The following is a 143,010-nucleotide window of genomic DNA, read 5'->3' as shown; positions in this document are numbered from 1 at the left end:
AGTTTAGTTTTGTCCTTGCTCATTGAAATCTGGGAACCTTACGTAGATCCACTGTGCTGCAGGCAGAGAAAGTACTGGGCTCCTCCAGACCCCATGCATTTCTTTGTTTTAACTCATCTTTATGTTTTAATTCATCTTTTATAGAAAATAATTCTATTGCACATTGAGAGACACAGCTGGGTGTGTGTGGCATGCATCCAGGGCAGAAAAGGCCCCTGAACAGGTCAGGTGTGTCCACTCATACAGTCTAAAAGCACAAGCCATATTGAGCAGAGCAAGCTCTGGAGCCCAAGCAAGTCATTAGCAGTCTTTCAACTCACTTTGAAGCAGGTCTCTGAGACCTAGTCTGTTTTATATGGTGGAATGTGGAAAAACAACCACTGCAGCTAATAAAAAGAAGGGGAACAAAGCAATGTTCCTGTGTGCCTGCCAGTCCCTCTGCTTCCCTTGCCCCTTCTGTGCCTGCAACTGGCCAGACTGCATCCCTTCCCTACTTGACTCCTGTAATTTTCTGACCAATTTAAGCATGACCTGTAACTTCCTCTTTTACATCGCTCATGAATTTGAATGCCTCCTAATTTTAGTTGCACCTTATAAATCCGATGGAAGTGATTGTGTGATCGTAAAACCTTGGACTGGCTCCCAGAGGAGCTACTCCAGTTGTGAGCAATATGCCTGACACCAAAAATTAGTCCCACTGGAATTAACCCACAGGTGCACACCCTGCACACTGTGTACATGAGGACACATTCAATTGCACACCCCCTTGAGCTGAAGCTGCACCAAAAGCTGAAGCTGCAGGTATGAACCACAGCTGCGTACATGCAGCTTCCATATCACACACACAGTTTTCAGCCTCTGTCCATTTCACAGCCAGTTCTCTCAAGACAACTTCACATTTTTCATAATAAACCATTTTAAAACAGTTCTCCTGAAGGCTCCCCTGAATCAAAAAGTCTAGGGCTGGGAGCTGATAAGGATCAGAGGAGCAGAGGGAAAAGACGCCTTCCAGCCTCGTGGCCTACAACACACATGGAAGCATCAGCAGTCAGTGCAGGTAGCTGGAGGCTGACGTTTATTTTGGCACCTGCCAAGGTGACTTTGTTGTTGGGATCTGGGCTTGGCCAGAAAGCTGTGCTGGTAGGACAGCATCCAGACCAATGCAATAAGCCATGTCTTGAGGGAAGCCAAAAGGAAAGACAAAAAAGACCACACACAATTCAGGGTTGGAGCCTGGATTTTACAGGAGAATGTGTAGGGGTTTTCTTCCTTTTTCTTTTTTTTTTTTTTTTTTTTTTAAACTACTTTTCTTATTTTTATCCTTCTTGTGAAAATACTTAGAGACCTGGGAAAAGATTTAAAGATTTGAATTGTTATGAAAATGTAATTCTATCTCACGATACAGCTGTAGTGAGCCAGGGCAGCTAGGTCTGGGGGAGTCAGCAAATCAGGCTCTCTGATTAGGAAGCAGGGAGGCCTTCGGTCAAATTTAATAAAAATAGATTTGTTATATTTGGAACATTTTATCTGAGAACATGTTGTCTCTTTAATGCTGTCTTACATCTGCTTGTCAGGCAGTGGGACACTTCCTGAGAGAAGGGCAGGCTCCCAAGAGACTCAGAGATGTGGCTGGGAGGGATCTGTGGCTGCTGGGGGCAGAAGGAGCTGTTAAGATGATTTCAGGCTATCACAAAACTTTGTCCAGCCTGAGAGGAAAGGTTAATTTCTACACAGTACGAGTTGTCCATATGAATCTCTCTCCCTCCAATGACACAGAGGAAAAAATATCCCTTTTCTTGTCTCCTCTGTCAGCTAAAAGCAAAGCAAAACACAGCCCATGATATTCACAGGTTAGGTTTTAGACAACTGCCTGGTATGTCTCCTCCCTGGTGAATCACTGCTATTGATGTAATGAGCTATGATGCAGCACACAAACAGCAAGAGTCAGCCCAGATAAAACCATCAAACCACTGGGAAATCCTCAGGTCTTTGCAGGGCTGTTGTCAGCCTGTAACAATGATGGACAAGTACTCTCTGGCAGTCCAGTTCAGGGGCAAATAATAAGAAAATATTTGCACAGCCCTTAGCAGCTCTAAGTGACTTTCTACAGAAAAGAGAAACAGCCAAGGAGACAGTGAGGCAATGGACTTTTAAATTATTTTAAGAAAGTTATCATTTCCCTTATTTCTTTATTCAAAAGCCTCCACCTGAAATATTTTGACAATTATGGGCCCCCAGTATGAGAGAAATTTAGAGCAGGTGAAGAGTCAGCAGAGAGTCCCTGAGATGGCCAGAGGGCTGAGCACAATGTACAGGGAAGGGCAGAGACACGAGGCTGGCCCTGAGGCCTCCATCAGCTTCAGAGCATAAGAGACAGGCTGGTGAGTATCTTTTAATAGGATAAGGCTATGTTCCCAAACCCCAAAGTTCTCACTGGATAGATTGGGTTGGGTAACAGTGGAGAACTTCCATAAGGAGATTTTTCTGATCTAATTCTGGTTTTGTTGTCTCCCATGGCAGACCCTCCTGTGTCTCAATCTCCTCTTTAGGTAGGAGCCATCTCTCTAGACTTGCCATGCACTCTGATCTCACAAACCACAGCAGGCTTCCTTTCAGCAGTTCTTCACAAAAGCTCTCCTGTGAAAACTTCTTTAGTTAGGATAAAACTGATGAACAACTGCAACATTTTCCTCAGAAAATAAAACTAAGATAAATGAGGAAAAACAGTGGTTTTCATCTCATGATAGATATTCTATTCACTGTAAGGAGCTGCTTTACAATCACTGTATTTTACAGAGTAGGTGTCCAAAATGGAAAGACTGAAAAACATGATGAATTCTTCATACAGTCACATCTGATAACTGAGGTGTCATGATGAATCTTTCAGTATTTTACTCCTCAGGCCTCCATCACCTTCAGGCACAAACCACAGGATTTCTTCTGGAGTCTGGGACTTTCTCTAATCTTCAATAGCAATTGCCTGCTGGATTCTTTATACTATATATGAACAGACAGATACTAACAACCTTCCCTGCCTTCTCTTTCCTGTCTATTTTTACCTGAGTAGCCTGAAACATTCATTACCTGCAGGTATAAAAACATTGCTGGTAAAACTGACTGTATGTATTTCCATCTGTTGTTTCTTAAACATAGACATCCTGTCTGTTAAGGGTTAATTGTTCCTTGGCTTTACTTCCCACAGAGGATCCAAAGGAGCTTGACCTTTGGCACTTGCACAGGTTTTTTTAGTGTTGTCTTATGCACATGGATTATGCAGTATGTGTGGAAAGGAAGTAGTTGACTGAACGTGGCTTTGGAAGTCATGAACTCCAGAGCATGTACTGGGATCTGAGTAGAGTCTAGGAATTTAGCATTTCCATCTCATTTTGCAACATAAGTATCACCATTCTGATACAAAACACCTAGAGACTTAATCTACCCTTGGGTGAAATGAATTCTCTCATAACTGTAGTTGAGCCTGAATAATTGTATGCACTGTAGACACTTGACACGGTGGGGTAGATTTAATAAACGTGAGCTACATAGACCATTCCTGTGGTTTAGCTTTGGAACCTCTCTATTGAAAACTTAGGAAATGAAGAGTTAAAAAGGAAATCCACATGTGTTTATAGCCAAATGGTCTGTAATGAATGTGTGAAATTAATTACCAAGGAAAGTCTTTGGTAAATTATGGTTTAAGCATCAAGACCAGTCAAAAAAACAGACTGAATTTGAAAATGAAAGGTATAAAGTTCAGATGGTGAGAGTTACAGGCAGCTGATGGGCTCGTCAGAACCAGCATCCTTCTTCTCTTGAGTGACTCATGGTTTTCACCTCTGTTAGCATGTGTATCCTCTCAGAAAGAGAGCAGACCACCTATGTGATGCTGAGCTTCCTCTCCACATGCATAGATGTGCCCATGCACTTATAATCAGAAAGTTGTGTGGTCTGGGATTTCAACGGGGAAATAAAAGTCGGATTCAAGATGCTGAGTTTTAAGCCTAGTGGTTCCCAAAGGCTCCCTGCACCAAACCTGAGAAAGTCACTTGCTTCTAGCTGCAATTAAGGAATATAAGACCTTTGGGGAGCCATGTTTTTTATTGAGTAGATCTTTCTTGTTTCCTCACTTCTTTCTGAGGAGGGAAATAAATAAAAAATGGCCCTATTTAGATGGCCCATCTTTATGTTTCCATTCATTCACCAATTTGCTTGCTTTGTCGACTGGCCCAGGCTGCAAGTGGCCCCATTAATAAGAGCTTGTTCCTGAAGGCCTGAAAATAACCTCAAAACAAATTTTTGGAAGGTTTTAAGAGATGCCCAGTAGAAAACTTCTCCCCAAAGATTTGCCTGCTGCTTCTTGTGAGCCAACCCCAAATCTTACAACTCCCACAGACATGTATCTTTGCCCTGCTTGCCTGACTCCCTGGAGTCAGTCAGGGCTGCTCACCCAAAGCCCTGAGCTTCCTGTTGTTGCTGATGGCTAAAACCTTGTTCAAGTTCCAAAAGAAGCAGGGTAAGAGACATTTATTGCACTTTTGTGCTAAGGCAATCTTGTTCCCCTTCAGTGCTTTCTTCAGGCTAATTTTGAATAGCTGAGTAATAAGGAATTTTCATCCCTGTAGATTATAAGGCTGCAGACTGATGGCATCTTCATGCCCTGGCTAAGCAATGTAGCCTTGTTATTCCAAACTGTCCTTACTCCTGCTTTACATAATTTTCTTGAAACTGATGGCCTCCAGAAATATACAGGTGGCGTCCCTGGCTGACATACATTGGTGGCTCCCAGGCATGCTGAAGTTCACAGTATGTGAAAGTCATACCAGAAGCAGAGATGGTGCCAGGCTTGTATTTGTGTTGGAAAGGACAATTGTTTCTCAGGGAACTCTTCTGCATCACGCAAAATATTAATTTCTTCAAAACTTCCAGCAATGGAAGGAAGAAAGTTTTTTCCAACTGAAAACACGAAAACTTTCCATTAAATGCCAGATTGTGTGATACAAAGCACTGATGGCCCTCTGGCCACAGCTGCTTCTGTTTAGTCATAGTGTGAGCAAAGAGACACTCAAATAACACATTTGCACTGGAACAGCCCTTGCCGTAGCTTGCATTACTGCAGCTGGACTCACATCAAAACCCAATGCACCGTGTGGAAAGCAATTACCCACTGCAAAATGGTGGAATGAAAAGCACTCCTCAATATCCCCTTTCTTAATGGTGCTGAACCAGATCCGGGAACTCAACAAAATAGCTGAGACTCTCTCTCTCCCCCCCCCCCCCCTCCTCCTCCTTCTTTCCCTCTTTTCCTCTGTTGTTCAAGCTGCATTGCAAAGATCCACCAGGTACACTAAGCTGAGAGCTTTTATCATCCCTTCCAGGTTCTCAACTGGCCTGGCAAGACTTGTGTAACTGCCTGTAAAACTGTGAGGATCCTGGCTAGGGGCCACATTGCACTAATTTACAGGACATAAACAGATATTGTGAGACCAGCCATGATATATGGGGAGGATTCAGCTAAGCTCCTTGCACAGACTTCGGGGCCCAGCTGGTGGCCAGACGTAACTTGGACACATTGTTTTGAATCTGGGAAGGGATGAGCCAGGGAGCTGTGGGAGAAAAGGAACCCACGGCAGACAAAAATCACTATGTGCAACCTATTACAAGAGATGAGTGAATAAAATGTTAGAGGTCCCATTTTGCGAAACAGGTGCTTGTTTTAATTCAACAAAACACATGCATGAGAAAACAAGCCACTGGAGACCAAAATGGCAGCCTTGTGATGGAAAGGGAAGAGTTTGCCGAAACAGCTTTGCATTTTCAAGTGTGTCCAATGGTGTGCCTTATTTGGGAGATGCAGCCTGTCGAGTTCAAGTGAAATTAAATCATTGATTTTCTGCTGCAGGAAGCACAGCAAGATTTCCCAGCAGTCAGGAGGGTGGTTTGTTTGGGTTGGTGGTTTATTTTTATTAGAATTCATATTTTTTCTTGCTGTTAAAATGTATGTCAGAGTACAATGCCATTTGTAGTACAAGTAATTCATAGCTTCTTTTTTTAAATTTAATTGTGCCTGTTATTTTGTTTCTGACCTGTCTATGGGAAAGAACTCCCCATTTGGAATAAAACATCTCCATTCAGTAGTTTGGGCTCTTCCTTTGCAACCTTTAGCACTTCTCTGTCACCTACTAACAGGCTAGAAAGTAAGTGCCTTATCAAAAGCCTACACCTCATTCTAGATGATACATGACCTCAAATAAAATGGTAGTTCCTGCCTCAGAAAGATTGCTGCTTACTCCCCCAATAAAAAATGCACTATGGATGAGCACTAACAAAGCAGAGAGGACACAGGATTATTATCCCACATGGAAAGATGCACAGGTCACCCAAATTCAGACACTGTTCCTTGCTGTCCTTCACTGCTGTCATCTCAGCACACACCGTGCAAACACTCAGATTTCCCAGCCTGTGGCAATTTCTGGTATGCCAGGAGTGTATTGTCTTGATGTAACCTTTCCTGAAAGGGCACTGCTTGTAGCCCCCCAAATGGTGCGGCACACAAACCCCACAGGTGCCACAGACTGTGTACCACCCACTAGCAGTGATAACCTGAGGTGGCACTTTGCAAAACATACACATTTTTCCTCACCAGTTCAGCTGTGATAACTGACTGGTGAGTATGAAGAGGATCTGCTTTCTCTGGGCCACTGTGGAGGCAGGCTGGTGGACATCAGGGGTATCTCCCTGCTGAGAAGTGTCTATGTCATTTGTCAGGCAGGGCCACTACCAGTAAAGAGGCAAGGATGATGCTAAAGGCATTTTAAATGAGTGGGACACAAAGAATACATCTCTGTCCTCGGGACATGGATACTCAGCAGTTTTGGGGACAGGACTTGGAATAAAGCAGAGAAGCTCTGTCTCCTAAAGCTGCCACGGAGAAGCCCTGCTGCAGCAAGCACACAAGGACTCGAGGGGGTTAGAAGGGGAGCGTGCTGGGAAAGCAGAAGGTGCTAGCGAGAAGAGCAGCGAACAAGCGCGCTAATTGCAAGAGCAGCAAGGAAAATATGACAGGGAAAGGAGTCGAGGCAAAGCCAGAGGGGCCCCAGCAGCCTGCTGCTTGGTCGGGTGCAAATGGCTTCAGCAGAGGCAGCTCGCAGCTGTAGGGAGCAGGTGCAAGGGCAGACGGATGCTGCCCTGAACCTGGGGAGAAGGCTGCGGGCAGGAAGGAAACCAGTTTTCCCAAGCTCCAAACAACAGCACACGAACGAGGGAAAAGGAAGGAGAGCTGCGTTCAGACAGAGGAGGAACAGTTCTGTCACTCTCCACTTCAGGAGCATGATGGGCAGATGAAAGATGAATTTACTTCAGCCAGTCCTGTCAGATGTTTCTGAGCTGTGGGACTTATCAGCTGTCAGACCAGAAAAGAATAAGCTAAACAAAAAGCTTTCACAACCCTCATTCCCAAATCTGTGTGTCATAGTGTGCCACAAAAAATGATTTCTGGCTTTTTCTTTTTCTTTGTTTTTTCTTTTTGCCCCCTCTTCTCTGCTACTACTAAATAATTTTCCCTTTCTCTCACTGGACAGCTGGAGACATTCCAGATGGCTGCTGTTCCTGTGGCTGCACACTGAATGCAGTGAAGGGAGGCTTTTAGATGGCTTTCCAAATAGCCAAACACAATGGTGGCAAGGGGCAATCTGTGTGGGGGGAGCAGAGAGCTTTCTCTGGATGGAAATGGCAGGGGCAATGATAGTGTGGGAACTCAGGGCTTCCTGTCCCTTCATTCTTCCATTATCTACCTCAAAACCTTCCGCTTCTCTTCCCTTGTGCCACCTCCTTTCAAGGGCCAGCCTGCTCAGATTGGTGCCACCACACAAAGCCCGGATGTCTTTGCACAGCAGTCTCCCTGGTGGATTCAGCTGGTGGCTTGTTCTAATTAATTGCTTTTAAGCTGGAGTCTGGAGGTAACTGCCAGTCCAGATACTCTTGACTAGCTCAGATGAATACTCAGTACTGGGCTGGAAGAGAAGGAGGTAAGAGTAGCTCTGCTGTGCCAAACCAACACCCCACTGATGCCCCTGAATCAACAAGCAGATCCACAGAACTCCTTGAGGACACTTCTAATTGAATTATTTGATGATCCAGTGAAATTCTAGAGGCCTAGGCAGTTTGCTGGGGAACAGGACTCACATGAAGTGGTCCTTCCTTGCAAGATTCATGTCTCAGCAGATAAATCTCACACCACCGAACCACACAGGTGCTCATGCTTTTAACCATTCCTGACTTTTCTGACAGTGTTTGAAGATGTGTCTAGATTATCTTCTAGATTATTTATCTTTGAATTTACAAGATGGTCTGAGGAGCAGGGCTGGAAAAGCAGAAACAGGTTAACAGCTTGAACCAATGGTGAAAGTGGCTCAAGGAGAAAAAACATATCTCATGTTCTTTATCCACCAAAGACAAAGAGATGCTTTTGGAAGATGCTTCCTTCTAGTTTATCGTGGCTTCACGGATTACTAAGAATCAGCTAAACTACTGAATCAGTCTACATCAGCAGTCTCAGCTGTAACACAAGGGCCTATGGCAGGGCACCATATGTAAAAGAAGGATCCCAGATAAGTTGTGTTACTGTAAGCTGTGTTGGTTTGGGAAAACAGAAAACACCCAGGTGGTTCCTTTACCTCTGCTGATGCCTGGTAAATTGCCATGCTCTTTATCATTTGATTATGACCACCACACTCACCCTATGGACTTGGTTGACATTTTTCCCTCCTTGTTTTCCTCTACACTTTGGCTGTGCCTTTGCATCCCATCCCTGGTTTGTTTCTGTCAATTCTTTAAACAGCTGCTGGGTTCTGCTCCAGAGGTGGCTGCATTCCAGCAGTGGGGAATGTGACTCCTGACATATGGGAGAGTTGGTGCCGTGTGTCAGGAGCTGTGAAGCTGAGAGATGTGACACATCCAGGTCAGCTTGTCAGCGCTCTGCAGCCCCAGAAGAGGTCCCAGTTTGGACATCCATTTTATTATCTTCACGTGCTTCAGCTCAGTTTCTAGCAACAGTTTCTTGTGTTCATTTCCCGGCCTTTAAGTTGAATCACGTCCTCTGAAAGTCTCAGCAGTTGCTGTACACTGAATAGGCTTCACACATGAAATCCCATGCTGGAAATGACCCTCAGTTGTCAACTCCAAGCAGCACCAGAGAACAGAGCTGCTGAGTGTGATCCTGGTGTCAAGTATCCAAGCAGCTGGGATGCTCTTTGTTTTCCCCATGCTGTGTTAGGAAGGGTCATGCTGCATTTGCCATGCTGGTTGGGTCCCCATTTTCAAAATATTTTCTGTACTTCTCAGGAATCTCCCTCTGGCTCCCTCAGTTGTTGGCAGGCACTTCACCACATCCCTCTCGCTTCTCCCTTGCACTCAGATGGTGCCAATGCTCTCCATAAAGAAGGGTTCCTTGACCCCTTCACTGCTGGCCCTTGTGTTCAGCAGGTTCCAGTGCATCTGAAGTTTCTTCTGCTTTTTTCCCAGGACAGGATCAAGAAGTTGGCTGTGCTAGAAGGCATCCCTGGGCCTGCTGTATTCCTTCGTTTCTCAGCTGTTTCACAGGCCATCTTCTGAGTCCTCATGGATCACCAGTGGTCTGTGAGCCATCAGCTGGGAGAGTCAGAAGTAGAGAATATAATCTATGACCCAGTTGGCCACAACCCAATTCCCTTTGTGCCAGTACTGATGAGTATCAGCATCAGGAACTCCAAAACTCCACACCCTGTTCCCAAGCTATGGACAGAGATCCTGCTGGCACGGAGGAACATCCCACTGTGGTGAGGAGGCTGAGAACACGGCAGCAGAGCTGAAGCCACTATATCTAGCAGTGGCTTTTCTTCTCCATACTTACAGCAGGAGAACATGAGTTTGTAGAGCTCCACCAGCTGAGAAGCATCTGCCACAGTCCTTTTCCTTTAGCCAATATACTGCCTCTGCTTTGCCTTCCCTCCAAAAGATCTATTTCAACAGTTGCTTTCATGGACCCTCTACTTAACTCTTTTTCCAATCCTTTCAGGTCAGCCTCACTGACAAAGCTCATCAGTAAAGCCTCAGAGAGCCTCATATGCCTCTCTCTGGGAGGTGCATGGCCATTTCCGTAGATTAATGTCCCCACTCAACTGAAAGACCAGCCTACAATCAGGAGGCCTAGGGCACATTTTTGTAGCACACTCTCAGGAAAGTTGTTGCTGGCCTCAACTCAGCTGAGGGCAGAGGAGAAAGAGGGTCTTGAGCTTGGCCTGCAGAACAGATCCTACTGCCATTCCCTAGGGCTGGGAACAGACTTTACTGAGATAATCCCAACGCCAGGATACATAGCAGAAAAACAAGCCTCTACAGCAGGATCAAAGCAGGGTCCAAGCTCTGTGCACCTGGAACATGTTCTAAGCTGCTGGAAGTTCAACAAGCACCATTTTTCTAGTCAAGAAGGATTGTGATCCCCAAGCACTAGGGTTGCAACCCACACAAATTATTCAGGGTGATAATTCAGTTATGTAGAATCAAAGTATAAAATCCTTCCTTCCTTCCTTCCTTCCTTCCTTCCTTCCTTCCTTCCTTCCTTCCTTCCTTCCTTCCTTCCTTCCTTCCTTCCTTCCTTCCTTCCTTCCTTCCTTCCTTCCTTCCTTCCTTCCTTCCTTCCTTCCTTCCTTCCTTCCTTCCTTCCTTCCTTCCTTCCTGCCTTCCTGCCTTCCTGCCTTCCTGCCTTCCTTCCATGAAAATGTTTCCTAAATTTCACTTCATTCCTTTAGCTGGAAAGGGGCAGCATGAGACAGGGTAGAACAGGCAGGCACAGAACCAGGAGTCACATATGGGCGCTCTGCACTTACATAATCCAGCACCTACTAGTACCACTAAAACCCAGTACACTTTTCCAGCAGGGAGAGGAAACCCGTGCCTAGCCAGAGCCACTCCTTGGAACATTGCTGCATGAGCCTCTCATCCATTGAACCAGCACAGCCTCTTCCTTCTCATTATTCTCCCATGTAATACATTTAAAAATTCTGTTCCTTGCTTGTTTCTTTCCCCTCTGTTCATTCCCCTGCATGATGGGTGGCAAAGTCCTAAGCTCCAGAGATAATGCTGTGCCAAGGCACTTAGACACGGCTGTGTCTGGACACAGAACATTTCTCTCTGATTCTCAGCGGTATTGTCTGAGTATGTCGCTGTTTGCATGGAGACAGGACTCCTCAATCCCTTTATGAAACAGGAAAGGGCTTTTTGTCACCCAGGGAACCTGAGGCATCAGAAAATTACTTTTGTGTAGGTCATTTGGAGGAAGGAAGGAAGGAAGGAAGGAAGGAAGGAAGGAAGGAAGGAAGGAAGGAAGGAAGAAGGAAGGAAGGAAGGAAGGAAGGAAGGAAGGAAGGAAGGAAGGAAGGAAGGAAGGAAGGAAGGAAGGAAGGAAGGAAGGAAGGAAGGAAGGAAGGAAGGAAGGAAGGAAGGAAGGAAGGAAGGAAGGAAGGAAGGAAGGAAGGAAGGAAGGAAGGAAGGAAGGAGGAAGGAAGGAAGGAAGGAAGGAAGGAAGGAAGGAAGGAAGAAGGAAGAGGAAGGAAGGAAGGAAGGAAGGAAGAAGGAAGGAAGGAAGGAAGGAAGGAAGGAAGGAAGGAAGGAAGGAAGGAAGGAAGGAAGGAAGGAAGGAAGGAAGGAAGGAAGGAAGGAAGGAAGAAGGAAGGAAGGAAGAAGGAAGGAAGGAAGGAAGGAAGGAAGGAAGGAAGGAAGGAAGGAAGGAAGGAAGGAAGGAAGGAAGGAAGGAAGGAAGGAGGAAGGAAGGAAGGAAGGAAGGAAGGAAGGAAGGAAGGAAGGAAGGAAGGAAGGAAGGAAGGAAGGAAGGAAGGAAGGAAGGAAGGAAGGAAGGAAGGAAGGAAGGAAGGAAGGAAGGAAGGAAGGAAGGAAGGAAGGAAGGAAGGAAGGAAGGAAGGAAGGAAGGAAGGAAGGAAGAAGGAAGAAGGAAGGAAGGAAGGAAGGAAGGAAGGAAGGAAGGAAGGAAGGAAGGAAGGAAGGAAGGAAGGAAGGAAGGAAGGAAGGAAGGAAGGAAGGAAATTTTAAATCCTAGTGTGATGTGAAAGTTCAAGAAGTTCGAGAAAAATTGGAAGTTTCTGCCATCAGGGTTTTGGGGAACTTGAATCATGTCTGGGATTGCTGGAAGGGCTGATAGTTGCATTCAAATCCTCATACCTTGCCTTGCTATCTCAAACACTCTAGAGCTGGGAGATTATTAACAACCCCTGAACACTTGTGTACTCAGGTACACAAGGAAACATATAACTTCAAGATGGGTACAAAGCCAAACAGAAGCTTCCCTGCTACAAAAAGAGATGGGGAAAAATAAAATGAGTTGGAAGAATAAGTTAGAAGCTCTTGTGGACTAAAAGGCTGAGCACATGATTTTGCATATGCCGAAAAACCAGAGTAGTGGCACCTGTGTCTTATCTTAAAATTCTCTTTACACTACTGGAGTGTATGTGGAAGGAACAACTCCCTATCACAAACCACCAACTGAGCGGTTTGTGATACAAACATGATTAGTATTGCATTATATATACAGCAGCATTCATACAGCAAGAACAAGAGGCTGAAACTACTGAAGGAAGGTGTAAATTGAAACTATCAGCACAACCACAAGCTGCTGATTTGTGTTCCCTGTAGCAAAGATGAAAACATCACTGCTGCTCACTGCTAAATATGCACAAAGCCTTGCCAGAGGTAGAGTTGATGCTGTAGAGTGATGCACCTGTAGTGGTGTCAGAGCTAAACAGTTTTTCTCTCACCCATGAAGGAACATGCCACTTCACACCAAAGGATCAGGAGATTAACTGTGTACTGCCATTGCAGGGTCCATAAGAAAACAATAAAGTATAGCACAATGCTGTTCTTGTCCTGGAGCCAAATGGCAGTAACTTCTTTGCTTGGCAATGAAACCAATCCTATACCTACAGGACTGCTATCTTGGGCCAGAATGCTCAAGCGTGATATTAGACAACCAGAAATGTTGGGGGGCTTTTTCTTGTACTAAGCCAACGCAAGGATATATTGCATTTATGCATTATTTTCCTGGCTTGTCTTTACATTGGCTTATCAATTGTGAACTTCACCACATGCCAGGATGGAGATGTTTTCACAGGCAGATCATCTAATTTATATTTCCTAGATTCATGGGTTTTAATTCCCTGCAATAAACTATTCCAGTGTCATTAGCAGTACAGCCTATAATCAAGAATACCATCAAAAGTAGGACAAGCGCACACATCCAGAAATACAAAAGGGCATTACAGAGGTCTAAACAAGGAAGATTAATAGGAGATGATTGTAGCTTGGCCCTCATAATGTAAAGCTGAAAAGAGACAGACTCATAACAAAGAAAACTAAGCTCTTCACGCAATTCATCATTGAATAGTTCAAGTCTGACACCAGGCACTGAGAAAACTAAAAGCTTGCAATGACTTAATAACTGAATGGATAGATTAATGGAAAAACAATCCATCAAGGATGCCCAGTCACAGACAGAGCACCTCCAAGCCATCAGATGCCAGCAGAGTTACCTATGATGGCTCTTCCCTGCCCACGCACCCACTGTTGGCTTCTGTCAGAAAGAGGGTTTGACAGCTGGGCTTTTGGGTGGATATGGCTCAGTGTCTCTTGTGCAGAAACCACTGACAGACACACTGAATTTTCAGGACCATTATGAGCCTGACACCAAGCTTTTCATCTGTGCCTACAGGCAGTGGATCTGCCAGCATACTCCAAGGTTGTACTAAATCTGAGGCTGGGGCATCATGTGTTCCATCAGACCTGATCCCTGCTTCCCCCAGAAGTGGCTGAACAGATGTGAAGTGGGCTGATCTGGGATCATTCTCCCAAAACCACACTTCAGAGCAATGTGGACACAGCCCTAGGGACTCATGCTCCTCTATTTGAAGTACAAGCCCTTCATATCAGTTGCCTTCTAGCCTTGGAAAAATACTTAAGGTGCTTAAGTGTGAAACCAAGCGAGCCTTCCCCTTGGTGCCTGCCAGGAAGCACTGCAGAGGGGTGAGGTTTGTTTTTCCGATCAGGCTTCACGCAGCACGACCTTTGCCATCTCCAAGCCGGGTCAGGCTGATTAATGGGCTGTCATCCCAGCACAATGAGGACCAGAAGGGTGTGAGGCTGCTAGGACATTCTCCTAACAGCTTCTGCAGAAGAACCACTCTTGAATTGCTCTGCACCATTAAGCAAAGAACCTGGGGGTCTTTAATTTATCAGGTGGGAAGTGAGGATAATTACTTTTCAAGCAGCCAATACAGCCGATGTGCACTCACAGCGGAAGCGGAGCAGGGAAGTTGGGGGATTCAGACACTGTTTACATTTCGGTGAAACTGGATCTTGGAGCTCTACACCAAAATTGGGAAGGGAGTGTCGAACTGGGATGGAGAGGAGGACAGGCTGTTATATAGAGTGACTGACAGATTAATCTAATAGTCTGGACTCTGAGGCTCCACAGGTGTTCAGACCAGTGATCAGACCAGCCAAATTTGCAGACAATAAATCCAAAACCTGCACGGGGCCATTGTGACTAATTTTGCTAGAGGCAATGTCAGGTGTGTGATAGGATACAGGGACCCCCTCCCCCATAAGGACTGAAAGCATCTAGGGAATATTAGAGGACATTTTGAAACATTAATTTCTTGCTGCTTTCCAAGCTCTCTCTGGTTTTGATATCATACTTTATTGTCAGGATCTTCAGTCATTACATAAACATAAAGGGAATCAAAGCCCAGTGGGGGACAACACTTTCCCTTCTGAGCAGAGGGCTGGAATTTTTTCCTGTCGCAACAGGACTGCAGTTACTGTTTATTTAACTTTCAGGGGAGGGATTGAAAGCATAAATGTTTTATGGTGGTCTCACCCAAGAAAAGCTTGTCTTATATCTTAGCCTGGGATTCAGGACCTCTCTCTGCTCCTTTCCAAAAGTGGAGCAGTGGTTTGACCAGGAGCTGGTCTGTGGAACTGATGTGGGTCAGCTGTACTGAACCTGGGTGATCATTTGGGTTGAGCAGGGACAGAAAGGAATGATGGATTACGCCCAGATAACTGAGAGCCAGGGTCAGTGAGGCTTGCTGTCATGCTCAAGAAGATAATGATGGGAAAGAAGCAGCTGAAAAAGAGAAAATCTAAATGTGCCTTTAATTCCCTAGGAAAACAGCTCAGAGCTCACACTTGTAGCAAGCAGGCAGATCTTTGCAGAAAGCACAAGAGGGATGAAGCAAACACAAATCTTTTATCTGAGAGGAAGAGTCACTGAAATCTTGCCATGAATGATGTTGATAAGCCTAGCATACAGCCTTTCCTCGCATCCAATGCAACCAGAAGACACAGAAGACTCTGTTTTACAGAGTCTGTGTGACAAACCACCCTTGGATAAGGGAAGTTATCACTGAGCAGCATTTTCTCCCCTGCTCTGCACCATCCCACAGGAGACATGTAAATATCGTACCTCTTTCAGCCTTTAGGTGAAACCAACTCATCAATGATATCTTCATAATATTTAACAGATGCTTGCACCTCCTCCGGGCTCAATAAATACATTCTGGGCTCATCTCCTATCCCTCTTAAAGGCACTAGTTAAAGAACAGAAAGGGGGAAAAAATAACCCCAGGTGCAGAGCAGTGCCCTGTGGAATGAGGCTTAGGTCTCAGAGCCTTCCTCACACTGAAACCCCCCATGAATGAAATACGTCTCACTTGGGGCAAGAGGTAAAGAAATTGTGATCTATCAGCTGCTAAAATGCATCAGCACCAAGCAAGGAAAGGGAGAATCAGGCCCTGGGGGGACAGGCAGGGATCACTCAGCAGCACAGGCAGCAGTGCTATGGCAAAGGCATTTATGGAGACCATCAATCCTCCCGTTCCTAGGGCTGGGCAGCCCATCAGCTGGGATTCAGCAGGAGTTTCCTCCCCTGCATCACGCAGAGCCCGTGCCAAGGACCTGAATTATTATGCTGAGTAGTACAGGGGGAAAGGGCTGGGTCTTCTGTAATATCCAGAGTTGGCTCACCACCAAAAACAGCGTAACAGGGTGGATGGAGCACCAAACTGGGATGTCCAAGCCTTGCAGCAGCAGGATGGCTGCAGGTGGCTGCAAGACATTTGTATCTAAAAACATTACATTTCTCTTTCCAGCTCCCTGTGAGGACTGACAGGATGGTTCTTTTTCTGGAGTCCCAACAGAGGTCCACAGGGATCAATCCCTTGAATGCCAAGGGAGTCCCTAATTCTTGTATTTCCCTGGTGTGGTGAAAGGAGCTCCTGATCCATGACAAAGACTGATCTGCAGGTGGCCTTTTCACTCACTGTCCTGTTTCCCCCATGTTCCACAACTGCCCTGTGCCCCAAATGCTGTGTTGTGTGTGCAATATTTAGGCAGAAGATGAGGTTTTTGCTGTGTGCTCTTCCAGTGCCTGGCAGCTAAAGCTGTTCCCCATGCAGAGCTCCTCAGCACTGGAAATAGCAAAATACCACAAGCACTGTGTAGTTTCAGTAAAGAAATGTAACCACACATGAGCAGGGGGAATTCAGCTTTCTGGTAGAAATAAAAGGGTAAAGCAATGCTCTTAAGACTAATGAAATTTTCCTGGCTGTCATCAGGACTGGCTGGGACAAAAAAGGGTTTTCCTGTTGATTTTGCTATTTCCTCCAGCCAGTAATTATTTCCTTCATTTTCTCTAAGCTCTCACACCTTGTCCTAGTAATCTCAGTGGCTGCAAGAATCCCATTCTCTGTATTTATTGGATTAATTTTGACAAGGTCTGTTTAGAGACAGGAAACGTCTCTGTACTTTTATATGGGCAAACTGTCAGTTCCTTTGGGAATTCATATGGGCAAAAAGTCAATTCCTGGTACAATGGCACTAGACAGACATCCTTAACTTCCTTAGTTTTTCTTCTTATTTAACAGTAAGCTGCTATATTTTCAGAGTATTAGAAAGATATGTCATTTTTTAGCCTGTGAATTTAACTTAATCAAAATTTACCTGCATCTGACAGAACAGGAGCTGGAGTTAGGATGTGGAACTTCCAGGGACTGGGCACACATCACAAATCATTATGATGTGCACAGTTTTAGCGATTCAGCTCACTAAATCACCAGTTATCTCCATATTATCTCTGGCATTTACAGATCCTCGCCAGCTGTGAAGAGTGTGGTTGGGAAAGGCTGCAGATAATCTGTTGTCTCCTGAATAGATTGGCCACCTGGTCAAGGTAGAAATGAGGCCTCCACAAAGGCATTGAGAATGGGCATTAACAGGGCAATGTGGCACTTGACAAGTCAGAGAGAAAAACTATTAAAAAAGGCATAAAATGTTTGTAGCCTAGTCAAGAGTTTTGGCTGAGCAGATGGCCTGACTGCAGCTCTACTAAGTCAGTTGAAATGGTTTCATGGCTGTGAACAACCTAAAGGAACTGTTTTCAACACCCACCATGGTACATATGCTTAAATAACACCATTTGACCTGACAACTACACAAACAGAATCCCCTTTAGAGGACTGTCTTGTAGCACCTGTCAGAGATCCTCCTGATCCTCTAACACAAGGTCTGAGTGAAGAGATGGGGAATCTAACACCACACCCACACGCTGTCTAACCTCACAGAGAAAACACAGGCGACATGAAATCCTTCCCAATCTGTCATCCATAACCAACCTGCCAGAAAGCAGCACATATCTGTAAATACACTGTGGGAAGGAAAATGCATTGTTACTACACACAAAAACATGCTTCTTTCAGGAGAGAGGACTGAAATATGTTCAAGGTTAGTGAGCAGTAAGAGGGTCTCCAAAACATGTGACTCCTAGAAGCCCTCAGTCCTTCCCACTGTAAGCTTTCAGCACAGCTTGAATCAATGCTGCCAATGCAAAATCTGTTCTTCATCCACGGCACAATGTTGAGGTGAGCTTATGCTTTGCTTTGCCTTTCTGTAGGGATGGATGGCAATCATCAGCTGTCAGGATCGCAATTTAATTCTCTGGAAGACAGCAAGGAGATTCCTGGGAGCAGTTCATTCATATGGGAGTTTTTCTGCATTTGTCACTGGACAGAGGTGGGCTTTTGAAATAGATTGTATATTTTACAGCCTTACAGTTCCCTGGGCAAGCACTGTTCCTGTCAGAGCAGTAGAATTTGACAGTCCTGCTCCGAACCTCTTTCTCTCTGGCTCCAGCAGTTTGAGCAACAAATGCTGAGATTAAGAGTTTGGTTTCTTCCCTATCTGGGTTCAGGGTCTAGCACAGCGGGGCTTTACTGATCACTAGAGCTTTTAAGTGTTATGTAAATACTATAATACTTTATCATGTCAGTGATTGCTCTTGGGGATGGTCTGGGTATTTTCAGGGTGGGTTGCTACTTACAGCTGTGAAGCCTAAGAAGTGTCTACAAGAAAGAATATAAGACTAAGTTCTCAAGTAATTAATTTAAATGTAAGAAGCACTGTCAATAGATGTCCAGAAAACTGTTCAGATGACCAGTCTTGGGTGTCTACACCTTTTATAAAGCATATAAATACACCACTTAGAGAAAAGAAAGAGGGGATGTGATGTCTAGGATATCTCACACATCTGTGAAACAAATATATTGGGTGAATGGAGACATGGCAGCAGAATAATTCTTTCCCAGAGAAGATGAAGTACTGTCACTGTAAAGAAGGGAAAGATGTGACATCCTGAGATAAGAGAACTTTGCCCATATATTTGGCCTTACTAGAGTGTACCTCAAAAACTGGTATTGTTGATTTGAAGATGCAAGACAGGCAGAGTTCACTGGAAAGACAGCTCATTCATAACAGAAGATTACATTATTTCTTTGCATTAAACCGTAATGGGGAAAGGACACCCTTAAGGACTGTTTGAAGGCATCCCTATGGAATATGCTGAGGAAGAGATGAAAGAGATAACTCAGTCCAGATCAGAGACACCTCTATCACCGAAGATGTGAGACCAAGCCTGTGAGCTGAGCCTAAGAGGGTGATCTACCCGTCCTTTCTTGAGGCTCCCCACTGCAATGGGAGAAAGACATTTCCTTTTTGAGTCTCTTTGCCTGGTCTATGAATTAAGGCACTGCTCTCCAGGGATATCCATCTAGAATGCATCTGACATATTTCTCCGGTGTTGCATTTGGCTCACAGGAATTGCTGTCCTCCCAAATAAGATCAGGGGTCCATCTACCCCATCTGCCTGTCTTTGAGAACAGACAACACCAGATGCTGGAGGTGAAGCTGGAGGAAACCCCTGTGGTCAGGAGTTATAGGATATCCTACCTAGGGAGAGATTTTCCTTCAAAAACCCTATTGCTGAATGTTAGAGAACAGGCAGGAACGTGAGGTTTCTGCCTTCTCTAAGAATATGTGCCTGTGAGCGAACATAAGAAGTTGCTATTTATGGGTTACTCTCCCTCAGCTGAGCTGCTGTAAATAACCGTATATGTCGATGGCCTGCTCCTGCTGAGAGAGAAAATGTGTTACCTTAAAACTCAATGAACTCCTAGCTCAACTCTGGCTCTTCCTGAAGAAATAAACTGTAATAAAATAAAAAGAGTTTGGCTCATGTTTGATCCATCTGAACACACCCCACTGTTCCTGAATCAAGTATGCATTGAAGCAAGATCATACTGGAATTGCACAGCAAGTGAAACTGTGAGAGCTGGCTGTGTTAGGTGCAGTGCTTTCACAACAGGGCATAAATCTTCTCTGAGAGAAAGAGGACAAAGGGAAGGTAAAAAGAAGTGGAAAAACAAGGCGCTGCTCTTATTTTCTATAAAGGACCCAGGCAGAAAATGCAAGCTCAAAGTCTTGACATGATGTGCTTAGGTTCATATTTTTCTTTTACAGAGTGAAAAAAAAAATAAAAGCCTTACATTCCACAGCAGCAAGTCAGGACAAAGAGGAGACTGAAACCATGTCTGCAGGAGAAGAAACTGCAAAGATGCAATACAGTTACCAAGAAAGAAAAGGAGCCAGCACTGTGGGGTGTGAGCTGTACCTCCAGGGCTGACTACAGGGAGACTGAATACAACCTTCCAATAAAGGCCTGGTCCACAGAGCAATGCAGGTGCCTGAACCCAGCAGTTCCCACTGATTAATTCCTCACTCTGAAAAGGAGTTTGCTGAAGACAGTGTTTAGAAAAGAGAAAGAAAATGCACCTTCTGCAACTCCATGAACTTCTGCAACTTCTGCACTGGATAATGTGGAAAACACTCCATGAGATTCATCAAGCTCTGTTTGACTGTTTGCATCTACGATAGGGCATTAGATTCTTGAAGTCTTCTCAGAGCAACAGCCAAGATTTCCAGAAGGAGAGGGGTTACATACCTGATGGATGAGAAAGGGTTAGGTCTGACACAGTGCTGTTGGATTTGATCGAGATTATCTGCCTTGTGCCAGTTCTGATAAGGCAAAATGAAACACAGCTCTGTAGCTTTTCAGGCCCCAGCAAGTGTCCTGTCCTTGGCACTGCTGGATGGAGTCAGGCTAGCTTAGCTAGCAGGTAAAGAGTAGCTAAGCATGTGATGTGGCAGACAGGATGACTGATGAATCCTGGGTTTGCACCATGTGAGTCATCACCCAACCCAAGTAGGCAGTCTCAGAAAAGACTGAGCTTTCCCCAGAAATATGAAGTGAAAGACATTCCCTCTTCAGACAATTTCTCATCTCATAATTGAAAAAGTACACATGAGATGGTCAAGCATTGGAACCGGCTGTCCAGACAAGTGGTAATCATCATTCCTGAAGGTATTTAAGAGACATGTATGTGTGGTGCTTGGTGGTGAGCATGGCAGTGGATGTTTAGCAGTTGGACTTAATGACATTTGAGGTCTTTTCCAACCTTAATGACTCTGTATTATGAGGGAAGAAAGACAAACCCACACAAGGCAGTCTTGTTGCTTTAGGAACCAGGGTGAACAAGATAACAGCCCTCCATGGAATCACTGCCTCTGAGAAGTCACCCACTCCTGGTCTGCAACCAAGACAGAGACAACCCTGCAAACCCTTGCAAGACAAACTCCTGGTCTGCCCTTAGGGACTTACAGACTTGATGCATTTCCAGCCTCTCCCAGCAGCTTATAAAATTTCAGTGTTATCCTGCCCACTTGAGGAAGAAAACATAAGACTGGACACAGCAAGGCCATGAGCAACCTGACCTAACTTTGAAATGAGCCCTGCTTTGAGCAGAAAGTGGGATTAGAGATCTCGTGTAGTTCTCTTCTACCTAAACTGTCCCAACATAGATCACAGCCCTCCAAGGGGACAACACCACTGGAGATGTGCCACAACACCGCTCCTGTTGGGAAGCAATCAGGCAGTGATAGGATGAACCTCCTTAGCAATGCACGGGTTTCAGTGCTGAAAGACAGCTGCCTCCAGCGAAGGCTGAAAAGGGAGTCTCCATTTGCTGCGTTTATTTAATCCTTCCAAAACTTGTGCCAATCAACACAAAAGAGCTCCTCTCAGCAGGAAAGAAAAGAAAAAGATTAAAAAAAAAAAAAAGATATTAAAAAAGGAAAGAAAGACAGAAAGCAAACTACTAAGCCCTCAGTCAAGAGCTAACCATCCTGTCAGCCTAACACTTGAAGCTCCTGAGAACTACCTTGCACCTCATCTTTCCTCTTGCCTTTCAGATTCTGCATTTCTCTTTTCCCCCCTGTCCCATTACAACAGCCTTTGAGCCAGTCCTGGCATCTCTCTCCCTCTTGTGCAATGTTTGCCTACTACACGATCCCCTCCTCAGCAAGAAGTTTCCCCTGCTGTAATGAAAGCTGACAGCAAACAGGGACCAAGGCTCATTTTCTGCAGAAATGCACACACCTCGCAGATTCCTACATGCTTCTTGCTGTTGGCCATAATAAACTCTCCTGGCAGTCATAAGCAGAATTAATGCATATTTGAGTCCCCAGCTGGGGGGGCCGATGGCACAGCAGATAAAACAAAAACAACTATTGTATTTCCAAAACAGCACTGGGGGAGATGTCTTTTCATGTGACACCACATTGCAAGAAATCACATGGATTTTCTCTGATGTGAGGCTTCAGGGGATTATTGTGTGAAACAGAGAGGCAATGGCTTTCTACAGCTCTGCATCTGAGTAATTTCCATTTGTCCATGCTCTCACATGTATCATAGGCTAAATCTGGAAAGATCTGAGTAGGATATGGGACATTCAGGATGGAGGTATTTCCAGGAGGAAATAGGTATCTGAGACCCAATCACTGCAGGACACTACAGCACAGAGCTTTATTGGTAAGTCCAGTGGGGTCCAAGATTGCTTTATGCCTTGTGCATTCACAGCAGAGGTGACCATGAGGCAGGATCTGTGTTCTTCTGCCTCTCCCTTCTCCTTCCAGGCTGCTGAATGAACCAAGCTCCCACAACACCTTCCTTCCCAAGAGATCCCACAAAACACGTTTGATGGCAACCCTCTCCTCCCTGCTGGATACCAACTATCTCATGCTCGTGCAGCTTGGTGGGTGTTTAAACACAGTCCTGACCTTTTAGAGCAGATTAATGAAAGGGGTCAGAAGTGCTTCCCACAGCCAAAGATGCAGGAAGTCTTTGGGAAGAGCAGCATGCAGCTAGCCAAGCAGGAGTTAGGTAAAAGCAATAGAAGCCTTTCCTGCAAGACTTTTCTACAATACTTTTAGGACTAAAAGGAGACTGTGTCCTTTTGCTATGTATTGATGCTTGCCTTAGAGGCAAATATCCGTTTCTCTTTCTCATCCACTGCATGAAGATCTGAGTCTGCACTAGGAGGTTGTATCAACACAAACTGTAGAGCCCTTGGAGCTGCAGTGAGATGCTGAACACCCATTTACATTAGTTAGACACAGAAAAACAATTAAGCCCAGAGTTCATGGAATTACCTGCTATTCACTATCCAGATAAAGACTCAACTACTTTCCTTGCAATCTACCCTGAAAATATTTATGCAGCTTGGGATACTCAGGCCATTCACTCTGCCATACAGTGTGCTACAAGACTCCTAGGAGACAGCACCTTCTCTTTTCCAAACCACTGAGCCAGTGATGCACTGACTTACAGGATAGTGCAGCCCAGCAAATCTAGCACTCATCTCCAGCAGGAGAAGTAAAAATTTTAAAAGTAATGGCAAAAAGCCACCAAATACACAGGGTGTAAATGAGCTGTGCACTGAGCAGACCAAGCAAGAGACTATCTTTGCATTGAAGGCATTATAACAATACAGAGAGGATAATTTAATTAAAAGACGGTGGTATTTCCCCAAGGGAAATGCCCCACTGTAGGAGCAGGGTTGAGAGGAGGTTCTGGATGTAGCTGTTCCTCTCCATTAGCTTGAACTCAGAGGTCTCTTTGAACCATACCCATCCTACAGTTCTATGAGGAGTCCACACTATTGGCTTGGGTTAGGCACTTGGTCTGTAGACAGCAGGTCCCATGGGTAAGTGACTTTCCTGAGCTAAAAGTAGGTGCCAGGCTGAATCTTGACCTGGATCTCTGCTTTTCACCCCTTTCTAAGTCTATCCATCCCTCTCATCACCTGAGTTTGCTAGTTTGTCAAGGTTTCTAGAAAATTAACAAAACTTAGCATTTAAAGCCCTGTTGCTTTAAGCACTACAGTGTCCCCAAAGGATGAAAGTCAGTCCCACACAAATGCTAGTACCATGGTTAAATGGCTTGTTCTCATGGCTAACTTCCAGCTCCAAAAGCTGAGCTCACATAGGTCTATGTTTCTGCTCACAGTGCCAACACTTTGCCTTTTCCTTTTGTTCAAAACCACTGGAAAAGGAGGACTGTTTCTTCATCAGTTATTTGAAACCTTGGTGATTGTATTTTTCATTTCACAAGAGAATGGAGGGGGTGGAGTTTAGACATTGCCTATAGCAAACTAGCAGTATTTCACTACCTCTGCGATGACAGAGTTTCCAAACCTCCATAATCTGCTCATGAAAGAACACACTGCCTCTGAACTTACTTCTTCCAACATCATTTGCTAGCTTTGACCCCAGACCTTCCTCCTGGTTTAGGATATTGGCTGAAATCTTGCTGTTGGGATTAATATCTCTCTCTCTCTAACTGAACTCTGGAAGGGAAAACAAGGTTTGACTTACAGGGAATTAAGAAAAGTTTTGCAGAGCACCCAGAAGACAATCAACAAGCCTTTTCTCTAAGCACAGCAGTGTCACTGAAATAGAGATGTATCATGTGATGACTTGCACTCAAAGGATCAGGAAGCATGAAGCTCTTTTTCTGTTGGAATCAGTTTTCCCATCTCTGCATTTTACTGGTTTGTCAGGGAGAGGAGAATAAGAGGCAGAAGTGATGTGTCTGTAGCCATGGAGTGACTCAGTTCCAGATCTAAGACGATGAATGCCCCTTCTTCTATTAGCCTTCTGTCTCAGTCAAGGCCAAACAATGTCCTCTAGGCTGCTGACAGTTCCTCAGCAGCTGAGTTGCAGTTTATTCCTATAGGCTTTTATGGCTACATTTATCATCCTGAGACACTTTAATCTCTAAGTATCATCAAGTTTGTTTTTTTTTTTTTTATCTGAAAAATCCAGCCTGTTTTTTTTTCTTTTCTTTTTAACAGTCTTTGTGGTTAATCTTTTGCCCACTGCAATGTTGTTGCTCTGCAACTGTAGCAAGTCAAGGAACTCAGCAGCTGACTCTGCAAATATTGTTCTTAATCATTTTGATAGGTTTTCATCCATAATGACAGCCAAAAAAACACGAGCAGGGATCCTGTTCCATCACATGCTTTACCTTAGTTTGAATAGCTGGATTGAAAAAAAGCTACACATACATACACACACAAATCCTACAGCAAGGACCGAAGTGGCTGTAAGAGAAAGTCTCTTTTTCACAGCAGCCTCCAACCAGGGATCCTATGGCCAGCTGGTCAGCTGAATTCCCTTCTTTTCAATGACCCAGTTTACTCCTATCACTTGTGAATCAGAGGCATCCCCCAGGATTTGGCAAGAGAAGGGGTGCAAGATTCTTGGTCCAATCCCATCCGACGAACTCACAGTCCATTCTTCCTAAGCCCCGGTCCAGCAAAGCCCTTAAGCACATGCAAAAACCCCCTTGACTTCAGAGGAATTTCTCACTGGCTTAACGCTGAGCATATGGCTGCGCTCATAGCACCGCCTCCGAGCTCACCAGCCTGCCCAGGACCTGGTGAGCAGCTGACACATTCCACCCAGCAGCAGTGCTCCGCTCTGAACAAGGATTCCTGCATCCAGCATCTCTCCAGGGAGATCCTTCAGCACAAGGAAAGCCTAGCTGTTAAATATCTTTATTTATTTCTTGTCTTTGTGCCCAGACCTCAGCAATATATTGGTTTCAGAAAGGTAGGGAGAGGGGGAAAATTCCTGCTTGGTTTGCTTCTTATCGATCTCTGAAACAGGCTTCTAAGAGGAGAGGGAGTGTGAGGGCCTGAGTAACACATATCCAAGTTGGTCCACTACTTGTGAGGATCCCAAGGGTGTTGCATGAAGGAGAGAGAAAGAGACTTAACAGCTTGAGGAAAAGATACTGAGTTTAAAAAGAGCTGAGAGCAGGAAGGAAGCTGCCTGTAGGAAACTTGTCTGACAGGTGAGAAAATTCTGTCAACAGATGACAAATCCATGGCCATCACTTCATGTCTCCTTGCTCCTTTCTTTTAAGAGCAGCCATGCTTTCTCCAGCTGCTTTTCTTCATGCTTTTTCCTTAAGGTGCTTTTGGCCCAAAAAATAACTCTGGGCAGAGATGTTCTCACCTGAGAGAGAGGTTTGTCCATCTTTCCTCTTCCAAGGCTGCGCTGGACATAGAAACACTGCACTTTGGAGGCCAGCTACAGAGATGCCTGAGGAAGCATTGCGTGGAAATTTCAAGTAGGACAGGATGGATGGGGCAGGATTCAGAACTTGGTACAGAGAAAAAGACTGAAAAGTTCTTCCAGGAACACTTTATTTAAAACATTGGTCTGTCTGCAATTTAAGCCCATGTATGTTCTGTCACTTTTCCAGTTCCATTTCACCAATGCACTTAGAAGGCTCTTTAGTAACCCAGACTAACGAGATTTGTTCAAATGTTTCCCACAGGAGAGAGCTGAACCTGGCCAACTTTTATTGATCTTTCACCTGTACCTGTGTCAGAGGACTTAGTAAAATACACTGACTTTGTGTTGCCTCTATTTGTTGACCTCAGTGGATTTCATTGCTACAGCTCTGCTGTCCAAGCCATGTGTGTGCTTTGGCAGAGGGTGAATAACTTCAGAAACGTTGACATTTGCTCCATGTTTCCTTAGCAGGGTTTGGAGTTCAAGGACAGTCTTTACTTTTGGAAAGCTGTGGGGAGAAAGCTGTTGACTGAGATATAATGACTCAACAAACAAAAGGCTTGAGCTAGAAATGTGAGGTATACTGAATTCTTCCCCTTGCTAGAAGGGCAATGGTCATTTGAATAGGTAAGAAAGCAGGTAAACTTGTACAGCCCATCCCCACCTTCCTTCTATTTGCTTTGCAATATTCAAGCTTTAAGTATTTAAAGAACTTTGTGTAGCAAGAGCAGTCACCAGACTTGAATTCCTCTAAGCCTTTCTGACTTCCCACTGACCAGTTCATCTAGAAATCATTTTTCCTTGTGAAGAAGCACCTGTCATTAGCCAACATTGGCAAAGTGGTGACATGAAAATGGGAGAAAACCCCATTTTGACACTGTGCATCTAAAAACACAGGGAACAGACATATTGAACGAAAAGAACAAGACTAAGATAAGAAGCATTCCCTTAATTACAGTTCTTCTAGACAAATAGATACAACAGATGTCTTTATGTCATGACTTAAGCATCCTTAAGCAGTTAGCATCCCCCTAGAATTGTGGCTCTTATCTATCCATCCATCCATCTATCCACCAAAAATACCATACTTTTTTCTCATGTCCTGCATAGGTGGTTCAGAGATCCACTTATAATTTTAAACCTCACTGACCAGGACTGAGCTACTGCTTGGGTAGATATCCATGGAAAATTTGTATTTCAGATCCCATCTCAGAATGCTAAGTTAAGACCATCCAGCTGAAGACTGTGGTATATAAAATTTGACAATACAAAGGAGGTGTTTGCCCTGTGTAGGTTACCGGCTACAGCTCACATGATGGACTGAAAGTTGCTGAGAGAAGGTAGGTGTGACAGTTTCTGCCATAAATGTGTGTCTGACTTGGCAAGAAACAACTTTTTTTTTTCTGCAGTAAAAGGATATAAAAGAATATTTTGTCATAATCTCTGCACCAGGATGGAAATACATAGAAATAAATCCAAATGGAAATTGCCAGCTGGTCCGAGCTGACAAGGAAAATTCTGGAGGAGAAAAATGGTTGTGTTGGTTTTTCAATTCCTTATTTCTTCAAATAAAAGCAAGTTTAGAGTGTGCAATGGAATAGTGGAAGATTCAAAAGTGTAATGTTGGGCTTCATAAGAATCCCCTTCTCTGGAAGGAATATTTTTATCTGTCCCACTTACAAAATGGATTAACCAGAAGTAGCATAGTGTGCTTCCTGGTAAAAGATCTAAGACAAACATCCTTAGACTTAATGACTTAACCTTAGATTAGTCTCCCAGGAAAGAAAAAAATACCAGTCCCATTTTCTAAAACATTTTAAACCAATCATATAGTTGTGATAATTACTGATTTATCTTTTCAGTGGACAGAGAGAACAGATGAGAAGATTTATTGTTTTACTACATCTCCACTTTGATATCTGTAATTTCCTAAACATGGTACTCATGTTGAGTGTTCATCAAAGTAAATAATAATGTGTTTTGAAATCATGTAGAAAAATGGATAAATGTTCCATGACCACAGGTCTTCAGGGGATGGCAGAAAGCAGCTTGCTTTCAAGGGCTAGCTACACATATTACAAGTTCAAATGATGCACAAGAGATTTACTTGGTGACTGCGGCTTTTTGTCTTAGCAACTGGTCATGACCAAGACTTCAGTATTCTCAGAAGTGTTCAGAATGGAGGATTTATTTGTGAATTTCCTAGGCAAGCAAATTCTGTTCCACATATTATGAATATCTCCAACTGTTTTAGAATACTAACACTTTTTGGCTGGCCTGATCTCAGTGTATGAGAAGCCTTATGAATTCTGCAAGTCTGTATTGTAAAACAAAAGAAAAATAAATGAGAAGTGACTATATTTCGCTCCCATTACCATCCAATTTAAAAATTCACCTTAGAAGGGAGAAGATCCTCTAGAGGCACCAGTCCTTCACCTTTGATTACAGCATGAGGCTAGAGAACAAGAAAAGATTACATCTGCTTAAAGCTCAGGATGAAGTGCTGTGAAACAAATTTCACTTCTAATTTCATCCTATGCTGTATTTTAGCCGTAAATGGATTTAACTGAAGGAAAGTTTTACTTCATGGCCATCAAACATGACTGCCCCTAAATTATTTGAGATCTCTGTGGAGAACCTTTCCAAGAAAGGCTCCACATATCTCAGGGAATCCCTCAGCACCTCACCACACAGGCCCCTTTGCTATTTGGTGAGATATGCCGCCAGCAGCATTGCATTTCAGTGGCATGTGCCTTTCCACAGGGAGAAACACAAGTAGCAGGTGCACACAAAGCTTATTTAACTTGTCTGCAAATCAGCACACAGATGCAAAGCACAACACTGATTTATTATTTACTAATTGTTGTGCACATTCACATAACAGAGGAGAGAAAAATCCTCTGTCTCTTTGGTGACTGGTTAGCCACGAGGAATGAGAAATGTAATCCAGACACTACCACCAAAGCAAGAAGAGTAAAATTCTGGAACAGATGGACTGGAAAGTTTGTGAAATCTCCATCACTGGGGGATTCTGAGAGCAGCCCAGGCAAAGGCTACTTTCAGTCGAGCTGCCATTGTCATGGGGAAGGTCAGAGCAGTGAACTGCCTCTCAGGATTCCTCCCATCTGTTTTCTGTGGCTCCAAAAGTTTCCCGTTCTCTGAAATACTCGAGATGTATTTGCACACAAGACCTGCCGTGCCCTGAGGTGTTCCAGAGGCAGGCAGCACATCAAGTAAATGCTTTCTCAACAGATTGCCTCGTCTGCATCTCTGTGCCAAGCAGCTAGAAACGCAGAGGCACCCATGGGATGCTTTAATAAATACCCCGACCCAGATGGGGTTCAAAACCAGCCTATTTCTCCTGCAGAGCAAGGTGACAGCACAACAGGAGGACATCCTCAGCCCCAGGACTGAGCTGCCAGGTCAAGACCTGCCGTGCCAGATGTGAAGAAGAGCAGCTGTCCTGCTGCCCACAGCTCTGCTGGCAGCATTCCTCCCCAGCAGCCCCTGCCCTCCCTGCCTGCCCCAGCCACGCCGCCCCTCGGGCTTCCGAGCTCCCAGGGCTGGGCAGGGAGCAGGCAGGGAGGGGATGCTCTGAAATGGCTCTTCACCGCTGGCCCCTCCGTTCCGAGGCAGAACCCAGGACTCGTTTGTTTGCTTCTACTGAGACGGAGGGGGTGGCAGGGAGGAGATGGGACGGCACTTACCCAAACTTTTTGTTTTCAGGCAGAGCAAGAGCACCCTCTGCAGCTGACTGCTCAGAGAACAGGCGGGCTGGGAATGATGCGGTGCCTCCGGAGAAGGACTCAGACCTGTGAAGCAGAGGCACTGTAGGCTTCCAGATGTCTCCACTGCCAGGGGGCCTGGAGCTCAGCGGAGGGTGACAATCACTTTGGTCCACCACAATTCTGACCTGGAAAGGCATTGTACCGACTGCAAGGGCTGGGAGCAGCCCAGGGCGAGTCTGACTGTTCAAGTTCTGGAAAGTTTCCAAAGATCAGGAGCATCCCAAGGTGGGCTCTCCCACCAAGAGTACCAGAAAGTCACAGGGTTGTCTTGGATGTCATGAGACTTCACAGGAATGCACAATAATGGTTCATTTGTTTATTGGACTCTGGGTGCTTTTTTTTTTTTTACTAACCTGGGCCTTTCTGCCTCATTGCAAAAGTTAGAAGTGCGCTTTCTTTCTCAGAAAGTGAAAGCAAAGAACCCTGTCTTATGAAGAACATATGATTCTCAAAGCTGCAGCTTCATGGTAACGACCAAAAGACTCAGGAATGAGGAACACAACTATTTGTCTCCCCCAGCACTTCCCATCTTCTCTCAGGAACATAGTTTTGTATCCTGCTTGCAATAAAGATTAAATTATTTTGTGTTTAGAAACAAATCCAAAGTTCCCTCTTCATCTTTTATACGACCTCAGAGACAGGAATTTCTCTGCTACAGGTTCACAGATCCCCTGTTAAATGCTGATTGAAGAAAATATTGTGAATTTGACAGCCAGGGCCATACTTGATATCTGCAATAGCACAAGGATGTGAGGGAACCTATTGTGATGCAAAATCCAGATCTCTGCTATTGGCAGGTCATCAAAATATATCCTCACCATAAAATTATCCACATCTATCACACAAGAATATCCTAGCTCTGATGAAAGAGCTAAGGCTTTTTATGGTCCTAGTGTAACCCTTTCTACAGCTTTTCCTGACAATAAGGGAGCATAGTTAATAAACAGATTAGAGTCTGCTTTATTAATTAATTATGGGTTAAATACAACCAGAAAAACCTGTTTATTTGAAAGTGGGGGCCAGGGGAGAGAGTTGCATCATTTAATATTTCAGTTTAATGGTGCTGTAAATATGTATAACACACTACAACAGGAAAGTAGCAGAATACTTCCTTATTTGTGTTTAAAATACCTCACAGGACACGTCTCCAAGAAGCTGATGTTCAGTCTACTGATTCAAATCTTGCTATTAGAGAGGGCTGAAAGGAAAATCTCCTACAGAGCTTAAATCTCCTAGAGAGCTTAACTAATGTCTCCTTGGCAAGTATATTTGTTGAAATGGCTTGGATTTTTCTGGAATTCCAATAATTAAATTATTTGGGTCAGTGAGGAAAGAAGAATGGACAACAAATAGCTTTTGGCTTGGAGCAGCATTGATCTGTTTCTCTAGCTTCATCAATAAAAGAGGCAAAATGGCACTTTCGAAGTTCCAGCTCCTCACTATGAACCAAAGTAATTTTGACATTGTTCTCAAAGACACTTATTCAAACTCCCAACATCTCTATGATAGCTACATGTCACTAGAGCATCAAAGAGAATCCCTATTCCTTGCCAGCAAACACCAGCATTTTGTACCTGGTGACTTGTGTAGAACTCCCATAGAAATCAACAAGCTCTTCCTTGTGAAAATGTGCATCATCTCATATCCATTTCTAGGGGGAAAGCAGACTAATGAAATAATAACCATAAAACCCATTCCTGTGGATTTTCAGAGCTAGAGTTTGATCCCTTTTTTCTTTCCCATTGTAATAGACAATTACAAATATACAGACTGTCCCATCTCCATAGTCAAAAGAAATATAAACTGAATTTTGCTTAGAGCTGGGACCCATTTGGCTGATTTGGAGATATGAACCACATGATAATAACTAGAAATGACACAGCTGAACCCAGGGACTCCAACTTTCTAAATTCTGGAATCAGACCTGACTCGTGAGTTGGCTGGTCTCGTGTCCAGAACTATGAACAACCCTTGCTCTCTCACAGCTCAAAGGATAGGTTGACTTGAAATGGACCAGATTCATTAGGTTCCACTGATTTTCCTCCTGCATATCAGCATTCTCAAACTGCTGGCATGTGCTGTCTCCCAGCTGCAGAACCTCTGCATCTGAGCATGTACTGAAAGGCCCTTATGACTCCTTTCTCACCTCGCCTCTACACACGTTCCGCCTTCATGACAAGTCTTGGAAAGGGACTGTGCTGCCACATTTGCACTTAAAAGAGACTCCTGTGGCAGTGCTGTGACACATGACAGCAGCTGCAGAATATTGCAACATCTCTGAATCCTCCTGAGGCCCCCTTCCTGTAGGGGTTCTGCTGCTCTCCCACAGCAGTCCCCAGAAAGGCAGAAATCAACCCAGGAGGAACAGAGAAGATGACTTGGGGACAGTCTCCTGCTTGCTCAGGCAAAAGCACCAGATGTTCTGAAGGGACATAATGCCTGTGCTACTGGGAGAGTCAGGAGGCCTCTACCATTTGTGTGCTACAAGAAAAGTGCCCAGAGTTTTGGTTTTTTTCAGTGCTGCAGAAAGCCTGGAGCTGTTCTGCTCAAGCCAGGTTCATCAGTGCCCTGCTCATCTCTTGCACACACACACACAGAGCTGCTTGTCCCCAGTTGGTTTGTTATGCGAGTTAACCCTTAAGCAGGTGCTCTGGTCACAAGCCCAGGCAGAACAAAGCCTCTCATCCCAACAGGGAGCAGCCCAGACAATCCAAGCAGAGAAAAGTGCCCCTCAAACCACAGGGATCTGACTGTTCTTTTTATTTAAATTCTGTGTTCTTTCTGCATAATACATAATTTTGCATTTCAAAAGCCAAGCCCTAGCCTTTCTTCTTGCAGGTAATTAGCTGGAAAAATACCAATAGGTCCCTGTGTCTTTTTCAAGACACAAAAGGAGTTATGATATTCCTGATCCAGCTCTCTGTAACTCCTCGTTAATGTTGACCATTGTATAGGGCAAGTTCTCCTCAATGTGTGCTTTAAATTCCTAATTTGGAGGTCATGCACTAGTGGTGCTCTACCTACCCTTAGCTGGAGGAGCAGTTCCACGGAAAGCCATAGAATCCCAATGCCACCATGCTCCAGACAAGGTGAAACTGCAGTCCCAAATGCTCACCCACAAAATACCACCTGCAGACACCAAGCATCCTTTATCTGAGTTTCAGCACTTGCCTTCAGAAAGGCCTGAAATCATGGTGCTGCCTCTGTGGCCTCTGGGAGGACAGAAAGCAGCCTAAAATCATGGGTGGCAATGGCTAAACAGTAGCTACACGAGCTTCAGTGGCAACGAGAGGGGATTATAAAGTGAAGAGAAGTAGAGCCCTTCCAAAGGGAAAACATGAAATTCCACCCATCTCTAGGCTGTGCCTAATTGACAAGGATAGTTAGGAATAATTACTTTCAATTTTCAAAAGGGAGAAAAACATGGAGGTTAAGACTTTTGCCCAAGGGCACTTATATTACATGGTGTTTCAAAGAGCAGCATTTTGAGTTTGGACTCTAAAGCACTGGTTTCAAAACTGGGATTTGAAAGGGTTTTCAGGCAAGTATCTTTAGTAAACCAAAGAACATCACAGCCCAGAAAACAAGTCCAGGCTTTCTTTCTCACTCTTGACAAATAGTGAAATCCTTTGGGCCAACCAGATCTTCTCCAAGATGCCTAATGTTGGTCACAATTGAACAACTAACATAATTTGGTCTCTACTACAGGTACATGTGATGAAAAGTAAATAAATTCCCTGTTTTACATTTAAGTAATTCTGATAACTTTGAAGCAATAAGTAGAGCAATTAGATGTGCATTTTGCATTTGTACTCTTAGAGAAGGTGGTTCCAGGCTAATGCTTGCCAGCACTACCGGGCCAGCAGTGTTTGAGCAGGATGCAATGTGGCTCAGATTCAGATGATATGTCTAACTTCTATACAGGTGGTTTCTTTATATGTCCACACCCAAACAGCAGCACTGCCAGCTCACTGCAGGCCCTGCATTCCAAGAGCTAATGTCACGCAAGGCAAGAGACCTCTCTTTCACTCCAAAGCCAACATACATGCTTCAAAATTTTGCCCTCATTTCCTTAATCAAACTGGTGATGCATTTTGATATGATTTCTTCGCTCAGAAGTCCCTCCTGTCATGGCCACATGCTCCTCATTTTGCATGACATTTTTGCTTGCACAAACAATCCTTTGTACGTGCAAAATCTCGCATTTGTGCTTGCCAGTCAAGCAAGCCATTGTCCGCTCCGCCTGTCTCTGTGCCTGCAAAAATTCTAGGGCAAATGCAAAGGCTGAACACAGGAGCCTTTGGGACTCCCCATTTTATAACCAGCCAAAGCCAAATGCATTTCTAACTCACAATGATCTCATTGCAGTCAATGCAAACACCCATCCATCCATCCATCCATCCATCCATCCATCCATCCACCCCAGCATGAATGCTGAATTCCTTGCCCTCTCCAAGCTGATGGGAGCCCTGCCTCTAATTTCTGAGAGATGCCTGAACTTCCCTTGTGTGTTTTTTTTGTTCCAAGTCTCCCCTTTAGCAGAAATGATGCTCCTCAGTTGCACATGCCCTGCCCTTGCAGCAGTGGAAGCAGCCACATGACCCAAGTAATTAAGGCACAGAGCGCTCACTCCCGCATTCTGTTTGGTCACAAAAGAGCAGTCATGGACCGCCTCGACTGAAAACAGACCTGAACACAGAGACTCCATTGTCCCCAGGCCAGAAGAGATGGCTGCTGGGAAGAATTTGAAAGGCATAGGTTTCAGTATATATGTTGCTTTTCCATGAAACTATATACACTTTTGCAAATTATAAGCCGTTTCCTGTCTATGTTCCAGCACTTTGGGTTCAAATTAAAATCTCCTTAAAATTGGACCAGCAGGAGGGGGAAGAAAGAGGAGGTGTTTGCTGGAGTTCTTGAGCAAATGGGAGGAATTTAAGGTCTTGTCCTCTGTAATTCCTCCCCTATAAAGGAATGTACTTCACCAGGTTGCCACATACTGAAATAAACTTGGCAACAGTGAGAGAAGCAATGTTTTCCTTCAGGTTTTTAATGCTTTTGGCTTGGATTGCATTCTCATTGCTTCTTCCTACTGCATTCTCCTGCCTTTCCATCCAGGTGCCACTTAACACACTGGCCATTTTGCCAAAGGGACACAGCAATAAAAGAAACCATTCCACCAGGCTGTGATGTTTTCCTTCCCCTCTGCCACTGGCAACCAGCAGACCTCCAGGCACCGGCCAAGGGATAGGTAATGTTTTATATGCCCCTTACATAGGTTTGCTTGCATACCAATTACAGCCTGGCATGCCTCTGCCCCCCCTCCCCCAAGGACTGAGAACATCTGGAAGCATTCACAGTCCAAGCACAATCTGGCTCCAGTCCCAAACTGGAGGGAAAACAAACCAGGGAGCCCGGGAAGTCAGAGCGAGGTTCACTGAGGCACACCAAGGACCTGCTTCTGATGTTTCTTCTCTCTGCTGTGTGATGGGAGTGCTGTGAGGTGCAGAGATGCACCTGCCTGCTGACTCCATGCTGTGCCTCTCTGGCATCACCAGGGATACCATCATCCATGCAATGGATCTCTCTCCTGGACTACCTTCCTTCTGCCTTCAAGAAGGACTGTGTCGTGATCTCAAACTCCATATTCAAATATTTCAAGGCTTGGTCTTTTCCAGCCTTCTGAAGCTGGTCTCCAGTTTCCCAGGATCAGATATGCCAGGGCATCCTGCGTGCCTTGAGAGAGCATTCAGCCCCACTGCCACTTGGAAAGGCACTTCATGTCCCAGGGAAGGGCTTCTCTCTCAACACCAGTGCTCAGTCATGGCTCCTTTTCAGGCACCTCTTTCAGCCAGTGGAAACAGCTCAGTACCTGCCAGGGGAAAATTCAGGCCATGCACTTCACACACTGACAGCATCCTGAGGCACTGGTCTGCCTTTGCTGACTGTGCTCTGGAGGGATGGGCACCACTTCCCAAACTGATGCTGCAGCAGGCAGAGAGGTCACTGCCAGCTGGCTGAGAGAGCACACAGCTCAGCATAATCCACCCTACTTCTGAGGTGGGTTTTCTAGGCTATGGTCAGTTCCATGCTGGCCTGGCTGATCAGTACTGTGCTCCAGATATCTGGTTTAAAAGCTTAAAATCAAAAAAGTGAGGAAATTCAAGAGAATGGCTTGGTGTAGAAGAAAATATGGACTAGCCTTCACAATTTTTTCCTGATAGTTATGCTCATAATGAAAGATGATGCCATGGCAGAGGCATGTATGGACCAAATATGTGCATGATTTATAGCCTAACCTAAGTCCTCCATTCAGATTTTCATCCAACATTACAGAAAGCAGGAACAGTCTTTCTAGGTGTATCCTTGGAGGAAAAGAGTAGGAAAAAATGGTGGAGAAAGTTTTGGATTATTTTCTTTGGCTTCTGTTCTGTTCCACATACACATAAAGGCAAAGAGATAAAGACAGGAAATAGGCCCTCACTATGTTGGTTTTCTACTCTAATTGAAGTAGCAGAGACCCACAAGGCATGCAGCACAACTGTGGTCTGATTCCACCTCAGCTTTCTGGATTAAGTTCATCAGCAACACATTATTCCTTCATTTGCAGATGGCTCAGAGTAAAGTACATATCAGAGGACCAGCAGCAGAATGCATGTCCTCACCTGGAATAGAGAGAGGGAATGGGTTTTGCAGTGCCTGATGCCTACAGCTCATGCTCTCACAGGATGCTGGCCTTGCTAACTCCAAGCCTTGAGCAAGATCCTTGGCTTTTCAACATGGTAGGAACAGCAATCTCTGTTTCTTTTAGTCATGGGGGTCGGGGTGACTCTGCCTGCTCTGTCTGACCTTTGCTAATTTACTCAATTCTCCTCCTGCACACCCTTGTTCACATCTGAATATTGTTCCTTACTCTTTTGACACACCTGGAACTTAGAAGGCAGAGAAGATGGTTGCTATCATGAATCCATCCCAGGACAGAACCAAGGAAATCTGGTGGGGAGAGCTTGTTATACCAAGAATAAATGGGGTAAAAAGTTCTCCACCAGGACACAGGTATCCTGGTAGACAAGGACATATCTTCATTTCAGATGACATCAATCAGAACTCAACATTGGTTTCATGTTTTATGGGGTGAATTTCATGGCAATAGATAAGCTTGTATTCTGGGAGACCAAGACAAGTCCTTTTATGAGGTCAGGACAAGCAGGTACCAGCAAAAATACCATTTCCCTTCCTGCCCTCTCAACTAACTTCAGCTCTGCTGCTAAGGTTAAACAACACAGAGAATAAAGAAATTCCTTCATTTTTTCCAGATTCAGCTGGAAGGCTCTCAGATCTAAATAAGCCAAGTTTTTCAAAGCTGGATTTTGTAAAGGAGAAAAACGAATACAGAGAGCACAGTCATACAGAATGCATGGTGTCACTAATCTAGGCCATGGTGTGCCTTCTGCTAGAGGTGCAGAGTGGACGTGCAGAGCTCAGAGGAGGAGCTCTCCCTCCTAGAGAGAAGGAACATACACATACAATTGCCTGGGCAGGGTACATCTGCCAGCACAGGCCTGCTCTGGCCCCACCTCCATGCTGAAGGCAAAGGAGGTTGTAGCTGCAGTGGAAATTTCAAGTTACCCAGCCCCCAGCTGCTCTTGGGGCCAAGGTGCTGCTCTGTTCCCCCTGTTAATGATCAGCTCCTTGGGATGTGCTGGGCAGGCTCCCTTGCTTTGCACCTCATCACAACCTGATGTCTCAGTCAGTCCCAAAAGAGTTAATAGATCTGCCCTGTTGCTGTGGCATTTTCCCTCCATACAAAGCAAAACACAAAATCCTGTGTTGAGGGACCTGGAATATTTGTTAGGGTGCTCAGAAAAGGTACTGACAGAGCATATTTTTGCCTAATGAGGGGAAGAAAGAGAGAGAGGGGAAGAAAAAAAACCTGGGCAATCCCCATCCATTATAGTTTCATTATCTTTTCCACTCAAAGAAACAAACAAGGTAACTTTGGTACAGCATTTGGGATTTTTCTGATCAGAATGGTTAGAAGCTGTCTGAAATCAATACACCCATAGTTTCACTTGGATTTTTTGGCAATGCTTCATATGCCAACCTCAAAGACAACCACAGCAACTATTAAACGTGCAGCTGAATTTGGTCATGCCCTTCTCCCACTTTCCAAGAGTTCCAGGGTAAAGCCTGGTCTGTACAGGCCAGAGAATGCAAAACCCCCAGATGTTCCAGTAGAAGCTGAAGGTGAGAGAGATTTAAGGTCCCTGTCACAGTCCCTGATCACACCAGAACTCCAGAGACCTAATCTTGGCCAAGAAAGGACTGATTACTGTTATATCTGGCAGTGCAAGCTCTGTTAGTGGATGGGGAAAGGAGCATCTCCAGAGATAAGTTTATCCAGCCTTTCCTGCTTCATTCCTGAAAGGCAATGAACCCTTCTAGCCTAAAAAAGAAAATAAATCTATTCTCTATTCACTGATCCTAAGCTTTCCTGTGCTAAACATCGCATGCTATATGCTCTTATTTCAGAAAACAAGCAAGCAACAAAACACCACTGGATGCATATATTGGCTTTATCTTAATCTGATTCCCCAGAGTGGCAGGACTCCTGTAATATACCTCTGTTTCCTTATGGAACAGGAACACAACTTGGGCATATCAAGTTCCAACCCACAGGGAGGGTTTATGAGCCAGCCCTAAGAGCCTGAAACACGACTCCAAGATGTGTCTTTGAGAATATTGCCACTGAAAGCTCCTCAACTGAAAATGCTTCATATAAAAACCTTAACTGGAACAGCCAAAGGAGAATGCTGGTGTCTGAGTACAGACTGAGAAATCAGCACATTCATTTAAAATTCAGATGCCAGCACTAAGACACATATGGAAACAGGCTCTATCCCTTCTAATATATATGATCATGGGGATCGGGTTCCTTGCAGGACCCAAGCCTCAGACAGACAGGAGATTTAGGCAATGGATGACCTTGAAAATGCCACAGCATAAATCAACATGGAAATCCAGGAGGGTGGGTCTGTTTTCCCCATATGAATATTTAAAGAACACTCATTTTTTCTAAGTGATAGATGACAAGCAGGTGGCTTGAAAACTGGAAGTATTCTTGCCATTTGTTCTGGGAGATTTCTTCACAGGTTTTGCATTTACTTCTTTATCTACTTATTTATTTATTGGTGGCTTGCCATCTTATTCTCCAAGGCCAGGAGTTGGTTTTGGAAACTTTCCTGGAGAACAGCGCTCCTGCTCTGGGATTGCTTTTTAAGTCTGGTTTTGATTTTAAGCAAGCAAGATCTGATTTCCCTGCTTTGCTCCAAGCTACCTTGCAGACCACGCTCTGGACCAGACCCTCAGCACTCACTACACGGTGCTGATTTTGTTAGTGCATGAATACAGCCAGATCTGATCAGCCCAAAGGACCCCCAATACCTTTTCTTTGACATTATGCAGCAACAGGTGCCCAGAGAATGTAAGGGCCAGGCAAGTGCACAGTGATGCTTCCCTGGAGTTCTCCCACTCCTCAGTAAGACAGTGGCTCTGTGTTTAAAGGCCCTTTATTTATCCAGTTAGATTTTTAATCCATGCCAGCATTTTGCCCTTCCTAACCTCCTGTGGCGAGGAGCTCCTTTGGTTAATTTTTGGGAGTTTATATTTCTCTCCTTGCATGTTTGTGTTCTTCATACTTTTCCTGCTTTTACAGATATTTATGAAATCTTCTCCTGGCCACCTTGCTTCCCAGCTGAAGAGTTCTAGTCTGCTTGTTTCTCTTATAAAAGCTCTACCCTGCTTCTGACCACCTCTGTCAAAGGGGCATGAGACACAGCTATGAAATCCCATCAGTCAGTCCCAGCACCTGGTGGGTCTGGGGAGTGGGGCAAGGCTGTTCCCACCACATCTGAGGCAGAACTTGTACACACACATCTCTAGCCAGCACAAACATGTCTACAAAGGGCATCTTTTTCAAAACCTCTGTGGTTTTAAAATGCGGATAGGAACTGGAAGGAAAACACAAGTCATAAAGCAGAGGGCAAGATACTTTCCTCAGATAACCTGGTGAAGGCAAAGTCCCTCTGCAGGATAGGTTAAACAAACAAATGCCTAAGATATATTATCCAGGCATTAGTGGAGACATCCACCCAAGCCATTTCCTGGACCCAAGCACAGGCTCAGGAGCAGGCAGATGAACAGCACTGGGAAAGCACTCTCCACTGGACAAAGCAATACTGGGACAGGGCCTAGAGAGACACTGGCAGGGAGAAACAGCTCCTGAGCCTCGGTCCACCCCGGTTTATTTCCTCCCGCTCCTCATTAGCATGAATAATAATGAGGTAACACGAGGAGGGGGCGTTGCTGGCAAGGCTGGTGACAGACCTAGTGAGTCTCTAAGGAGAGTGTATGCAATTATCTGAATGAAGTAAGACTGAAGCCAGAGATAACCAGTACAAATAAATGAGCAGAGATGAGATCAGGCTGATGTCATTCACTCCAGGCAAATTTTGGATCTCTTCAGGCGGAAGTTTCACTAACCAGCACAGTGGAAATAGGAAATTGAAAACAAGCCTCCGACCCATGAATTTCACCACTGAATGCTAACACAACTGTCTCTCCAAAGCCAAGGAAGAGGCCAAGTGGAGGAGAGAAGATCAGGTTCCCATTTATCTCAGAGCTATCTCCTAGTCCCCAGCAGTGCTTTGACATGGTTGAGTGACTTGCAATGAGTCACTTCCCTTCAGCCCCCCCTTCCAACTTTCCTCCACCTTATGTTAGATGTTGGGCTTGTGGGGGTAAGACACAAACCACTCTCCAGTGGTCAAATCTAACAGTCCAGATATTTGCCGAAGTTCCAGCAATTCTGTTAGCAATTTTTTTGAAGTGTTAAGCACCAATTGACAGCAACAGAAGTCAGAGAAACTCAACAAACTTTTAAAGCAAAGCCAGAAAAGAAAACTGAGCTACTGCTGCTTCTTTTTTCCCCCAGTGGTAGCATACATATAGAGAGCAGCGCTGCTGACTGGTGTCGCAGTGACTGACATGCAATCTCTTGGTGAAGCCATTGGCCATGGATGCACAAGGGAGCATTCCTGTGCATCATTTCCTTTGTTTATCTCACCAGCTGTATTTACAGATTTGCAGAATGCTCTCTACAGTTTGCGAATGACTGCCTCATACAGCTTGCTCCATCTTCAAGATTTTTATGATGTGGACCCAATCCAACGTCTAGACCAATAATGACAGCTCACATCTCAGCCAAGCCTTTTCTTAATTGTCCACAGGGCTGGCAAGGAAATATAAACATTCGTAGAAACAGCGACATTACTAAAAAGACTTTGACCAGCTGGCATCTTTCCCTGCCAGTCCTGGGGCAGCTTCTTACTGTATATTTCCTAGAGCTCAATCCAGTCTAGTCTTAAAATAGCTCAAATGATGGTGGTTCCCTGAAAAACAGAAACTGTAACAGCCAGAGATTTGCCTTTTGACTCTCTCCATTGGGGTAAAACTCTGTTACTTCTAAACTCACCTGATGACCCCTCAGCTTTTTTGACACAGTGTGACTGGGACAGGGGTTTGGGGTGTCTGTTGAGAAGGCTTCTCTCCCACCAACCTTCTTCCACACTGATGGGGCCACATCGCACATGCTGGAGATCCAGAGCTGAGGGTGTTCCAGCGTCAGCTGCTAAGAGCCCCTGGTCTCATTTAGGACCTAAAGGCTCAACCATGGTGCAAAAATATTGTCCCAACAGATGGCAGCTTATATGGGAAGAAGTTTGGCTGTCCCATCATGGTATATGTCTGCATAATCCTTTCCTTAAACTGCATGCTGTTCTCTTGGACCCTTAGCATCTCCTGAAGATGGTTATGTCCTTTGTTTGCAGCACAGATTTCTGTCACTTCTTTCCCCAGCCAGCTGTCCTTCAATGTGGTGATCTCTTCATACTTCCTCAGTTTCTCCAGCTCACTTCCAGATTTGTCTGTTCTCCCACTTTGGTTATGTCTCGTTGCCAAAAGCATGTGCAAGGCCAAGTGTTGTGGTACAGGTGTGACTGTACCATCAGTCCTGACAAATCCTTCCTTACATTTCTCCAAGACTGAGATCCCTGCAAAAATTGTCATGAAACTCTGAGACCATATGGGCTTGTGCCTTTGCATTCATCTCTGTATATCCACCTATTTTTGTCTTGCAGAAGACTGGAAATTTGCTGGCTTACTCTTAATTTTGCAGCTTAAATAGCAACAGGCAAAAGGAGAAAGGAGTGGGGAAGGGAATGAGTCTGGTTCCTCAGTGTTCCCTCCACATCAGTGAACATCAGTAAGACAAAAACACAAACTGCTCATCTCTTCTGCACTTACAGGGAGGACCCCACCTCACCAGCCCAGGCTTGGGAACCCCATCCCAGCAGGGTCTAAGCTTCACATGAAGTCTGACTCAAGCTATACTTTGTGGCATTAAATGACAGTTAAGTACTGAGCAGGCTTTATGAAAACGCCATGCTGAGAAGGAAGTTTCACCACAGCAACATTATCAGAGATCGCTGACTCAGCTGCTGCAACACCTCATTTTCAATTTCACAAAAGCTGCAGGATCCAGACTCCAGTGCTGGGGGGCCTGGGGCTTCAGGATTTTGGTTGGGGCCTATGTCCCCTTGCAAATTACCCATTGAAGAGACAAGCAAAGCTGTGGGCTGTCATGCGATATGAAGAATTCTACTGCAGATGGGTTGGGGTTTTAAAATAATATGATACCGTGCAATGAGCAGTTGGGAAACAGAGTTAGAGAGAGTGCCACTCCAAGCCCTGCCCACTGGGAGACGGCAGCAGAGCCAAGAATTAAACCCATGGCTCCCAAGACCCACACTAGCAGCTGAGCCACAGGATCATTCCTCTCCCCTTCCTGCAATTGCCCCAACTGAGGGCCTGCAAGTTCCCTGCCACACCAGAACCCTATAGGCAGAGTAGACTCCCAAAACATCCATGCCAGAAAGACTGAAGCAATGCTGGGGCTTGTCTCTGTGGCACATGTGCTCTCACTGCCACCCAAGACAATCCCTGTGCCACGCTTGCTCGTAGAGGCCAAGGAGGCTGAAGTCACTTCAACCTTCCAAGTATCAGCTTTCTTTCTCAGATACTAGAGACTCAGGCAGTCCAGTTTCCTTCATCCCACACCACTTAAAACCACAACCATTCCATTCCATCTGCACAGTAAGAGAAGGAGCACACCAGCCCATCAGGGTGTCAGAGTTCAGGAGGTGCAATGGGAAGCTGAAATGCACAGTGCTATGGATAGGAAAGCATCAAGCTGGGCCAGTCCACCAAAAAGAGCTTCCCACAGCAGTCACATGGGTTCTCTTTGGTTCCCCGATGAAGCACTCAGGTGCAATGCCAAGTGCTCATTCTGCGGTTGAACTCAAGGGGAGATGAATTTCAAATGCACCAGTGACCAATGTCCACTGTGCCGCAACTCATTCAGGAACCTCACAGGAGGAAAAAAAAACCAAAACACATACCGCCATGTCTAAATGAATGAAGACTATTTCCAGATATTTCTGATCTCCTGACCTTGAGTTTGCAAGCAGAGCACTCTATTAATTTCATTTTTATTTGGTGTAATATCAGCAGAATTCCTTCATGTCTCTATTGCTCAAAGGATTGTGTCAGTTCTTCTAACCACATCATTGCACTAGGAATGTGTGTTCAGCTGGACATTCACCATAAACTCTGTCTTTTGCATAGTCACCATCTTTGGGAGAAAGCTTTTCCTTTCTTTGCCTTTCCTTTTTGTTCAGGGATAATTTGGTCCTAGATACATGGATGTAGCCCAGTTAAAACCCACTTCCATGTGCAACCAACTATCACTGTTTAGCTGGTTATTTGCAGCACAGGGACTGAGCCAGATGGACACATCACTGCACACTTGTGGTAATGACAACATTGCCCTGGCACACAAATGACAGGGTTGCTAATGTCCTCTGCTTCATCATTCCCTAGAAGTCTAGGTCTTCCAGACTGGAACACAGTGCTTTACGCTACTTTGGGCATTGGTATTACAGAAGGAAAATAGATGGGTGTCTAGATGGTTGGAGACTTGCCAAGCCACAAAAATAGCTGAGCAATAGCACAGCTTAAGCCAAGAATGGTAACTCCTAAATTTTTAAGAAACTCTTATATTGCCTTGAAAAGGTGTTCAAGGACGAGGTAAACGCAGCCTAATGTTGCAACTTTATCAATGTACCGTAGCAAACCTAGCATGGGTCTATATTGCTCCCAAAAAAAAACCACTCCCAGGATGGTAGGCCCTCCTGTGACCTGGGTACTGGGACCTGCATCCAGCTTTTGGGCTGTCTGTTAGATAACACTAAACAATCTAAACAGAGAAAGTGAACATGAGACACAGCTTCTGCTCTCATGTGACAATGCTCTTCATCTTGGATAAAAAACATCAAGGCTTCCCAGCTCCATAAATCCTTTCTGTTTGCAAGGACACATTAAGCAGATTGTAAACTGCTGTAGGCATTGATTCCACACAAAACTTCATAAATTTGGAGCATGACATCAATTTGGTCCATTGGTCAACTGAATTCCCAGGCCTGCATTTCTCCTTTTTGTTTCTTAGGTTGTTGCTTACAGAAAAACCCACATTTCCCCCATTCCTCAAAGACTGCAGAGGAAACAAAAGCAAGGACAGGAGTGTTTCTTCCCCAAGCTTGAGGCAGCTTCAGAGTAGTAATATAGAATGGGTAAATTTGTTCAAGTGGGAGGAACGAAAGAAAGATTACAATTGCTCTGGCAAAAACCTGGCATGGCTGTTCTGTGTTTGACACCAGTGTCCAGCCTACCCAGGCCTGGAGGACTTTCCTGCAGGAATGTTTCCTTGCCTGTCTGCCCACACCACGGGCTGCATTCACAGATCATGGTTCCCCTGCTTCTGGGGACACAAGACTGAGGTTTAGCAGGTCCATTCCTCAGTGGGCCACAAACTATTTTGAGGAATGTAAATAAAACCCATTTCCACTTGAAAACTGTAGATAATATTTATTTTCAGACCTTCTTTGCCTAGTAGATTTGCTGCTCCTTCAAACAAGAGATACATAATCCCCACCATTTCTGACCTGCCCAGTCACAGACATAAGGTAGCTCTTTACTCACAGCTTGGTAGGAACCTTTGGCTGAAAGAAAATTTAAATTCACAGCCCTGCAGCTGCAGAAAAGTTCTTGATTTGCTTTGGGATCTTGTTCCATCTGGAAACAGTAAATTACAAACTAGATAAAAAGAACAGTGTCAGTTCTACTCAGTGTATACTCGTGGAAAAATATAACCCATAGGTCTCCAGCAAGTGCACCTCCATCTAAAGCAGCAGTGACATAGACTGGGACCAGCTCTAATTCAACCAGAGCCCTTCAAGAAATGCTATGGTAAAAGCAGCAAAGTGGGACAGTCATTCTTAGAACTAACAGCAGGAAATTAAATTTGACACCTCTGTGGATATAAAATGCAAATTTAAAAAACTGCACACTCAGTTTTGGAATAATGTCATTGGAACTGCAGCAGATTTTCCATCCTTTGAAGTCTTCAGAGGAAGACTGAATCCATATTCAGATCACCTAGATGCTTCATTTAGTCATTGCACACACTGTGCACAAAAGGAAAAAAAAAAAAGAAAAAGGCAAAAAATTCTGGTTGTCTTCTCTCCAGGGCTATAAGATCATTGGAAACCTATGCAGTCAGGGAAGAGAGAGAGTCATGACACGAAGTCAGTTTCCTGGAACTGCTGGCCTGAATTTTGTTGTGGCAGCCTTTCCCCATGACAGGTTTTGGCTTTTCCTCAAACCGGTGAACTCAACAAATTAATCAGCAGAGAAATTTCTACAGGGTTTGGTTTATCTGCCACGTGTCAGGATTTATCTTCATAATTGTCTTTCCAACCTTATTATTGTGCAGGGCCCACTATTCAAACAGCCTTTGGGAAGAACCAGGGTTCTTGGATAAAGTAGAGATTTTCAACTAGATAAATGGCAATCAGCTAAAAGTTTGTTAGAGGACTTTTTGCTAAAGCAATAGCTTTGGGGTTTTTGTCAGCTAGGACAGAGTAAAGGAGAAAACCAGAACAGTCACTTCCCCCTTCTTTGGGATGAACAATCCAACAGCTCTCTAATCTGTCCCCACTTGGTGACCATTCCTGCATAAACACCATGACAGAGATCACCCAATCACCATTTGTATTCAGCAAAGAAGGGGTTAAGCAGGGCCAAGAGCACCTTGCAAACAGACTGAAAGTGTAACCTTTGCTTATAAATCATGAGTACAGCCCCAGAACACGGCTTTAATCCTGTAATTACATTCAGAACTCACTGTTTCAGTCAAGGAAATACTAGCTCTTCTCCAAATGGCACTGGGGCTGACCTTAAATGATATGTTAGCTCCCCAAAATGGCCACAGAGCTCCAGGGCTTCCAGCATCCCATCCCTGGTCCGTGGAACAGGGAGGGGGATGCTCCTGGCTGTGTCACCCTGAGTTCTGTGGGGCTCCTCTCTGGGCCCTGCTTGCCACCAGCAGCTCCCTGAGAGAGGACAGCTGCCCACAGACAGCAGGGTGGCTTTGCCCTTGTGGCTGACAGGAGACCAGATCCTCAGCGGCCTGGGAGCAGTCAGGAGCTCAGCCATGGGCAAAAGGGCAGGCATTGCTGGTGGAACATGGTGTACCTTCTTGCAGTTCTCCTCCTTTTGTGGGCGCAGCCTATCCCCACCATCCCCAGGGAATAAACAGTGGTCAGGAGCAGCGTGAGGGCAAGCAGGCAGCTCCCTTTCAAATTCCAGCTCTTCTTCTGCAGCAGCCTCTCCCGACAAGCACACTGAAGTCACTCTCTGGCCACTGAATGGCTGCAAGAGGCAACACAGCTCAGCAGACCACCCTCAGGCTGGTCCCCTGTCTGAGTCCTGCCTGTGCCACTCAACTCTTACTCAGAGGTGAAGGGCTGAGAACTTCAATAGTTTTCCACCACAGCAGAAATGAGGGCTGGTCATCTGCCCTTGGATAACTCTGTAACAGCAACTTGCACAGGCAAGGTTTTAATTTCTTCCCAAAGCATCTATAGTATCTTTTTTTTTGGTGAGCCCCAGGATTGTTTTCCCTATTCACCTCCTCTCCATATCTGTTTCCTGCAGAAAATGTGCACCAACAGATCAGTACACATGCTTGGGAAAGTTGTTCAGGCCTGATCATAAACCTTCCTCAGATGTGTTTTCCTTCAGTAATTTCAGAGTCTCTCCAGGTAGATCAGCAAGAAAAGAAAAATTATAAAAAAGGGGAATTCTAGTGGCAGTATAGCACCTGTCTCCAAGCTGCTCTGGCCTGGGATATTTACTTGAGCTAAATCTTGCTGAATGTTTATCAGAGCTCTCAGTTCCCACTGGGAAATGGAACTGCTTCTTTCTAGACCCATTAGTCTTAGGACATAACAATGTGCTGTTTCTGAGGCATCTCAACTGGACACATGAAGCACAGATCTAGTATTTCCAAAGAGCGGCTGGCAAGTTCCTACAATGAGCAGATGTTCTGCCAGCTCCTCCTGAATTGCTGGAGTTCTTAAAGCTGTAAACAGGGTTATCACATTGCAGTGAACTCCAAGATCTCTCTGGGTTGGATCCATTTTCCATCTCCTTGGTGGGAGTGATCCAGGAGCTGGATGATTCATTAGCGGCGACTGGCCAGAGCACACAGCAGCACAAGCACATGTCCTGGGTTTTTATGGGAGCACTTGTGGCAGTAGCAGAGTATTGTCCTCACTGCAGAAACACTGCTGTGAGTCTCACCTCATAGCTGCCTCACTGCTGTCCTTACTGAATCTTCACTTGGAAGATCTTGCCTTCCCCCTAACTTTGCTTTGCTCAGCATCTCAAGGACGGGAAATACCAAAGGCAAAGCTGGACCAACAGGTCATGGTCTGTTAGTGTCACATCAAACAATAGAGTCTCAAATGTCAAATGAAAACATATACCTATGGTTCCCCTTTAAATTCTGTATCCTTCACACTGGGAAAAAAATTAAAATATTCACACCCCTCTGCCAAAAAACCTGCATCTGCAGGGATGATGTAGTGACCTGACCATCTGTCTGAGGTCAGATGAAATGCAGACACTACCACTGTCTTATCCAGGGTCTGTAGGTTGTGTGTTTCATTGTTTGTACCTGTAGGGACACCACAACAGCCTGTCAGCCCAGATGGAGAACCAAGCTCCTTGGCTCTTCTGCTGTGGTACTATAAAGGACAGTAAGTAAGGGCAGAGGGTAATACTGGTTGGTGTAGCTGTGTAGAACTGGCTGTTGAAATCATACTTGGTTTTCAGACCTGCTATTGAAAACACTTCTTGCAGCTGAGCCAGTTCATATCAATTTTTTGAGTCCTAACCTCCAACTCAGCAACTAGGAATGCACTCACTTCCTCTTAGAAAGCTTGAGCATAGTAGTTCTGCAAGGATAATGAACTTCTAAATGTGTGATAATCTTACACCTTTGCTCACAGTCAAGTAATTTCTTGCTTGAAAAGTCTCCTTCAGCTTTTACAACCCATATCCCGAAATACACTCTTATTTTCTCTCTTCTCCATTGCAAAATGTTAGCATCCAGACTAGATATGTGCCATTCCAGCAACACATGGCTGATAGCTTTTTAGGCTTGGCTCCCTCTCTGGGGGAAGACTGCCCAGAGCTGATCTGTCCCACAGTGCTAAGGAGGGATTGCAGCTAAGAAGCATTTTTCAGAGTTACATCCCAACTTTTACAGGCCACAAATAATCAATCTTGCCCAAAGCACCGTAGAAATCTTCCGTCTTATGCACGGGATACATGCCACTGAGTTTTACTATTTCTCTGTAATTTCCTCCAAGCCCATATATTCCCAGTGACAGTAAGGCAAATCCATTCCATTTAGTACAGTGAAGGGAAGAAAAAAAAGCAACGTCTTTATTTGAGGGTCTTCCTCCTGTTACTGCTGTTACCACAGAACGCATTTGAGCAGGTTAAGCTCACCTCCATTAGCACCCTGTGCTGCTGAGATAATATCACAGCACCATAACAATTTAGATTGTCAAACTTGGGCTGCTGTGGTAAGGCAGGACCATTGTAGAACTGATTTATGTGACCAAATGGATGTGGTGTGGTTGAATTTGCCTTCAGAAATCACAGATTTTCCACAAGACCTCCTCCTCTTCCTTCGAGGTCTGCAATAAGATTTTAGCAGAACAGATAAGTCCAGGATGAGAGGAAGTGGACCTCACATTATGGGTTTTTTCTGCCATGCAATTTGGGGAAGGCTGAACCGAGGAAAAGGAGAGCTCAGACTCCATGCACTGACAGGAGTGGAAAATTGGCTGCAGAGCAAGAACTGACAGATAATTCTCAATGGAATTCTTTCTAAGCGGGAAGGAAGTTGCTTATGGAATACCACAAGGATTAGCACAGGGCCTGCACAGCTTTTAATTATTTATATTGCATAAATTAGAGTTGGGGAGCAACTGGAGCAGAAAAAATCTCCTTACCTGGCAAGCCAACTCTTCCTCCTCCAAACCAAGCTTCTGCTCTGTTTCATGACTCTCTCCATTCTTTCTCCCTTTCAGACCTCTACTCTCCATCCTTACACAACCTTTTTTTTTTTTTTTTACTCATTTTTACCTTCTTTTGCTCCAAGATTGCATGACAGTATGATGCTATGCTCCAATACAGTCTGTAGATATTGCAACTCCACCAGCTTGTGGACTCAAAAGGAGGCACAGTCAAGGCTGTGCTGGCATTTTCACTTTTAACCTGCTCATTGCCAGTCATTAGTGATATGCTCTTACTTAGAGCCTTGCTGCAGTAGGGCCCTGTGCCCTCTTATAACAGGAGAGTTTCTGTCCCCAAAATCCAAGGAGTCATGAGCCAGATCTAGGCAGGAATCTCACATTGCCACTGATCTCTGTGTCCCAGGTTCTGCTCTAGCTATGCCTGAGATTGGTACCTGAGCATGAAAAAGTCCAGACAGGAGTTTTAGTGACTTGTGGCCTGGACAGTCTAAAGGGCTGTGCCCACCCACTCCAGTGGGCCTGGAACTGGATCTGGGGTCTGCTATATTTGATGCCCAATCTACCAACAACCAACACTCTGGATGAGTTTCATATCCAGGCTAAGTGGGACCAGACCCAGGATGCAGGTTATTTTCAGACTTGCTATGCAAGGAATTTCTGGTGCAGTGACACCTGGGAGGTGACAGAAGACAAGGCCACTTCATGCCACCATCACTGCCATAGCATTGATTCCAAGCTGTGCAGAAAGACATGGCCACTTTCAAGAGGTATTTTTGTTTCCAGTCCCACTGAAATGGGGGTTGGGGACCTGTTCTTTAATTAAAAGAAAGAAGTGACAGGGAACTGGCTGCCCCTTGGCCTTGCAGAGGTGGGACCTGTCCCGCTTCAATGGGTCAGCTGGCTGAAAAAGCTGAGATTGAACATCAACCACCTGCAGAGCCTGATTTCTACCATTCACTCTCTTCTTTTTCAGCTGAGGCTCTATCACAATTCAGTGAGGAAACCAACACAATCTGCAGCTTCACAGGGTAAGCAGGCAGTCAGGAGGAAAAGTCAGGAGCTGTAAATTTTGCTGTGAAAAGGAATCATCTGAGCACTCATTTGACTCATCTTGCATTTTTCCAACAAACCCAGGACAAAAGCCTTTTTTCTTTTAAGAGTTGAACTACAAAACATGAGAAGAGGATACACAGCCTCAATTTACAGGCATATGAACTGCTTTCTTCAGATAAAACTAAAGAAATAAATGTTCAGCCTGGGAGTAACTCCATCAGCTCCTACACAGCCACACAAGTCTGAATCTGATTCACAGAACAGAAGAAAACAAACAAAGTAACTCCAAAAAGGTCAAACAGCCAAAGAAAGGGAGAGGAGTGGAATGGGAAACCCAGTCAGTGGTTTTCCTCGTGTCCTGAATTTCTCAAAGGCCTGAACCCTGAACCCACAACGTAAGCACAGACATTTTTCATTACAACAAAGGTATTTCAAAGCATTGGGAACTTTGGCAGTTGAGCCAAATTCTGCCCATACAACCCCTACCAGGAGCCAAAGAGGATCAGTTTCATTGCTAAGGTGGCTAACTAGGATCAGATGAGGACTGAGGTTTGGGGTTGCTTGTCCCTACGTCTACAGTCACTCATCCAGCAGCAAGGCAGGTAGAAAGTTATGGGATGCAAATGGATGTTCCCTTCAGACTGACTTTTCCCAGGAAAAGCAAATTCATTGAGGCAAAAGCTTTTCTGGCCCCAGCACATTCTCATCCAATGAAATACTGGCACTTCCACTCACAGGAATGAAGATTTCCATCCCAAACCAATGTGAGATCCATTCTCTGACAACAGCCAAAACTTAATGCCTCAGAGGAAAGCAATAAACTGCCACAGCACACCGGGCCAATTCTGTGTGGCTAAAAGAAGCAGAGGATTGGGCTATTTCCTTCCTGGCTTCCAGGATGATCTCTGCTGATGCCTGAGATCTCATTACTTCCCTCCTTCTCTCGCACGACTGCAAGCACATCTGCATCTGCACTTCACTGTGTTGCAAGCCACCCTGTTTCTGAAATTTCTGGAGTCTGCTCTCCATCCTGCATGCAATGCAATCCCCTGCTGCCATGATCCACTGCACCAGCCAAGCCCCTTGTGTAATCACTGAGGTGGGGAAACAAGTATGCCATGTATCTATGAGGACACAGATTAAACAAAAATCTCCATGGCTTTGCTCTGCTTGGACAACAACCACATCACCTCCAAGCCCACAGGGGGATTGTACAGTCATCTCAGAGGGTGATGCTCACTTAGTGCCAAGCAGTCACAGGCCATAGCCAGGACTCACATGGTTTTGTCTGTCACCCCCTGTTACCAGGACTTCCTGAGAAACATGACTGATTTGATGTGTGTCTACTCTGCCATGTGTAATTTTTAACCCAGCTGGTTTCTTTCAACCAACTTCCATCATGGGAGCTCAGGATGATAGCAACACACTGACATTTGGGACTGTGGGTCTAAAATTGAATCCTGCTCTTATAGGAGAAATGTAATTAGCCACCAGAGCATCTACATGAGACACCAGATGCTCCTTGAAGGGCCTCAGCCATGGGACTAGTTTCAGCAAGAACCTTCTGAGAAAGTAAAATGAGCCAGATGCAAGACAGAGCTTTGCAGGCACTTTGGTACCCATTATCCTGCCCTGTCTCCTTCCAACACAGAGCAGAGTGACCTCTTAGAAGGAAGAGGGATGAGGCAGAGCAGTGGAAGCAGCACCAGAGCACATTCAGACAGCATGAAAGAAGAGCCATGCATGGGAAGACACAACCTACCCTGACCCTCCAGTGGCTCAGCCCCAGGGCTATGTAGAGGAAGGACAGAAAGCCTCCTTACAGTGAAGTCAAGCTGCAGTGGAAAAGCTTTGGCTAGGAAAGGAAAATTCTTTTGTGTGGAGGCTTAATTACACGCATGATGCGCCCTTTCTGAGGAGCACTGAAGAGGGCAAAGTGTTTCCATTGAAACAATAACAGAAAGGGAAAGCTTCCATGACCCTGTTCTCAGGATAAACAGGGATGGGTGGCAAGGGCTCATAGTCTATTGTTTGCCGACAACTTTGCTTTGTATTTCTGAAACCAACCAATCAAGAACCCAGAGGGCTGCCAGACTGCCTGCAAACCCCACCTTCCCATCCCTCCTATTTTACAAAGTGGCTTTTATTTTTAACATTATTCCCTAAATGAACAGGCTTATGCAATCTCTCTCATTCTCCATCTGGCCCTCCCCTTAGCAGCTCTGAAACCCGTAGGCCCTTTCCACTGAGTTTGCTCAAAGGGAAGAGGTCTCAAGGACAGGAAGCTACTGTCAGACATGTGAAAAGGATCCAGAGAGAGGATACGGTCTGTATTAGGGATCTGGGTGTATCAGGGATATCACAGGAGGGTGAGAGATGAACTCAGCCATATCAATCCCTATACAGGTGCACCATACTTTACTACACCACATTTATGCTCTCAGGCCAGGTTGCCCAAGGGTCACAGCCTTGACAAAGGATTAGCAAGAGCTAATTATGCACCAAGCCAATACCAAACCCCACTTCCCACAGCATCTGAGGTGCTGCACCCCTCTGCTCTGAGCCCAGATGCTGTTGGGCCTGGAGATGCCTCTGGATTACCCATGGGAACACCAGAAAGCAAGAAAGCTTTGCTGGAGTAAAACAGCCAACAGAACCTCACCAACAGCCACAGGCAGAACGCAAACTCAGTGCCAAAGAAGTCACAGCCTGTGAAAATTCATCTTGAGCATCCCAACTGCTCTGCTAGGGCTGTCTCTGTGCTCCCCACTGGGGACAGAAAGGGACCTATGCCTCCTTACAAAGAGTCTGGCAGGAGCTGGCAAATGCTTTTGGGTGGCCTCACTCTTCGAGAGAAGTGCATCCCCAGCAGAGCAGAATCAAAGGCATTACAAAGCTTTGTATGGGTGCTGTGCTCTGGGGTGTGTCTCTAGTACGTGCCCCTAGAGAAAAGGACTCTTCACTGAGTTTCTGACCTGGCCCCTAGGAAACAGTTCATAGAAATGTTCCTCACAGCCTGGTTTCATGTTCTTGTACCTCGGGGCTGTGTCTGGTGGGCTCTGTCTCTTTGATGGGGTGACAGTTCCCCTCTCTTCCCAGAAGGAAGACATGATTATGCAATGTTTCCATCATCACAGAAGGAGAAAACAAGAAGCTTCCCCATGGATCTATGGCATGGCTGGACTCAGAGCCACTCGGCCAAAGGTCTTACACTGTTAGCAACAACTTGCCAGCCCCTCCGAGCCTCATTTTTCCAGCAGAGCCCTCTGAATCCTATTGCTCCTGCAGCTGCAATGCTCAGATCCCAGAAACACTGGGATTGACACCAGTAGATTTGTTGCAGCCTCTCTCATTTTGCAAGACTGTTTCAGGCACTCTTGTTTCCCTGGGGGACATTATTGATGTTCCCAAACAGAATCACCAGCAGAGACCAAGTTTCTCAGGCTGCCACCCCCTATTGCAGCAGCAAGAAACAGAATGAACAAGCCTTGGCTTCGGGGAAAGGGCTGAGACCATCAGCTCTTTGACACTACCATGGAAGCTGAACACCCCTGCTCTTTTCTCCACACCCACCAAGGAATGGATGCTGTGGGCATGAAGCATCTCTGTGGTTCAGAGAGACAACTTCCTGGGAATGGGTACCCCAGTCAGATGGCATCCCAATGTTTGCCCCGCTCCATCTCCCCAGACAGACTCCATCTCCCTAGCTGTCACTCTGTCATGTGTCTCCTCATTCCCAGCCGTGCTGAGGCTCCTCCATCCACCATCAGGCAGTGGAGCTCACCACAAATTGTTGACTCCCAGTGTCTGCAGAAACATGCCCCATCACTGGGGGGTGGGCAAGAAGAGGTCTTTAGCTCTGTGCCAAACACACACACCCTCCAGCTCTGATTGTTTTCCCTGCAAGGCTGCCACGGCTCCAAGGAAAGCTCCCTGAACCCACAGAGCAGCTACTGGCTCAGACACCACAGCTTCAGGGCCCTAATCCCAGCTGTGGCTCTGTGCCCCAGCCCCTGCACTCACACACATTTTCCACTTGACACAGATGCTGCTCAGCTAACCAGAGGCCAGGCTGCAGGAGCCAGCAAACCTCCAAAGGCAAGGCCAGGAAGGAAGAAAGCTTGGGGGCAGTCAGGCTCCCTGGCCTGAGCATCCCTCTCAGCAAGGAGCAGCACTGCCTGACAAGCACAGGAGGCACCTCTCACTACCTTTTGATGGTGCAATTTCAAGAACAAATGTCTCTTTGCAGCCACTTTACCTCCCCACTCTTGTTGCAGAGCAATTCTCAATCACCAACAAACAGTACTTACATTTCTTTCTCTTCCTTAGGAGAACTTTCAGCAACCTGCTGAAACCCATCAGCCCTTTCCTGGAACTTAAGGTCCCTGTTGGCCTCTCTAAGATGGGGAAGACCAGTTTTCTGCTCCTATTTCACCAAAGAGCTGTGAAAAGATTCACAATTTGGAGATTTGTTCCTCTCTTGTCTCCTCAAAAAATGGCACTGGAATTGAGGCTGAGGGCAGATGCTGGGACCCTTGGAAAGACAAAATAGCCATCAGCCTTCAACTGGTGTTATGGAGAAACACTGTGCCCACTGTTCTTCCAGAGGTTAACTGGGAAGATCTGTGGTGGTGATCCTACTTGACAGACTAAAACTGAGCAGCATCAGTGACTCCAGATTCTTTTCCCTCCTAGGAAGGACCAGGTAAAATATCTTGCCTCTGAGTGAGACATGGCTAGGGGAGCTCTCAACAGAGCTATGTTTTTAAGGTGCTCACAGCCTGCTTCAAAATAGATAAAATGCAAAATTTGGCATCTCCCCCCAAACCACTGAAACCTTTTATATGCAAATATTGCTGCCAAGTCCAGCCCAGGGTAGTAAAGACTAGAGTTAAGCAGCCCTTTAGCAGCTGGATTCACACCCCAGCTTTTCCTTCCTGCACTGTTGTGTCTTCCACAGCTGTTCTTGCTCCAGCATGGCCATTGCTCAGAGCTAAATCAGCAAGGCCTGGGTTTCTTCAGGTAAGCAGCCAAAAACTGGGGCTCTATGCTGAGACTTAAGAAATTAATATACAGTGACCACCTGAACCACACTTCTCTGTGTGACCAAGGTCATATTTGAACTTAAACTCCCAAATAAACTCCCTTGCAGGGATTCTTCTGTGCTTCATTTGGTTTATGCCCTACACAAGATGGGCTTCTTGGTGCCTCCCAGTGCGTACTCATGAGGGCAGAACTGCCATGAAAACAGGGTGAAAGGGGAAGATTTATTTTGCTGCCTGAGTGAACTACTTCAAATACAGGAAAGGCTGTGAATGCCCCCCAGATCTCAATGTCATTTACCAGCATGCCTTCCCCTCCACTCCATGAGTGGAATCTGTCCAAGTTTGCAGCTGCTTGAAGGTGACTGGGTAAACATGCAAAATACCACCGCAAAAAAAAAAAAAACAACTAAGCAAATAAAATTTTGAAACATGATGTCATTTAGCCAGCACAGTCACAGTCTCAGTGTAAGCTCCACCAAAGGGCAACCAAGAATCTGGGAAGGAGAGCTTGATCTCATCTGCAATTTCACAGAACCTCTGACATTAGCAGGAAAAATGAAATCCCCAGACAGGCGAGAGGTGAAAGTCCTGCATTGTTTTGTCCAGTTTTTGCTGAAGCCTCTCAGAGCAGGACAGAAAAACCCACCATTTTGAGTCAAACAGCAGATATTTTTACAAGAGGGTGTTTTTTCTTTATTGGACTGAGCACCAGCAATGGGAAACACAACTCATGTTGATCTTTACTGGGAAGGCCATGGAATGAGTGCTCGGCTGGCTGGAGGGCTGACACAGATCATAAAGGTGAGCACCGGAACCCACATGCCGCACACTGAGATATGAAGCAGGACAGTTCTGTTCACCTGGGGTTGTTATCAGGCCATATTTCCCAATCCCCTCTTCACACATCTCTCCCTGCTCAGATGAGTGAGGAATTGTACATGGGGTTACCATAACTCAGCTCTCAGAAATGAGACGAGCTACCTGTGCTATCCAGGACCTAGCCTGGTAAACAACAAGTAAAAAAGCACCAAAACCAGGTTTCTTCCCTGTTCGCACTTGGGCAGGTAATTCACATTGGTGCCCCCACCTAAGAAGCGCAGATAGTCTGCAGCTACATCCCCCTCCTGATGTGCAAACATAGATATTCTCTCAGCAATTCCTCATGGCTTATCACCATCAAAATGTCTGCCATGTGTCTGGCTCTCAGACATCCTCTGCAGCATGACCACATGGTGCTGCCCAGGGGATTTAGGGGCACCATTCCAAAGCAAACGCTTGCTTGGCTTCATAACAGTATCTTTGCAAGATAAATCACACCGCTCCCTGCCTTCCCATCCAAGAGCAGCATTTATAATCAGAGCTTTTATTTTGCAAAGCAGAGCTACACCCTGACCTCAGAGGGAAGGAGGAAGATGCTTTCTCTCCCTGGAAGGAGGTTTGTTCCCAGTCTCAGTCTGGAATAGCGTGGATGAGTTCAGCAGGGGCAGCACCCAGTGCTGAGAGGAACGATCCCTTTGACACAGCCCATTTGAGGTTTGGGGTGAGGAACAGCAGTGGGAAGGAATTAAACACCATAAAAATGTAAAAGGAGTGCTAAAGACACATACTGCCATTTAAATAGGTCGGCATGATTAAAACCTGATGTGTTGTAAGATCTTATGGGCATCTCATTAAAAACCTATTACTTAAAAAACACGGCTTAGATAGGAATGTTGTTAAAGGGCAACTTAAAATAAAACTGACCATCTGGTCCTCATTAGGCAATTGTCTATAACCACCATGTTATTATAAAATCCACTGTGTGCTCCACATCTGCTTATCTCTGCTCTCCCTGCCTGTCCCTAAAAGGGCAACACTGGCTGAGACTGAGAGTCTGGAAGGAGCACGAGTCTGGGGGAGATGGAGGGGGTCCATGCTGGTGTAGGATTTCTAGGTGATAGTGATCAGCTCTTCCCACATTACAGGTCTGTCCATGCACTCCTTATTATTTTATTTATCTCCTCTTCTATCCATCCTTGCATGGTATTTCTGCGGCAGTATCCACATTTTTTTTCTGTCTCCCAGTGTAAACCACCCAAGTTTTCTATCTCCCCCCACTTTCAGCTTTGGCCAGTGCCCACAGCATACATAAAGCACACTCAGTTAGTGAGCCCCATTCGACCAGGAACTCTGGGCTCTTTCACCCCAACCACAACAGCCTGATCCTAGGACCCCTGCCCTGTGCTGCAGCCCCACACTGCAAAAGCATGGAGTGAGACAGCCTCAGAAGAGGAGCATGCAAGACCAGAACCCACCTCCAGTTAATGCTAGACTGATAAGTCCAGCATTTCCTGGCAGTGTGCACTCTGACATGGTCTTTACAGACCAAGACAGACGTCACCAGACATTCCTTGTCCCAAGGCAGCTCTGGGAGAATAACATACCAAACCTGCATGTAGAACTATCAAGACTTTGTCAAAAATATTACAGGAAATCCTACTTTAACAGAGGAAATCCTACGAGTATGTTAATACTTTCTACGCAGAAAACAGAAATAATCAACACCAAAAAAACACACCAAAAATACCCATATATGACTAGGCTTTGTGCTTGTTTAGTGGCCGAGTTTAGGATGAAGGGGCTTTGTAGGAATAGCTGAAGGACTGTCCACTCAAGGAAGGTGTCCCCAGAGAAGCTTGTCCTCTGGACTATGTCCAAGAGCAGAGCCACATGCTGATCACCAAGTACAACAACAACCCCAGAGAAGGCAACCAATTAATCAGTCCCAAGTTCATACAAAGAACTCAGTCAGGAACAATTAATAGGCAAAAGATGAGCTACGATCCACATCAGAAGAGAGATATGGGATAAAAGTTACCTGGAGCACAAGTTCACTCTGTCCAGAAGGCAGGATCAGAAGCAAGACTACAGCCAAGCACATTCACAACAAAGAAAAGAACTAAATATGCTGGGACAAGCTGAAATTGGGCTCCTGGGGCGGGGCCCGAGGGTGTGGGTGGAGGTCCCAGGAGAAGTTGGGGCAATTAGTGCCTATTAGTACAGTGAGGGAGCTGCCAGAAGAGCTTCTCTACCAAGGGAGGCCAGAGACAGGGGTATTGTGAGTGAAGGAGTGATTTCAGCAAAGTAAAGCACTGAGTCTGCACTAGAACAACTCCTAAAATCATTTAATTCATCTCAGCATAATCTCCAAGCCCTCCAGCTAGACCTGTAAGAGACAACTCCTTGCCTGACCTGTCATTAATGCTTTGTGTGACCCTCCCCACAGAACACATGCTCCTCCATGCTGAGGAGTGGGACCACACTTCCATGGTGCAGGACATGAGTCCATCCAGCACACACAGGATCAAACCAATGGGGACTGCTCCTTTCATGGACCTTGGCCTCAGGAAGCAGAGGCATGGCCGTTTTCAATGTCTAAACCATCTTCCCAGACCCAAGGATGGGGCTTTCTCCAAGAGGCAAGGTTCAGGTGAACCATCTGCCAGACTCTTAGCACTTTCTATCCAAAGCACAGGCAGCTCTGATCAGGAGGAACATGCAGGTAGTCCAGAGACAAGGCATGTGAGCTTGGAAGCCCTAGGAAACACTGCCTGCCAATCCTACCTGCAGAGGTGGAGAGGTTTCCGAGAGAGACCCAACACCACTGAAATGCTTTTGTCTTGCTTTAGAAGAGGAAAGGAGAAGGATGGAAACAGACACTTGTCAAATAGGAAATTTTTGTAGGAACCACATCCTGACTCCATGCTTTTTTGGACACATAAAACAGGTTTTGCTGGAGTTTTCATCTTCACAGGGAAGAAGTCAGTTATTTGCAGTTTGCTCCAAGTATTTGCCCTGACACTGTGCTCTGTGTTTACCACCAAGGTACACCTCCTGTCCCCAAGGTCTGGAGAGCAGGGTCAGATGCTGTTCCAGGAACACGAGAGCATGTGTGTATGTTTGTTTGTTTGTTTGTTTGTTTGTTTGTTTGTTTGTTTGTTTGTCATTGGGATGTTGTGAAGGCTGCTTGGTTAGTTTGTTTGTTTCTGAAATCTCCCAGGGGAAGTTTCTGGCAGAAAGCACCTCCTGAGTGAGCCTGGATCAGGGTGTGCTTTGGCTGGGAATGAGGAGATCTGCGTATGAAGAAACAAGAGGTGAAGAGGAGACGTATGAGACCAGAGGGCTAAGGATTTGGCTTTGCTATGTAATGTGCTCATCAGACAGGGACAAAAACAATCAGAAACAAGCTTTGCCCACAACACAGCCCAAACCTCAGCAAAAGCCATTGGAAATATTTTCATTTCAATTTTTTGCCACTATTGGGCCTCCTTGTGTGTTTTATGTGACAGGCACTACTCTGGTTCCCATTGAGATCAGTGGGAAGCAGCCTACTTTAGGCTGGAACACTGGGAACCCCCTGCTTTGAGAGAGATTGAGAGATGCTAATGCAGCCTAACATCTCAGAGATCTTGGACGTGGTTTTCTCTTGGAGTTGCATCCAAGGCAATTAAAATTCCCTACAGGAGCACCTGTCAGCCAGCCTCACCTCTGCCACTTGTTGGACCGTTTCTGCAGGGACTTTTCCCACAAAGATACCCACAGAGCTCAAAACTACGCCTGATCGGGAAATCTCCAGACAGAAGGGAGAGCCAGAGGGCTGGCTCATTGCTGTCACAACAGCCAAAGAAACATTCTCTGAGGCTGCTGAGCTATCACAAAGCCATAGGAGCTGTGGTGAGCTGCACTTTTCATGCAGGCTGGGTCTGCAAGCCACCTCAGCTGACCATGTCATTGGTTTCATAGTGGTTGGACATGTGGAAAATAGAGCTACCTTTCCTGTTCACTATTTCCCTTGGGATGAACGTATATTGCACAGATCACTACAAAGAAATCTTTCTAACGAGATGCCAGGTCCCATCTGCTCTGGGAGAAATCACACTCCTGCATTCAAAAAATGCTGATGGAAGTAACAGCTGATGTACTAATGATCCTTGGGGCTTTTAGACAGGTTTACTTAGGAAACCAGGCATGTGAGATCACATTGTCTTTTAGTCTGCCAATACATTTGTCTGGGTCCTTCCTGATAGCTTTTAACTCACAGGTCAGTTTTAAGAAAATACAACAGAGGAGTATAAGTCTCCAAAATAGAAACTCCCTCTGAGTTTTGTGAAAATGACTGACCAAGTGGAAGAAAAAAAGATAAAAGTATAGGTCTAATAAAAACACCTACTGGTGCATGAGGTCAACTCTTTACAGGGTTTCAGAGAATCCACAGAGATGCTCACCTTAAAGCTGCATGAGAAACAAAGCTTCCTCAGTTTTCCCATTCACATAATTATTTAGGACAACTTTGGGCTTCAAGTTTTCCATAAATGGGTGTCCTTGCCTTCTTTATCGTACTATTCAGGCCAAGACAGAATGTCCTGACACGATCACATAGGTGTGTGCCCGTTGGTGTAGATTGTTCTGGACAGTGAGGAAAGACACAAGGGAAGTGAACGGAAGCTGCAAACCCCAGTGCCCAAGGGATCAGTACAGTGTCAATTTCTGTAGCTGGTGCTAACACAGGAACACTAAAGCACAACTCTCCTGGTAGCACCTGGCACACCACATGCCTGGGGAGGTACCAGAGCACTTATGCCAAACAGAATTCCTTGCTTGTTTTTAAAATGGCCTCAATCCTCTCCCCTTCCCAACAGCCCTCTTTCCACTGGTCACATCACTGGATTGGAGGACAGGTGTCTGCAGTTTTCACTCCAGAGGCTGATGCAAGAGGAGATCCACCAGAGTTAGCTGTGGCCAGTGAGGATTACTCAGTCCCACCTGCTGCTCCTCATCACACACCCGATACTCTTTATGTGTTAACGTCTGGGATGCCACCTCTGCTACTTTATCCTGGGCTTCCTTGCCCAGCTATGCCAGGCACAAAAAGCCTTTTCCTTCCCTGATCTCCTTCTGGACATGGCACAAATATGTGGAAAGAGAGGGGAGGATGGTGAGATGCTTGCTTTCTTTTTCCTTTTCTTTGTTTTTTTTTGTGTCATCTAAAGATTTCAGTGGTGAAAGATGCTCTGTCAGTGTGTGCTGTCAGTGGTGTAGTGTGGGGTTAGCTGTGAACAGACGGCGAGTTGTGGTCACTGTCCCTGGCCAGCTGGGAATTGCACATCTCCTATCATATTTATTGGTCACACATATTCTGTCACCTCCCCCTTTCTGTTTACCCATTGTCCAGCTGCTGTCTCTCGTCTTTTAGATCTCTGGGACATGGAGATCCAATTAAGATTATTATAGCCATGTATGAGCCTTCAGCTGCCTCCTAACATACATATTTGTAATAGTGTTTACATGCTCATTTCCATTCAAGGCATTGTCAAACTTGACTTCTTATGTCAAAGCAGAAAGTCAGAGATCCACCCAAGATTCAGCAGCCCTAGGAAAATGGATTTAAGGAACTGTAAAGTGCAGATTCGCTCCACAAGCAGTGAGGTACCCTGAGATATTCTGGGCCCATCCAGAGTCTGATGATGAATGCATCAGCCTGCAGATCCATTTCAGAAAACCCTCTGAACCTTCGTTAAAGTATTCTTACAACTTTATACATCAAAACCAGTTAAGCAAATTGCTAGAGCAACTCAAAGAAAATACTCATTTAGCCTGTTAAGAAAACTATAAATAAAGTAGAAAAGCATATTGCATGTTATTTCCCTTTAGAACCAAACAATTAACAAAATTGGGGATATTTTATGATTGCTTCCATTTGAAAAATTGATTACACAAGTGCAATTATTCTTGATGATATCTTGTAAACAATTTTTGTCCGATTTTTTTTTTTAATTCTAGTTTCTTTTAATAGCAGTGGCATCCCATTTTATTGCTGAAAACTCCCTAAGTAAGTTCCCTGTGTTCCTGTGAATTTTGTTCCTAGAAAACCTTATATATTTCTTTGCTTCTTTGCAGGTTATATCCTCACTGCAAGGTAATTCAGAAGTTGTCTCAATTTTAGCTTACTTTCTTTATTCCATTTCTACAGGGAAAAATCCTGCTTTGGGTTTGGAAGTGCTTTGAACCTGGACAGGCTTAGCTGGCTGAGGTGTTCATAAGAGCTTTGAAGTGATGCATCTGACAAAATCACAAGGGTGCTGATAGTCCTCTCATCCATGTTTTCCCACAGTTGTTCCTGAAGGACAGACAAAGTTCTTCTGAAATGAACACAAGCAATGGGGGAAAAGATCAGAGAAGCGGGTAGGGATTCACCTGCCAATATAGTTATAAAGAAGTTGGGGTGATGTGAGCTGCATCTTTCCTTCTGCTCTACATACCACCTAAAGCTGGAAGACTTTTCCCCAAGGCAGCCAGCCTTCTGGCATACCCAGGTCCCCTCATGGCCAAGAACTGTAGACTGAACCTCTGAGGGCTGAGGTGCAAGACATTTTTATGGGAAGTCTGCAGTCAAGACATGGTAATAGCTGTCCAAGCAGGTATTCCACTCCATAGCTGGGAAAAAACTGAACAGAGTGTGATGCTGGGTCCAGGGCAATCCAGAGACATCTGGGTTAAAATATACAGAGGTATTTATCTCTAGCTGTCTTCACATCAAGATTTCGCATCACCAATATGACCCAAGGACAGGTGATGCTAAATCTCCACCACTTCCAATGCCACCTCTTGTAATACATGCAAGAAACAAAGCAGGTGCCTTTCTAACAGCCACTGGAGCACCTCAGCCTGGACGTGTCTGAGCACTCAGGAGCCATGTGAGCATCTGTAGGAAGAATCTAGCAGCAGAAAGCTGTTTAACAAAAGTACAGCAATGAAAAATGCTCAGGTGCATTGCAATTTGAAGGAAGAGTAGCTGGAGGGGGAAACAAGCACTCTTCTTCCATGCCACTGAAGTTTACAAGTCCCTCAGCCTAGACCCAGCTTATTGCAAGCTCACTTTGGACATTGTGTGGGTGCAAGGAGGACAGTCAGCATGTGGCCATACATGAGCATACCCTGGAAATTCAGCTGTGTAGGAGCAGCCAGAAGTTATCTGTGTCTGTGCAGCTTTTGCTGTGTGCAGACAACCTGCTCACTGCATCCCTGCAGCTTCCTCTCTCCCTCCTGGGAGAGTGGAGAAGGGGGAGATGTTTGTTTCTCCCAGTCATGCTTTGGAAGCTGCGTTGTTCCCATGCACAGCAGTGCCTTCCCCCTCTGCCAGCCCCTCCCCAGGGCTGCTCCTGGTGGCCACAATAAGAGGTTAGTCAGCCTATTTCAATTAGTGGCAAACCGTGTGGCATGACTCCAGGGCCTCCATATGTTCATAAGTATATGCAACCACACTTTCCTTGACGCATTCCTCATTCCAGGGAAAGGCCACATCTCCACAGCTTGCTGGCACAAGCCACACAGGCAACTGCAGAAGAGATGGGATAATAAACACACACTCACATATATACACACACATATACGTAGGAAAACTTGGCACCCTCCCACCCTCTCCCGTGTTGACTGCCACATGGTCCCCATCAATTTCTGTCAGAGCCAGAGAGCCAGCCAACCACTCGCAGATGCTGACAAGGCAATTTCAACAGCTGAGGGACTTCTCTGCTTTCCTCCTCCAACACGCAGGATTTTGATTGACTTTTTTTTCTTTAAAGTCATCTGCTCCTGGGACACATTCCCCATCCCGTGGCAACGCCATCTTCCTGGGTGCTCCTTGGTTAGAGTGCCCTTCTCTGCACCTGAGGGACAGCAGGTTCCACTTCCCCCTCTGTGGAGATGGGGTCTGAAAGGAAAGAGGCCATAAGAATCTATCTCAAGCATCCCCAGAGAAGAATGAAGATCTCCCAATCCAGTAGCTGCCATTTCTCCCAATACTGGCTGCAGGAGTGCAGATTCTGTGTACTCCTCCTCCTTGAACACAGCTGCTACCTTCAGGGGTTAAGGACACATCTCAATGTCCAAGCGATCCTCTTGTAAGGAGCTCATTCTTCATGTCATGTTTTCAGGGCTTTCTGCAGACGACTGGGAGTTTGTGTATAGAGTCAAAATCAGGCCTGAATTAATGAAGACTTCAAAAAAGGCATTTGACACATTTCAGCAAGTTTGCTAATACTTAATGACACACGACATACTAGCAATGGCCCCTAGGCCTAGGTAAAGGGCAGGAACTTGCCATGCAGGCAAATAAACCAACACACCTCAAGCAGCCCCATTTTTCAGAGCTGAAAGCAGCTGAAGCAAGGAGATACTTGAGAAAATAATGAAATTCAATGGGTGACTCAAGCCTAGATGGGGTCATAGATAGAGTCAGAGCAATTAGGAGGAAGTGCTCTGACCACAAGCACACATTGCCTGTCACATCCACCCAAAGACACATCTTCTGACATGGACAGGGATGTTATTAGCTGTTTAGACCCTGAAAATCATCCAAAGTTGATGAACCTTTTCCAAACCACTATCCTGGGCACAAGATGCATCATCAGAGGATTCCCCTATTCCCATATTATCATGCTGCTCATTTCTATGCATCATGGTATTTCTATCCCTCTCTCAGAAACCCCGGGTGCTGGTCACAGATGATGGCAGGAGAAGGGGCAAGGAGCCCTTGGAGCTTGGAGCTTGAGACTACAAGCTTTGGGAATTGGGCTAGGCAGCCTGGTCTCACAGAGCAAAATATCCCCATTTCCAAGGATGCACAAAGTGAAAGATGCTGAGGTGCTGGGATGAGCTGAGGAATTGTAAACCCTTGCAATACTGTGTTTTGTTCAGTGCTCTGTCTGGGATTAGGATGGCGTGTGGAAACTTGCCCATGGCAGGGAGAGGGAGTACAATGGGAAAAGGAGCTGCAGAGTGAGAGCCATGAAGATTGTCAATCCACAGGACTTAGGCAGCTTCCCCAAGCTCTCTGATGGACTGCTCACCACAACCACAGCTGTCTCATCAAGTCAAAATCAGGTGTATCAACTGTGATTTGAGATGGATGAGCAGGGCAGAGGAATCTGACAAGAATCTGTCTCAGGGAGTCCTGGCAAGTGACCATGGGAAGTACTGTTTCATATTGCAGCTGGCAATGGGATCCATGCTAGAAGAAACTTATTGCTCCTACCACAGTTCAGGATTTCCAGACCTCTTCCTCAGCATGGATTCTGCACTGGAAATGAAAGATAGAGATCCTAGATTAACCCAAAGAGTCTTCCAAAGAAGATAAAATGATGCTATGACGTGGAACCTGTTCCCTGTGTCTCACTCTTGAGACATTCTTCCTCATTCCTGCCTGCACATGAGGGGAGATCAGAAAAACAGCACAGGAAACTAGAGGAAGTTTTAGAGAAAACACAGTTGTTCTCAGATTCAACCCAAATGTGTAGGGAACTCTCACTGTCCCATATTTCCAAATGACCTGTGACTTCAAGAGCTCGCTGCTGCCTCAATGCCTGGGGTGAATCCCCATTACTGCTCTGTAGTTTTACAGCAGACACATCGTCCAAGAATGCATGGATGGGGGACTTTTACTTCTATTGGTCCAAGTCTTTCTCCAGTCAGAAATACTTGCATCCTTCTGGATCACAGCTGACAGCAACAAATATCCTCCCTGCAGATGCAGGGAATGAGGCAAAACACAAGGAATAATTTGATTTGTGAATTTTGCCAAACTGATCTGAGGCAAATTGTCTCTACATCTACCTAGATCAGAACTAAACCTCATCATCAGTTTGAAATCTTACTTACTGGCCATGCCTGTGTGGCTGGAGCCATCTGCAGAACAGGGGCATGCAGACAGTTGGAAAGACATCCAAGCAGAGCTCAGGGAGAGATCTTGAGTTTCCCTGTTGGTTGAATAAAATGAGCTGATTTTGCCAGTTGTCAGGCAGCAATCACAGCACTGATGAATGACAGAAATAACCAAGTTCCTTCTGCAGCCAAATTCCATGGCACCTCCACAAAGTTGACTTACACCATCCATCACGACATCTGCTGATGTCCACGGGAAGGGGAGAGGGTGTAGCTCTCCATCCCACCCTGGGTTATTTTTACAGCTGGGAAAGGAGGTGGTGAACCTGGACGAGAGGGTTGGAGACTTTTCTAAGGCAGCTCACAAAAGCTGTGAAACAAGAGCCAGAGCTTAGAAGGCCCCAGATCCCCAGATCAGCAGCTTCAAATGTGTCACTGGCAGTGAACCCAGAAGGGCCGTATTCCCCAGAAAGGAATTTCCCTGGTTCTGCCCAAACAGACAAATAAAATCTCCCAGCGAAGTACTTGTCACCCACTGGTGTGGAAAGTTGAAACAGATGCTTAGAACTCAGGAGCATCTCCAGCCATGCTGGAGGACACAGCTTGAGGGGGTAAAGGCAGGACACTGGGACACAGAGACCGCCTCTGACATGCAAACCTTTTGCCTTCACTGACACAAGACTTCTGGAAAAGACCCAACCAAGCAAAGATGATGGATCTGCACTGATTTATATCAGATGAAGATGGGTCTCTTGAAAATCAGTTCCAGGTGAGCTGTGTGGAGCTGCCCAGAAGCTGTTTGCCAGTTTCTCTCTCTCTCTCTCCATTCCCTGTTGCCAAAATTCATTGAAGATTCATAGGCAGCGCAGAATGGTTCCCTCAGGAGGAGTCATTCCACACATGCCTTCCCAATAAGCAGAGTGGCAGTGTTTAGAAACCAAATTGGTCATTGCTGGCAATTGTAGAAACAGACAAAAATAGCAGAAAAAAAATTTCACAATTTCCTGCATATTTTTCCCAATTGTTCCACAAAAAAATGTTGGGTTATCCAAAAGAGAAGAATGGCTTAAACAAGCAAAACATCAGTAATCACCTGCTTTGCTAAGTGTTTGTAAATAACATAAGCTGGTTTTCTTAGCCAAATGTCATTCCTTTCCACAACCGTCACTCCCTTCTCCCAGTTACTCACTGTGACTAATGGGAGGGGAAAGAGATTGTTGTCCTTTTTTCTCCCAAATGGATTTTAACCAAAAAACTTTCATTTTAGTTGGAACACACTCTCCTCGCCTCCTCTTTGCCCCCCCAGGATGGGTGACACCATCCTGTCTGCAGCACGAAATCCCTTGGCTTAGGTCACTTAAACATTCTACAAAAGTAGAAGACAGTCTCTAAGTCCCCAGTGGCAAACTGGGAGTGGTGAGACAAGACCTCTAAGTTTGTAACACTTCTCCAAGATGGCCAAGGTTCCTCAGCACATCCTTCATCAAATTCTCAGTTCTGCTAATTAAGCTATCAAATTCGTTTTGGAGGGGACAATTGTTTATGTTGTGGGGTTTTTTTTTTTTCCAGGGCTGTAGATCTTGCCAGTAGAGTCTTTAGAATAAGAAAAGAAAAACCCTCTGAATCACTGCCCAGAAACTCAATCCCAAAAGCCTCCTCCCAACCTCTGTTTACAAAATTATAAGCTTTCTTTGTCCTAACCATTTTCCTGTTACAATAATATTCTTCATTTTCTATCTGACTTTTTTCTGGTGCATGGAAAATGTGATTTCATTGTGAAAGGATTTCTTATGAATCAATACAGCAAAGAAATACAGAGATGTTTGCAGTAAATCACTCTCAAAGTAGAGACACATAGAAAATGAATTACAAGAAAAAGTAGATAATCCCAAGCCATTTCCAGATGGAAGGAGGTAATATTTTCCATACAATGTATCTGGGTTTTGTGTCACAAAACATGCTGGTATTTATTTAATGTATTTTTTCTTTGTACCGTGGAGTTATGATGATATGAAACGAGTTTCCAAAAATGACAAACATTGGCCTGGTTTAGGTAACAAATGGAAGAATTGAGATACTGAGTTCAAACCAGCTAAGGCTCAGCCCCTGTGGATGTTAAGAGCCAAGTCCAGCAGCAGAATGTTGACTTCCATCCCCTGAGATTCCCTCCACTTCTGGGACAGTAATGACAAGGGGAGAGGTCCAATTTTACAATGCTTTGCAGTTTCTTTCACCCACTTCCCTGTGGCTAGCAGGGATGACATTTGGAGCCGGGCTGGCTTCTCCCCTTCAGTGAAGGGAACTGTGTCATCACCATCTCTTCGGAGAAGGCTTGGCAGCACTGAGTGCCCAGCAACTGGAGGGAGCCTCTGGATTGCTGACTTCTTGGAAGCACTGGACAGGGATTAGCCTGTCTGAGCCATGCATCAAACTGGGGGTGAGGTACCAAGCTATTCTCTAAAGGAGAGACATCTGAGAGGCATTTAGAGAGGGAATCATTGTGGCTGAGGGAGGCTGAGTCACATCCTCTAGTGGTTCCCTCATGCAGTGACCTAAAACGCACACAGGTAAATAAGGGAACTACATCCTCCTTCCAAAAACTCCCTGAGATGTGAAAATCTGGTGAAAAATCATGGAACTGTGGTTCATCAACACTGCTGGAGTACAGCATCCTGCAAGGCCACTGAGAAACCTATGAGTCTAGCAGATGCAACCCCAGACATGCAACCAAACAAGCAGCCTATAGAGAAACAAAAGTAAAACCAGACTCTTTTAAACTGAGGCTAGCTGTGGGCAGACAGCATAGGAAAGCTCCTGTGCAGACAGCTGGGGATAAAATATTCTGTAAAGAGGAGAGACATCTTGAATTTTAAGAGCTGTTGAGGAAGATCATTGTGGTGTTCACATAAACAAAGCAGTGTGAGTCCAGGCTGCCTGTGCCCATCTCCATCCAGGTTGGAAGGTGGCTGGGTGCTGGCCCAAGAAGTCACTTGCATTCCTGCTGGTGTTTTCTGCCTCGTTGTACTTAAATTTCTGCCTCCAACAGAGCAATGTAGCTCTGTGGTCATGTCTCACATGTTATTTAGATAAAGTGCCAAGAAAAAGAGCTGGGGTCACACGAGCCAGCTAGACAGGAGGATGAGGAGGGTAGTACAAAATATGGTTTCAGGGAGTAGCTGCTGTAGCAAAGCTCCCCTCCTTCATTATCCAGTTAATGCAACATTCATAATAAACCTGTTGCTGGCTGTTCACAGATTTGTGGAACTGGGTAAGGACTACAAATATTACATTTGGATGCTCCATAGAACTGAGCAAAGGAGGAGCTATATCTTCATTAGAGCCCCTGGCTGGGCTGTTCCCCTTCTCTGAATTCCTAATCCTAATGGCACTGACAGGAGGTGGGGCCCAGAGCCGGTGCTTATGAGGGTTTCACGCTCAACGAAATGTCCTGAGGGCATGACCAGGTCCTGAGCTCCTGCAGGTCACTGGGCAGAGGAGGAGCACACCTTTTTCAATGGGGCAACAGTCTTTGCATTTGTGATGGATGGCTGGGCTGCCTCTGAGGCTGCCAGAGATCTGCGTGACCAGCTGCCTGCTGTTTTTTGGTGGGTTTTTTTCCCCTAGGAAAAGCTGGCACTCTGGCTATTCCAGCCCACTCCTACCCTTACAAAGTCCTGAATTTTTTTCTAGCGTGCCAAATAAATACACCAGTATACCAGAGGAGCAGCACCGAACCTGGAAAGCTGGCACGGGCCGGAAGAAATGCCTGCAGGAGAGGAAGTGTTTGTCATATAGACACGCACACAAAGCTCCATTAGCCAGGCTGTTTGCCGTCATCTCTGGGTTGCTGCTCCCTTCTCCTGCTGCCAGCCATCCCTTCCGTGGGGACCGGCCGACCTCTAGTGGTGCGAGCCCGCAGTGCTGGAAAGGAGGAGCAGGGAGGGAGCCTGCCTTCAGAGCACACCCAGCACCTTCTGCGGGCATGGGCTCCGTCCCCGGGTTACAAAAATCCCACAAGACTGGAGAAACCAAAAAGGGTGGGGGAGCATCCGGGAGACCAGAGGAAAGCAGCCACAAAAGCTCGGATTTCCAGTATCACCTTGGGGCTTGTGTGGCCAAACCCTTCAGCATCTCCACCACAGATGTTCCCCAAGGACTAGTGGCTCTGAGAAGACATTTAGTTAAAAGGAGGTTGAGAGAGAGAACAGAAACGGGACAGCAGGATGCTGACTTCGCAGGGGGCTTGTGAGACCAGGCAGATTTTATTTAGGGTCCCTGAGCTCACATCCCTTCCTCTGTACAATCATTTTTCTTTCCTTCACGCAGCAGTTTCTGAAGAGGGGGTGTCTCCCTAGCTCTCAGCAGTGTGAAGAGGAGGGAAGCCAGGAATGAGCACCAGAGCTCTGAGAAACCTCACAGCCAAACATTTTCTGCTGTCTGGAAGGTATTTAGGATCTCCCTCTGAGAGGGGCTGGGGCTGGAGCTGGGGGTCCTTGGGCATGAAGGACAGCCCTTGCTTGGCTGAGGCAGAGAGCAGCCTGATGGGGCAAGGCTGAGGTTTCTCTCACGTGGAAGTGTGAGCTATAAAGACGTGTGAAACCCTATCTCCAGTGCTATCCATATCAAAGATTTCAAGGGGGCTGCTTTAAAATAGGACCTTGGCACAGGTTCCTGCTTCTCCTCACGTCTTACTGAGCGGCACTCTGCCAGAATGTCAGCTTGGCTACTCCACATGTCCCAGATATCCCAGGCATGTCCTACAAACCTTTCCGGTGCTCCCAGGGAGATCACTGCCTCCACAAAAGCCTCTTCTCACAGCTGTGGAGGGTCCCAGTGGCCCCTGAGTGTCATTTCCCCGGCTGAGGAGCAAGAGGAGGGTCTTCCCTGAAGTGCCGCAAACAAGGGCTGAGAACATACATTAAAAGGTCTCCAAAAACAGCATTAAGCAAATTGTCCACAAGGACTCATTTTTTCCCTCCCACCCTGAGTGAGCACAAGTGAGGCATCTCCTAGAGACCCTTCAAAGTACCACAGTAAAACCCTAGAGGGACATAGAGATACCCCTCGTGTCCTGAGATCAATCCAAGCTGTCTCAAAGGGAGAATAACCATTACAATTTTCTCCCATTCCACCCAGGCTTTCCTCCTTGTTTTTGCCCTTCTCAACCTAGTGCACTTGCAAAATCCAAGCCCAGAGAGGGAGCCCACAAGAGCAGAAGCCTTTCAAGATTGCCCCAAGGCTAGTGGGTGTGTGTTTTCCCCCTGCTCTCCCGGCTGGAGGAACAGGCAAGATTGATTCCACAAAGATACCCAGCAGCGCTGGAAAAACTGAGATCTCAGCAAAGCCAAAGGCGTTTGCTAGGCATCTCCTATTAGGAGAATGCTCTCACACAGCTGCCCCACAGACAGCCAAGACAACGAGGTGCCTCAGCAATAAACCACTCTCCTCTCCCCTCCAGCCCTCTGGAGTGAGTGCAGTGCATCCCAGTAGAGCTGCGCTCTGCCACGGCCGAGGTCGCTGCTGCTCTCTGCTTTGATTCAACACAATGTCCCCTCCCACATGCTGTTTTCATTAGAGCCTGGATCTTCTGGCAAGGGCACTGTGCACAGTCATGAGAAGCTGCTCACTGGTGGCTTGTTTTATCCAGTTGTTGGAGGCTTAAAACAATGAGCTTGCAAATATTTCATTCCTCCCCCGCACTCTTGCTTGCTTCTTACTTCCTCTCTTTTCTTTCTCTCTCTCTCTCTCTCTCTCTTTGTTTTAATTTTATTTTTAGGAGAAATAGGAGAGGTACATAGGAGATAGCACTGGATCTTGGGATTAGGAGGGAAGAGGGGAAATAAATCAGAAGAGTGTTTGCTTTCCTGTTCATGCATGTGAGCACACTTGTGTGTGTTTCACACCTGCACTCTTCCATCTGTCCAGCACCATCACAAACTGCACAGGTTTATTGCCCTGACACAGGCAGGAAAGCTCAGAGCAGGACCCCTTGTCACCACCGCTAGAAAGATGCCCCATGTAAAGCAAAACAGCTGTCACAGTGCCATCAGGACAGAGGCACATTCCTCTGTGCTTTCACCCTGGCAGGCCCAGACATGGAGAGGAGGGAGCCTGGAATCCAAAAGGACAACCCCCATTTTGTGTCTGAATGCTCTCTTCCCTGCCTTTGACTGGGAAACTTCTGCTGGGAACAGCTGTAATTGAGACACGTTGATGCCCCAAGCCCCAGGTGATGTGATGTGTGAGGAAGGATTGGTTTTGACTGGACACAAACTTCATGCCTGTTTCTGCCTGAGGTCTATGTAAGGATGGGGCAGTTAAAGCAATGGAACAGGGCAAATTTGGGGTGGCAGCCAAGAGGCAGGAGGGTGTGACTCACCCTGTGACCATCAAGGCATGAGGAGGCAGAGGACAGTTCCAAGAACACGTGGGTACAGCCAGCTAGAGGCCATCTGGGAGGGAGCTGGAAGCAGACATGAGGCAGAGCATGAGTGAGGTGGTAAATGAAGAGCCACTGAGCATGTTGGAAAAACACTCTTGCCCTGTGCTTGGGCACAGAGGTTGTGAACAAATTGTTTCATATCCCTGCATGACTCACTTCGCTTTCTTTACCCTGGCTGTAGCATGCTGGGACCTCCTGGACTCTTCTTTGTCACTACTTCATGTCTGCCTAAAACTGCCAGCACAAGGGGCATCCAAGGAAGGACAATGACATAGAATCATAGAATCATTTAAGTTGGATCCTAAATGATCCTAAGATCCTAAAATCCTTAGGACATTGAGTCCAATCATTAACCCAGAACTGCCAAGTGCACCACGTAACCATGACCTTAAGTGCCATATCTACACACCTGCTAAAGATCTCACTGGATGGTGACTCAACCACTGCCCTGGGCTGCCTGTTCCAGTGCCTGACCACCATTTTGGTGAGGAAATTTTCCACAACATCCAATCTAAACTTGCCCTGGGGCAACTAGAGGCCATTTTCTCTTGTACTGTCACTTGTAACTGCCTAGGAGACTTCTCCCCACCTGGCTATAGCCTCCTTTCAGGTAGTTGTAGAGAGGGATTAGATCCTCCCTCAGCCTCCTTTTTTCCAGGCTAAAGACCCCCAGCTCCCTCAGCTGCTCCTTGTAGGACTTGTGCTCCAGGCCCTTCACCAGCTTCCTTGCCCTTCTCTGGGCATGCCACTGGACATGGTGAGCACCAACTAACCAGGGAGAAGAGACCTCTCTAGTGCTACTTTGACTCATCTAAGCTTTGCATTAGGCTGCCTGCCTGATTTGCTTGGCCTACATGCTCCTATGAGAGCCAAGGCTGCCTGGTACTGCTATGGGGTGGGAAGAGTTGCTGGCACTGAAGCCCTGCACAGGGGCAGTCTTTGGGCTGCACTCATGAGAAAGGCAAGCAGGCTCTGGCAGAGGCTGTGCAAAGCACACAAGTCTGGGAACAGCAGCGCTGGGAGTGAGTGGTCTGCACCCAGCTCAAAGGGCCCTGACTGCATTTGCCTTCTGCAGCCACCGGGCTGGCTCCCAGCCCTTTTATCTCAGGGATGTGCAAACCCAGCTGCCTCTGAGCATCTCTCCATCTCAGGACATCTCCTTATCTCACCTGGGTTTGTACAGGTGAGATAAGAGCAGAGCAGCAGGAGCACGATTCAGAGGTGTGCTCATGAGAGGAGCCACAGAAGAAGCTGGCTGCAGGAGAGGAGACATCACCTCCTGCCCGGCTTTGGGCATGCAGCACTCCCAAGGCTCCATCACTTGGATCCCTGTAGATGGAGCCAGAACCTCACAAAGGAGAAGGACAGCCCAGTCCCACCCATTGCCCTTCTCCAATCGCTGTGCTCTGAAGACAGACTAGCCCAGCCTCTCTCCTCCTTCTTTTCTTCCCTCCCTCCAACACATCCAGGGTTTTGTCTTCCCTCCCTCTCCAGATCAACCATTCCTGGGCGTCACATTGTCCCTCTTTCTTCCATATTTAACCCAAATTCCTTTCTGTTGTCTTTTCCTCTCCACCGCAGCCACGGAGAGTGGGTAATTCCTGCACCACAGGCTGCATGTTGATGCCCTTCTCTGAGCAGTAACATCCTCCTGGCATGATGATGATGCCCCCAGTGTCATTTCTGGGCTGTCTTTTCTTACTTTTTTTTTCTCATGATGGACTTCTCCAGGCCCTGCTGGTTTGGATGGCAGCCCTCATTCTGGTCTGGTGCTGCTCAGCCCCAGTCTGTGTGGCCAGAGGAAACCCAGACAGCTGGGCAAGGGGCCCTTTGCCTTTCTATCCATCGGTCTCAGTGCCCCCATTGCAGTGGCTGAGCCACCCAGGGAAGCAGCAACTCAGCAGCAGCATCGTGGACACCACTGCAGGGTTTGCAGCTCACTTCTGTCCCCAAGGGCATAGCATGAGCACAGGTAACACCAGCCCCAGGGTGGCTTTTGCCCACATCAGGTCTGCTCCACCCTTCCCATCCTGTGGAATTTGTCTGGTTCCTGGCCTTTGCCCAGACATGATACTCAGGAAAAGCCATATTGTATCATACTTTTTTGTTTCCCTTGAGGACGCTTCTGAAGGGTACCCAGCACTGCTGAGAAGCCTGGGAAAGAATAAAAGTGAAGGGAGATTGAACCTCTCCATCCCCACCACCATGACCCTAATTTTGCTCCAGATCTGAGGGTTGCTTATAGCTTAGTCAACCAAAAATAAAGGGGGAGAGGGGAGCAAACCCACCACCACAGTTTCTCAGCCCAGGGTTTCCTGACTGTCTGACACCATACCCACCCTTTTCTCTTGAAACAGCAGGCACAGAGGAGAGAGAAACTTTGCCACCTTTCACAGCCCCACAAGAAACACTCCCTGCATGGCCCCAGGTCCCCAGAGCTGGGGCTGTACCAAGAAAAAAACACTGATTTAGGAATCTGAAGGTGAGCACTCGGTAGACAAGGGGAGATGCAACAGGGCAAGGTTTCCCAGCATGAAGCTGGTGGGACCTGCCTTTCCCAGTGGTCACACCAGAACCACAAGCCTGGCCTGGGTACAGCAGCAATCTGCAGAGGGAGAGACCCTGGAAAGCCTGTGCTGTCAGAGCTGGCGAGAGGAAATGAGTGGCAGATAAGAACATGTTGAGGAAAAACACAAACCAGAAGTTCCGGAGGAATTTTGGAAAGGAAATGGGGAATTAACTGCAGAAAAGGCGGGGGGGGGGGGGGGGGGATGAGAGGCAGTTTATGGCTTGCAACAAATAGCCTGTGTGCACCACCTCGCCAGGCACTCACTGCCTCTCCTCCCTGCCCAGGGATACTCTGCAGTGGCCATCCCAGCCAGGCAGGAACAGCAGGAATGGGAAAGTGGCTGGTGCTGGGTGCTGGGGATTCCAGCAGGAATTCAGGGAAGAAACAAAATTAAGAGAAGCTAGAAAGAAAATACCATCCCTGCAGTGTCAGAAAGGGCGAGGAGGCTGCAGGTCCTGTCTTGCCTGCAGGTAGATGAGGGACAACTGAGGCCAAGGCTGGTGGCTGCCAGGTACCTCAAAGGTTCTGTGACGAGCCTGGCTTGGAGGGCACTTGGTGGCTTGGGTGCCCAACCACAGCCCCACGGCTATTTCAGAGAAACCATTCCATCTCCGCCCCTTTCCTTTTTTACCTCTCTTGCCTTTGCCTCCAGGCACAAGCCCCACAGCACGGGGTCCCCACTCAGGCAGTCCCCGCAATCCGCCCCTCGCCCTGCAGCTATTTTAGAGAAAGGCAGGAGGTATTTTTAGTGCTGCCGGCCCCCGGGAGAAACTCAGCCTCTGAGCCACAGCAGTGCTGGCGCCAGAGAAACTGCCGCTGCTCTGGCTGACATTTCTTGTATAATTAAACTCAATCCATCCAGGGGGCTGGGTCTTGGCCACCAACTCAGCGAGGAGAGGAAGGAGAGGAGCCAGAGAGCCAGGGGCTGAGTGCTCTGACAGATGCTGGGAAATGCTACGCAAATGCTGGAAAAGCCTGGCCTGAGACTTTGAGGGAAGTTTTGCCAGGCACAAGGGAGCAGGATGGCTCTGAAAGGCATAGGGGAGTGGGATTTAATGGAAGCAGAGCCCAAACTGCCACCTCAGCAAAGGCAAAGACCCCACACAAGCATCATCCTACCCTGTTGTGGGAGATGGACCCAAAAGGGTTGCCCAAGGCTGGACAGACAGCACCTAAAGGCAACCTGGAAAAAAGCAACAGGACTTGAAGAGCACCCAGTGCCTGCAGGGCAAGCTGGAGAGATCCCTGGTGGTAAACAAAAGCCCAGGCTGGAGCTGGAGCCGTGTCGGAAGTTTGGGGGCTGTCTGGTTAGCCAGCATCTGGTGAACACAAGCTGCGGCTGGAGGCTGACAAGCAGCAGCACAACCCCTCCTTCTTCCCACACCCACCGCCCGGCGTCTGTCCGGGGGCCCCAGTCTGCCATCGAGGAACAGGGGCAACGACAGCCCGGAGAAAACGGCACCCACCAGCTTTCACATAGGTTTGGGTTGTTTTTCCCCTGTGCAAAAACACCAGAGCATTTATTCCTATGCTCCCTTAACTTTCGAGATGCATTTCCAGCAATCCAAACACCAAGCTGGCATTCCAAGCAACAGTATATTTTATATAACTGGTTCTTTTTTTTTTTGTTGTTTTTACCACTTTATAAAGCAATACAATGAACTGCAAAGAATCCGACATCTGTACAATGGGAAGACAACAGCGGAGTGACATTCACATACGGACATGGTGCGACCGAAGCCATCCTTACACGCACGACAACATTATGGGCATAAAGATACAAAACATAATGTATTTTTTTTTCCATCTATATAAATACACAGAAATGGGCGAGTCTAAAAGTTTGAAACTGTTTGTTAACACTGATTAGCAAATAAATCTGTAACATTCCCAAAGTAACAAAGACAACAACAACAACAACAACAAAAAAAAACCCCACGCATAACACGGCGGCACAAGATCCGCCAACAGAAACGTCATATTGCTTCCTTTTTTCTTTCTTTTTTTTTTCCTTTTTAAGGAAAAGAAAAAAAAATAGTAACCCCAAACCAACCTCGCAATTTGCAAAACAAACGAACAAAATGAAACAAGCCCCTGCGGGCTCCTTTGCTGTCTGATCATCCTGCCTGCTCCAATGGGAAGGGTTGCCTTTTGTTGATGCTGTTGTCTGGGGTTTTTGGGGCAACTGGTTTCTTTACCTGCCCGACCTGCTGGGTGGGGATTTACTTTGCACTTTGGTTCAGGCGGTTGAATTCACTGAAAAAATCAATGCCCAGAGGCTGGGTTGGGTTTTTCTCCCTACCTGGTTTGTTTTCCATGTGTAATTTGACCAGGAGGCAGCCAGCAAATGTTGCATTCAGAGCAAGCCCAAACTCTGCTCAAAACCATGAGCCCTGCTGTCTCCACCGGTGATGAGGGGCTGGTGAAGACCACGCAATGGTACATCCCATCACCAGTTGATGACATGGATCATCTCCCAAAAGAGCTCCCAGGGGCAGAGCCAGAGGCAGCCCCATTGAATGGGAACCCCACATTTTGTGCATTGCAGGTGCCACTGAGCAGGACAGACAGCAAATTACCTCCCCAGGGAGCATTTCCCAATAGACAGCAATATCGACAGCAAAGGCAGGACGGGCTTCTCCAAAGAACAAACTGACACAAAAAGGGCACGTACAATAAATTTACACACACACAAAAAAAAAAAAATATATATCTATCTATATATATGTGGGGAAAAGTGCGTTTTTAAGGATATCTTTGGCAAGAATATATGCAGTTCTTTGTGTAGGAAGGAGGGATGTGTGTGTTTGTGTGTGTGTGTGTGTGTGTGTGTGTGTGTGTGTGTGTGTGTGTGCGAGAGAGAGATACCATCCGGCTGCTGACAACGGCAGTGTGATTACAATGAAACATATGCTGGGCTTAACTCGTGCAAGCTCGAATCTCAAATAGCATGACTGCACTTAAAAAAAAAAAATAAAGGAAAAAAAAAACCCCAAAGAGTATTTTCTGTCCTTTTCATAAGGAAAAAATATTAACACTAGGTCCCCGCCAGCTCCAGGACCTGGGCAATCCTAAATGCTGCTGATGGTCTCTCCCGGGGACAGAAAGGGTTGTTACACCTTAAAACCTTCTTTTAAAAAGGAGTTAAAGGGGAAAAAAGTGCCTTTAAAGGGAGCTGATAAACACCCGGCTACATCATTGGAAGGTGATTAGCTGTGTGTTAAAAAATAATACAATCATCAGATGATTTTGTTAGTGTTTGAGATTTGGATACAGTCTAAATTTTCAGCTAGTGGATTAGTGGGGAAGCCGGGAGAGGCTCAGGGCCCGAAGCAAGGGTGATGCTATTGGCAGGTATCTGCTGGGGTTGACTTCTATGCAACATTTCTGGGGTGCTTAGATCTGCTTCATTTTTATGGGGAGATAAAGAGAAATAGGAGTTCCAAGCACCAGTTTCCAAGGCAGCAGATTAAAATAAAATTACATTATTATAATCTCTTTTCTTAGCAGTGAGAAAACCAAGTCTGAAAAATAGAGGCTTTCAAAAATATATCTTTATATATCTATAAACACAGTGTTTTCTCTGATGGGTGAATGGCAGGGTGAGGAGATTACGGGTGAGATCATCTCTTGTCTCGCTTGAATTTCGCAGAAGGAGGGAATCACTTTTTGGAAATGTCAAAAATTAAAAGATCTCTGCATCCGTGCGGCCAGGGAGCCGGGGAGGGGGAAAGCCCTCCCAGGACCTCCTGTCCCACCACCATCTCACAACCAGCTCCTCGCTACCCCTCCTTTCACACCTCAGTCCATCAGCAGAGCCCGTGGCCCTGGCACGCCGCTCACTCCCCCACACACACACACACACACCCCGCACACACGCACTGCTCACACGCAGCCACCCCGCTCTGGGGCCCCCGCCTCTTCCCCCATCTGTATTTTGCCTTGCTCTGGATTTTCTTTTAACATGCAGGTGTTTCCCCAGGGCAGGGGAAGGGGGGGATATAGTGGGGGAGATACGATGCGCAGAAAGCGATATGGCGAAAATAAATATTTTTGGAGCGTAAATTTAACCTTTTTTTTCCTCCTTAAAATTTCATTAGCTTACAGTATTTTGTCAGTATAGCTTGTATATATATTATAGCTATCAAGGCAAGGGTGGTCCATGGGAGACAAGCTCTCCAGGGGACTGCAGTGCTATGTGTCTAATTTTTGTCCCCAAAAGACTATCTGGGCCACTTTGAACTGAAAACTTTGTCTAAAAAAGCTCTCAGAGGGAATATCTGCAGCAGAGGGCTCAGCAATGACCCTGCAGCTCCAGCTGGACCATTCCCCCTGCCCTAAACCTGCATATGTGACTGAAACATCCTCTGCCCCCTCCCCAGCACCCTAGGGCTGGGACCTCCACCTGCTGTACCCCCACCATGATCTCTCCCCCTGCAGTGGCACAGAGGCCCTCTGCCCCTCTCTCCACCCAACTTGCCCTCCTCACCTACCAAAGCTAAGGGAAAAGCCAACAGCACTGAAATCATTGCAAAACTATGGTGCATTTCAGGGGCATAACCTCGAACCAAATGGTTTAGGGGGTATACATGCATCAACCAGGGTGGCTCTCAGAGGACCTGTGACCTCCCCACTGAGCCAAAGCTGCCCAGCCACTGCAGGCCCCTTTCTTTTTTTTCTTGTTTTTTTAATTTTCTTCCTTCTTTGTTTTTTTTTAACGTGGCCTCCAAAACAAAAGGAGGAAAAAAGCGCCTGAGTTATTTGTAGTTGTTTGCTTTTCGTGCAACTTGAATGTCCATGCAATTTAAAAACCGCTTGCGTGTCTCCGAAGAGCTAGATAGGGGTAGCCACGGGTCTGCTGCTTTGCACAGGGAACCCACCTGTGGCAGCATCTGCTATTATTATAATCATTATTATTATTACAACTATTCCTTTCCTTTCTGTTTTGCTTTTTTTTTTTTGTGTTAGGAGAATGTGACAGGCCGCAGGAGAAAACTGTCAAAGAGGACTAGTGACGGGAGGGAAAAGAGGAAGACCGGAGAGGAGGCGACTTTCTGCATCCTCCAGGTTCCTGGGGAGTATCCACCTTTCCCAAGTGCTGGGTGGCAGGAACCTCCACAACTCCTCAGAGGCTGGGGGGTACAAGAACCCCTGGAGAAGTGGAGAAACAGCGTGACCCCCCTCTCCGGGTGGACTCACAGCATCTCACCTGTGACTGGTGCTGGCCTCTGGGTCAGCAACAGTCAGCCCATGACCAAGCTCCCCAGGGATTGGAAGGTTCAGGACCAATTTCACCATGTCCCCAGCAAGTTACCAGGTCGTGAGCAGGTTTTAGGGGATGCACAGGGACCAGTGAGGACCCTCCTCTGCAGCTGGACAAGGGAAGGTTTCTGAGAGCATCTCCTCTGGTGTCTCGTAGACCCAGTGCATGCCATTATCTCCTACAGGTCAGTTCAAACACACAGCAGATGGAGCTGCTGGGATGAAGCTTCTTCCATGGGTTTTGCCAGTTGCCTCTTTTTTTTCCAGATGGAAAACACCAGTCATGGTCCCACATTCAGTCCCAAATGGATGTCACCACTTGAGGCCATGATGCTGAAATCTGGAAACACACCCCTCACTGCCGCCTTTGCTTTGGTCACCTTCCCTGCAATGGGACATGCATCCCCTCTGGCATGACTTTGTGGCTCTCCTTCGTAGGTGCGTGGCTTTGGTTCCTCTACGTGTGTGTTTGGCTTGTGTTGAGTTTTTAGGGGTTTTGTTGGTGTTTTTTTGTTGTTTGCTGTTTTCCTCCAAAATTCCAACCCTTCCCCCCCCCCCAATTCACTTCCCTCTCCCACAATGCACTTCCTCACACTCCATCTCGGATCAGCTCCAAGTCCTTCTCCAAAATTCAAGAATCACCCGCAAGTGCCAGATCATCTCTTCTGGCCAGAGCCAAGCATGACCCTGGAGACAAAGTTGACGATGGCTGCAGCTGGCTGGTCTGGGTCCAGCTCAGCAAAGAGGTGGCAGATGTTGTCTGTGGTGCTCCCTTGCTTCCTGGCCACAAATCCAAAGAGCCTGTGTGGGGAGAAGGCAATAACCTCAATTTTACTCCTGCACAGATTACCACCACCCTCTTTTCCAACATGGTTTTATCCCACTTCCCCTCTTTAACATCCATGTCTCATAACACAGAGGGATACATCCCAAACCAGCCTGCATGAAGGCCCATCTCCTCTTCCCTTTGCTAAGTTTCTTTGAAGGCCAAGTTTCAATCATTTCTTGACCCAACCGCCCTTGCTCTGAACATCTCTGCCACCCTTCCCAAGTCCATCCCAAAGAAGGAACCTTCCAGATGGTCATAGCATTGCCTTGGTTTGGCCTCTTGAAACCAGAGGTGAGATGCGCTGGCCATTGGGGCAGACCCTCCAAGAGATGAAGGCCATGCAAGGACACAGGAAGCTGAATGAGACCATCTGGTTATTTCTGTCTGTCTCTCCCCTGATGAATAAAATGTCCCTTATTTTTTTTTTAATTAGAATGTGCAAACTCAAGTTATAAATACAGGGGGAACAGAATGTGAGACAGGCCCAGGCTATGGCATTTCTAATTGGGGAGGGGAAATATCCCAGCAGCTGGACATCCTAATAAAAACCCCTTTGCTCACACAATGGCTAAAATTAGTGGGAGCTGGCCCCTGCAAATGGGCTCAGCCAACAGCTCTGTTCACCCATGGGTCAGGACAGGAAGAAAGGGAAGAGATGACCAGTAGCTCACATGCCATCAGTATAACCCCAGCTCTGCTCCATAACCTGGTTCCCAATGACTCCCCAGCTCTCCCAATGTTGGGAGAGTTTCCAGTTTGGTCAGTTCAGCAAGAGCCATGCCTGCTTTGACTAGGAATCTGGGACTAAAAGATGCATCCAGAGTTCCCAAGACTATGATCTCATGCTTGGGTGAAACACTCCTGCAGTGAGGAGCTGAGTCCACCTCAAACACGGCCAGGATGCCCTGCACAGGGCATCTCCCAGCCAATGCCCAAACACAGGCGGAAGCCACCTCGACAGCAGCTGGGAGGAATCTGCTGGGAAGCACAGAAAGTACTTACTTGGCTGGGCCACTGCCATCAGTTTTAGTCCACCTGCAAGGACAAGAGAATGTGTGAGAGATGGTCTCTCCTGCACCCCAGAGAGAAACAGGGCAATGATGGGGGCCACCACATCAATGCTGGAAGACCAGCCTGGCTCTGCACAGGCTTGGCTATATGGAAAAATGATGCACCTCTCCCTCAGCATGAAGGTGCTTGGAGACACCAAAAAGTCACCAGAAGAAGCTGGCACTGCACCACAGTATCCAAGGGGACCTTGCATTCCTGCTCTCTGCAAGAGCAGAGGAGAGAGCAAGCAAAGGCCCTGCTCCAAGCAACCCAGGAGACTAGAGGAGTGAAAGGGCTGGGGGTCATGCATTCCCCCCAGGTTGGGACACTCACTTTCGTTCCTGGGGGTCCAAGTCACAGAAGGTGACAGTATTGAGGGGGTAGTGTCTTCGGAAGAACAATCTGAAACACAAAATGGGGAATATCAGGGCCAGGGAAGCTTCACCACTGTCTCACCACAACCCAGCTCCACCAGCCCAGGGGACGCTGCCATAGGTCTCCTATAGGATGTTCCAAGAGTCAAGGACAAAGCCTAGCCATGTCCATGACCAGGCTGATGCCATCCCAGGGACATCCTTCACCAACACACTTTCTGAATCACATCCCTGTAGGCTCTGGGAATGAGCCAACACTGGCTTTTGGCCAGAGATGTGGCCATGGAGGCTCTTACTTCCTCTGGTTGTCTGTTAAGGTGATGCCTTGTGCAGAGACTTTGAAGTGAACAATGGTAGCTGTGGGCGTGGGGTCAGCCACCAGCGTCTCAGCAACAGCCTTCGAGATGGCCTGGGGGCCCGTCAGAGACTCCATCTCCACTGAGTTGATGAAGAGGACGTTGCAGGCTGCAAAGGGAGACAGCAGACATGGAGTCAAGCAGTACTCCAAGCCAAATTTACCCCATGACAACCCCTCTCAACTCACCTGCACCCTGTTTGAGGAGGTCCGTGGCTGAGTTGGTGGCTGACGCAGAGTCTTTCTTTTCCTCCATAGGATCTAGGAGACATGGGAGGGTTACTGGTGCTCCCTGCTTGGAAACCTACCCACTCCCTGCAGGCTGTGAGGACAGATGCAATGCTCTTACCTCGGTCAGGAATGACCAGCTTGCAGGGCAGCGCCAAGGGCGTGATGGAGTGCTGGTACACCAGCGCTGAGAGACAGCCTGGGGAGAGAGGGAAGATGGTCAGCACAGGGCCAGTGTTACCAGATGAAGAATTGTTTGCACCTGCTGGATTAATACAATGATCCTTTTGCAAAATCATTGGGCTATGGAACCGCACAATCCAAAGTATGATAACCATTAACCAAGAAAAGGAACAAGAAACTCCAGCTTTCCCTGATTAGGTCACCATTGCTCTGGGGGGATGGAAACAGGCTTTTAGGTGAGTTTCTTCACTAATGGTCCTAATGCCACATGTAGCAGTTCCTCTCACTGAAACCACTGGGAAGCCCTCCACAGACAGCTGAGGGAGGGGACAGAGGTGCCAGGGCCACTTTAGGAGCAAAAAGTGCAGCAGAGGTCTTCATGCAGCTCCTCAGACAACATTTGTCATGGAATAAATGGAACAAGGGCAGCCCCTGCCCTCCACCCTCCCAGCAGCATCAGCTGTCCTACTTGTGTGTGTAGAAAGGTATGTCCCTATGCATGCTGGCACGTTTGTGTGCTCTCATGAGTGTGCGTGTACACAGTGGCTCCAAAAGCCCACAGCATTCAGTTACACAGGGACAAGAGGCAGTAACAGGCTCTCCCAGACAGTTCTGCTTTGACAGTATGGGGAAGGCAAGGCTCTCCCAACCCAACCCCTCATGTGGAAAGCACGCTGGGGGCACTTACCAAAATTAGGCTCGTTGGGACATCCTTTTAGTTTCACACCTCGTGAGCTTGTCTCGATGAGGAAGTGCCTCACCAGCTCATTGGCCAAGTCTCCTGGGAAGAGATTAGAGGTTCTCACACCACAGCCACCCTCCTCCTATTACTATGCAGTACCATTAAGGAACCAGTGCTCCAGGTCAAGAGATGGGTCCCTAACACTACACACACCCTCCTCAAATCTGTCCCTTTGCACACGGTCAACCCCAAGCCAAGCATCCCCATGTGCTGGTGGGCTAGAGAGGCTGTACCCATTTCATTATACTGAAGTCCAAGATGCAGGTGCTCCTGAGCCCTCCACAGCTCAGGGCAGAGGATGCCTGGTGCTTCCCTGTACCCCGGGAGGCAGGGATCCTGCCACATCAGCACATACCCAAGGGCACGACTGGCTCAGCAGCCCCAGCTGCCCGCTCGCCCTGGCTAAACAATGGAAGGCATCTGGGCGTGGGAAGGAGAAGGGCACACAATACCTTTCTTGTTCTGCTGCATGACCGTGGGAGGTGGAGAAGCAACTTTCATGGCGAGGCCATAGGCTCCCCGGAAGGAGTGGCTGTCCCGGATGATGAAAGCCCCCGGCTCCCTGTCCTTCAGCAGGGCAATGGCTTCAGGAGAGAACGGCAGAGCTCAGAGAGGCACAGTGAGAACCAACACACCCTCAAGACATCAGCAGGTGTGGGTTGGACAGGGTGCCCCATCTCCATATCTCATAGCCCGGCACCACAATGTTACTGTGCCTCCTGCATGGCTGAGTGGGTTGCCAGGCTCACGCTCATCTCCCCCCACCTCCCCTGCCCTTGTGTGGGCATCTCCAGTTCCCACCCTGCCTTTGTCTGAGCAACCAGCCTGGAGAGCAAGCAGGAGCCAAGGCCCAAATGCTGGGACCATGCTCCTGAAGGTATCCTGCCACCTCCTTGTTCCCCCCACTCGTTTTAGCCATGTTTCCAAGATACCTCTGAGCATTATTAGCTCAACATCCAGGTGTTTTGCACCCTGAACTGCAAACATAGATCCACTGCACACTGCAGGGACTGGAGCTCTTCTACCAAGAGGAAGGTTTGAAGAGCCCACATCACACAAACTGCAGTTGAATGGGGCTTCAATCCCACATCTGCAGCAGCCTGAGCAGTCATTATTCACCTTCACTCTCAACCCAATCCATAAAGGAAATCCTTGGTAATCCCTGTGATCCCAGACACACCCTGTGTCATCTACTTACCCTGCTCCCTGGAGATGTCTGGTTTGTACCAGTACTTGGAAGTATCCTGCACAAACTTGACATTGGCACGAGTCTCGGGACTGATGTCTGCAGAAAAGGGAAGAAAAGACAAGAAAAAAGTTAAAAGATGCTGTATCTGAAACTCTACATCCAGCCAAAGCATTAATACGTCCACCTCCTTTCAGATCCTTGCACCATACCCAGACAGGCTGATCACTACCTGGAGCTTATGGGGCTGGTGGGCATCTAAAGCTAAATCCAAATTCAAGGGGCCTCGAAGGGCTGTGTGTCAGACGAGCCCCTATGGCACACAGCCAGAGATGAAATGGGAATTCTTTATTTAAAAGAAGCTGGCCAGGTGAAATAAAAACTGTTGGAGGAAAGAAGTATGTCCGGAGGTGCCAGAGAGATCCTGACTTCAGAGGACCTTCACTGCTCTCTAATGTTCAAGATTTGGATCACACTTCATAAAAGTAAATTTCTTCCCTTATCTTTGCTCTGTGAAGAGTAACTGGACAGGTCAATCTACCCTAGGCAAAGCAGCCCCAGCCTGACTGTGCCTTGTTCAGTGCCCACCAGAGGCACAGCCCCAAGGGGAGCTGGTCCTCTGGCTGTGAAGCTGTCATTTGCTCAGGCAACATTTACAATCACCTGCTTTCCAAAAACAAGCAGGCAAACAACCAAGAGGATTAGATAGCATCTCTGCTGGAGACATGTTATCAGCCCTCAGCAATCTGGTCACCTTCGGAGAGGCAGGGGGCTCACTCCCCTCTCCAAGCTGCTTGTTAATTGTTACGGGTTTTAATTGCTCATGCTTCCCCCCTGGGAAAGGTCCTTGGCCACAGGAGTCACAGGGCCAGGATGAGTGCCAGAGTGCCCACAAAGGGCAGCCTGCTCAGCAGGGAAACTGGCGCAGCAGTCGGAGCCACTGCTGCCCCACAGCTTTATTCCCCTGCTCCTATCAGCCCAATCTTGACGTCACCAAGGTGTCTGTAACCAGAGCTGGCAAAAGCGTACCAGGCAGGATGGCACCTGGGGCACGGCACCATTGGAAATGAGGAGGCAGCGGGGTCCCAGTGGGGTAAAGCCCTCTGGGAATGAGGTCAAGAGGTCAGTGCATCCCCACGGCAGAGAAAAATCGCCTCCAGGAGCTTTCATCTCCTCACACACATGTCTGGAAGCTGTTTATGCCAGAGATGCTAGTCGGTGTTTTTCCTGTTTGGATTTGTCAGAAAGTGCAGGAAATGGCCCCAGCCCCAGCGGTGCCTTTGGTTTGCGGATGGACAGGAGGGGTAAATCAGGACACGGCTGCAATCCCTTTCCTGACAGCCAGCAAGGAGGAGGAGGGGAGAGCCCTGAGTAGGGCAGGGGGACGTGGGAACCTCCAAGAGCATCCCTTACCTGGCATGGAGAACTTGGAGAAGTCCGGCAGAGTGTGGGAGAAGGCGACGGCGCTCCCGCCGCTGGGGCTGGACATGCCGCTGGAGAGGGGAGAGGACACCTTGCCGTTGACAGTGGCATAGTTGGGGAGGCTGTTGGAGCGGTCCCCGGCCGACATGCGCCGCTTCTCGGGCAGAGCAGGCTGCGAGGTGGGGCTGCCCTGGCGGTAGGCAGCCGAGTCCGGGGAGGAGGAGTGCGGCGTGCTCGTGCCAGGGTAGTACGCCGGGGACACGGGGAAGGACGGCGTGGAGGGAGGCTGGTAGCCAGAGGAGCTGCTCTGCCGAGACAGGGTCAGGTGCCTTTCCTCTGGGCTGGAGTAGCCATACAGGGGGCTGCCAGGGGACGTGGCTGCCGCTGCTTGGTGCCTGGACAGGCTGGGGCTGCCTGGTGGGGCCACCAGGTTGCCATGGGCCATCACAGCATGCCTGCCCAGCCCGGGGCTGCCGGGAGCAGCGCTCATGCTGGGGTTGATGGCTCTTCGCCCAAAGCCAGGGCTGGGCGGGGTATTGGTAGCCACTGTCCGGTGCAGGCTGCGGGGGCTCCCTGGCAGGGTGTGGACCCCCACCACATTGACCTGTGGCTGTGGCCGAGCCTGGGGTTCTGGCTGAAGGATTCTGGGTTCTGGCCCAGCAGCTCGGCCATCAGGGTAGTCAGGGCTGCTGTATGCCGAGCCCGGGACCCCTCCTTGGACCATTGCAAATGAAGATGGAGACGAGTTTTGGTAGCTGCTGTGAGCAGAGGGCATCTGTGAGCCAACAGGCGAGCGGTACAAGGGCTCAGCTGAGGCATGGGGAGGTGTAACCGTGCCATGGGGGCTGCCTTCCGATGGGTAGCTGCGGAGGGAGGCCCTAGGGAGAGACAAAGAAAGCCAGAATTCAGCTCCATCACTCATTCCTGCTGCTGACTGGAACTGGCACCTTCCTGCATGTGGCACACAGGGAAACTGAGGCACAGAGCCAGTCAGCTACTTGGTTGTTTAGAGGCAACTGTGGGATGTGTCCAGCCAGCTTCATGGAAGCAACTAGAGGCAGCTTTAGCTCCACCATGAATCCCAGTTCCATCTCAAAATACGATTCTCTGGGGAACAGAGCCTTTTTCCAGCTCTGCTCCCAGCAAACACCTGATTTATTCTGCCCTGCCAGCCTGTGTGGTTGCAGAACAGCTTGTGGGCAGGGTAGACCGGGGACAGGGACAATAGCTCCATCTCACCCCAGAGGACTTATGCTCAACCTAACGCAGGGCTAGGGGTTAGCACAACCCATCCCTCTTCCCAGGGGCCAGGTGAGAGTTTTCTGAGGTCCAGTAACCACCAAATAACCAGCAGTAACCCAGATTTGTGTTCTCAGGACACCAAAATGTACAGCTGGCTGGGATACCCAAACCCTGCATGGAGAGATGCGAGTCTTTGCAAACGCAGTTTCCATGTGGGAACAAGCACCATATCTGGAGATGTTCAAGAAACAACTGAACATGGCACTTAGTGCTCAGATTTAGTTGGCTTGGTGATGTTCAGTCAAAGGCTGGACTCAGTGAGGATCTTGGATGTCTTTTCCAACCCTAATGATTCTGTGACTCTGTGATTCTAAGCCTGTGCACCAGGCAGGGCTCAGCCCCAGCCCCACCAGCCCCTGGGACGTGCTCCCAACTGCCTTACCCATCCATGCTGTGAATAGGGCTGCTGGTGGAGACAGGGCTGGGGGCGATGAAGGAGTTGGAGAAAGTGCCATTCCTGGTGGGCACCTCTGGGCCTGCGGGCTGGGCAGCAGGCTGGGCAGCGGGCTGGGCAGCGGGCAGTGTCCCTCCCCTGCCCGTGGTGGCCGTGCGCGCCACTGACTCCACATAGCTCCTGGGCTCTGCAGCAAGAGAGAGGTGAAAACAGATGAGCCTACAGCTTGTATGGAAAAGGGGCCACACCCCTTCCCAGGACCCACATTTCACACCAGTGAAGGTGCCTGAGCTGACCTCCTCCAGCTGAACATTTCTCCCCACCTCTTCCACCAGGGGTTGTACAAAAACACATCTGGCTCACTCAAGACCTTGAAGTTGCTTCAAGAATGCTGAAGACCCCAGCCAGGACACAGGGAGAGGAGTCACCTCTTTCCCTGAGGGGACTGGAACATGGGACCACGATCCCTTTGCCTGCCACAGCCCCTTCACCCTGCTCTGAGTCAGGATCCCTCCCACCCAGGATGCCACAGAGAACACATCCTGCTCCCTGTTCATCCAGAGCCCCTAAAAATAGAGCCAGTGACACTGCCCAGCCTGCGCTGACTCACACAGCACTGATGACAGTGCCCTGTGCTCCCTGCCCTCTGCAGCCCACCTCTGCCAGCCATCTCCAGCAGCAGAGCAGAGGGCAACTCCAGCTATTTCCACTGCAGCATCCAACACTTCACTCCCAGTCCAGCTTGAAACCAGAGCCCACAAGCAAGAAAAGCAATTTTCCTTTAGAGCCGCCAAGCTGTCCTGTGCCAGGAGCAGTGTGCTGGGCTGGCCATTACCAGCCATGGCAGACACCAGAGTCAGTCCTCTCTCATACATTGTCCCCTACCTCCTGTTCCACCCAGGCTGTTCCATCCATCCCTGTGACAGCCCCCACAGGCCCAACCAAAAGCTGCCCCAGAGCAAGGGGCTGCAGCTTCAGTCCCATTCCCCCAAGCCCCGCAGCCACGTCACACCTCAGCCTGCCCTACCCAAGATCCACTGGCATCAAATCCTATGGGCCAGGCAGCCTTGCTGGTCCCTGCCTCCAGGCTGGCCATGCCCAAAGCAGCTCTGCAGTAGTAATTAGCATTACAAACATTATTATTGTTATTATTAGTCATAACAGCTGGGCTCTGGCTCAGCCTGCTGGCAAGCTGGCCTGCTCACCATCAGCAACGCCAATGCACGGCTCCATGTTCCGAGCTGGAACAGAGACATGCAATGAAAAAGACTGTCATAGGTCCCACTCCTTCCCCCACAGCATCTCTGTGCTCCATTTGCCTATGGAGAGGGGAGGAGTTCCTCCCTTGGGCTGATGTCCCTGGCCAACAACCCTAGGGAAGATCTGAGCCAAATCCAGACCATGGACCTCTGCACAGGCTGGGTACCAGCATCTAAGGCAGGACATCCTGAGTGACAGGGATGAGGCACTACCCAGGGCAGCTGCAAGAAATCCATTGCAGCTTAGGTAATTAAATTAATTTCACAGCTACTCACTTTTCCCCTTCCCAGCTCCCCAGCCCAGACTAAAATTAGCCAGACAGTACATATGAGTCAGCCTGCAAGAGGTTAGGACCATAGGGCTGTGAAAATGCCAGCCCCTCACAAAAAGGCAGGAGCAGGGGGCTTGGGGGCTGTGCCACAGTGAGGTGTGTGGCCATGGGCACAGGTTCCAGTACATTGATTCAATGCAGGACAGGAGAAAAGAAAAGTTAGGAAGTTTCAGGCAGGATTTTTTTAGTCTGAAAAATCTGATCTTGCCTCTTTGTATTTTCTTGGAAGGGACTCTGGAGATGGGAAAATGGGTGGGAAAATAGAGAAACTCTGAGTCACCAAGGAGATGGGCATTTGTTTGGGAATCCCAAATCCAAGCAGAGCTGCACGCTGGCCAGAAATCCCCAGTGCTGCATCTGTGTCAGGCTGTTTTAAAGTCTCCTCAGAGCTGACAGCCACATCCTGAGCTCCCACACTGCCAAAGCATCTTCCAAGCCCATACAGAGAGCAGCCATTCCAGTTGGGATGTGCTAGGCAGAGCACAGAGGGGCAGGCACTGTCCCCCTGGAGTGTGGCTCAGTGCAGAGGGCCCTGAGCCAGCAGTAGACCAAAACACCAGTCCCTTCTCAGAACTATAAATTCAATGCCCAAAAATATAATTTCACAGAGGATGAAGCAGGGCTAGAGGCCCATGGTGGCCACTCAGTCTGGGCAGTGCGGAGTCACTGGACATCCTTGCTTGGGGGACAACCATCATGCAAGGGGACAGAGATGCAGGACAGCTTGAGTTCCTGGGGGTTTAGTGGGAAGGAGAGGAGAGGCAATGTTTGAGTTTTTGGAGGCTTGAAGCTGCACAGAAATAGTAAAGATTGGGGGAACTTATGGGATAAAAGCCTGGTTTTATCCCAGCTTTGCTTCCTTTAATGTATCCAAAAAGCCATAATTGAAAAATTAGTTCTGAAAGTAGAACATTTTTTTCAAGCAAACACTTTCTCCACTATGACACAGTGTTCAGATTTTGGTTGTGTGCATTTTGAGAAACTTCCAAGGAGAAATGCTGATGGCTGCTAGGGCTAGAGGAAGCACCACACCCACCAAGAAGACACACTCTTTCCCCAAAACCCATCCTGAACATACAGTTCCTCATCCCAGCTCTGAGAGCACAAAAATGCAATAAAGGAGGAAGCAAAACCACCCAACAACCGTTACCTAGCAGGCAGCACTCCAAGGAATCACAGCCACTCCCAAAGCCTCTGTCCCCACACGAGATGTGCCATGCCAGAGCCCACAGTGCCTGCACCATCAGCACAGCCACACTTGAACTGATGTCCCAGCTCAGCCCCACCCTTGGCATCCCCAAAGTGGCACAACCCAGAGACAGGAGAGCTGGGGGGAATCTGGGCAGCTGCCTGAGGGGCAGGAGATGTGCACCAGCTGCTGGTGCTGCACCACTGCCCAGCCAGCCGTGCTGGCAACACACTGGTGGCCTCTGCGCCTGCTGACCTTTTGTGCTGCACTTTGGTTTATTTTCACTCTGAATGGCAACAGCAAAGCCAAAAGGGGAGGGAAGGAGACTAAAACAGGGGCTGTTGCTCCCAGATCCCCGCCAGGCTCATCCAAAGCTGGCTGTAGCGTGCCAGCATCCCCAGCATGCCACCAGTAAGGATGCGACTCACTGACAAAGAGCTCTCAGTCCCCACGGATGACAGCCACACAGTGTGACAGACCTTCAGGAGCTCTCAGTCCCCAGGGATGACTGCCATACAGTGTGACAGACCTTCAGGAGCTCTCAGTCCCCAGGGATGACTGCCACACAGTGTGACAGACCTTCAGGAGCTCTCAGTCCCCAGGGATGACTGCCACACAGTGTGACAGACCTTCAGGAGCTCTCAGTCCCCAGGGATGACTGCCACACAGTGTGACAGACCTTCAGGAGCTCCCACTTGGACACTGAGAAATCCTACCACGACACAAGGCATGCTGTGCCCCTCCTCTGAAGGGAGCAGCACAGGCAAGACTCAGGCTCCTACATCCCCGAGGGACAATGCAAGGGAAGGCTGCTGGAACAGACACCTGGGCCTGCTCTGAGGGACAGTCCAACAGTGAGGCTGCATGAGGAAGAGAGATAGAAAGAAAAGCCTTTCTTACCTTCTTCAGAGTCACCGCCCGCTTCCCCTTCTAGCTCTGAGAGACGGAGGGGCAGGGGGGAGTGATGGCAGTGGGGAGAGGAGGAAGGGAGGTGTGAGACAGAAAGAGAAATCAGAGTTAAGCAGCTCTGCCTTGCTCAGGCAGGGGCACACACAGCACAAAGGAGAGCCCCACACCTCCCAACACTGGAAGTGCTCCAAACTGACACCCGGCTTCAGACACCCCCACATCACATCAACATCCCAGAAATGATGTCCAGAATGCAGGAGGCTGGCTTCAGATGGGAAAGAGGGAACAGTGCAGAAGAGAGTAACCAAAGGGCTGCTCCAAAAAGCCCAGCAAACACCAAAAAAGCATCAGCTCACCCTTGAGGGCAGAGGGATAAGGGTCTTGAAGTATGAGCTTAATCAACCTGTGGCCCCCAAGCTTAGATGGGTTTGAGGAGGTCCCACTCAGCCCTGAGCTGGCTCAGGAAGGGGCCCTGGGTGCTGGGGAGCAGTAAGGTCTGGCTTGGCAGGCTACTCCAGGACACGTCCCCAGGACAGCAGGGCCTTTGCACTTAAAATACTGCTGTCCAGGATGCAAAGAGCTCTGGATATTGTTCTGGCTGACAGGCCCAACTCCCAGAGAGCAAACTGTCTCCAGCTGTCCTAGGGAGGAGGAGAAGGAATGTAGGGGGTGGGAGAAAGAAGAGTATGGGGCTGAGCAGGAAACAGGGCCACAGGGTTATCTGCTAGCCTTCACTGCTGAAGACCCTACTGTGTGGAGCCCCCCAGAGCAGACAAACATCCCACATACTTACACAGTCCCAGAGGCCCCACAAAAGGCAACAAGGACCCCCACAGCCTCCTGGTCCCAAAAGGGAGGTGGAAGTGCCTTCTCCAAACTAGGGACCCTTCCAGGGTATCCTCACAGATGCCCCCACACAAAGATCTGCCTGCAGTCCCCACTCACATCCGCACTCACCTCCCACTGGATGCAGCAGGATCTCAGCCGGGTTGTGGGGCTTCAGCCCCAGCGCTGAGAGCGGGGTCTTGGCCAGGCCAGGGGGAGAACGCACTGTTGGCACAGTGGACATAAGGATGTTAGAGCAGGGTGGGAGTGATGCCTCAGAAAGGCTGGAGCTGCCCTTGGGTTCAGAACCCTGTAACCCATCCCACCCAATGGCTGCAAGGAAGGGCTGCTGAGAACACGAGATGTCCTTCTGCAACACCCTGCAGAAGGATGCTGATCCCCCTCTTCATTTGGAAGAGGACACAGGGCAGGAGGTGACTGGGAACAAGCCCCCTGCCCCTTTGCAAAGCTGGCAGGATGGAGAAAGGGGGCAACTCCCATCAGGACAGGCCCAGACCCCATCTCTCAGCACCATCCCCATAAAGTCCCGCCATAAAGACATGAAGCCCCTTTCACTTCCCCTATGTGAGCAGCCATCCCAACCCAGCTCTCCCACACCTGAACTCCTTTCTGCCAATCCTCACATCTGGCCAAGCTGGAATCCAGCTACCCAGAGCAGCTCATCAGCCCCACAAAAGGGACAGAAGGACTGCCAAAAATCCTCTGCCCTCCAGACCAGCTCAATGGGTGGATGAGGATGTTCACACAGAGGGCTGGCAATGCACATGTGAGTTCTGCACCCCTGTGCCCAGACATACACACCAGGAGGAGCTGTGTATGTGTGTATGGCTATGGTATGGATGGCATGGGGTTTCACAGGGCAGGGCAGACCGCCCCAAGCAGATTGCACCTCCTCCCCCTCCTACCCACTGGGTTTGCCCCATCTCCCTGATGCTGTATTTTCCTGTATCAGGGGAAACCTCAGGGCATCATGTTCAGCAAGAGAGACCAAAGGGCACGAGCCTCCAGCAGTGTCTGAATGTCTCTGACTGGTGGCACAGGCACAGGGCCTGTGGCGAGGCAGGGAGGCAGTGGGTGGTGGGAGGTCCAGAGGAAAGCCAGACCCTTGCCGCAAGGCCAGGTCCACCCAGCAGCCTGGGGCTGGAGCAGCTGAGCAGCCAAGTTCCTGGGAAAGTAAGACAGCAGCACCTTCCCCAGTGAGCATCTGATTCCTTCAGATCTATCTGACCCCAAAGCACAGTGTCAGCTCACACCTCAGTTGGCTGATGAGCAGCAGGGTCCTCAGAGGGCCAGGAATTCTCCCAGGACCACCATCTCCAACAGAGGGGAACTGCTCCCGTATCCCTCAGGGCCACTTTGCAAAGCGTGAAAGCTGCAGCTTCAAGCTTCCCATGCTTCCCTGGCTGGTGCTGGATAAGCAGCACGGTCTCAGGGCCACGACCCCAGCCAGGCTGTTCCCGTCACCTCTGCAAGTGACTCATCTCTCAAAGCCACTGAGCCACTGCCAAAGGAGCTGCTGCTGCCCCCGGCCGAGCTCTCAGTCCCCAGGAACAACAGGGCCATTTCCGAGCTGCCAAGCACCCAGCAATGCTCCCACACTCATCTCCGCATCCCGAGAGACAGGGCTCAAATACCAGAGGATTGCAGGGAAGGAAGAGCAACAGTACCCAAGAAAATTGTGAACTTTTCCAAGCCCCATAGGCTGAGCTGTGGGGGCAGGTGGCTTCACTGCAACCATGGCATCAGAAGGGGCTGTGCTCAGCCCAAGCATCCCCAACCTAGAGCATCCCTCAGCCTTCAGCCTACAGAAGTGTTTTAGGGGGGATGGGGGGGCTGTCATCTTTTCAATGGGTTTCCCAGTTGACTGGCTGCTCCATTGCACTGCTCTGGCCCAAGTCGTGCTGTGCGGACATGTGGCTGCTCCTCAGGGCTCGTTGCTCAAGCTGGTCACACAAACCCAGTCCACACAAACCCACCGTGACTGAGAGAGGGTAGGTCAGAACAGAGACACTGTGCTGGAGGAGCAGAGACAAGCTGCATGCAAAGAGCATCCCAGCCTTCTGCCCCTCCTGCCTTTGAAACTGTAAGCAAGAAGTGATGTGGTGTGAGTCTGCCCTCCTGATCTTCAGTCCCTCCTGCCTCCCTCCCACTCGCCTGCCACTGCAGTTTTGCTTCTCTTCATGCCATGCCAGTAGGAAAAATGGGGAGATGCAGGACAGGATGGGGTCATAGCATGCCTCTCTCCCCATCCCACCTTGGGATCCCAGCAAAGTAACACTCCAGTGAGTAGAGAGTGGGGAAAAGCCAAGAAGAGCGTGCCAAATATGTGATGCTGAAGTAAATGGGATGCTGACAGCAGCATGGAGTGGCAGGATAGGGAGGAGAAAGGAGGATGGAGAGGAGGAGTGGTTAACATGGTGGTGGGTGTCTGGAACCTGGAGCTGCCTGACCCTTGGCAAATTTCTGGCTTGCCCAGAGCCACCCACCGAGCCCCTCTGCCTCCCAGAGGCGTGGCACTTACAGGTGTTGGAGTAAGGGGTTTGTGGTGACACAGGGAAGGCTGGGGTGGGGGGAGAAATCTCACCGCCGCTGGAGGGTGGGCTGGTGGGGGAGGCACCCTCCATCTCCTCAAAGGCTTCCTTGTAGCTGTGGAGGTGAGGCTGGGGAGAGCAGGAGAAAGAGTCAGTCCCATCCCCATGATGGGCACAAACCTCTAGGACACCCCAAGGAGAGGGCAGAGGAGGAAAAGGGAAGGGTTTCACCTCCTCCCTGCTAACCACCACCCTCACCACCACAAAAACCATCACTGATGCCCAGCTCTGTGGCTGCTGTGAATGCTGACCAAGCCATCCCCCTCCCTGGAGGCACATCTCCCCAGTCAGCCACCCCCAAGCCCAGCAGTCCTCTGCTCCAGCCCACCTCTTTGGGCCTCCCTCCAGGGTTGGCTGCGATGGTGCTGACCACCTCAGGGGAGAGCACGGTGGGGCTGCGGGGCGAGCCCGGCTCCGGGGAGCTCTTCTCATAGTGGCTGTCGCTGGGAGTCCGCTTGCGGGCAGGGACAGCGCTCTCCTCCAGAGGCTTCTCCCGGGACTGTGCCCCTGCAGGGCAAGCACAGGGCGGCACAGGGGTGAGCAGCTGCCAGCCGAGATGGGGACCAGCAGGAGATGCTTCAGGCCTGACCTGAGAGGTCTCAGCTGCAGCACTCACCTGCACAAAAACCCCCAGACCAGCATGGGTAGTTGGAGCCCATATACCCTACAACAGTGACCCTAGACCAGGTGACAGAGCAAGGCAGGGCTGTGGCTAGTGGCTGAAATACTGCACTAGCCCTCCCAAGCACCATTAGATTTTCAGGGACAACCTCCAGCAGTGGGTGCAAGGGGCAAGAGCATCCTGAGATTAGTCCAGACAGCCCATCCCTGCAGAGCAGGGAAGCAACAGGGCCTCCCGACAGCATCATAGTGGGAAATGACCAAATCAGCCAGCACAAGGACAGCTGTATTCAGCCTGCATCCCTGCACCCACAGCCAGATGTGGCTTCAACCACAGCAGTGGAAAAAGCCTGGTTTTGTGAATCCCCAAGGCAGAGGGAACACTAGATAAAGAAGAAAGAACCCATCAGAGAAATGGTGCAGGGAACCCTAAAAAAAACACTGCTGCTCTGTCCCCAGTGCAAAGACTCTCTAACAGGAGAGATCAGCATCTCCCCTCCATCTCCCCCCAAACATCTTCCCCAGATCCCCGCATTATGAGCCACCAATGTTCACAGGCTTGGGGGAAGAACGGAGCGACCAAGTCATCACAGGAGATTGGGTTTCTTGGGCTGTGGAGATCTCCTTGGCTGGGATAAAGCCCAGGAACACAAAGTTGGCACAGGGCAGGGGAGCTCAACTCTCCCAGCACCTGACAGTGCCCAAACACACTTTCTATCCCACCTCACCTGGTTAAGAGGTTACTCTGGGCTCATGGATGATGGTGCTGAGTTCAGTGCACAGCAACCCCGCAGAGTACCATGGGCACAGCTCAGAGACACTCCTACCCACTAGAAGTGGTGACAACACTGTCCTCTCTACTTTTCCCACAATCACTAAGCACTCGTGCTCCCCTTGGTCAGCTCATTCGGGAAGAAAAAAGAGAAAAAGGAGAGAAAGGAAAAAAAAAAAAAAGGAGAAAGGCCAGCATCACGCTCCAGGAAATGCACTTTTCAAACACCAACTCCTTTCCCACGGGCTGGCGGAGGAAAACCAGCCATCAGCTGCTTCCCCTCACTCCCGGGGGCTCCACATGGGACCCACGCTGACCTCCCCTCCTGGCTGCTCAGCACACACACCAGAGCCTTCCCAGCCCAGGGCAAGGGCTGCCAGGGCAGCAGGGAAGGAGGTGGCCCGGGCACATTTCTAAATAATCAGCCCAGTGAATGGCAACAACAATAAAATCGCGGCTCGGGGGGAGAGGCGGCCAGGCTGCGAGGCGGGGGACGCGAGCCAACGGGGCTGGCTCCAGCCGCAGAGGCGGCCTGGAAAATTCCACTAAGAGCAGCTTTGAAACACAACTCCCGATCCTTTCTGCAGGTGCTCACCGGCACGGGAGATGGCCATTAAAAGGACCCGTGGAGAGAACAGGGGGACCCAGAGGGTCCCTGGGAAGCTGTCTTGCAGGTATGGGCAGCATTGCACAGGGCCACCCCATATCTTTTGTCCTGCTCTTCACTTAAAGGGAAGAAAAAAAAGAAGAAACTGAAGCCCGCAGTTGCGAGTACAGGGCAAAACAAGATAGTGGGGGAGAAAAAAGCAAACTCTCATATTTTCTGTTTTTTCCTTCCACTTTGTGCACTGTGGGTTCTCCTGAACACTGCAGGAGCATCAGCAGGATGATCCCTTGGCCCATTCCAAAGTGAGCTGAAGGGCCCGAGCACTTCAGAGAGGCAGGGACTGTCTCCTCGAGCTGTGCACGCCTGCCTTGCTTTGCAGTTTCCATTTGGGAAGCACTAAACTCGGCAGATGGATGGAGCCTGGCTATCAGTGCACATCCCACATCTGCAGCATGGGACTCCCTCCCCTGCTCCGTCCCCAGGGCTTCACGTCACCTAACCACAGGGTGCTGGATCTGGCCCCTTGGGACACCCAGGAGCTCGGCAAGCCCTGGCTGCTCTGCTCCCCAGACATGGAAAGCGGCCGGGGCCACAGGGAGGGGAGGGAGGAGAAGGGAAAAAAGGGACTCATTGTTCAGGAGCGGAGAGTGGGAAACTTCACAGGCCGCCCGGAGCAAAGGCTGGAGGAAACCCAGGCTCTGAGCATGGCTCCCCCGACCCCCTGGGTGATTTATGGGATGGAAACTATGCTTGAAAAACAAACTCTCCTTTCCCCAGCTTGCTGTGCCCCCTCAGCAGACACAGCCTCCCTTAGCCACGGTACTGTCACTGGACTCCCAAGGACGCCGTGGCTGGCTGCAGGATGGCAGATTCCTGTTCACAAAGGGGGAGCAGGAGCCTGCACCCCACTCCTCACCCTCTCACCCAAAACCTACAGCTAACCTAGTACCAACCCACTGCCCTCAAACTCAGCACAGCTCTAGGGCTGGGGAAGGGCAGGGAGCACAACAGCTGGGGAAGGAGGAGACAGGAGCGATGGCAAACCCAGGTAATTTTGTAGCTGGGGAGCTAGGTTTTAGGCCAAATGAGGAGGTAGCTGCTTTTAGGCCATGAGATGCTAGAACTACTGCCTGGCAAGAGCCAGGTCATACCCCCACAGTAGACAGGAAAGAACAAAGAAATATCCCAAGGCCCTTGGGATGTGAATGGGGACACACAACACCCAGGGAAGAGAGATGCAAACTTACTCCCTGCCTGCATGAGGAACAGATGCTGTCCTGTGCTGCTCCTAACCAGAGCCCTACTCACCCCATCCTAGCACAGACTGGTCCCCACATCCTGCCTGATTACCCCAAATGGGTACAATAAAATACCTTACTCTGTGCTGAGGACTGGGAGGGTTCAAACTTCTTTGGTCCTCCTGGGGAGAAACCCAAGGTGCCAGTGGGGAGAGAAAGGACACACAGAAAGATGGTGACTCCCCAATCCATCTCCCACCTTCTCCTTGCCCTGCAATAAGTGGGTGCACACGCACCAAGCAGGTCACCAGCACACATCATCCAGGGCAAACTCACCTTCAAGGAGCAAGAGTCACACTGCATAAAACCCAGCCTCAGCAGCCCATACCCTCCAGCTGCACACCAAGACATGGGGATCCCTAAACTGACATAGGAGAGACCCTCCTGGGCTGACAACTGGCTATACCTGGGTTCTGTGGAGCTGCACCCCAGCCCTTGCTTCCCAAGGGGGTGAGCCATGGTCAGGGCAAAGCTTGCAGGGGATGCAGCAAGGGTCCAGGACTGGCCCAGCAATGAAAGCCCCACCAGCAAGCAGTGCCAGGCTTGGATGAAATGCAAAACCAAGCATGGGCAGGAGAGTCTGTACCCAGGGCCAGGGGCTCCCCATCACTGGAGGAGCTCAATGGGAGCCCTGGCCATCACTCTGCTGAGAAAAGGGATCAATGCTGCATGGAAATGGTCTCCTGAGCCTCCCTCCATCCCACATCCATGCAACACACAGATCACTCAGCATGCATAGAGGTGGAAGAAAGAATGAGAGGGAAGGAGTGATGAAGGGGAAGGAGAGAGAAAAGATGGGAAAAGGAAGGAAGGATGAGAGGGGGGAAGAATGCAAGAGAGGGAAGGATAAGGATGCATGGGGAAGGTTGGAGAACAAGGAAGGAGGGAAAGGGAAGGAGGTGGAATGAACGAACCAGAGAAGGACCACTGCTGGCTCAGAGGAAGACGGGGGACTTTGGTGCTCTTGTTGAGTTCCCTGAGCTTGGCGTTGTACTCTGCCAGCATACCAGGACAGGGAGTGCAAGGAGGGTGGGAGGTCACAGAGGACAGACACAGTCCCCCACAGAGAGAGGAAGGGGCAGACAGGACAAATGTCACAAGATACAACACAGGGGGAGAGAGAGAGAAAGAAAAAAAAATATTAGCTGGGGTCCAACAGATGAGTCTGGGGTCATTTGGGGTCTGAAGGAGCTCAGTCTCTGCTTGGAGCTGCTTTTCAATCAGCTAACTTGCCTAGCTCCAGGCACCACATAAACCCATATGGGAAATCAATGGTGGCTCCTGGTCATATGTAGCCTTGTGCAACACCACAACTGCCCCATCACCATCAGGGATGGCACCATGCACGTCCCCTTCATCACAGAATGCTCAGGGCTGGGACAAGATGGGGGGACCCTAGATGCCTTGCTAGGAGATAAGGGGGTCTTAAAGGATGACAGGACCACCTCCCCTGTGTGGGGAGATGCTGTGCATGCCAGCGCTGCCCTGTGCCATGTCTTCCCCTCCATCATCAGTGGGAAAAAGGAATGGGAGCATTCCCCCACCAAGAACAGAGGAGGTGTGAGATGCTCCTCATCTCTGTGCCAGGACATGCAGGCAATTTATAGCAGCAGGGAATGTAAACAAACATGTCCATGCCCCACAGTCCCCGCTGGCTGTCCCTTCCCAGCACTGCTGCCTTCAGGACTCCTCGTTCCCGCCAGAGGTCAGGCCACCCGCCTGCGCTGTCCCCACCTCAGCACAGAAGGCCCAGCTCCAGCAGGGACAGGTGGCCACAGGCTGGGGCCATCCCCCACATGCCCCTCTCCTCCCTGGCAAGCCCAGTGGCTACAAGGGGACAACAGTAACCCCAGCCCAGCCCTGAGGACCTGATTCAAGGTTGGGAGGATGAATGTTTCTGGTAGACACCATCAAAAGTCCATTTCCCACACACTGCAAATACTCTTCCTCCTCTCCTTAGAACTGTCTACTTTTCCAGCCCATTTTAATTCTTCATATGGGGCAGCAGGGGAGGGCAGGCATGTGGTGTTTATAATATTAAATCCAGACATACAGCGCAGTTTGGGCATCCATGTGTCCTTAGGTTTGTTTAAATTCTTTGCAAAAGCCCCATGACCCTTTGTGAATCTAATCTGGATCACAGAGGTCAGGTCCAGATGGATGCAAACTTCCTCCAACAACTCTATGACCCTCCTCAATCCCACTCCTCCCACTTGCACCCCTCCTGCCCCCCACCCTGTGACTCAGTCCCCACGCCTGGGAGGTTGATGCTGTTGGATTTTTCCAGCCAAGCCTTTTCCCCCTCCCTCTAATGCCGGGCGAGTTTCTGGACTGAGCACAGAGTTAGAAGGGACGGAGCTGCCAAGCCCCAGCATCACGAGCTGGCCCACAGCCCCAAACCCTTCCCAAATGTCACTCCACAATTGAACAACTGCAGCCGAAGCTGTAGGAAGGGAGGGCACCAAGCTGCCACAGCACCATGGCACCTTCTTTCTGGGCAGCTGGGACACTCTTGTGTCCCCAGAGCCCCTAAGCTAGAGCTGCAGGAGCGCAGGGGATTGGTGGGTGCAGCTTGCCCTCCACAGCACAGAGCTAATGCCTTCACCCAGCCAAGCACCAAACCCCTCTGGTAGGGCTGGGAAATGTCTTCCCAGCCCCTGACCACTGCCCCACAGCTAGGTCCAGATTCAAACCACCCTGGGCCAAGCTGGGCAGAACTACAGCTGACAGACAAAAGCCTAGTTCCCAAAAGCCTGGTCTCCACTCCAGCAGCACTCCAGCTGCCCAAGGAGGAGGTCTGAGCACCAAACCCAGAAATCCAGGGGGGAAAGAAAAGACTGAAATCAGGGACGAGCATAGAGACATCAAACACAAGACAAGTGAAGTTCTCTGCTGGTACCCTATACCAGATCATGCTCCAGGCAGGGAGAACACCATGTCCAAGTGGGGCCCGGCAGGACAACCTCAGCCAGAGATGAAAACATTTTCCCAAATTTTCCATATTCTCCCCAAAAGAAACACATTCCCCAGAGATCCAATGACTGGCCCCACCACCAGGGACAGACCAGCCCTATTACCCTAACATGACGGAGGGGATTTGACACCCTCAGCCACCCCTTCCCCACTCTGAGCAATGCTGCTGCAGACAGCAAGCTGCAAAGGAGGATCCCAGCAAAGAAGAGCAGCACAGGCTGCTCCCCTGGCCTGCATGTCTCCATGGCAGGGGGCTCAGTCCCAAGCCCAGATCCAGCACAGACAAGGAGTCTCCACATCACTTATTCCCAGCTGTACCATGCATGCCACCCCCGTGTGCTCCAGCACCTCGGGACATGCGATCCTCCCCATCCCCCCTAGGAACCAAAGGATCCTACCTGCCACCCTGTGGGCCACCAGGCCCTCCAGATTCAAGGGCTCTTCTGCCGACCTCGACAGGTCTTCATAGCTCTCCGGTCCCTTCAGGGGCATCTGGTTTTGTGCTGGGACGGTGGGGGAAGGTGGGGAGGAGGTGAGTTGCTGCTGAGACCCCACAGGGCTGTAGCACGAGGTGCTGAGTGGGACAGTGCCCATCTGTGCTCTGGCTGGGGCATGGCTGTAGCTCCTGGGCTCTGGCAGCGGTGCCAGCTGGTAGCTGTAGGGTGAATAGCTTTCCCGATAATCATGCACCCCATAGTCCAGCTCTCCGGGAGAATAGGCTTTGCTCCCGGGCTCAGAGACCACGGGGCTCACGGATGTGCCGAAGGACCTCGGCTGGGCCACCTGTGGAGTTGGCCGGGCGTAGAGACCAGCAATGGGCTGTGTGGAGAGGGAGGAGGGCAGGGGTCCGGCTGGCTTGTCCTGACGGGAGGTGGCAGGCACACTCTGCGACTTGTGGACGCCAGGTGCGAGGTCCAGCATGAGGACATCCAGCGCTTCAATGGACTGCTCAATCTCCCGGCGAGAGGGCGCCCGGGGGAATTCGGGCATGCTGTGGCTGTGTGGGGGCACCGTCTGCAGCGGGCTGGGCTGGGGGCTGCAGCTAGAGATGCTGGGGCTGTGGCTCTCCATGCCGCCCTCCTGCAGCCGGGAAGGTGGCCGGCTCCCCCCTTGCTGTTGCCAGGAATTCAGGCCCCTCTGCACAGCCTCCCGGCTGCTGGTACTGCGAGCCGGGGCCTGGGGCAGCGCCGGGTTGGCGTCGTACTTGGCAGTGTCCACTGCCGGGAAGGACCGGGAGCGGTAGGTTCCAGGGTGGTCGTAGGCATACAGGTAGGGCTGGGAGCTGGGCAGTGGCTGAGGCTGGAGCCACCCTGGGGCGTGGGAGCCCGGTAGGCGCTGAGGGTAGCCAGCCAGGTGCTCCTGAGTGGATGCCGAGGGCCGCAAGGAAGGCAGCGTATCACGGAGGTGGTGGCCCATCAGGGTGTTCTGGTTGTTGTAGGGGTAGCCACCGTTGGAGAGCGGCTCGCCATCGTACAGCCCCTCCTTCAGCAGCTTCTCAGCCCCATTGCAGCTCGAGGGGCCGTTGGGCAGGGAGGACAGGCTGCCCACCCGAGGTGCCTCCTGGTAGCCAGTCTCACTGGCAGTGGTGGTGCCATCCAAGGAGGAGAGCGTGCCCAGGCTGCCCACACTGTGCCCATCTTGGTTGGGCAGCTCATCATCCAAGATATCCGTCTCCCGCTCGGCCACCAGCGCCGCGGCGTTCCCGTTGACGTGCACCTGAGCCGGCACCACGTGGCGGCCCGGCATGGTGGGCAGGCGCGCCGGCACAGGGCCGGGCACGTGGTTGTGCATGGGCGGCGTGCTCTCCAAGCCAAAGCCAACAAGGAGACGATCCAGCTCCTGCTTCTCCTCAGGACTCAGCACCGCCTGGCCGCTGGGTGCCCCGCTCACCCCCGGCTCATCGGTCCGGTCGGTCTTGGTGGAGGCAGTGGAGTTGCCCGAGTCGCTGCTCACCGAGAGCGTGTGCTCGACGTGGTTGGGCGCTGCCGAGAGCGGGAGTCGGGCAGCGTTGACGGCACCGGTGCTGCCGTGGAGGGAGTCCTTCTTCTTCACTTTAGCGTAGAGGCTCCCATCCAGGGGCCCTTGTGTGTGCCCAACCTCTGCAAGGGGAGAAACGAACACGAGACCCCAGATCAATTGCTGGCTCTCTGCACGGAGCTAATGGGTCCCATTAGCCAGTGATTTCGATTTCTTCTGTGTGCCAGAACACTTAACGACCAGCATCGATGTCCCACCGGCGCCACCATGCAGAGACATCGCAGCCAGGTCCTCCCCAACCCCATGCCCCCACAGCCCCCCAATTCGCACGCAAGTGCTGCCTGCTCCACTGGGATCCACCAAATATCCCGTGCACTATTTCCAGGCATCATTCCTGGCAATTCTCCTCCACGGCTGGCAGGGGCCGGGGCTACCCACACAGTCAGCGATCGCTGCTCCGCAGGGCTCATCCAGCCTCAAAGGGCCATGTGGCACCGGGGAGGCAGAAAGGGAGGGTGGAGGAGATGCACCACAGGCCGTAGGAGGACGGGTGGAGGCAATCAGTATGTGGCCTCGTAGCTCTTTGTGTCTCCAGCTGGATGGATGTACTCAGCCCACAGGTGAAGGACAGATGAACCACAGACCCACCTTTCCTCCCCCTGCCCACTCTCCTCCCAGATAATGCACAGATCCAGCCACACAAACATCCTTGACTTTTTTTTCCCCTGACTACAGACAGGCTCCCAACCTTTCTATTCTTTCCCTTCCTTCTGTCAGGCCAGGTCAAGCTGCCCTAGAGATTCTGCAGCGACAGTGCCATTGCCCAACCCTGAACATGCAGCCTCTCCTCCACAGGAAGGTCCTGGCACCGTGATTCAAGTCCAGTGTGGGCAGCTGGCTCTGCTCCACAGCCCCAAAAGGCTGGGGGACAGGCGGGATATAGTAGAATCATCACCAGTAATCCTGCACTCCAGTTCTGAGCCCCGCAGCTTCCATCACACCCATCAGCACCAACACCACAACCAGCTGCACCCCTTAAACCTTTCCAAGTGGGGCAGACAGATTTTGGGGGTACAGAGGGACCTTGGCCACTGACAGCAGTGAGAATAGTTCCCAAGCTACATCCCCCCCTGCCAGAGCTGCACAGCACGGACCAGGCTGCAGACTCTTGTTTTTCCAGCTCCCTGACAAGGTTTCCTGGAAGGTCCCACGAGCAGTGTTAAACACTTTCTTTTGGAGGAAAAAATGACTCTTCCCTGGCGGGGGGCCAGGCAACTGACTCAGGGACGGAAGACGGCCCTAACACGATAGTGTGAAATCAGAGCGGCCCTATCTGCAAGCAAAACATTTCCGAGCTGGGACAGCTTAACCGGGCCCACAGTGCCGCACCCGCACCCCGGCAGCTCCCACGCCAACAGCCCCCTCACCACAGAGCACAGGAGGGTAATAACACCAAGCCCAAGTCCTACAAAGTCAGGACCTTCTCCTCGTCGCTGATTTTCCACTCCTGAATCCCCGCTGGCAGTATCCCAAGGAGGCAGCTGAGCCCCAAAGCCGCCCGTTGGCTTGAGGATGTCCCAGGACCACGCAGCAAGGTCCTCTCTGGGCACTTGGTATGGGAAAGAGTGAGAATTTCTCCCAGAGACTCAGAGCTTCTTTATCCAGCCAGTAAAGCCGGGAGCCAGTAGCATTTGTCTCCACAATACCTCCCACACTGGGGAAAAGGGTAAGAGAGGGAGGGAAACCCTTTCCATGGAGGGAAAAAGAGAAAAGCAGCACATCCAGGGGCAGTGTCAATGCTGGACAGGCTGAGACAGTGCTTGGAGACAGGGGGAAAGGCACAGCCCTCCCATCTGAAGGCTGTGATGGTGCTGGCTGGTCTCAAGAAACAGGGCAAAAGCCAGGATGGGGGCTGGGAGAACAACAGCAGAGGAACAGAAAGGAAAAGGGAATAAATAAATATAAATGTAACCACGTGGTGCCAAGGGAGAAAACAGACAGGAAAGGCTTTAATTACTCTTTGAGCTGGGTACTGCCCCACGGCTGGGAGAAATGTCTCCAAGAGAGGTGAGGATGGGGCACAGTGCAGTTCATGGCACAGACAGAAAGCCCCAACTGCTTCATCCCACCTTCCCCAGAATCTCTGATGAGGAGGAGGCACGGGGGGCTGGTGGCCACCCCCCTTCCCCAGAGCAGTAGCAGGGTAGTAAGCAAGGAACAGCCTGTGACAGCTCAGCCATCAGCCAAGCCCTTGTCATACGGTTGCTCTGCCCCACACTTGACTGTTCATCCTGTCCTCAACCCCATGTACCTCCTGGGCTCTGATGCCACGAGACAAATCCCAAATCCTGCTATTTGCTGCCACTCCAAAGCCTCCTTCACTACCCCTGGGCCACACTATCTCTCATATGGGTATATGACTTTGTCGCCTGAGAAGTTGAATACAAAACAAAACAAAATAAAATTAAATTAAATTTTACAAAAATTAAAAAATAAAATAAAACTAAGGGATAATGGAACTGAATGCCTTAGCCAAGCCAGCCACCCTCAAAGCAGCAGGCTCTCAGCACCCCATTTGCAAAGAGCCTGCAGCTCCCAGCAAGGTCAGATTTCATCCCTGAAGGTCGGAGTGGCTCCTGCCTGGCAGACTGTGCCATCCCACCGTGGGCTGGGTTTGCCCTGGGCTCAGCCCCGTCGCAGCTCTGCCATGGCTCTATCTGCTCCAGCTGTACGGAGACAGCTGCAGGAAGCACCGAGCCCAGCCTGGCCCCAGCCCTGCTGCCAGGCTCACTGCCCTAGAGGAGAAAGGCTCTGCCCTCTTCCTCTACCCTGTGACTACATCCAGTAAAAAACTGGTCCAGGAAAAGTGTGACAGTACCAAGGGGGTGAGCTCGCATCCCCAAAATCCCAAATCCTGTCCACAGCTCTGCGCCGGTGCAGAAGATCAGGCTGAGGCATCACCGTGTCTCCCGCTGTCGTGCCCCCTCAGCATCCCACCTGCTGCCTCCACTCCCCACCCAGAGTTCTGGCCCCAGTACACTTCTGGAGCATCAGCCCACAGGGAAGACCCTGGGGTCCCAGGACCCTTTGCAGGATGTGGGGTGTGAGCAGAATCTCACGGGGAAGAGTTTAGCCTCCTTATCTCTGGTTTCATCCTGCAAGCAGATAGGACGGCACGGAGCAACCCCAGTCCAAGCCGTGGGTCACCACAACCATGAACTCATCATCCAGCCCCCAGACCAAAGAGAAGCAAAGTCAGGACTTACCAAAAGGGACAGGGATTAAAAAATCTGAGGTGAAGGGAAGGAGCAGGCAGCAAAATCCCTTTCCTCTACCCCTTCCAGCACCAGAGCCTTCCAGGGGCACCCGGTGTGGTGGCAGCTCCAACGGCGTCCACAGCCAGCCCCGAGTGTCCGTCCAGGACAGGAGCCGACGGCCTGGAGCTGGCTCGGGCTGGCGTTTGTCCCTTTGGCTCTGCTTTCCCTCTGGCGGAGGGAGCTGTTCCCTTCCAGCGCCGTGATCCCGCGGGGCCGCCAGAGGGGTACCGGGCCGGCGGCGGGGCGCCCGGAGGGGCGGGATGCGGGGAACCCCGGGACACGGGCAGCTGGAGGAGAGGATGGAGGAGCCGAAGGTGGGAGAGGCCGGAGATGGGATGGAGGCAAGGAGGTGCGGCCGTGCTCCCCTCCGCCCCGGACCACACAGGGACCACAGGGAGGAGCGGGAGGGGAAGGGGAGCGGCGCGGGGAGGGCGGCGGGGCCGCCCAAGCTCCAGCCCCAGCCCGAGTTAACCTCAGTGAGGTGCGGAGAGGGTGGGAGCCATGGAGGGAGGACAGCCAGACAGACAGCTTCCAGCTATGAATATTAACTACTTCCTCCACAGGCAGGGCTCCGCCGCGTTAACTGTTTCCTAGGCAGGACAGACAGCCGGACAGCTGGACAGCCTGCCCACCTTGCACCGTCCACTGAGCATCACCCCGCTGGGTGAGCCCCTCATTTGGGACACCCAGCCCTGCCCAGCCGCTGTGTGCACGCACCACACCTGTCCCCAAAGAGCAGCTACACATTCAGGGTGGGGATGTCCTTCCAAGCCACACATGATGCTGAAACCCAGACGGGGCTTCAAATTCAAGCGTCTTGCTGGAGACTTGAGTTTCTCCATCTGAAATAACTACACAGCTGAAGAGGGGTGGAAACCAGCCATGGACAAGCCACCGACCCTGCCGACCCATTTTCACAATCCCCTTGCCTGCCCTGCCAGCACCACGGGCATAGCACGGACATTCCAGCCCTGTTTTTGGGATATACATACTGCCCTGCTCTGTGACAGGAGGAATGCCATGATCCTATCCACTCCAGAGCTCTCTGAGACCAAACTGCTCCACCCCAAGCAAAATCCGTGCGGAAATGGTGCTCACAATTTGCTCGTCCAGGTGACAGCAAGCCCACCCCACACCCAGGCCCCTGCCTGAACCCATGCTCAGGACTCCACTCCTCAATTGATCCAATAAACTCAGCAAAACGTGAGGCTCCCTCTCTCTAATCCCCCAACCCGCGTTTCCCACACCCCCATGGATGACGGCAGGGGATGAGAGCAGTGTTTCCAGCCGGCCCCCTGACTCACAGCCCTGTTTGCTCCCAGATGCTCCCACTCACCAATCCTGCGTCCTTCCAAAACCTCCTGCTTATTTTCTGTCCTGGCTGTCTCGACTGCAGGAGGACACAGACAGAGCTCCCCTCTCCTGCCGTGGGACAACCCCAGCCCTAAGAACAGAACTGCTACAAGTTTCGACTTCAAAGACAGTTTTAAGGGGGAAGAGAAGGAGTTTCTACCAGTTGGTCTCTCTTTCCCTGCATCCCAGCCTTGCCTGGTTCCTGGTCCCAGTGGGAACAACGCCCACCCCCACCCTACATGACAACCCCAAATACCAGGTCAGAGGACAGATCCTGCCCTGGGAATAGCCACACTGCAGCTGAAATGTCTACCCAAGCCTGTAGATGCTCCAACATTTAACCCATAGGGAATAATCAGAAGCAAGGGGGACACTCCCTGTGAATTCCCATCCAGCCCATGCAGATCCCCACTGCCCCCCAAAATGCCCACCTCAACACACCCTTACCTTGCAGCAGATGGAGCAGAGAGCAGTGGAGAGGTGCAGAATAAGGAAGGGGAAGTGAATTCCTTCAGCTTTAGTCAGCTGGTGAAGGCAAGAGGAGAGCCAGTGGCCCCCCTCCCCACCGAGCCTGGCCTAGGGACCGATCCAGCACCGGGGGAGAGCAGCAGCCTGCCAGCAGCTCCAGCAATGGATTTAACAGCTCTGGCCTGGACCATTTGGCTCTCCACCTCTGCACAGCCTGGCCTGCCCTCCTGGGCAGCCTCAGCCCCTCCTGACAAGTGGGGCAGGATTTGACCCCACTAGGAAAGGTGTACCCCATGAGATGCTGGCCCTCCTGGGGGGACAAACAGATGACAGCGACCCCATCGAGGGGCTTTCTCCTGCATGGAAAAGCACAGGATCAGCATCCAGCTCCATTTGTGGGGCTCCAGGACCCCCTGACCTTTGCCACATGTGGTTCAGGCTCTGATGTGACCTCTCCTCATTGGAAGGGTGGGATGCTCATCCCAGTCCCCACCCCAGCCAGCCCTGCCCTGCGAGTGGGGATGTGTGGGAAGACAGGGATGAGCTGCAGGGGAGCCCTATGCCAGAACCATGACTCAGGTGGGGAATTACCAACTCTCTCGCAGATGTTGGATTTGGCCAAGCCCTGGTCACTCTCTTCCCAGCCTGGTAAAGAGACAGGGCAGGCAGTGCCATCCCAGGGTGGGTCCAAGAACCAGTGATTACAGGGGGCTGCTGTAACCATTTCACATTTTCTCACACCACCCCAGGATGGCAGAGCTTGGGGTTCCCCCAAAACAGTCACACATCCAGACCTTGAGGTCAACCTGTCCACTGACTCCATGACAGCCTCAGCACCCTGTTCTCTATCAGCACTAGTTTTCTCAGCAAAACCAAACCAGGACATAAATTATCTCCAGACAGAGTTAGAGCATCTACAGTACCCCAAAATTTCTCTGCAGTGATCCTCCAACCAGCTGCAAGCCCAGCAGTGCCACATCCAGCTGCCAGCCTCCTCCTACTTCTCTGGAGCCAGCTTGGCACCCCAAGGAGAGCTACCACAGTGCTGGCAACTGCAAAATCAGCCAGAGGATGAAGCATGCCATCACCTCCCTTCAGCCTTCAAACACACTCAGCCAGTCAATGGCCATGGGGACTGCAGCAAGAACCTGCCAAGCAGCCACCACTGACCCCAAAGCCCCTTCAAGGAGGAGGAAGGAGGGCAGGCAGAGCACTTGCCTTCCCCAGGCTGTACCGACATGGCTGAGGGGTGGAAGGACAGGCTGTGGGGCATCCCACTCTCCCTAGGGACCACAGGACAGCCCAAACATGGTGGGCAGGAGACGCCCTGCCTGAGTAAAGCAGGAGAGTGAGTTCACTGATGGGGCCAGCCTGTCCCATGGAAGTGGCTCACAGAGAGCCTGTTGAATCCAGCTGTGTCCCCTCAGCCAGAGAGCAAGATGTGATGGTACAGCTCCCCCTCTCATGCACCCTGCTCTGGAAGAACTCAATCAACCAATGACCCCACTGCAAATGAGATTCCCCTTCTCCAAGTCCCCCCCGATAAGCGCAGCAGAGGTGAGGGGAACGCCAGGACAGGCACCATCCCCAGCCACCCGCCTGTCCCTCCAGCTCTGGGGTCCACAGCACCACCCCACCCTGGGAGGCACCCCCCAGCCCTTATGGGTGCTCCGTGCTGAGACAAAGCTGCTGCAGAAAGGGCATCCACCTGCAGTGAGAGCGGCTGCGGCCAGCAGAGAGGCGGCGTGGGGAACCCACCGTCACCGTGCGGCAGGCGATCCCGATCCCGTGGGCCCGGGCTGCAGCGGCGTCCCCTCGGCGGGTGGCAGGACGGGCAGTGGCGGGGACAAGGAGCAGCGGCTGATCCCAGCCCGGCGTGGGTCCTGGTGCCAACCTCACCCCCCTCCGCCCCCGGACGCTGCTTGCTCACGCCTGGTGGTGCCAAAAATGTGGCGTGCAATTCCCTGACCAAATAAGGCAAGAACGACCATAAACAGGGACCCCCCTGCACAACCAGACACCAGAGTCCCCATCCCGGCTTGGGACAGGCTGGAAAAGAGGAGAAGTGACAACAGAGAGGGAGAAAGATGGGAGCCCCTCGAGCCCACGCCGACTCCCACCACAAATGCTCAAAGTGCCCCATGGGACAGCTGGAAAGACCCCTTATAGATGGGCTTCTTGTAGCTGCTTCTGCTGGCATGGGTCAGAGGGCAGCCTTCTGCCTGCAGCTTCACCCTTGCACAGTCCCGGATCATCTCCAAACTGGGACAGTGTTTACAAATTCAAGGTGCCCTCGCTCCCTATTGCCACCCTTCCCGGCACAGAGGACAGCCCAGTTGGTGCATGGAGGGACCTCCACAGCCCTGACACCCGCTAAGACCCCTAAGGGGGAATGGAGAGGAGCCCTGGGGTATTTCTGCAGCCCCAATATTCACCAAGACCCCCACAAGAGTACAGAGATGAGTCCTGGGGTACCCCTGCAGCCCTGTGAGGGGATGGGGTGCAGAAACTTTGGCCCAGGGTCCAGAGGGGAACACATACAATGAGGCACTCAGGTCTCTGCAGGCAGGAGGGGACTGCCAGGCAGTCTTGCTGGATTGAGGCTGGACCCACAGCTCCCCAGGCTGCACATAGCCCACAGCTGAGCCTGCACATCACGAGTTGCCTGTTTACTGCCCTGTGCCAAGGCAAGTGCCCGTGCCAGTTCCACAGAGCCGCCCCAGGTCTGCCTCCATGTGACCACCATAGCACAGACACTCTCACCACCCCAGGCACCCAGAGCCCCCACTGTGAGCACCGCCATCCACTGCTCCCACTCGAAGCAGCTGGTGACCTTCAGGGACATCAGGGACCGCAGCTGTCCCTGCTCCAGGGACGCCTCTCCAGATCTGGCCAGGAAAGCCCAGGCATCTGCTTGGCCACGGGTGGCCTTGCCTCCAGGACAGGGGCCCACCACCCTTCGACACACAAGTACTGCCCATTCCTGCCAAGTGGGTGACAGCAGGCAACTTGCTGCAACACAATGGGTGCTCAAAGGGCTTATCCCATCTCTGAGAGATGCAGCAGGCTCTCAAAGGCCAGTAAGACATCCTCATCCCCTTGGGGCAACTAAGGTACATCTACATCCTGCCATGCTTGCAGGTGGGATAACTAATGGTTCTGCAGACATGGGGTTTGGATTTCTTAAAGCTCTGGGACATAAACTAGGGCTGAACTCTGCGTGTGCAAACAGCACTTTGACAGCTAAGTGTTGCAAAGAAGAGCCTAAGCTCTCTGGCACTGTGGCAGAAGGCAAAGTCCATGAGATCTTGCTCTCCCATCCCATGGCCACACTGCTCCCATCAGCAGCTCTCACTGCCCAGCAGTGTCCCCTGTCTTGAGGTAGGGGATATTTCCATGTGGACACTTTGGCCGACCACCTTGTGAGCCCTAACCTTTCTCCAGGTGCTTGCTGGGCAGGGATGGCTCAGCCCAGGCCCCCTCTGCACTTTCCTCACGCTGGATGTTGAAGTTCTCGTAGGAGTCCCACCGGATGAGTGGGTCAGACGTGTTGTAGTCCACAGAAACACTGGGCCCGTTCTCCAGGTGCTCCATGCCTGGAAAGAGGCAAGATGATCAGGTAGGATGACAATGGAACCAGCAAGGATGGGATGAGGGAATAGGTGGAGAAAAGTGCATGCAAAGAAAGAAGTGCAGGAGCCATAGGGCAAGGCAGGAGGCTCCTGTAGGAAAGGCAGCACCAAGAGATGGATGAGCACAAGATGTACACTGAGACTCACAAACAAGGTGTACAAGACTGCCTGGGGCTTTTGGGATTGCCTAGAGACCAGCACACAGACTGGCAGTGAGTGTGCATGGGTCTGGGCTTTCTGAGCAAGGGAGCCCTTCATTCCCAAACATTCCTTCCATCTCTCCTGGGCCACCAAAGGCTTTGGAGAGCAGCCTCCTGGGGAAGAGAGTGAGAGAGATAGGGCATCCACAAGTGCTGCTAGATCAGCCTAACTCCCTGGATGCCTCACCCTACCCTGGTGACAAAGGGACTGCAGTGGGGCAGGTGGAAGTCACAAGGGAGGGAGCACGGGATACAGCTGAGGAGAAGGAAAGGAGACAGCATCCACCTCCAAGCCCCCATGGCACTGAGCCAGCCATACCTTGGATCTTCTCGGGGCCATAGGAGAACACAAACTCCACCTTCCCATACTCAGGGAAGCGGTCATCTGGCAAGGAGAGAGCAGAATAAAGAGACAAATTATTTCCATCCATAGCTCCATTAGCAGCCATCCACCCCAAACATGCCTGCTTGAGGACCAGCTTGAGGCTGGGAGCTGCTAGGGGATATCCCTGCATGGGGCAGTGCATCTTAGCCCCAGAACAACCCGAGGCAGCCCCTCTGCAGCATTGATGATTTTGGCACTGAAAGGGATGACGGTGCCACCACTTCCCAAGCAGCACCACACCCTGCAGATGGAGCAGGGGTGCCCTGTTTTGGCGGGGGTGGATCTGGGATGGGTGCCCAGATGTCCCCATGATGATACCACAGTTCCAAGGGCAGGAGGATGAGGGAGTTTGGAGCAGGGAAGAGCCAGGGCAGTTACCTCTGAAGGCCTCATCCAGGTCCTCCTTGCCAAAGACGACATCAAGATCATGCACAGCACACGTGTGGAACTGCACACGGAAAATCACATCACGGGTAGGGCTGCGAAACTTCTTGTGGTAGCACTTCAGCTTCAGAGGGAAACAGGGATGGGCCATCAGGATGAGCCCCCAGATCTGGGCAAGGGGGAATCTGGGGGTCCTGAGGCAAGGCAAGCACACAACCCTCGCTTCCTACATCAGGAGCTGAGCTGAGGATCCTTACCAAGATATCGCCCTTGAGCAGCAAGCCAGGCTCAATGGTGATGCAGATGCCCGTCTGGCTGTCTCCTTGCACATTGCTGCAGAGAGGAACAGCAGGAGGATGTGAGCTGAGGTGCAGAGACCCCCCTCCAGAAAACTCCCAGCACCACCTCAACCAGCCCCTCCACCCAAATCCAGACAGAAAAGGTGCAAAGCACAAAGCTTGCCCTCCCTGTGACTGAGGGGTGTCCCATCCACCACCTAAAGGAGCACCCATTCCCAGTGGAAGGAGGACGGGAAGGGGAAACTGAGGCACAGCTCAGCAAGGATGCAAAAACTGCTGGGTGGAAGGGTTTGCTCAGGTTCCAAGTGCCGAGGCTGGGCTATCAGCATCCACCTGGCTCCCACGGCTCAACTGGGGCTTAGGACACAGAGGGAGAAATCTCTGGTTAGACTCTTCTCCCTGCCTCAGTTTCCTGCGGGAAGCCCTCCCCTCCTGGTGCATGGCCGACAGGCTGCCGACGGGTGGTGGCGTCAGCAGCGAGGAACAAGGGAAGAAAGGAGTAGGATTTCACAGGCAAGATAAACCTGGAGTTTATTACAGGCATCCCATAAACAGTCTATTAAAAGCTGAAAGGCAAGGCTGGGATGGCAGTAAATCTCAGCTAACGGGGACCCATGGCTGTACAGAAGCGAGATCCTAGTCCTGGGGGTTGAGATGGGAATATCCCAGAGGTGAGATGCTCTGGTCTCTCCAGGGAGACCAGGAGCCAGGGGTCCCACCCAGACTGGCATGTGGCGCTGGCAGAGTCTTGGAGGCTGGAGAAATCAGCTCCTGCCTTCCTTCTGCCAGTGCCTGCTCCCAGGATCAGCATCAGAAAAAAAACTGTGGGGAGATTAAAACAAGGGGACAATCTTTTTTTGGAGAAAGAAAGGATATTAGCTCAGCTGCTCAGAGCATGGTGCTAATTACACCAAGGTCGTGGGTTCAATCCCCATATGGGCCTTTTACTTAAGAGTTTGACTCAACGATCCTTGTGGGTCCCTTCCAACTAAGAACACTCTGTGATCCGCGAGGACTAATCCAGGCAGGAAGAGCAGTTCTGTAAACAGGGAGAGAAGAAATGCCTTCATCTCCCAGGGTGCCTTCGTCTCCCAGACGTCGCCTCGCCGTCCCTTTCCCCCCTCCCTCCGGGGACACCCAGCCCCAGGCTCCGGCAGCCCCAGGCTCCCTCTGCTGATACACGCAGTCACTACAGCCCTCTCAGCACAAGGGTCCAGTTTGGACCCAGTTAACACCTCCAAAAAAGAGGAAGCTCGTTTTTTAACTTGTCCCCCAAACGGACTAAGCACAGAGCACAAGAGCACAGGGGATTTGTCCTTGATCCCCTCCATCCTCCCCCGCTTGCCATGCCCCCCACGCTGGGTAGGAGGAAAGCCCCATAGAGAGGAGATAGTTACTAGATCCCCGAGGTGTAGACGGGCTGCATGGCCTGGTAGATTTTCAGGAAGGGCCGACAACCTGGAAGACATCAAGGCGGGGAGAAAAGGCACACTGCTGTTAGCCGGCTGGGCGGAGGGGCCAGGGGAGGGATTAGTCACAGGGGAGAAATCCAAACAGGGAGGCAGCCAAAGCAAACAGCCGCTCCCTGCCCCAGCCAGCCCGCACCGACCAAGGGCAACATCTGCAATGGGCAGAAAGGATGCTGTGGATGAGCTGAGAAAGGGCAAAGCCCTCACAGTTTGGGTCCTGCAGGACCTTGGGCAACTGCTGGGCTGGGGATAGGCGTGGGATGATGAGCTGGGTGAGGTACCAGCACCAGACAGGGTACTGCATCCCAATCCCTAGTCTGGAGCCAACCTTGGAAAAGCTGTCAGAAAAACATTGTCACCCCACAGCTCATGTTAGTGCCCAGCATCGGGAGGGCATCCTCTGAAGGCATCTCTGCCAGAAAGGGGTAGCACCCTGCTATTACGAGTGAACAGTCTCTGGGAGGAAAAGGGAAATTCAAATTGCCAAGGAAATGGTGGAAAATATCCCCCAAGGAGGACAAGGCTGGCCAGGCAATGTGGGATGATGGTGTGGGAGCAGGCAGGCTGGGGAAGCAGCTGGGGGCACCTACCGCCTTTTGACTCAAAGTTGGGGATGCCGTGCATGATGACGTGGTGGAGGAACAGGGGCTTGTTGTTCATCTTGATGCTGCCAGAGAGGAGCCCACTGAAGTAATGGATGTACCTGGAAGGCAGACAGGCAGTTCAGGGGCAGAACCCACAGAGGAATAACCACCTTGGAGCCCTGCATCACACCACCCTATGGGGAAAAACCCAGTGTGCCAGGACCCACCTCTTCTGGGATGGCTGTCCCACGGGCACCACCTTGTCCTCATAGAAACGTTTCATGGCAAACCTGTCCAGAGCCTGGTCAGCACTGTGGGCATGAAAGGGCAGATGTGGCTGAAGGAAAGAATTGGCACCAGCACCCCAGCATCACTGGGATGGAGGTCATCAGTGAGCCCCAGGGCCACCCCAGGACCTCACGTCTCTCTCACCTGGCTGAGATGTTGCTGTAGTGCATGTAGGCAGCCACCACCACCCCCAGCCGGCCACGGTTCCCCTGCAGGCACACAGCACAAGGGGTGTCATGGGGGCAGCAGGGCCTGTGAGCACCCAGGCACAGACATCTTACAGAGGCACACACTCATCCCTCCAAGCATACACCAGCCCACAGATGCCCCAACCCTTATTAGACACACACCAATCTACACATATGTGCTGACAGCTACCCACACCCCAAACCACAAACCACCACACTCTCCACATCTCTCAGCCTCTGAGGCTGCTCAGCCCAATCTCTGCAGCCCCACAGAGCCCCGGTGCCCCACTGCTGTGCCCCATGACAGGTCCTGCCCACCTTGTTGTGCAGCACCACCACGTTGTGTGATGCTGTGTTGAGCCACGTGTCCATGGCTTTGCAAATGCTGCAGATCTTCTCCAGCGCAGGGGTGTGCATGTCAGGCCATCCAAAATCCAGCACCTGAACAGGGAACAAACAGCCTGGGGTCACAGGCACGCCCCCGTGGAGTTCCCAGCCTGCCAGTGGGCAAAGTCTGTACACAGGGTAGGCATTACTGTGCTGCTCTGACATGCACCCTACCATCCCCAACCCTGCACCCCACTGCCCAGGGAGGCCACCATGGTCCCAGATCTCAGGCCCCTCACCCCAGGTTACTTGGCTCAGCTCCTGAGGGCTCCTGAGGGCTCCCCCACTATCAGAGGGATGAGGACAATGCCTTAGGGAGGTCTCCAGAAGATTCCAAACAGCCAGTTTTGGGCTGAGAAGGGGGGCTGGGAGGGTAATGGGAGCCAAGCTGAACTACCACAAACACAGTGTGAAGTCTCAGTGCTTTTCCCAGGGTTTTTTCCAGCTGGACAGAATAGAAAAGATGGCTGTTTCTTCCCAAAACATCTTGTAGCAGGGAGCTGGTCCTGCAGACAGGCCTGCCCTGAGGCCCCTGAGACCTCCCTGCTTCTCACAGCTGTGACCCACCTTGGGGTGAAGTTTGTTGATATCACGTCTCCGCTCAGAGAGGTTGAAAAGCTTTAGGGAAGATGAAAAACACAGTGAGAGGACATCTTCCTTGCTGCCACCTCACCTCTCCCTTGCCCCAAAGCCTTCCCAAATCCTGCTGTGAGAGGCTTCCCCAGACACATTACCCTGAGTAACATTTTGCCACACGGCAACACAATGACCAAAAACACCCAGGAGGTCTGAAAGGGACTGGTAATCTTCCATGAAGAAAAAATCTATCCAGCACAGTGCAAAGACCCTCCCTCAACAGAGCCCACATGGAGACAAGGATGCAGTATCCGTCCCCTGCAAGTGCCCATCCCCAGCAGCTGAGCACCCCAGCCCCTTCAGCAGCCTGGCAGGGACCTGGCTGTGCCCCTCACCACGTAGTTGTTGCCATGCTTGGATTTGAGCATGTGGGCCACTTCACGGAGGTTGCTGGCGTAGCTCTGCTCCTCGGCTGTGCTGGGGTAGGAGACAGCAATGATGCGCTCCGTGATGTACACCAGGTCCAGCTCACAACTGCTCTCCATGGCTGCAGTCAGGCTCATGCTTCTGGGAAAGGAAGGGGACCGCTGTCAAGGCACAGGGAAGGGACACAGGGATCCTTCCTCACCCTGCCAGACAGGCTGGGACACATGGGCTGGGATACAGTGCCTGCAGCCTGTCCCCTGCTCCCAGTCCTCTTGGGGTATCCATCCCCAGGTTGGGGATGGTGGGTCATAACTCCTGTGTATTCTTCACTGGAGCACCTCCCAGGTATAGCACCTCTGGAGAAGCAGGTCTCAGTGGGAGGGAGCTTCAGGCAGAGCAGAGACAGTCATCAGAAGGGGAAACTGAGGCAAGTACCTGGATGTTTTGCAGCGTGACTGCCCACTCCTGGGGGATTTTGTGGCATCCTAAAGAGCCAGAGAGGAAAAGCAAGTTACTGCCATGACCCAGCCACAGCCAGCACAGGGGTCTTGCTAGACCTGGGTATGATGTTGCTGCCAAAGCATCCCACCTCCATCACACTGCACTGAGCATCCTAACACCCCAAAATACCACTGTCTCCATATCCCACTAAGCATCCCAATAGCACAAGCAGCTTGACACATCCCACATGCAAAACCCAACTCTCACAACCCCAGTGCTGCTGGGACCAGCTAGCATGCGCACTGTGGGGCCAGTGCCTTGCCAAAGGGTCCCAGAGGAACTTTTTGGAGGATGCTGAGCAGGTGGACACAGTCTCAGGCATGTCACAAGTCCCTCTTGTGTCCATCAGGCTGCAGGCACACCTGGTGGGACAGAGCTGCTTTGGCCCTGCCTGGAGCAGGGGCAGGTTTGCGGCCTCAAGGAGCCAGCCAGGCACGACAGTTTGCTTTGGCCCCAGCTCCACCAAGCCAAACGCCTGGAGGAAATGTTTGAGCTCTTGGAGCAGGAAACTTCTATTTATGCATGTTCTCCGGCCTCGAAAATTTCATCTGCAGCCGGCTTGTTCTGTGACTTTGTGACCTCAGCCGAAAAACAAAGCAGGGTTTCCAAAAAAAGCCGCTGAGGAAAAACACACTCGCACCTCATTAGTTTTAGTATCTCCAGCTAATAAGCAGAAGTCATTTAAAGACTCATCTCACGCAGGCAACACGCCTGGAAGGATCAGGAATAAGAGATACATCCTTCAGCTGATTCCTGGGATGCCCCACTGGTTCCCAGAGGGAAGACTGCTGCTACTCTCCTCAGGGCTGCAGCATCCCCCAACCAGCACACCAAAGGGCACAGCACGAGGTGGGAGAGCAGTTTCCCTGACATCCTTCACTTGCAGCCTCCTGCCCACCCAGCACAGTCCCAGAGCTGCTCCCATGGACAGCCAGCATCACCCTCCACCAGCCCTGCATGCCCCTCTCAAGGTCAGGTTATCCTGCAGAGCAGAGCCAGGCTCAGCAACCCTGGGGCCTGGGCAAAATGTCACCCCTCCCAGCCAAAGCAGTTCCAGAAGGCAGCAGCTTTGACTCAGTGCCCAGAGGTGCTCGAACAGCAGCAACAATTCCCTCTCCAGTATTTCCTCAGGGTGTCCCATATTGCCTGCTCACCGCAGGAAATCCCCAGCATTGCTGAGGGCAAATAAGGAGTTAAAATGCAACATAAAGAGAGGTAAAACCTTTCCTGGGAGAGCCAAGGTGTGTGGAACAAGCCTGAACCTGAATATGGGCTCATCCCTGCATCACCCACCAGTGATCAGGATGGGATCCCCACCATGGCTTCTGCAGTGCCTCAAACATCCATAACAGAGATCTCTGGGTTCCCACACCCCCCAACCAGGGGAGCCCCCTCAGTCAATGTCACCCCATCCCACTGCAGCAGCTTCCCAAAACCACAGCCTTTCCCAACAGACAGCTGACATGGGGAAACCAGGAATCACCCCCAGCTCCCACATGGGTAAACTGAGACACAAGAGGGCAAGCAAGGTGGGGACACCAGAGTCTCTGTCCCTCCCCATACCTGGATAGCAGTGAGCCCTTTGCTAATCCATTTCCACGCCATGGCAGGTCCACTCCTGGCACCCTCCAGAGCCGGGAGAGCGGGTGCCACAGCCAGGGCCCTGCAGTGTGCCCTGTCCCAGCGAGAGCCCCCGGGCTGTGCCCTGCTCCCCGGGCTCTGCCATGCTCCCCACCCCCAGCCGCAGCCGCGCTGCGTCCCTGCCGCCAGCCCTGCACGAGCAAGAGTCAGCCTGCAATCAGCTGATAGGAGCTGTGCTCCTGTTATTAAACACTCCTGCCTGCCACTGGGCTGGCAGACCTTGCCAACGTCCCCTGTGGAGAGAGACTCCAGCCAAACCAGTATAACCCAGCCCAGCCCAGCACAGGACGGGCTGGTCCCAGTCCTGTTGGGTTGAAGATCCCTCTGCCAACCCCATCAAGAATGCGCCTTCCAGTCCCAAGCTAGCTTGGCATGTCCCCAAGCTCCGGGCAGCACCCAAAACCTAAAGGTCCCCTCTGCTTGGAAAGGGTAAAGAAAGGCACAAGAAAGGCTTCAGAAATATCAAGAAACTTCCCTGAAAGACAGCAAAGACAGCAAAGACAGCAAAAGAGACTTCTAACTGGATTTTCCTGAGGATGCTCTTTCTCAGGGCTGGAAACATGTCCTGGACAACCAAAGAAATTAGGCAAAGCCAGATCTCAGGTGAGGAAGGCTTTCATCTTCTTCCTCATGGGAAGCAGCATGCCTCCATCCTTTGGGTCCCAGCCCCAACACTCAGGGAGGCCAGCAAGCTGGCTGCAGGCAGCGGGGAAGCTGCCCTCGTTGACTTTGGCAGTGCATTTGTCTACACTGTCTTAGCAATTTCATGTCCACAGATTAAATAACAGATCCCCAGCTCCACGACAGGAAAGTCAGCTTTGCAGTGAAAGCCTCAGCCCCCAGTATGCTGGGTTCCACCACCGCCTCTGCACCAACCCTGGGCATCTCACTTGGCCTTTGGCATGGCCACCATCACCTTGGCTGGCTGGGAGAGAGGACTTCAGGGTCCCAGGTACACTGGGAAACTACAGGAGCATCCCAGGCTGAGGTATTTTGGCTGCAGAGAGTGTTTGCAGCAACGGGACAGGTACAAGTGACCCCAAGAGGTCTTAAGGCAGTGATCACCCTCCATGATTGGTTGCACTTACCAGGACTTCTACCTGCTTGGTGATGCTCTCCCCCAGGGATGGCTGCAGACAGGAGCAAAGAGAAGGTGAGAAAAAGGCAAGCGAGAGATAAGATTGAGAGAGAGACACACACACAGAGCAGGGCCAGGGTCAAAAGTTCCCCCTGGCTATTTCTGGTGCTTCCTAGGAAATGCACTACAGTTCCGTTCCCTTCCCTGCCTGCCAACATGTCCTCTCTTCCTAAAGGCTGGGAATCCCCCAAAACCCAGTGCAGAGCTGGGATACTCAAGTACCAAGGATGCTGCTATCCTGCCTCTCAGCCATCACCACTGGCACTGACCACTGTTGCCAGTGGGAAGCATTTGGCTAAACCCTGAGCTTGTTCCATGATGGGCATCTGGTGCCCCCCACATCTCTGGGATTCCAGATGGATTCTGCATGGTCAGACCCTATAGCTGGGAACAACAGGGCAAGCCCAGTGCAGTCCCACATCCAGCCTGGCAACTGGCTCCCAAGATAAGCCTGATCCCACCCGGCCAGTGAAAGACCCCAGTGGGAGCAGAGCCAGGGTCTGAGATGCTCAAAACAGGGGGAAATTTGGTAACATGCCACTGGAGAGAGCTCTGAAAGGAAGCTGGAGACAGGAATTAACTTCCTGGGGTGGGGGAAAGTGTCTGGACCCCAAAAATAGGAAGCAGGAGACAGATACCTCTGTCTGGGAATGGTGGTTGTGGTACCTGGGGGTGGCACAGCAAAAGGACCCAGCTGAGCGGGTCCCCAGATGGGAGCCTTGGGACCAGGAGGTTGGAGGTCACCCCCAAAACCAGGCTGCTCTACTCTTGGCAGCAGGGCCAGAGCAGACATTTCCATCCATGAGGCAGGGCAAACCCTTTCAACTTCCTCCCAAAGCCACAGTAACGGTCCCAGCTCGAAGCCAACATATTTTTGCTGTCGATAAGTGCCCAAGGAGGTTGGCAGGGATGAGGGGTGCAGGCAGAGATTAAACCCAGGGCAGATAACCAACATGAGGCCCCAGAGCAGGCAGCATGTTCCACTCCTACCCCATGCCCTGCTCACTTGGGCTCTCACACTGCCCTCAGAGCCTGCAGGTGGTCATCCCCCACACTCACTTTCCAGGTGAGACCCCTGCCCAGCCCAGGGCCCCGTGTGAGGCACAGATACTGCGGCACTGCCAGGCTGCTGAGCCTGAGCTGAAACCCTGCCAGGGCCTCCTCTCCCCGCGCCTGCCCCAGCAAGCCTTGGCACACGTCTGGAGCAAAAAGGAAGGGCTGCTGCAGTGGCCCCAGGCTATGCCAGTCTCCCTGCTGCCACGTGCCTGCTCTGCCTGCTGCCACAGCACCGCCAGGCTGGGCACAGGGCAGGGGAGCTGCTCTGCTGGCAAGATGTTGCCTGGTAGCACCCTCGTGTCATCCTTCCAAACCCCTTGCTGGGCATGGCCCGGCTCCAGGTGACATCCCAGTGCCCTGGTGCCCCTGAGCTCAGCCATGGCCTGCAGCAGTGTGGCAAAGGGCTGTGGCTGTCTGCCCAGTATCCCCACCTGCCCTCCCCAGGACAGGGTGAACGGAGATGATGCATCCAGCTGTTCTCCTCGTGTCCAGAGAGGACAGGGTGGGAACAGCCTGTGTCACCCTGGCCCCAGCAGATTACTAAAGGCCCCTAGGACAGACAATAGTAGAGGGTGACAATAACAAGAGCTCAAATGCATGGCCTTTGGCGCCCCGAGCCAAAGGCACATCTGGTACAGCCATCTCCGGGTGTGCGTGAAACCGCCCCAGCTCTGGCCAGGGGACCCCAGAGCCCTGGATGGTCACGTCCTATCCGCCTGTCCCTCTCAGCAACCCTGGAGGCCCCTCTTCCCTGAAAGCTCCAGCTCCAGGAGTCCTGTGATAGCTAGGCTGCTCCAGCTTTTGCTGCTCAGCTGCGGGATGCCCTTCAGCCAGCAATGGTGGGGGGCACAGCACCAAAATGGGAGTACCTTTACCCCAAGCTCAGGACCAATGTGGTTTTGAGGGTGGAAGATTCACATCCTGAAGCCCCAGCTCAGAGAAAGCCCCACACCCAGAGCAGGATGCTCCAGCATCCCCAGAGCCCTGGCTGTCACCCATGGCTCACAGCGGAGGTGTCACTTACCAGCTCATAGTTGACACTGGGGGAGCAGGGGGTCACAGCCTGCAAGGAAGCAGAAGAGAGCCAGGATTAGCCTCTGAACACTCTGTCCAACACAGGGCATGGGAAGAGGATGGAATGCAGCATTCACCTCCCACCCATGCCACAGGGAATACAGCACCCAACCAAGGAAATGACAGGGGCATCCATGGCCTTGCCACCCCAGGCAGAGCAAAGGCATCACCCCAAAGTCAAGGCTGGGAGTGGGAGTGGGCCCAGGGCCATGGCAGCTGTGCCATTCATCCTTAGCCAGGGAGCCAGGACAGCCCCAGCCCCAGCCCGGGTGGGCATGGCGAGCACAGCACGGCACAGCGCAGGGCGGGCGCTTGGTGCCAAGAGCAGCTCCTGGAACAAACCCCAGCCCAGCCTCGTGAGCTCCTGCAGCCGCCAGCTGAACAGCCCAGCTATTGTTACCTTAATTACCAGCGGCAATTACTGACAATTAACCTTGGGTTTTGTGTGCACCCCAAGCAGCAGCATGCCAGGCTGGGAGAGGCAGCGCCTCGTAGGTGCTGGGGCAGCGGGCACAGGCACTCCAGCTCTGTGTTGGCCCAGAGGTGCCAGCAGTAGTGGGAGGGTGAGATTCGGGGCATTTTGTCCTCTACAAATCCTACCAGGAGCAGTGACCTGCAGTAAGCCAACCCCTGCCCCAGCCCAGGAGGGAGCCAAGATGGCAAACACCACTCAGGGGCTGGTCCCCTACCATGGCAGCATGGGGACCCACTGCACCCCACTCTGCCTCTCCTGCCCCGGGCCATAAACAGAAGGATTTGCCCCAAACACCCCACTTGGAGCACCCCTATCCCATCCCATCCTGGTCCCCAGAGCACGATGCCCAGCGCCTGCTCCCCTCCCCGGTTGCCAGCCTGTTCCCATCCCATCTCACTGTTTTCTTCAGGGGTTCCTCCTCCTACCGCTCCCTTCCCCTGCGCATTATTATTATGATTTTATTCTAATGCAGAAACGCTTCCATAAAAGGCCCTTTTCCCTGCCCCGCGGCGCTGGCCCCACGCCAGCCTCCCTGGAATGTTCTCCGGCAGCGGCAGCGAGCCGCTCTGCGGACCGAGCCGGCGAGGGCTGTGCCGTGCCGTGCCCCGCACGCTGCCGCCGTGCTCTTCCCCCGGGGATGCTCAACAAGCACCCCTGACCCGTGCCCAGCCCCAGCTGCAGGGCCAGAGATGGGGGAAATGCACAGCTCCCCCACAATGGGACACACTGGTCCAGGTAGGGCCCATGCCCAGTCCTCCTCTGCTGTCGGCATGAGGAAGTTTGCAGGCTACAAATGCACCTCTGGCTGGAACAGGGAAAAAACTGGGGTGCCTGTGGATTGTATTTCCCTGCCCTTGAGGATTCTCTGATGTGTAATATGGGCTTGTGCTCACCCGACACCACTCTTCCCATCCACAGGAGCCAGCAGCTCAGGCTGTATGGCACTCTCGCATCCCAGAAAGGCAGTTTTACAAGGACTGCAGGAATGTAAAACTGTTTCTCTCTCTCAAGTTTGGCTCAAACATGTCCCCAGTTAAAGAAGAAGACGGAAGACTCTGTTCCAGACAATGGACCCCTCCCTAGGGAAGTCCAGTTCCCGACCTAGAGGTGTAGGAGCACCCCTCCTGCCCCACGGCGAGAGTATCACTGTACAGCCCTGCAGCGACGCCCAGAACAGCCACCATCTCTGTCCTCAGCGATTCCTGCATCCCTCGCTGCAGGGAGGGGTGGGAAAGGCATGGGGACCCGCACACCCCTGGTCCAGGCTTCGCTTTGCCGCGGCAGACACAGCGGCCTTTCTTCTCCCCCTCACCGGTGTTTGCATTCCTGCCGGCTGGCCCCCGCCGCCGACCCCGCCGCCCGGCAGCCCTGCCCAGGAATGCGAGGAACGAGGCGCAGCAGGGCTGCCGCCCACCCCACCGCCCCCCACGGCCCCCCACCCGCCCGCCCGGCCCCCCAGGTCGCAGCCCCATCCCTCCCAGCAGCCACATCCCACGAGCTGCTGCCTTGAGACCCGAGTTTTGCCAAGCAGAAAAATCACTTTCCCAGTAAATGAGGCCCCGTGGCCAGGAGTGATAGGAGTCTCTGATGTCTCATAAAGGGCTGGGCACACCCTGCAGCCTTCCGCTGGAAAGTGATGATGGGCTCGCTCGCTCATCACCAGCTGTCACTATACCTAGAGAAACTCGATCCCCTTGACATGTTCGAGCCCAGAAATAAACACCTGGCTGGCAAACCCCTGACAGTCCCTGGCCACACCGCCATAGTGCAGAGTAGCTCATGAGATCCCTCTTCCACCTAACCCCTCCAGCTGCGGCTCAGGGACTGACCTCTGCACCACAGATCCCGACAGGACTTCAGCACCATTTCACAAGAACTGAGCGAGGCTGGAGGAATGCAGACATCCGCCTCCTATCCAGGGATGAGACATCTCAGAGCCCTCTCCATGCTGCAACCCCTGCTCACACCTCCCTCCCTCAGCACCTCCTTCCTCTCCCTCTCCTCCCTCGGTATAACAACGCTTGCACCCATGGAAGTGCCCAGGGCCACTGCCAGGTCCTGCTCCAGCGGAGCATCACCGTGGGTTGTAGCCCCAACCTGCAAGATGCCAGCAGGGCTGGGGGAACACAAACCTCCATGGCGGGGCGCTGCGATTCAGGAACGGGCTGGATCAGTGCAGCACCGGGGTCTCCCCGGCCGGGCAGCTGGAGCCGGGCGAGCACTGGCCCACGGCCCACAGCACGGCCCGGCCGGCTGCCGGTGGGTGATCCAGGCCCATCTCTGACGCATATCCCTTCCTTTGGGTGGCGGTTTTTGTTTTTCCCTTCCCCAGGAGCTCTGATAAACATTCCGGAGCCGGACGATATCCGGGCCGGTGCTGACCCTTGCTATGCCAGGAGCAGCCGCAGCACCAGCCACCCTGGCCCTCACACAGACCCCTGCACACCAGAGATGCTTCCCATGGCCAGGCACTGAGGTGCTGGCAAACCAGGCAGATGGTGTGGCTGGAGCTGGAGACACGCTGTCAAAAGGGACACTGACATCCCAGACCTTCCCAAAGCAAGCCAGATTCACAGCCCCACTATTTAGAAAGAATGTGGACCCCAAGAGAGGGCATCAAGGCACCCTACTCCCTCCAGCCCTGTAAGTGGTTCCCCTGCCCAAGCCACCCTGTGGTCTGGAAATGCAGTTGTCAAAGAGGAATGTGACTCAGTGGCCACATTGGTGTCCCACAGGACAGTGCTTGGGCAGCATAAATGCCTGCTCAGCCCATGTGATCCCACCTCGTGGGGTTCCACATCACCCCATGAGGGACCACTTCCTCCCAAGCAAGTTCATCTCAGCTTTGTGCCGCTTACATCCCAGCTGGGCTGTGAATCACTTCCGCACACACCCCACCATTCTCTGCTCACCTCGAGACCCTGCCTCAAGTACAGGGGATCCCAGGGACAGCCACAGGCCACAGCAACTTCCCCAGCCATTCTCAGAGCCTTTCCCCTGTTTTCCAGCCCAGCCACAGCCACCAAGCCCTGCTGAGCCCTCTCTTAGCAACAGTGTGGGGCAGTGTGAGCAGCCATCAGGCACCTCACAGCAAAAGACGCTTTTAGGGAACAGGCTGGCACCACTAAACTGGGGATGTTGGGGAAGGATTTTCCCTCTCCAGCACCCCTGCTCCCCATTCCAACTGCAGCATCCTTCTCCCCTGCCAGGCATAAGGGACTGCAGTGTCTGTGCTCTGTCACACCCTGCCCTGCACAGGGGTCAGGTACCCTCTGCCCACACCACGTGCTGGCTGCTCCTGCCCTCACATTTTTTGCGGCTCTGGCAAAACTCCTGTTTATGCAACATGTCCCCGGCAGGAGGACGGCATGTTTCCATGCACAGCCGCTCCCCCCCTCTCCAGCTCCACCCTGCCCAGCACAGCCCTGGTGTGTGAGGCACAGGGCAGCCACACAGAACCCCGGCACAGGAGTCCCTGGGAGGAGCAGCGGCCCGTGCACCCCACAGCCCCTCTCTGCCCCCACCAGTGCCCAGGGGTGCTGCTTTTGGGACTTCTTCCATCGGGTGGGGGTGACTGGCAGATGCGCCGAAGGGCAGGGAGCGGCTTGGCCGGCGGCTCAGGGTGAGTCAGACTGGGCTGATGCTGGGGCACAGAGGTCCCACCGCTCCCAGGCTTCCCTCCAAGCATCCCCAGCCCACCGTGCAGCTGGGTCAGGGACTGTCACTGTGCCATCCTGTCCGTGCCTGGATGCCTGGACAGCACCCATGCCAGGGCAGAGGCCATTTTCCAGAAGATGCACCAGGCAAAGAGCCACTCACTCAGGGATGTCCCCTGAACTGGGACAAACGCTGTCTCCTGTTTCTCCCTTGGTATGCTGATGAGGAGCCGCCCTGTAGCCCATCCCCGCCAGGAAGGCGGCAGCAGGACCAGGACAGAGGTTACCCAGTACACACGGCCCTGCAAATTAGGGATGAAACGCCACAGGGGACACCAGCCATTCCACCCCACAGTGGCCATGGGGGCCACCCCTGGCACCCCATGACACCCTGGGACACACAGCACACTGGCACGGTAACAGCACACAGCAGCCCGTGGCTGGCCTGGCCAGCAGCCCTGGGCCAGGAGCATGGGACAGGACAGGAAAAACAATGTACAGAGAAGCTTCAAGGGGTTGCAGTGGAGGCAGCTGCACCAAAATAGCCCTGGTTTCAACCCAAATAAGGGCAGGTCCCGGCTCTGGGGCGGTTTCAGCAATCAGCCTCAATGCTGCCAAGTGCAGATGAGGGGAAGGGAGAGAAGGTATCATCCCTGACCCTGCCTGGGGAGAGAAGGGTGTTTTTGGGGATCAGGAGGGGGACAGAGATGCCTCCACATGACCAGGACAGGGACTGTCCCTACTTTGCTCGCAGGCGCTGGCTCGGCACAGGGCCGGCCACAGGCAGGGATGTGCTGTGCTCCAGTGCCTAAAAAGGCAACATCTGGAGGCAGCAGGTCTGGATCCAGCCCCACGGGCCAGCACGCGCCTGCCTGGCTCTGGCCCCACAGCCCCAGTCCTGCCCTGCTCTGCCCCCAGCACCACACACGTGTGCTGCCACCCCACTGCGGGGACAGCCCTCAGCCCAGACCCATGGGGACCCACAACCAGCCTAAGGAAGAGCATAGGGTCACTGCCCCCCTCGGCAACAGACTTGCCCCAGGAAAAGCACCAGGATCCCCCCAACTCCCCAGAACCAAACCAGACACCAGGACTGGCCAGGGAGCAGCTTCTGCACCAGGGAACAGAGTCACACCAGGACTGGCCGGGACAGACTCTGCTGCAGGGGGTTTTACCAGGACAGGTCCATGAACAGGTTCTTACATTGGATTGGTCAATGCATGGATTCTCACATGAGATTGGGCAGCAACAGGATTCTCATCTGGGGCTGGCCTGTGCGTGGATTCTCACCTGAGATCAGTAAACGCAGGGATTCTCACACAGGATTGGCCAGCACATGGATTCTTACACGGGATTAATCACTCGCCAGGCTGTCCCATAGGACTGGTCAAGCCCTGGATTCTGACAGGGGATTGGTCAGAGCACTGACTCTGGTGCAGGATTGGTCAGAGCAGCGATTCCCACACAGGACTGGCCAGCGCTCGGATTCTCACATGGAGCTGATCAACAAATGGATTCCGACATGGAGCACGGGCACTCCTGTGGGACTGATCAGCCTGGCAGCAGACTGTGCCCCACCCTGAGCCCAGGGCAGGATCCTTCCCACACATCCACTCTGCTGGAGCATCAGGCAAGCCCCTCCTGTGCACTCAGACCCCGCTGCACACTTTTGGCAGCCTCACAGCATCTGCCAGTGCCCATGGGTCTGGGACCCAGCTCGAGGGGGGTCCAGGTGCCAAAATAAGTCCTGGCTGCCCCAAGGGGTCTTAGCCCCCCAGTACTGAGCCCTACTTGTGAAAATAGGAAAGGCCCAAAGCAGATGGAGATGAGTCAGTGCTGTGTCCTCACCCTGCAGGTCAGAGCTGAAAACACTACAGGGGACCTGAAATGCTGAGCAGCACCTCCAAAACTGGTGTCTCCCCATCTGCAGTTTTGAGGAGATGAGGGAATAGGAGGGAGAAGTGGAGACAAAGATACACTCTCCCTACCCAGGAGCTGTGCTGTGGGACTGTTTTCTCTCTTGTGTCCCAAAACCCATCGGGGAAGCTCCAATGCTGATCAGGGTCTGATGGCACTGTGACCAGATACCCCAGGGATGAGCTCTCACAAGGCTAGGAACTAGACAGTGGCAAAGCAAGGAGGGTTGCCCAGAGCATAAGCAAATGGACCCTCTGCAACTCAAGACCCCAAAAGGGCACATGGGAGAGAACAGCTCCAAGGCCCAGCAGGATCACTAAGAGGCTTCGTTAGAGTGGGTGAGAGCTGGACGCTCGTTTCCCACCGATACACTTTCCCTGGGGGTGGCTCCAGACTCCAGACAGGACACACGTTGTCATCCCAGGGCCATCATGCTGCAGGGACAAGAGGTGCCTGCTTGGTTGCCTCCCAGAACGCCCAGACTCAAGTGCCATGAGCACCCAGGGGGTGCAGCCACTGTCACCCCAGTGTCCCTGCCAGCTGTCCTCCAGCACACACACTGGAGTCACCCACCCACCGCACCAGGGCTGACGCCAGCGCCGAGCGGGCTCAGGCGCCCGGGAACGGAGCACTTCTCTTTTTTTCCTTGTTTTCCCCTTAAACGCAAACGGGCTGATGCCTCCCTCGCTCGGTCGTTTCCTCTCCCAGCAGCACAGCCCAAAAACATCTGCGCTGGGACCTGCCCTGACGGAGTTAACCCTCTGCGGGCCCGGCGGCGCCGAGGGGCCGGGGATCCCTGCCGGGGGGGCGGCGGGGGGGGGGGGCTGGCACCCGCCGGGGCTGCCTCGCCACTCATTAACCCGGAGTTTAACCATTGACGGTTCCGCCGCCGAGGGGGGGTTAACCCGTGGGCTGCCAGGGTGTCCCGGCCGCGGGGAGCCCCCCAGAGTGTCCTCCCCGCGGGGTGACAGGAGCCCGGCATCGCCCCCCCCGGCTGCGGGGCGGGAGCGGGGTGCCGGGGGCGGACCCCGCTTTCCCGCGCACTCCTCGCTCCGCGGGGACGTGTCCCTACGCACTTCGGGGAGGCCAGGGGGGGACGCAAAGCCCAGCGCCTGTGTGTCCCCCTCCGGAGCACCCTGAGAGTCACCGGCCCTGGCCAGGCGGGGAGGGGGGCGGGGGGGGGGGGCGCTCACAGGTCCCTGCCGGCGGCAAACCGGCCCTCGCCCCCTGCCCAAGCTCTCCTCCCTGCGAGCACCGTATCGCCCTCTTCAAGACCCCCTCCCGCACACCGAGACCCCTCCTAGTGACAGACAGCTGCGGACCCCCCAACACCGGGGACAGCACCCCCCCTCCACGCACCACCCCATCACCGCTCGGATATCACGCGTGGCCCCCGCCCCCTGGAGAGATGACACCCCCGGCAGCACCCTCCCTCCCGGGGGGCCTGGGGACCCTGCGCCCTCACCTCCCGCCCGTACCTGGTTCATGACGCTCCCGAAATCCATCCGGGGTCTCGCCTGCCTACATCCGAGAGGGACGGCACCGCAGCCTCACCTGGCCCGGGGGGCGCGGGGGGCGGCCGGAGGGGCCGCGGGGGGCAGGCGGGAGCCCGGCGTCGCCCGGGCGGGCAGGAGTGAAGGCAGACTGCAGGCAGAGCCCCCTTCCCTCCCCGGGCCAAGCCTGGAGAAGGAAGGAAGGAAGGAGGGAGGGAGGAGGGAGGGGAGGGAAGGAGGGGGAGAGCCGAAGGGTTTCGCTCCCCAGAAGCGGGACCCCGGCGATGGCAGGGCGCGGGGAGGTCCCGCCGGCTCCCCGCTCCCCTCCGCACCCCCGGGGCGGCCGGGGGCTGGGGAGCCCGGGGCGCCGGCCCCGGCCCTGGGGAGGAATGGGGTCCCGGTCGGCTTTTTCCACCGCTCCTCTCCCTTCTCTCGTTTCTTCTCCCTCTTTCTTCTCCTCTTCCCTCTCCCCAGCTGCACGGCGCGCTCCAAGTCCGGCCCCGCTCCGCTCCCCTCGCCTCCCCCAAAAACGCCCTTAAAGGCAACCGGGAGCCTGACTCGAGCAGCTGGCCCTGGGGTAGGGGTGCCGGCAGGTGGGCACACCCCCCCCCCACCCCCCAAAAAACAAAAATTATCCCCCCCACACCTCGGCCACGTCCGCCTGCAAAGCCCCTGGCAGCCGGTGCCGAGGGGCCGCGGCGGGCGGCGGGGAGCAGCGGGGTCGGGGCCTTATCGCCCTGCGTGACGCCACCGGCGTCCCGGTGCCCTTGGCGGGGGGGTGGCAGGGACCGGTGTGTGGGGCCCTGCTTGGGGCCTGCCTGGCACCCCCTGGCACAACTTGGGGCCCCCCTGCCATATGCGGGACCAACTAATGGTCCTTAGGTGTCCCGCACCCCCAGCGTTGGAGAGGATGTGGAGATTTATCAGCCCACCTCTCAACTAAAAATCAAAGCCAAAATGCTGGAAAAGCCCCGTCTGTCCCTTGGCACCTAAGGTCATGCCAGTCCCAGTTTGCCTGTCCCAAACCTGGAGTGTGCCCAGCATCCCCCTGGCCTTCCTCCTGTCTCCCCTCCTCCTCCTTCCTTCTCCTCCTCCTCGGGGGGCTGCATGTCGATGGCTGGAGCCCCGGTCTCCCTTGCTGCCCCTGGGGCAACCCAGCCCCAGCCCTGGTGAACAAGCAAGTGCTCAGTGCCAGGAGACCCCCCAGCAAAGAGGAGAAGCCCACCAGCAGCAGCCCAGAGAGTGGCGAGCTAGCCAGGCAGGCGTGAGCCAGGCACCCGGCCCAGGGCTGTTGACATTTTCTCACCCAACGCCTCCCCGTTCCTGTTTGCATTTCCGTCCTGAAGCTGTGGGCTCAGCCAAAAGGCTGGAACTGGCTCTGCTGGAGCGGTGCAGGACCCCAACACCCCTCCTACCTCACCACCCCTTCAAAAGTCACCAGGGAGGGGTCTGTGCAAACGGGCTCTCCCATTGCCCACCCCCAAGTCCCCCTAAGGGACACCACCCCTGTAGTTACACTCCAGTTCAAGATCTTTCCCAGTCCCTCCATGCCTCAGCTTACACAGCAACCCAACAGTGCCATGGGATGGGAGCACCAAAAGGCACTGTGGGGACCCTTCCTGCTGCCAAGGACAAAGCACCACAGCCAAACATCTCTGGAGAGCATCTCCTCATCCCCCTCCAAAGCAAGCACCAGCCAGCCCCTCAGCCCTCCCCAGCACCCAACAGCACAGGGTCAGATCCCAACAGCTACCACTCTAGGGACAAAACCCCATGGCCAGGATCCACTGACACCCCTAAACAAGTCCCACCATCCCCATAGCCCACGAAAACCAGGCATCCCAAAAAGATGGGAGTGCTGCCACAAGGATGGAGGGGCAAAGAACATCCTGCACCAGCAGTGCACAGCATGGACCCCAGCCCAGCTCCAGCACAGACCCCTGCACAGGCCCCAGAGCCCAAACTACTCAGGAGGAGGCCACAGGATTGCTCCCAGACCCTGGGAAACATCAGCAGAGGAAGAGCTGGGGCCAGATGGGAAAGTATCAGCAACTGAATGGGATGGAAATGAGTGGGTGAGCAAAGGGCACTGATAGCTCCTCGTCCCTGTCCTGGTCCCCAGGGCAGTGACAGGAAATGTCCCCTGGGGACATGACGTGTCCCTTTCACAGGACACAGCCAGAGAAGTCCTGACAACATCCTTGAACTACAGCTGCCAAAGTATCTCCCAGAGCCATAGGGTCGAAGTGCCAGTGGGCACAAGTCCAGTGGTCTGCAAAGTGGTTCCAGTGACTCCCAGCCCCCCCAGACAAACCACCCCTCACATGAAACAGCTCCTCTGTGACCCAAAACAAACACCCCTGAGCATCATTACCCCAGATGTCAGTGGAAGAAAGGAGACCTGGGGACCAGGCACCCAGGTGTGGTTCATCTCCAGAGATTAAAGGAGGTAAGCCCCAGTGCAAGGTCTGTACAGCCCCTCTTGAGCCAGACTTTTCAGCTGTACTGGGATCACTGACACCTCTTGGAGGGTCCTGGGAGTTCCCAGGGACCCAGCACCCTTCCCAGGGCAGGTATCAGGAGGAGTGGCCACGGGAGATGCAAACTGCTCCGGGAAGGGAGAAAACCAGTGGGAAATAAGGCAGGCCTGGACCCTCCTTCCCACCATGACGGGGCTCTGGGAAGATGGATGCAGCCCTAGGAGCTGCCAAGGAGGGAGGCTGGTGGTCCCCACTGCCTCATCTGACCCCTCCCAGGCCAGTCCTGGCCAGTGCTCAGCAGTGCAGCGAGCATGAGCAGTGTCAGCATCCCCTCTCCCCTGCCCATCCTCTCCGTGCAGCACCCCGAGGGTGCAGGGAAGGGCCCCAAGTTCTCCCAGCAGTGGAGCCGGCCCCCCACTGGAGCTGAAAGGCCGAATATTTGGGCAGTGACGTAAAGAGGGGGAAAAAGGAAAGAGGAAAAAAAAAAGAACAATAAAACCCCCTCCAGGACCTGCTGCACAAATACAACCTGGCACAGTACCGGGGCAGGGCTGAGCCCCACAGCTCCCCATCCCTCCACCCCAGCTGGGCCCATACCGGGGTCAAGGACGTATTCCTGCTCGATTCCTTCCCTCCCACGCACCGCCCCCTCTGTTGTGGAGACCAGGGGTGTTGCTAATTACCTGTGCCAAAGCTCTGGGGGGTGGCTTTGAATGGGGCTATCAGGGACAGGGACCTGACGGGCACTCCCCTGTGACCAGCACGTCATCTTCCCCTCCACAGCACGGGGAGGAAGCAGAGTGACTGGGGCAGGGAGCAGGGACCGCACAGACACAGATCCCATTACAAGAGTCTTCCATAGCTGGGACATGGATGTCCCCTCCTTGCAGCCCCCAGGAACCTGCAATACATGGCCTGGCCATACCCCCAACACTGCCTGGGCCCCTGGCCATGGCATGGCTTCACCAGGAGTCAAGCCTTCCTGGAAGTGTCCAACCACCCCTTGCCTCAGTTTCCCTTCCTAGTTCTGACTTGCTTAACAAGCAGGGGGTATTCCCAGCACCAGCTGAGGGGTGCACACCCCCTCACCCCCACCACCAGGCCCTGCCATGGGTCCTGCAGCCGTCCAAGGGCCCGTCACCGCCGCGGGCACTGGGAGCGATTGCTCTGGCCGGGACATGCCTCGCTGCCCGGCCCTGGCCCTGCTCCAGCCCCAGTTTAATGATGGACAAACCTGCTCCCCCTGGAGCCCCATCACAGGGGGCACTTGAAAAACAACACAGGCCTGGCACAAGGCCAGCGGGGACGGATGGCAGTGAACTGGGAGCACATGCATGTGACCACCCGCCTGTGTGCGAGCGCGCTCACACACACAGATGGGTGTTCTTGCACACACGTGCATTTCCTGCAGCCCATGCACTTGTGCATGCATCTCTGAGCACACACAGCCACACACACACATGCTCACATACACAGGCACACACACACGTGTGTGTGGCGTGGCTCCAATGCACACTTTCAGCTTCTAGGAAGAGACACTGGGGGGACAACACCTAGACCTCTTGCCCCGTGCTATGTGATGTGCCTCAGTTTCCCCTCTTGGCACAGTCCAGCACCCCCACTCACCCAGCACTGCTGGGCCCCTGGGTGGCAGGCTGGAGCCTTGCCAGACCCAGGGGCTGGCACAGGCGCCATTTCCCAGAACCAAGCACCAGCAATCGCCAGCCGATCGGCAGCCAAACGCCACAGCACTCGCTGTCCCCCAGCCAAACCATCCATCGTGGGGCCAGCTCCCTCTACAGGAAGCAGCACAGTCCCCCATCTTTTCTCAGCCTCTCCAACCAGCATCTGGCCACAGTCAGAGTGAGGGCATACCGGGGGATGCAGACACTCCTAGGATATCCCTTGATTTGGGACGTGCCTGCATGGCCCCACTGCTCGGAGTGTCCTCGGTCAGAGAGCAGTGTCACCACTGATCCTGGCTGTGCCACTGCCAGCACGTGCCACCCACAACACAGGCTCACCCATGCCTGAACACAAGCACAGAAGTACTGCACCCCACACCACGTTCCCTGCCTCCTGCTGCCCCCACACAGGGCTGGGTGACTCAGCCTCCCCGCTTTTCAAGGAAAGATACACCCCCGCAGCTCTGGGCAGGCAGTTTTGGTGCAGGGAGGGAGGGAGGGGCAGGCTGTGTGTGTCACATACATACCAGTGTCCATCCATCCAACCGTCCCTCTCCGAGAGAGGGAGGGAGGTTTGCTAAGCAAGGAAAAATCCCTGAGCAAAGGCACAGGGCGCAAGAAGGGCCTTACATGGGCATGGGAACAGAGTTGTGCTTCCCAGCTGATGAGTGTGCAGCTGCCCTGGCCCCTCCACAGCCACCCACGGGCACCAGGCATCCCACCAGCATCACTGCCAGCACAGGGCACTGGGTTCCACCACTGCTATCCCACTGTCTTTCAGGCAGGATGGAAACTTGAGGTATGCAGGTCACTGCCAGGGCACAGGTCCTGCCCTCCCTGCTACAGCTCTGCCTGCTCGCTGCCTTCTCACGGAGGGGGCACTCACTAGCACCCCAAAAGCTCCCAGGCGTCCCCACATACGCTCCAGTGCCCCCCTCCCTTTATCCCCATGGTATCCCCTAGCACCCCACACTGATTACCAAGAGTACAACTCCTTACACCCCCATCTCTCCCCCTCCCCTACACCTGGTCCATTTGAGGTTTGTAAGTGAGGGCTTTCCCCCCAGGATGCAGCTGGCTGGGAGCTGGCCATGCTACGGGGCAGAATAAAGAGGTGGAGCAAGTGCTAGGGAGGTAAATGTGGGGACCAAAGAGCAGACACTGCCAGCAGCATGGTGGGGCAGACTCCAGGGCCAGGAGACACCAGAGCCAGGGGACACCAGGACTTTGGCAGCATATCCAGGGCAGGAAGAGGAAGCACTGCAGAGTGCAGCTGCCAGCTCTTTGGGGGTGAGTTCGTCTTCCCTCTCCAAAGTATCCTGGAAGTGCAGGGGTTAAACATGAGGGAGTTCAGGTAAACAAGAGGCCATTTTTGCTCCATGCCAAGCCCCCTCCCCACGTGCACCCTCCTCGGAGACCCTACAATAACAGGCTGGCGTGTGAGTCAGCTGGCCATCTGCCCAACCGGAGGAGCCCCTCCCTGGGCGCTGGCCCAAAGGAGCTCTGCGCAAGGCCCCTGGCCCTGGCCCCATGCACGCTCCCCCCAGCAGCAAATCCCTCGGCTAGCTGGCCCCACAGAGGGGGCTCCAGCTTCCAGCGAGCGTGGGAAGGGTGATGGAGGCTAATGAAATGCAGCCGGCCGGGAGAGCGAGCTGTACACAGCCCATGCGCACAGCCCAGCCAGATGCTGGGAGCCTGGTATGACCCCCCTCTCGGTGTACAGCCCCCTGTCAGGCATCAGAGAATCCCCACCGGGCTCACACCCAGACACACACACTTCCTGACACTCCCTCCTGCCTGGAAACCACTGGCAGATGCTCCCTGCCACTGTACCACAGGCATCCCCTCCTGCACGCCCCTCCCAGCTCTCCCCACAGCACCCCGGCAAAGCCACCTTCCCTGGCCCCAGCCTTCCTGGGGTGCCCGGGGTGACACAGGCTCCTGGGGTGGCCCAGAGTTGACACAGTGTCCTGGGGCTGGCACAGCTCCACTGAAAAACCTCCCAGTCATCTTTGCCCAGCCCATACAAGGCCCAGGGTACCCCACAGTCCCCAGTTCCCCCAGGAGCCCAGCTGAGGCTCAGTGCCAGGGCTGCTGCCAGCGCTTGCCCTGCTCCACCACCCATACCATGGCACCCTGCAAAGCCCAACGTGTGCCCAGCCCCTGGCACAGCACCCCCCTTCCTTCTCCCTCCCTGCCCAGCTGGGCACAGGCAATGGGCACGGGAACAGGCATGTCCCAGCCTATGCTGTCTGCCTGGGGCATGCCAGTCTCTTCCCGCCCAGGATGCCAGCCCCAGAGATAGCTGGCATACACGCCTCCCTAGGGATTAAGAACACGAAGCCTCCCCTGCCCTGGCAGCACAGTAATGGGCACCGTGCCCACCTCCCGCTCCTTGGAGAACCTGGGTTGCAGTAGGGTCCCCCTCTGCTGGTGCAGCAGCTGGATAGACAGGCACCGCTGGGCATCCTCTGTCTCCTGCCAGCAAGATCCGCCCCTGGCTGGGCATCGGCAGAGCTGCTCAGCCTGTGTGTATGCAGCTGGCAGCACTCAGCCACGGCGCATGGCACCCACGTGCCCAACACTCACCCTGGCAAAGGGCACCCCGCTCCAGGCACTGGGGCACAGATACCTGCTGGTCTGCTCTGACAAGGGCTGCACCCAAAATCCCAGCCTGATACACAGACAGGCACATGCTGTCAGTGACCAGGCAGCAGGATGGCACTGTCAGCCTCACCCAGTGGTGACACCAGTGCCACCATGACCAGCTGAGAGCCACCAGCCCATTTGGGTGCCCATCCAGTGGGGTCAGCTGGCATGGACCATGGCATCCTCCCTTCTGAGTCCCCAGCACCTGCAGGCAGGGCTGGGATACACCTCAGGACACTGCCTTACCTTGGCTTGGCACTTGGTGTGGCAGGAGAGCTTGCAGCCTGCGGGAGAAAGAGGGAGAGAGAGTTATTGGAGGCAGGAGGGAGAGCAGTGCCAGGGGGCAGCCTGCAGGCACCCCACATGCAGGGCAGGAAGGAGGGGCACCCAGCACTGCAGGGCACTGCAGAGCACCTTGGCACTGGGCACTGCCAGGACATGCACGTGCGTGCAGGGACGCCCACACCTCGCACTGTGCACACACATTCCAGGTGGCACCAGCACAGCAGCAGGCACACAAATTGTGGCTCTGGGATAGACACGCTGCCAACGAGCCAGTGAGTGTGTGTGAGTGCAAGCCCCCATGCCCAGGGTGAACAGCATGGAGGCAGACCATGCACACACAGGTCTCATGGGGCCTCTCATGGACACTGGCATGACTGAGAACACCACAGGGGTCCTGCCATTGCCTGTGCTCCCTCCCTCCTTCCTGTGCACTGCTGCTGCACACTTTCACCCATGCCCTGTGGAGGGCACGTGCTCATGGGCAGTGCAGGATTGTTTGCCACTGCTGGGACACATACAGGGCACCACTATGCTGCCTGATTAGCCCTGCAAACACACATGTCCCATCCCCAGGGACACAAGGGTCCCCACGCAGCATGGCCACAGCCGCACCCCAATCCCTGTTCTCCTTGGGCCCGTTTCCTGCAGCACAGGAAGCCTCATTGTTCCCATTTCCTCTGTCCACCCCTCACACGGGGCTCAGCGACACCGCACACGTGCGAGGGCTGGCGGCCCCACCTGTGACCCACTGGGTGCCATGGGCAGCAAGCACGGCTCAGGGTGACACCCACGAGTGTGCACAGACCCCCACCCATGTGCACAGACCCCCACCCATGTGCACACACGTGGTGGCCGCTGCACACTCACTGAGCGTGCACAAAGCTGACACACGGCCACGTACACGTGTGACACCTCAGTGTCTCCATGGGCCACCCTGGCCTCCCAGCCACCTTCCCACCCACAAAGGCACCACACACTCTCTCACAGCCACAGCTCTCCCTCTAACACACAGGCACACATTTGTGTGTGTGCACAGACTGGCACATGTTCCCACACTCTGATCCTTGTGCATGCAGGCATACACACACATCCCCAATGTCCTGACCTCCCTGGCACGTCCCCATGCACCCGCGCTCCCACAGCCCCAGCTCACCTCTGCAGGTGCTGCCCTGCCGGGTGATGGCCTGCCGGCAGATCCCACAGGCCTTCACCTTCTTGAAGCTCGTCATCTTGAAGGAGTGTGCTGGAGGGGCCTCCAGGTCCTGGGGCTGGGGGGAACACGGGGCTTCGTCAGCGGGAACAAGGTGGTACCAAGTCCCAGACACTCAACTCTGACCTGCCTGTTTCCCCTGGGCGGCAGCTCATCCTCCTCCCATGTCCCCCACACATCTTCACCTGTGTCCGTGTCCTTTGCAGCACTATGGGAATGGGCTACAGAATAGGGGGTACAGGGATGGGGGGTATGGAGTGGGGATAGGGGGTACAGGGGAACGGATGGGGGGTATGGAGTGGGGATAGAGGGTACAGGGGAGGGGGGTGGGGCACTGCCTCCACCCCTTTAAATAGTCTCTGCCGCCCCCTGGCGGTGCGGGCCTCTGTGTGTGCACACATGCACACACTTGAGTGCTCACACATCTGTGCACGTATATGTGCGTGTGTGTGCACGCACAGATTGTGTGCACAGATGTGCATGTGTGTGTCCATGCTGTTTGTGCTGTGTGAGCACATACAGAGGCGTGCACAGCTGTGTGCATGCATGTGTGTGAGCACATACATGTGTGTGCATGCACAGATGTGTGCACACTCGTGCGTCCCTGCATGTGGGTACACCTCCATGTGTGCCTGTGAATACTTGCCCGTGCACAAGTGTCTCTGTGAGCACATGTGTGTGGACACAGCTGTGTATGTCTGCACACATGGGAGGTAAAAACGCTTGAATGCACATGTATGTGTGCAAACTCGTGTGCACATGTGAATGTGCATAGATAAACGTGTAGATAATACATGCATGTATTTGCACGTGTGTGGGTACACAGATAAGTGCACAAAAATCTATGTGCACGCTCGAGTACGTGCGAGTGCTGCCAGTAGGGTGCCCACGCTGAGGGTGTCTCGCTGTCATGCTGTGTTTTGGGGTGCATGCCAGGCAGCGTGTGCTGAGGTGTGTCTTGGAGGTGTGTAAAGGGGGCACAGAGCCCCCTGAGCATGAGCAGCCATGCCCACCCTGTCTGGCACAACCCACAGCAAGAGGAAGCTGATGCCACAAGTGTGACTGAGTGCAGGATGGATCCAAACTGTGCAAGCATGAACTGTGTGTGTTCATGCATGGGAGTTGAGGACGGGGAGGGGTCTTGGCACAGCTGCAGGCAGCCAGTGATCCTCCCAAACTCCCATTTGACTGTTTTTGGAGGGGGGCAACCCTTGGCAGCAGGCCAGCCCTGCCCACCCACCTGCTGCCAGATGAAGACGTGAGCCTCTGTAAATCCGCCTTTTCATGCCAAGACTAATGAGATTAAGCAGAGGCCCGGCGGCCCCCCCTTGCCTTGGCGCCCCGCTCTCCTCCAGCCCACTGCACCAGAGCCAAAAGGGATGGTGCCAAAGTGTCAGGGGGCCGGGTACCTCCCCACAAAATTCTCTCCCTCAGTTTCCCCAGTGCAGACAGAGACAGGAGATGGGCCATCCATGTGCACTGCACGCCTCTGTGTGTGTGCAAACCCCCCTGGGGCTGTGAGGGTGCTGCACATGCACACCCTGTGTGCACATGCACACCTGCAGGCACACATGTCCCCAGCAGCCACAGCAGAGCAGTGGCACGGGCTCATTGTTCCCATACACTGGTCCATGTGCCACCGTGCACACACTCACACAGTTTGTTCATGTGCCTGCAAGCCTCTCTTCCCTGGGCACCTGCTCCCACAGGGCCACTCACCAGTGGTGCCTTGGCAGCCCCCAGAGCTGGTGCCACCCTGCTGGGTGGGTGTGTACACACATACACACACACACACACACACGTGTGTGTGCTCAGACGTGGCGTCACCCACCCGGCAGCCGTGGGAAAAGCTCCCCCAGGACAGGGGCTCCCACGCCGCAGTTGCTGGGTGACAGTGAGACCTAATGATGCCATGAGCTCCTTTGCATATGCAAAGCAGCATCATTGCTGCAGGGTGCCCCGGGAAGAGGCCTTGCCCCCCGCTCCCAGGGACCCACTGGGATGCACAGGGATGCCGACACATCTCCCATGCACATACCCCCCGCTCTGTCCTGGCCTCCATGGCTTCATTAACAGCAATTATCCTCACTAGTGAAAGAGCTGCCCCTTTGATTCCCACACCCCCAGTCTCTTCTGTTTGTCTCATTGCTAACACCATCACTGTGCCTGAGGGGGACCAACCCAGCACCCAGCTCTATGCCCCCCCAGGACCCTGCTGCTGGAGGGGCACTCTGCCCACCCAGTGCCACTCTGCCAGCCAGGGAACCAGCCCATCCCACAAAACAATCCAGTCCCAGCTCCATACTGGCAGCATCCCAATTAGCCTCCCTGCCCCCAAGGCTGGAAACTGTTGGGGGGATGCAGGGGCACAGGCTGAAGGGCTTCTTGGGAACGTCTCCTGGATACCCACCCATGGTACCCACCTCCAGGGACCAGTACCCACATGCTGCAGGAGCAGGGGCGCAAAGGCATCCCTGGCCATGGGGCCCGCCAACATGCAGACCAAAGGAGGCTGGAAGGGGACCCAGGTGTCCTGGGCTGGAAGAGGCACCAGACAAAGACGCCAAGTTAATCAAGAGCTAGGAGACCTGGGTTCATTGCCCAGCACTGCAGAGAGTGCAGTAGCGGGGGGGAACCTGTGACACCCAGTTCCCCTGAGGCTGCAAAGCCACGGTGGGTGGAGGGCACCGGGACACCTGGGTGCAGTCTTTAGGCTCAGGTCCACCCAGAGTTTTGCAACCCGCTGGGCCTCGGGACTCGGTGACTGGGGAGAATGCAGAGCCCCAAACCCCAATACCTAACTGGATCCCCCCCAGTTTTCTGAGTTGCCCTTCCCTTCAGTGAAGTAGCAGATCCTCTGCCCCAGGGAATGGTGGAGCCCCCGGCCAGTGACGCAGGCTGGGCATCGTGGGGGATGGCTGGGCATCTTGGGGGATCAGCCTCCCATCCTCCCCAAGCCCACAACCCTTCCTCACACAGATCCTTCTACAGCCCAGTATGTCCCGCATCCCAGCCCGGTCCCCCCTCTTCGTGTACCCCCAGCCTACTGCCCACCGCCACTTCTCTCTCGGGCTGGCTCCCGCTCCGTTCCCCACAGTCCCCGGGCTCCTCCCGGCCCCGCTCTCGCTCCGGTCCCCCAACCCCACCGCGATGTCCGGCCGTCCCTAGCGGTCTCCGCTCCGTCCCGGTTCCCCCAGAGCCGGTCCAGCCCCGCCATGCCCCCCTGCTCCCAATCAGCCCGTCCCGGTGCAGTCGCGGGCTCCGTCCCGCTGCCCGCGCATCCAGTCCCATCCACCGCCCGCTGCCGGGAGCGGCCCCGCTCCGCGACCCCGCCGCTGCTCCCCCCGGCGCGGCTCGTACCCAGAGCAGGCAGGAGAGGCACAGCCCGGTCATGCTGCCCGCGGCGCGTCCCCGCCGGCCGAGCCCCCGGCCCCTCGCTCCGCCCGCCCGCCCCACCCCGGCCCCTCGCCGCCCCTCCGCCCGGGGGAGGGGGGGAGCGGCGGAGCCCCCCCGAGCCCGCAGCGCCCCAATCGAGTCGGCCGGAGGCGTCTGGGACACCCCCCCACCGCCAGCAGAGGGGCTGCGGGGGCCCGGAGCGGGGCTGTGCGTGTCCCAGGCCCCCTCTTCCCCACTCACACACATTTGGGATCCATTTCCTCCGCTGACCGGGGGACACCCGCCACCCACGTCACCCTCATCCCTCCTCCGGCCTCCGGCGGGTCCTGCGGCGGGATGCACCCCCCCCATGCCCAGCCGAGTCCCCTGGGTGGTCCCGGGATGGGAGACGGGGAGGGATCAGCGGACATCCATGCGCGGAGCTGGGGGGCCTCAGCGAGGGGGGACAAGCTCCGGGCGGGACGGAGAGTGGCTTGGCAGCCTGCGGCCCTGACGGGAATGGATTTGACAGGGGGTGCTCCAGCCCCTCCTGGGGGGCTTGGCCGTGCGACACACGGTTCCCCCTCTCTCCGCCAGTGCTGACTCCGGCTCCAGCCTGGAAACTTGTGCTCAGCTGGCCGTGACCATGAGGGTGTGAGTCAGGGTGCGGGATGTGCCAGGGGGAAGGACACACCGACAGGACA

At 51.4% G+C, this 143,010-nt stretch overlaps 1 protein-coding gene across 3 annotated transcripts; it reads right to left on the bottom strand.

Moving 5' to 3' along the window:
* Positions 1–76,591: 76,591 nt before the first annotated feature.
* On the bottom strand, positions 76,592–141,382 carry TNS1 (tensin 1). 3 transcript variants are annotated; one of them, XM_059475652.1, is made up of 34 exons: positions 141,342–141,382; positions 138,875–138,989; positions 137,683–137,720; positions 123,032–123,070; positions 120,902–120,943; positions 118,107–118,156; positions 117,641–117,812; positions 117,237–117,287; positions 116,601–116,723; positions 116,239–116,303; positions 116,034–116,117; positions 115,813–115,925; positions 115,151–115,211; positions 113,712–113,787; positions 113,449–113,578; positions 113,005–113,070; positions 112,288–112,449; positions 102,137–103,837; positions 99,680–99,760; positions 95,796–95,974; positions 95,461–95,536; positions 92,988–93,080; positions 92,022–92,057; positions 88,330–88,528; positions 86,637–87,523; positions 85,236–85,322; positions 84,490–84,621; positions 83,984–84,076; positions 83,234–83,311; positions 83,074–83,145; positions 82,826–82,994; positions 82,489–82,557; positions 82,108–82,140; positions 76,592–81,077 (listed from the first exon to the last, which is right to left on the bottom strand). In XM_059475652.1, the coding sequence occupies exons 2-34, from the start codon at positions 138,948–138,950 to the stop codon at positions 80,933–80,935; spliced, it is 5,478 nt and encodes a 1,825-aa protein (XP_059331635.1). In that variant the 5' UTR covers positions 138,951–138,989; positions 141,342–141,382; the 3' UTR covers positions 76,592–80,932. The 3 variants fall into 3 exon arrangements, with proteins under 3 accessions (XP_059331635.1, XP_059331637.1, XP_059331638.1); XM_059475654.1 differs by lacking the exon at positions 120,902–120,943; XM_059475655.1 differs by lacking the exons at positions 120,902–120,943; positions 137,683–137,720; positions 138,875–138,989; positions 141,342–141,382 and adding an exon at positions 130,608–131,134.
* Between the last annotated feature and the right edge of the window lie 1,628 nt (positions 141,383–143,010).

The sequence above is a fragment of the Ammospiza nelsoni genome, chromosome 7 (assembly GCF_027579445.1).
Source record: "Ammospiza nelsoni isolate bAmmNel1 chromosome 7, bAmmNel1.pri, whole genome shotgun sequence".
Lineage (NCBI taxonomy): Eukaryota > Metazoa > Chordata > Aves > Passeriformes > Passerellidae > Ammospiza > Ammospiza nelsoni.
Note: the sequence above shows the minus strand (reverse complement) of the source record. Positions and strands in the feature narration are given on the sequence as shown.

Bases quoted from the DNA above. Each gene is read 5' to 3' on its own strand.
- TNS1 (XM_059475652.1), bottom strand. From the start codon at position 138,950: ATGACGAGCTTCAAGAAGGTGAAGGCCTGTGGGATCTGCCGGCAGGCC. The intron at 116,724-117,236 runs GTGGGTCACAGC...TTCCCTGTTCAG, and splicing joins TCAACAAACTTCACCCCAAG to GTGCTGGATTTTGGATGGCC. The intron at 103,838-112,287 runs GTTAGGGCTCAC...CTCCCCTTGCAG, and splicing joins CAGCAAGCACCTGGAGAAAG to AGGTTGGGCACACACAAGGG.